A 140,861-nucleotide genomic window follows, 5' to 3' on the forward strand; every position below is an offset into this window, starting at 1 on the left:
AGAGAACGCCCACTTGTCCTACAGACGAAGCACTCTGGACACCATGGAGCAAGACACCACTCAGCAGGCAGTCGAATTGCTCCCAAATGTTTTCTCCACAACAAACCAACAATGCGGTAGCCAAGATTGCCGAACAGAATATGCACAGGGAGCAGCTGTGTGAGACTCACTGTCTTACCCCTCACGCCCTGAAGGACACCTGGGGAGAGAGAAGATGCTCAGCCCTCCTGTACAAACTCTCCAGGATATGGAGAAAACTGCAAACCTGGTCTCCAGGAACTGGTGAAGAGGAACCCTGGGTAGCTATGCTCCAACTGTCAACAGTGGAGCCCGCGAGTTGAGGCTCTCCGTCTGCTTTCTGCACACTCCGCTGACAACGGTCACCTCTTGCAGAGCCTTCAGGATTGAGCTCAGGCTCAGGTACAGCAACGAAGACTTGGAATCACACTTTTCTGTCCTTTGAGTAGGCAGGAGGCTGTTTGACAGCAAGAAGCACGAGGCGCCGGCAGACGATCAGCGATGCAGACAATCAAGAGACTTCTTTGGGAACAGCCGCTACGGCACGGCTACAATCTGATGGATTTCAAAAAAGAAGCCTGCCTTACTTAAGGCAGCGTTTTGGAGTGCAGCAAGACCATGAAGACATTCTATCGAGCAGGCCAGGAGACAGAGACAGCTAACCCATATCCTGGGTAGCCTCGGCATTTCTACATATGGACGACAACGGAAGTGAAAGAAGAATACATCTTTGTCCACACTGAAAAATCGATAGTTAAATGTTAAATATATGTTAATGTATGATCAGAAAACCGCAATATTATCTAAAAGCATATACATCGAACCTGCTCATCGATGTTATTATGTTTTAAAATTAAAATTTATATAAAATTTAATAAAAAAATTTTAAAAAAATTTTTTTATAAAAATATTAAATCATTTTTAAGATTAAATTTAAAGAAATAATTAAAAAATTTAAAAAATTTATAAAAATAATAAAAATTAAAAACAAACAAACCACTAGTGGTGTACCTGCTGCCCCTTCTTTGGTGAAACTAATGCAATCAGCTATTGACACACCGGTTGGATGCACAGCTGAGACTAACAATTCGCAGAAGCCTAGGCTTTAAGGCTTGACTGTGTTCCGGCCTGTTAAGACTTATTTTTTGGGGCTTTCGTAAGCTGTGGGCATTCCATGGTGAAGGATGGCAGGACCCCTTTTTCTGCATAGCTTGGCACTGACCATCGGACAGGAAAATAAGTTAAACACAAATAAATTAAATCTGACTTAAGGAAAAAAAAAAAAAAAAAAAGGGTGAAACCCACTGTCATTGCAAGCTGAACTTTCCTCCCATTCATCAAAATTCTGTAGCAACTAAGCAAGAACAAAGCAACTAAAACCGGCAGCTATGGCCAAAGACAGTAAATGTTCCATGCTTTTAGCTGGAGAGAAGAAGTCAAAGTGTTGATCTGTAAAGCCAAAAGTAACACTCCTTTCTTCCTCTCTCTGATACAAGTCTTCACATGTCCACCATATTCGTGTTGTAGCACTCATGGAAAGGAAGTAATCCAGAAGTGACCATAGGTTTCCCTGTTAACCAGGCATTTCTTGATTCCAAAAATCATTTAACAAGCCTATTAGAGGGAAGAAATTTTGGTTTCTCAAAAGATTTTTAATGTAAGACCACATATATCAATTCTTGTCAGCCAATCACATCACAAAGAATCACAGAAAGTTGTAGGGGTTGGCAGGGGACCCTCAGAGATTCATCGAGCTCCAACTGAAAAGCAGGTTCCGCTAACACCATGGTCACACATCGTAGGCAATCCAGCGGTGGGTCGAAATATCTCCAGAGGATGCACTCCACAGCAACCCCCTGCGGCGAGCCTGTTCACTCCTCCGTCCACGTTCACCGTAAATGAAGGTCTGTTGGCAGCATATTTGATGCGGATTCCATATCGCTCCGTTCTCTGGCACGTTTCCCTCTTGTCCTGCGTCCATGCACTATCTGAGAAGAGTCCTGCGCTACACCACTTTGCCCCACCACCATCCTCAGCCGTATCTTTATAAACCTGCGGCGATTCAATCCGTCGCCTCTCAGCCTTCTTTTTCGTCAAAGGCTAACAAGACCCAGTTCTCCTAACGTCTCCTCCTTCATCATCGGGGAGCCGTATGCTCTCCAGGCCCTTTCTACCATCTTAGTCGCCTCCGCGCCGTGCGCATCCCTCTTTCCAGAAGATCCCCTGCTTCTTTTTTGTTCTGGGCGAGCCCAGAAACTGGATGGCAGAGCATTCCAGATGAGCCTCACCAGGTGCAGAACGCAGGTAGGGGGAGGATCACCTCCTTCTTCCCGCTCTGCTGCACGCACACCCACTCGTTATTTTAATACACCGCCAGTAATTGCCCGAATTGCGCTTTTTTTAGGCTTTTTGCACACTGCTGGCCCTCATGACCGTAATCTGTCGTCCACACAGGACCGCCCAGTTCTCTCTCTCGCAGAGCTCCTCTCCGCAGCGGTCCCTCCCCTAGCCTGTACCTCCGGGTGCAATCAATTTATTTCTACCTAGGTGCCAAGATCTACACTTGCTTTTGATTTAACCTCATCCGGTTTCTTTACTGCCCAACGCTCTCCCAGCCTTGTCCAGGTTCGCTGAATGGCAGCACAAGCCTTCAGGCGTGTCAGCCAATGCTCCCCAACTTCGTGTCATCAGCAAACTGCTGAGGGCTGGTCACTATCCCCTCATCAAGGTCGTTGATGAAGATGTTGAACAAGACCGGACCCAGTACAGACCCCTGGGGGACGCCGCTAGTTACAGGCCTCCAGCCAGACACCGCACCGCCAACGACAACCCTCTGCACTCTGCCAGTCAGCCAGTTCTCGACCCACTTCACTGTCCACTCATCTATCCCATACTTCCTCAGCTTTGTTGTAAGGATGTTGTGGGAGACATTTCTGATATTATTTATAAGTTATTTAATGATTTATTTTGCATCGTGTACTGGTATGACAAAGTCAGGATCTGAGACAATCAGATATCAAAGAAAGAGAAGCAATTGTTCAGACAGTTGATTATCTTTTACACTGAGTAGCTAAATGGGTTTGTTTGAATGCCTTTCCATCTTTTTAACTGTCAGAGTAAAAACAAACAAACAAAAAAAGCTAATTTTGATTAAATCATAAACACTTTATCTCTTTAGGCATAGGCTACTATGCAACACAGTTCTTCTTTAGATGTCATCAATTTTAAGGTCCTTTATGTTTTTCCCTTTTAATAACAAGTTGAGATAACAGAGTCATAGTATATGGTGTTTACACACACAGAACTAGGCATGGGCATTAAACATACGCTACTGTAGTGAGTTTTGATTTTACTTTTCTGATGTAGCAATGGCATAAGATTTTTATGCCAAAAAATAAAAAATCAAGTAAAATCAAGCCCTATTTTTCCTCATAAATATTACAGAAACACTTTGTTTTGTGTTTACCAGTTTACTAGAATGTCTTCATAACTTTGAGATAGTTGAGAGACACCTTTAGCAGCCATTTACCAATAAAATTTCATATTGATATGAAAAAAAACACAAAATATGAAATGAAAAATGAACACACTTCACTATTAAAACAATACAATCATAAAAGCCCATTGATCATAATTTAATCAATTTAATTTCCAATTAAATAATCTTGAAAACAAAAAGTCATTACTATGTCTGGCTAACTTATGATCCGAGACATTTTTTAACATCTTTGTTAAGCCTTCTCTAGAAATGAAATTTTGTTATCTGCTTTCTTAGTGTTTGTCCCCAAAGAAATGTTCTCCTACAAGACTGATACTAGTAGTCCCTTAACTTACCTTGCCCTTTGCTTTCAGATTCGCCTACTCAGCACTGGACTGTTCTCCACTACCTGTGGGAGACTGCTGCTACACAGTTTCATGCTAGATTCCCACTGGAAAGAAAGAGCACTGATAAATTAGCTTAAGTAAAAATGTTTCTGTCTTACTGCAGATCACAGAAAACTCTAGTAAGTTTATTTAGATTGAATTATTGGCTTTGTTGATATCAGTTTGTAAAATATTGTTTAGAATCTGTGTTCATGAGCTTCTCGTCTGGATTATAATAGAGTCATTGAAAATATGGTGAAGGGAATACTGTACTATTATTATTACTGTGTTAATGTGGCTGAAGGTCTTACCTTTGTTTTGTTTTCTCAACCCTTTCCAGCCCCCACTCTGTGTAGGTTCCTTACTTTCTTCTCCCACAGTGGTTGATGGAGTTCTCGACCTCAGACTTCTAGACAGACACCTGGTGATCTAAGCAGCTGTGTACAGATTAACTGATGCTTTGTTTAGCTGTTACTGTTATTACAGTTAAACACTACAGAAAGCAAACATGAGAGGAAACACTAAACACTTGCCTTTTTTTTTTTTTTTCTAAGTAGGCTCAGAAAATAAATAAATAAATAAAGAAATGTTACCACCAATGGATTTTCATGTCCACCATCTCTATACCTGATCATATCAGTCAAGTTCATGAGGTGGATCTACACACTGATCACTCAGAATTCATCTAATTATAAGAGAAAATATCTAAAAGCGGATTTGATAGACGCTTTAATGAAGTAAGTCCTTAAACAGAAGATGGTATTAGATGAAACTGATGATAAATGTTTGAAAACAAATTTTCTCACAGCTCACTGTATCTTTGCAGGACAGATCTTTCTTCCCACACTTTCTAGAAAATCTTGGAGTTCAGTTACTACGTAGCTTTCAGGGACCTCCAGGTCTTGCAAACATCCTTTTCCTAGCTGTCATCTCCAAAACTCAGGTTTTGCTCTTCTCTTTGTTCCTAGAAGCCTTCCTTGACTATACCTTCATATTTACTGTGATTTCCTCTGTGTTCCAATTTTATCCTAGTGAAGTTTCTAAATCTGTTCCTAATCTAAATTTCTATTTACTTCTCAAAAAGAACCTGGGGTCCTTACTTGGCAGCTTTTATTCCTGATGTACTTTCCATCAAAAGTATTTTACCTCTTCAATAGTATCCAGTCATTTCTGACGAATGCAGTGTTTGTAGGTGAGTGATAACTTTTCAAGAGATGTGATTTAGTCTTAAACATATGGATTTACAAGGATTCCAAGACATTCCTAGAATGTGAGCTGCTGTATTAAATGTATTTATGGGATTTCTTTTCTTTTGACATGTGCCTTTTTATTCTCAAGCTTCCTCTGAAGATCCAGGCTTCAGGTTTTGGATCAAGATATGCCTTTAAATACTGTTATAGTACCACAAGTCTTATTTCTGTGTACAAACCTAGGCTATCCTCAAATATTCTAATGAATAATCGAAATGAATTGAGGGGCTTTTGTCTTCCTTTTACTACAAAGCAAGATCATTTTTTTTTTTGTTTTGTTTTGTTTTGTTTTGTTTTCTTCTGGAACTACTCCTATTCACTGAGAACAAATACAGAGCAGGATGCTTGGATGCCAGAAGCGAACATAACATAGTTATACCATTAATACCAAACAAAGTAGTAACACAACTATCTTACTGATACTTAACATTTCTATCTGCTAAGCCCTACTTTTTTTCTTTCTTTTTTTTTTTTTTTTTTTTTCTTCTTTAAAGCTATCATTACCTCTCAAAGAGATAGTTTTCCAAGATGCTGTAAGACACTCACTAAGTGCAGCCCTGCAGTATTTGTTTCTGCATGCAAAGCCTCATATTTAATTTCACTGCATCACCTTTTCCCTGGGCAACCTAAGCCACCCTACAAAAATGAACATTTAATTATTGCCTACTCAATCATTTTCATGTCAATAGCAAGCTATTTGTAATGTTTTCCATCTGAGTGAAGCAAAGCACTGCACTCTGTTTAATGATGTTTATCTAGAATTAATGTGACAGCTTTCCAACATGCCAGTTGAGCAATCTCCAGTTTTCAGGGAATGTTCTAACCACATGCAACTTATCCCCAAATTGGAATACTGGAAAGGGAAAAGCAGGACTGAAATTTTCTGAAGTTGCTTAGCAATATCCTCGCTTTCAGCCTAACTTGTTAACAGCTTTATTTTGAAACATAGTCCATCAGTCATTAGTATCATTCAAACCTGCTTTCATACTAGTAGGTGTACGAAGGCTTGCAGACCTACTTTATGTAGACAGCCTGATTGTGAAGACAGTCACATTGGCAGCCATGAAAAACTGGTACTGATATACCTACAGAGGCCGTGTTGTAAAGGAGAAAGTTGTTACTAACAACAAAAATACTGATTCTTTTTATAAATCTATTTGACATTCTATTCTGTGGATTTCAGGCGTGCTTAAAGAGGGTGCTTACATTTTCCACGCATTTGTAAGGTGTACTATTTGTTTGAATTACAACAAGGGTCAGCAAAACTAACATCAAAATATAATAAAATGCATGTACTATAATCTACAACAGTTAAGGCTTTAAAAAATGATCCAAATACTGCCAGTGTAAACCTGGACTGCATTTGAGCAAAGATAACAATTGTAATGTTGTCATGGTTTTATGACTTTTGGTTACAGGTATGTTACGTGTTACAGGTACATGTTACATGTTACATGTACAGGTACAGGTAACATCGTAACATGTTGTGCACTGAGAGTTAGTGTTAATGCTTGAGTTCCAGGTACCTGCCCAGAAGAGAACTACATTCCCCAGGGGGCTTCGCAGTCAGAGAGGAGATAGACAGAACTCCTGGCAAGGTCACCCAATTGGGCTTGCATAGGTGCTGATTTTCAGCTCTTTTTCACAGCAGAACTTCCACCAGAGTGTTTGTTTTCTAACTGACTGGGAAAAACAAAACAAAACAAAACAAAAACACGAAACAAAAACACAAATTTGTGAAGCGTCTTGTTAGCCTCTGCAAATCAAGAGTTTGCTGTAGTTGTATGTACTTACAGAAACTGAGGATTTGATGATGGCATTGAATTACAGGCTCGAATGCTTTGGAAAGTAATGGTGCCAACAACAGTAACAGAGCTTGACAGATAGATTAAAATTTGGATCAACTGATTTTAGTTTTGAAAAAAAAAAAAAAAAAAAAAAAAAAGCTACACCACAGATTTCCTTTGAAGTCTCCACATACTTAATTACAAAAATACTTATATTACAAGCCAACTTCTGAAGTTATCGCTATTCTAAAACTTCAGTGGAAATGAAATATTTTTTGAAGTAATGACTTGCAGATTTGGCTTCCACTGATGTCTCTGGCAAATATACTTAACTGCTTGGGCATCTTGGGCATGGAAACGACTTTGGAGAACTACAATATGGGAGCCCTCTGGTGGTTAAAATACTAAAATGCCCCTTAAATGCCAATCACTTAAGTGCAGAAGTCTCATGCTGCTTAAACTGTGCATTTAATATCTAATAATAATGCATCTTGTGATTAATTAAAATTTAATTGTATTACCTTTAACAAAATTGCAGATTTATACATCGCTCCTCTATAATTCTTTTTCTCCTTCTGTTCTCCCTTGTAAAACTCTCATGTTTGTCTGTAAATTAAAGAGAAAAACTCTGTTAGGAAGTAGCTGAAAGAAGAAGAACATGTAAAACTAAATTCTTGGGAAAAAAAAAAGAATAAAAAAATATTAATTTTGCATACCCATGTCTCCAGATTCTATTGACACATAGAGAGCCATTTGAATACATACTTATTCCTGCCCACTGTCTCAGGACACTCATTTCCTAGAAAAGGGATTGGTAGTTGGTTGTATTCATACTCATTCATAACCAAATGATACGTGATCCTCAAGGAAGGACAGAAATAGCAGGAAGTAAAATAGATCACTTTTCTTTAAATTCAAAACTACAGTTGTAACTGCTTCTGTGCTACTTCTGATCAAAAAGCCTAAGTGATAAAACTTAAAAGCCAGCAGCTGCTACCTCATGCCATTCCTCCTTTTTGTGAAACTCCCTACTACTCAAACCCTGGTGCAGCTCCTAAGAATAACAATTTCCTTTGCACTGCTCCAAAAGTTACATCCTATCTAAATATAGTTGCTCTGAGTGGCATTTATCAGTGACATTTTTCAGATGGGAAGGGACACTTGGGACCTTTCTTATGCAGTCCTCCTACTCAAAACAAGGTCACACTGAGTCCAGATTGTTCAAGGTTTAAATCCAATCAAGTTAGAAATAACAGAACTTCTCAATTGATCTTACATATTTTTTTCTCTCCATAGACTTGGTCAGATTCTTCTGTTTCAACTCATATCTGCTGTTTCACCTCCCCCAGACATGCACCACTGACTCCATCTTGTAGATGGCCTCTAGGTATGGTAGTCTGCAGCCAGATCTCCCTGAAAGCTGCCTCTTCACAAGCTAAGTAGGGTTCCCCTCTCTCACACAGCCACTGCTCCAGACCTCAGTCATCATGGTCACCCTCCCCTGAACTCAATGCCACTTTATCAATGAGTTTCTCATCACATAATTAGTCACTTATTCTTTACAGATGCAAGCATTAAACTTGTTCTTCTTTTAATCACCATGGGGAAAACGATAAACTTTCATGCTCCTAGGCATAGTTTTAAGGCCCATTCTGGTGGTTAGAGATGAAGCTCAACTCCTCACTGTAGTATAAAACCACCTTTCCATACTGCTAGACAACCTTTATTTTTCAGGATTCTTTATACATCATTTAAACCTATCATATGGACTGTAAATGGCTTAAAAAATCTTCTGAGCAAGGGGAAAGTCATCTTTATCACTAAGATTACCCACTAATTCTGGTAAATGACCAAAACTCCTGCCTTCAATGAAGTCCTAAGGACAGTTGTACTGTGCTGAATTCACTGAAAAATACTAATGGAAGTGATTGAAAGGCCATAACTTACTACACTGACTTACTACTACTGTCTGTAGAAGATATTCCTTATTTCTTATTACTCTACCCCACATTATCCCAAATTTCCACTATTTTTTATATAATAGACTTCATGACTGTTGTGAGTTGTTTTGACATCTAATATAGATCTGGCTGTCTATTCCCTCTGTTTCTATAACTATTTATTTCCTAAACTGAATATTAATGATTCTGAAAGCCAAATCAATTGGCAGCTTCACTACTTAATTTCCAGGGGTAGAACTGAATCTACTTTCCTGGTTAATCTCTACCCAGTTTCCTCAGCACATTCTGGAAAAATCTGAAAACATGTTTTCGTCTTGGTTGCAATTTTCCCTGTACATAAAATTATTACCTCCAGTAATTAAGTACAAATATGCACAAAACAGTAGCTTGGACATTCTAATGCGATCAGTCAACCAATTCCAGTTCATTGACTAGGACCATGAAAAAAATACAGGGTGAAATCTTTTCATTCTGACTAAAAACAGCAGGTAGAGTCTCAGAAGAATTCAGCAGTTCATGCATTTCTGCCTATAAACCTCTTCCACCTGCAGAAGTAAGTCCACATTGCTTTCATTCTCATCAGCTCACACAGAGTTGTAATTTGCATATGGGAAAGGCAATAAAAGCTTTTACATTAAAAAATAATAAACAAATAGAAATACATTGACCTTGGAAATTTCTCATTTTTACAGCCCTCATTAAAAGGACTGTCTCTGACCTACACTCTATCTCAGTCATCTCTTTTGCCCTGAGACTTTTTACTCGAACTGTTTTTGTTCGAGATAAAAAAAAAAAAAGGGGTGAAAATAACCTTCATAAGCATCACTGAATATTTCTTGGTATTGTATTAAAAGGAAAACTGCTCAAAATTCTCTCATTTATTCTGAATTTATAACTAAAATATGCATTTATGTTCTTCTAGCATTTCTCAATCCTTTCAAAGATAATCCCTACTCCAATTATAAAATAATAATCAATTATATTGCCCTACTTCAGTATTACCACAGCAATTAAAAGCAACACATATTTGTTGTAACTTGTTAGAGTTCTGTGCTGTAGTAAAGAGTTCACTAATCCCAAGATACTGCAGGTTGTTCTTCGCATGGTGGAAACTCTGCTCTGTGTAACGTATCAGCCTTCACACACACACACACACACACATATATATATACATACATACACAATTTTACATAAATCAATAATTTCATTAATTCATTTTCAAAAGATGACAAGAATGATGTGGTACATAAATGATTTTACAAATGGATAGCACAGTGTCTTTAAACTCTAAGAACTATGATACAATCTCAGACTTGGGCTTCCTGAAACAGACTCTGCCAGTAGCAATGGTTTTATTGGGAGGACCACTATATGTTTATATCTTTTACAAATGTTTTTGAATGTTCCCCCTAGATCCCACAAAATACTGAGAAGACTTCTTGCCCAACTCAAAGTGAACATTTGTTTTTCCTTAATGTGACAGCATTTTGAAAGCTGTTCCTTTTCCCAGATTTACCCAGAATAAGAACTGAGCAGACTTCACCCAAGTTAAGGTAAAAATTTTCACAAGGTTCATAAAACTACAAACCTTGTCCCTCCTGTTCATTCAAATACTCAGGCATTGATACAACAGTAAGTAATGAAACCAAATAAAGCTTAAAAGGAAAACAAGGTTTCCTTTTAACAAGTAAAAAGCAGTCTGAAGACTTCAGTATGGTTGAGGTGGTTGCAACAAGATAACATTTTAAAATAAAGACACTACAAGGAGGGAAGGGCTCATGATATTCTCTGCTAATGAAAAATAGATACCCTGAGCCATTTGGGGTTTTCTAAAATACTGCTTACAAGCGGGCGGACTGACAAACTCCAATCTTAGCCAAAATAAGTTCTACTTTTTTTTCTTTTTTTTTCTTTTTTTTTTTTTTTTTACTTTTTTTTCTTTTTTCCCTAGGAGAATGGAAAATTTAATTTATAGAATGAGAAATATCTGTTAGTAGCGTTTAGGAAGAAAAATAAATCCATGTAACTGGTTAAATAAGGTCAAGTAAGCACTGAAGTCCGCACTTCCAGAAAGAAAGCTGATGGCATTCACCAATACAGCATGACTTCATCCAAGATTTTTAGAAAAAGCTGACAAGCTTTTATTGTCAGTGGTTAATTGCATGTACTTGCACAGTATGAGGCTGAGTGCATTCTGTTCCATAGGGCTTACAGGCATTACTGGACTCTCAACCATGCAATACAAAGACTAATTATACCTTTAACCATAAGGCTGTGATACATTTTGTCAAATAGCCCTAAACCCAGTTTTAGTGATTTCTAACATCAGAAAAAATTATATAGAGTTTTTCACTTAAAGGATTTTAAAATATGGGATTCCCATTAGTCCACGCACTTTAAGCCCTCCCTGAAATTTGTAGGATTATCAAGTGGGAGGAAAGCAAGTTGGTCAAGTGAGAAGGTGCACCTGCTCTCTCTTGGTATGTACACTATCTAGTTCAAGTATGATACTAATCCCTTGTCCTCAGGAAAATGAACACTGTATAATGTTTCATATACTGTATTTTCTACAGTATCTCTCCTTTTCTTTCAATCTTCTTACCACATTAATATTAATAATTAGATTTGCAACTCAAAAGTAAATTTGACGTGCAAGTCACCTTAAGCAGTTTGTACTTATTTCTGACTACACACAGACAAAAATGATTGCTTTTAAGATAAAAAAAAAATTAAAATATTTTACTCTTCATAAAATGAAATTTTTATAAAATATAATTTTCACTTTTTTTAAGTGAAAAAAGTGAGAATTTATTAAAATAATAATAATAATAATAATAATAATAATAATAATCAGTTAATTATTAGCTTGCAGTAAGGATGAGATGTGTAGACAGGCTTATCAACCCTAACTAGATTGATCCAGAAATTATCCAAGTTCACTTATACAATTCTCACATGCAACCCCAAACACAATGTCTTAACCAAGCAATTCATATAACTGTGGCTCATCAGCGGGTTCTCAGACCTTGCTGCATCTTACAGTATTTTGATAATGAGCTTTTAGTCTTCCCTGCTCTTCCAAGGGAGAGAGGAAGAGGCAAAATCCTGAGCCTGGGCAGGAAGAAGCACATCCACTACTAGAGTACAGAGGAGAACAGAACCACGTCGACACTACCAAGTTTATTTTATAAGCCATGCTAGTTTGACCATGCTTTTGGAATGTCCACCAGTGCAGATGAGATGAACAGTGAGTCATGTCACTGTTACTTATACTGTCAGCTGTGAGTGACTCAGCAAATGGGGTATGAATGAAGCCACTTTACTGGCTGGCATGTATCACAACACTTTCTTCTCTTGAGTAGTAACACTTTAGAAAATTACATCTGATCTCCTATTTGTGTGGAATGGAGATCTTTCCTCTGCATCAGTGATGAACTGTATCCTCTCAGATTACTTGACTTATGATAATGAGTCTCTCATTAATTAGTTTCTTAATTAGTCTTAACAATGAAAATGCCTAAGAGTTTTATTCTACAGTTGCTTCTTTTCAGTCCCAAAGTACTAAGGCCTAAACAGTAGGCCTCAATCCAAAGTTGACTGAAAGATGAATCTCCCAACCCAATGATATATATCACTAGTATCTGATCATTAGCAATATACACATCTCAGACAAAACATCTCATTAGCAAGAGAAAGAGCTTAGATAGATAGCTTAGATGCTTAGAAAGCATTATGAGAACATATGAATCAACTACATGGTTTCTCCTTGAGTTCTGGTCAGACGTAAGGGGAAATCCAAAGGGAGAATGAAAGCAGATGTTTTCACCTAATTGTCACAAACTTGTTTATTCAGCAATATAAAAGACAGACCCCTTATAGCAAAGTTGGAGACCTCATCTATGAGTGCATGCACTGTGTAAGACCCCCCAATGGCCAAGAATTTGCCTCTCCAAATCCTCACTGCAAACAGGGTTCCCCAGTGACTAGGGATCTAGATAAAGTATTAGGGCAATTAGCAATTTCAGCAATCACAAGGATCAACACGATAGAAAGGTTAGGCAAGAAATCTAACAACAGATGAACTGATGCAATAGGAAAACACTATAAAGGAAGAAAAAAAAAGACTGCTCACATATATCTGAAAAAGGATCTAAACTCATAGAGGAAAAATTCACAAAGCAGAAATCTCCAGAAAAAGATTCTTCCCCCCCGTGGCAGTGTGCCTTTAAATGGGGTCTAGGAGAGGTGCAGTCAGGCTCCATCCCTTCTGGTCACACAGCAGAACTGTTTTCATGTGTGCTCCCAGAGCTGACCGGGTCCTTTCCCCAGGTGATCAATCAGTGATTCAGGCCATGACTCAACAGTTCCCATACATTGAGGTATCTTTCTTAATCACTATTGCTACCCTCGTGTAGTAATGGTAAGGTGTATTGCCTTTGCATTGCCTTGTTCTGTACTATTCTTTCTGTATCATTTCACTTATTATCTTATTGCTTTAAACTTAACTTAAAGATAAACATACTTCATTAACTTGGTGTCTGCAGCCTTTGTGCTGACCTCGTCCACTGGCAAAACAAGCCGGTGATGTATGAATGCAATTAATTTTTTGAGTTTCTGCTGACACCTGCCCCAGCACAACCTTAGGAATATCTTTATTGACATTACTGAATGTGCAAACTATAGGCAGAAATCAGTAAGGGAGAAAGCTGGTGCTCTTTCCTGGACAATTTAATCTTTGCCAAAGTGCAGTGAGAACAAATGAATGTGTGTACCCTCTTTTAGTTAGGATCTTCAAACTTGCATTTAGCAAAACAATGATGTACAAGATAAAACAGGCTATATTCTGTTTTCTTGTCATTAATTATCTAAGAAACAGGTGTGTGAATGAATTTATGAATGGGGTTTATAACCAAACAGCATTGATAACATGATGATATTTTAGTTGTTTCTGAACAGATTACGGAGAATCAAGGCCTTCCCTGTTTCTCTAGCTTCTCTGACAATAAATAAGTCAGGAATGGGCAAGAAATTGAGAGAGAACATTTACAGGACCCTGACACAAACCAATCAGAAGGATATTCCCTACCATATTACAACACACTCAGTAACTACAAATTTGGCCATTTGATGCATAGACACATGAAACCATTTTCACTGAATCCTTGAAAGCCTGTTACCTCATTAACAGTAGGTTAACGAAGACATATTACATTTTCTACTAGTGAGAAATATATATATATTACAGTTTTTTAAGAAATTACATACTCTTAACTGTTTAAATTAGCCATATTTGAAAATAATTTTTTGATCACACTAAAGTTGCTTTTATGGCTTATTTACTAAAATAAGTGAAATATTTATGTAACGACTTAGGTAAAAACAAGATGATGTGTGGCAGTATGGACCTATAGCATTTTCTTTTTTTACAACAGTCTTAATTCTAACTAGTTATGGGTCTCTGATGTTCACTATTTCAATATTTTATTGATAAAGGTATGCAGCATTGTAAAACTCATAAAATCTTTATATACCCCAAAGGCAGATTACTTTCCTTCCCACTTGGGGATAGTTTATTTTTAAGGCTGTTCTTTAAGTTTTTAATTCTTCATGTGGCCTAGGTTAGTTTTGAATTATAACATACATATTTAAATAGTAACGATATCCAGGGAAAAATTTTCTGTGTTGGAGATAATAGATACAAATAATTAGTAGTATATATTAAATATATATAATAGGACATACACAACAGATTTAATAATAGACCGTAAGGCATTTTCCAAGGTGGCATTTTCCTTTTATGTGTTTTCATAGCTGAAAAGGAACAAGGACTGAAATGCTACTTCCTGTAAACTCCTATTTCTTTAAATTTTAAATACTTGAATTATTCATAAGACAGGCATTTCAGTGTTATTTGCTGAAAAGAAAAAGGAAGCTAATGTGGTATTAGCTAGGTATTTTTCGAAAACTGTCTATGAGCACATCATACAGCATTCATAATAGTAAGGACTGAAAAGACATCAAGCCTAATAGTAATCACAGGGCTGTTTTGTGCTCTGCTACTGCCACATTCAGACTCTGTGTAAGCTGACCATATGCATGCAGAGAATGCAAATGGCTTTTTGACTATATTTACCCTAATTCTGAAGAATCTTTTTTAAAAAACAAATAAAAACACAAAATAAATGAACATACACTGTCCATGACTTGTGCATTGACTCACTGGAACTCTTTCTTAAGTCTTTCAATAGTTGCTACAGAGAACTCCTGAGTTCTGATATGCATTTTCAAAGAATATTATCACTGTATTATAGAGTAAGTAACCAAAAACATGATGCACACTCTTGTTTCAGTTTATGACTGCTGACTCCTGCCTCCAACATGCATTATAGTGAAGTGCTGTCTCCATCTTTGCAGTCACCTTTCTGTAGGAGCTGGAAGACTGATGTCCAGTCACACCAAAACCACCTCTTTCACTGTTTGAACAAGCCCAGCTCCTCTGCTGCATCTTCGCACAAGGCAAGTGCTCTGGACCTCAGCATCCTTGGAGGCCTTCCTGAATTCACAATAGCTTATCAATGTCTTTCCTGTACTAAAAGCCTAAAATTGGACACAATATAACAAGAGCCTAAGGAAAAAAGAGAATAATTCCTCAGGCCTACTGGCTGTGCCTCTGTTGGGGCAGACTAGGATTCTGAGGGCATTCTTTGCCAGAGGGTGACACTCTGGTTCTTGGCCTTCCCAGCAAAACTGATCTCTAGCCAGCCTGGATTGTTGCACAGGGTATTTTCTTTTAAGTCATAGGCGTTTGTCCTTGCTGACTTTTGTAAGATTCCTGTTTGTGCATCCCTTTAATCTTGTCAGTACTGCTGGATCAAGTATATCAGTAGTTTCACCTAGCTAGTGTGCACAACAGCATGCGTGCTTAAAACATGGGACTCCCAAAACAAAAATAATGATTTTCACTCCTCGACACACCTGCTCAGGCTACCAAGAATGGAACAGACTTAGCCTTCAGCATTTCCTCTATCTTGAGGGAACATTAGAGTGGAATGGTAAACACTGTACTGAGATTTTAAGGAGTTGCTGGAGAAAGTGTGGGAAGGCCACCTTTGGGAACACCGATTCCTTTCACTGGGAGGTGTGCTAAGTAAGACCCTACTGCCTCAGGTGAAAGAAAAGAAAGGATGAACAAGAGAGGAAAAAGGATGGGGCTGACAAGGGAATCCAGACAAATTGGCAAGCATTCTCCACCTATTTAAAACCCCATTAGAAAACTACTACAGCTAACGATCCCGGGCATACTCTTTGGCTGGCTTTAAAGGATGAAAACTGTGTGCACATAGATCACAGAATTATACTGTGTTGTTAGAATTACACTGTACAGAGTGAGGAAGCAGGCTGACCTCTCCTCTTACAGAATCTCAACTAAGCTCCTGACAGCCATTGATCAACACAGTGAAGAAGAGCATATACCAGCAGAATAACCTTCTAAAAGAGGTAGGAAAGAAGCAAGAGCAGTTAAAGCCCATTGACAGGATATTTTTATAGTTTTATAGTTTTATAGTTTCGTGCGGGTTGGAAGGGACTGGACAGAGCCCTCCTGCTGCCACTTTATTTCACCTTTTTACCCATTTAATTGTAGCACACAGTTATTTTATGTGCTGTTAACTATTATAGTTACTGCCTTGCATGGTCATGTTCAGTAGTTGTTGCAACAATATTTGTAATACAATATTTTGTAATTTCTACAGTGAATTCATATCATTATAACTGCCTTCAAATAATGATAATGCAGAAGCAAAGGTGAACAGCATAGTAGCTTAGCCATATAAATACTTGAGAAATGAATGATGCTAGATGGACAAATGAACTGAATTAGAAAGATCCAAGTGGTCAGAATCGAAACAAATGAGCCCCAGTTGTCCATACAACGAATGTCCTGTGTTTTTAGACATGGAATAATCTCAGCCCCATTTCTACTTGATTCATGAATGCTGTCACGTTAGTACCTTGCACACTGGCCTGACAGCAAGCAGAAATGCAGCACACGTGCATTGCTCTGGAGGAAGCTTCCAGTTCTCCGGTCCCTCCAGCCACAGGTTCCTCCTCTCAAAACTACAACTTCACCTGAACAGAGTTTGGACACCGCTCTCTGAGGTAGGGTTTGATTTTGGGTGGTGCTGTGTGGGGCCAGAGGTTGGAACCAGTGATCTTTATGGGCCCCTTCCAACTCGGGATACTATATGATTCTATTTTAATGGTGTTTGTTTTTTTTTTTGTTTCAAACACTGAATTTACTTGATACCTCTGTGTCCCGCTACCCTCAGGTGCCCCGTACTTCCCCCGCCCCGCTCCGCCCGGCCGTGCCGGTCCCCATGGTGACGTTACGGCGCCCCTTTAAAGGCCCCGCCCCGGAGGCGGGCTGACTGCTGCTGACGGAAACCAACATGGCGGCGGCCACCTCTGAGCTGCTGACGGGATGGTGCCTCTTCGGCCTCGCGCTGTTGGTGAGCGGGGCTCTTTCAGTTCGTTTTTCCTCGGCTAGTCCTGCAGCTGCTCCCACTCAAAACCCGCGGCATCTCAGTATTTCCCTTCTTTTTCCCGTCCCGCCTCCCTTTCGGACAGGTTTTCCCTTTTCCCCCTTCCTTGCGGAGTAGGAGCTTTCCGAGTTCCCTCTTAAACTTTCCTCTCGCTCTCCTTCCCGGCGGGTTTCCCTTGTTCTCCCACATTAACCCCGGCTTGGCCCGGCTGCCTGCTTCGCATCCCCCGACCTGCTTCTTCCCGGCCGTGTCTCTCAAGGCTGTTGTTGTCTCGGGGTGTTCCTGATAAAGGCGATGTTGTAACGCTGTAAGTCAAAACAGAGTCCAGAGGTGAAGGTGTGTGGCTGTCCTGTTCTCCTGCTTGTGTCATACTTGGTGGTGGTGAGGGTAAGAAGAGTGTATTGCTATGAAGAATCTGTTGCTGATGCTCAGATGAATGAGCATCCTGATTCTAGAACCGTAGGAGTCTAGAATGGTGTGGTTTGGAAGGAACCTCAAATATCCACTAATTCCAACCCCATGCCTTGGGCAGGGCTGCCCCCCCAACCAGCTCATCAGCCCAGGGCCCACCCAGTCTGGTCTTGAGTGCCTACAGGGATGGGGTGCCCACAGCTCTCTGGACAGCTGTGCCACTGCTTCACTGTCCTCAAAGTAAAAAGCAAACTTCCCTCTGACATCTAATTGGAGTCTTCCCTCCTTTAGTTTGAAAGCATTCCTCATTGTCCTATCACTGTCTATCCATGTAAAAAGTTAAATTCATTGTTGTTTATGATGATTCTATGTTTATCTTTTCCCTTGAAATATTGGAAGGCTGCAATATTATCTCTCAGGAGCATTCTCTTCTTCAGACAGAACAAGTCTGGCTCCCTCAGCCTGTTTTCACAGGAAAGGTGCTCCAGTCCTGATATAGGGTCTGACATGCTCTCTGATGTCCTTGTTATGCTAGTCATAACTATCTGTGTTTTTCAGGCTATTCTGATTTTCTCCTGGGTTTATGTGCGCAAGTATCAGAGTCGGCGAGAAAGCGAAGTGATTTCTACCATAACAGCTATCTTTGCGTTGGCAGTTGCTCTAATTTCATCAGCACTACTACCAGTGGACATCTTCTTGGTTTCATATATGAAAAATCAAAATGGTACATTTAAGGTATGTGCTTGTGAAGATCTTAATTGTTTCTTTGAAAGAAGCAGGTCCCTTGTGTCAATAACATGTTTCTTTTAAACACTTAAATGTAACAAATAAACAAAGGCTCTATTAGTGCTGGTGCTGTGGTTTCTGGGTACTAGCACTGCAAGTACAGTGCTGGCCTCTATTTATTACTTGATCTGAATTTCACTTCTATTACTTCATATTTTTCCTGTAAGGCTTCCTAAATGCTCCATTTCCAAATACTTATTTCTTTTTTGTGTGTATGTCAGAAGGGGTATGTGTGCTACTCTTTGCCTGTACACATTTTGTAAATATTGCTTTTTAGTACATTGTAATGAGATGCTGTAGAATAGGACTTGTACCCCCTCTTTTGAAAAGCTGATTTGCTTATTAGCAGTTCAAGTTTCAGTTGATTTTACAATAGATCTTTTATTTTTATACTGAAATATTAACATAATGGATTTTATTTTGCCTGAAAAGTTGAGTATGAGATTAGCTGTTTGTGGAGCTTAGTAAGCTAGCTTTTTCCAGGGGAATCTGGAAAGCTCCTTAAGGGAGTGTGTGCTCATAAAAGCAAGTGTCTTAGTGTATGTCTTACTATATGATATCTGCAATTATTGTTTTATGCCCACTGAGCAATCTTGGCCCTAAAAGTTTTGCACAGTAACCATGTAGCCCTTTTGCTGGGGAGTGCTGGTGCTTGCATTTAGTTGTGAAATGTAAGTTCTTGCTGCTGAGTGAAATTAAAGGCTATGAGCTTCCAATTAGCTTAGATTGAATACTCCACAAACCTTTCTTATCATCATGAGCTGTTAAAAATTCAGCTGTCTCCTTAAGTCTCATCTGTTTTATAGTAGATCTTTTTTCAGACCATTCTGTTAAATACTGATTATGTCCATTGGGAAAATCATGTAGCTATTAAAAATAAAAGAAAAAAATAAATTAAAAAAATAAATTAAAAATAAAAAGAAACCATACAAGCAAACAGAAGACAAACCCATGCTAGAATTTCCAAGTGTTTTTACTCTAAGGAGTTACTTGAGGTAATGCTTCCCGTCCTGAGTAGGAATTACTTGTGAAATAAGTTATTGTCCACAGTGTTCATAGTAGCAGATATAGCTGAGATGTTCTTGTTTTTAATGATGCTTCTGTCAAAATTGTGGTTGTGTCTCAACTCTTGTGGTAACGTACTGGAAGATTTGTGATCTAGATGCTAAGTTATTTTTTTCCCCCATCTAGCCATGCTGTGACTTGCACTGCAACTTTTGTTATTGTCTTCCTGTTGTTGACTAAGCTTTGGGTGAGGCTAATGAACAGAGTGACAGCTTCATCTGCCTATGATGAAACATCACATACTGAAACCTTTTATGTTGCTCCACCTTAAGCTCCGTTGAGATATGCTTGTTGAGAGTGGAACAGTCTTCGCTGGGGAACTTGTGAAATTCTCACTGGTGACAGTAGAGATGTCCCCTTTAAGAGGGACAAAATAAAATCGAAAGTCATTCTCTCATTAAAATGTGTAGAAGGACTAAAGTGTCAGTTCAGCTTGTACTCCTTTTGTTTGGGGAAATTAGCTGCTGTGGTTGAGTACTGTTGTAGTTGAATACATCAATATCAGTCACTGAGTGCAGCTGTTGGGGGGCAGGGAGATGCTTCTAACTCATACTAGTAGGGGAAGCAAAGGTTTTCACTGATGCATTTTGGTGACTGTAATTAATAAAAGCTCTCTTAAGCTTTTTGTTTTATTGTTTAGGTAAACTGGAACAGCATTTTCAAAACTATCTTTACATGGCAACCTTTTACTAATTCATTTACTTCAGGCATTTTTGACTGTATTTAAAATTTCTAGGTTCTTCAGCATAGCTTCTGTTAAAAGGTAATTAAGAGTTGTAGCGTAATTTAGGCCATCATGCCTGTTGCACATAAAATTTCATTCCTTCATCTTACGGATGCTTTAAAGGTGATATGATGTACTGGTAAAGATAAGGAACAGAATGAAGCACAGCAGAGCAGTGTAGAATGTCTAAATTCAGTGGATCTTAAGGGGATTTGTCACTTTTCATCCTAAACTGCTCCTGAGGGCAGTAGAGAAATCTTATCTTAGTCTATTGAGATTCTTATGCATTTGCTGTGTTTCTTGTAAATGTGGGCCATAATGGATGGAGGAGGAAACAGGCTGTGGACCTGGAGTTTGTCCTGATAAGTTAGTTTTCAGCAAGTCCTCTATAAATATAAATTTATACTGTTCGATTTGACAAATACTAGTGCCATTGCTAATGATGTCAATGCTCTGCTCACTAGGTAGCAGTGTGTGTCTTCTGACAAGGCTGGCTGCTGTCCTTAGCTTTTGAGATGTCCCAGAGGAAGTTGTTACTGCTTCTGAATTGCTGATGAGCTGTGCATATGGATAACTTTCTGCTGAGAATGAGAATTCTTACTTTCTTAGTTGGCATAACTCCTTAAGTAGAGCTTCAGCAGCTCAGTGGAAGCTGATGTAATAGGTATGCTGTATGTTGTCTTGCATTGCATACTTCTCTTGTGCGGGATTGAAGCTCAGATGTATTTACATGCTGTAGTGAAGAACATTTTTGTACCTTTACCTATCTTAATGTGAGATGGCACCTCTCTTTTGCTATGCTCTAATGTATCCTTCCTAGTCTATTACTGTGGTCTGGTATACAACTTAATTCAAGCAATAACATTGACAATAGTTGTTTTAATGTTCTACATCTTTGCTATCAATCTCTGAAGTTAGAGGAGGAACTGTTCTGGCTTTTAACAGCAAAGTCCTACTGTACTTCAGTTAATAGCTCTCTTTGTAAAGTGGATGGGCCGCTTGAACAATGGTGGGACTAAAAGGTTTTCTTCCTTGTTCTCTTCTGATATCAGTTTTGAATCTCTTATAAAAAAGCTCACTCTTATTCTAAGACCTAGTTGAAGGTAAGCAGTGCCACATGTTACTGCCTTTCCCTGAGGCATAATTAAAGCAGCACATTTTCTTTTTTAACACTTAGCAAATTAAACAGTTTCATATTATGTGTTCACTACTTGTTACTGTCAAGTTTTTTAGTAATCATACAAATACATAGAATTTTTCTTTTTACGGGGATGCTATTAAGGGCAGCTTCCAAAGACTGGGCTTATTGTGTATGCAACCAGCACTTGACAATATTACATTAATCCCGTCTGATAAAATATTTTTCATGGTTTATTTTTGCTGATTAAAGTATACTTTTTTTTTTAAACTAAAATCTCATTGGCTAATCGTCTAACTTTAAATGTTCAGAGTCAAGTGGTTTATGGGGGATCCTAATATAGTAATGCAAAGGACATTGCATTACAATATGAAATTACAATGCAAAATGCTGATTTCCTGAGATAACAGACTGTACGTCATCGAGTCTGCATTGAATGGGAATTTACCTGCTTCTGGGAGAACTGGTAAAGTAAATGTTGACTTAGACTTACCTTTTGCAGTCTTAAGCAGCATGCTCTCTTTATTATATATATACTTTATTACTACATGTATTTTTACATCTACTGGAAAGACTTGTGTTTCTCAATCTGAAAAAAAATATATGTACATAGGAATTTAACAGCTCCAGATTAGGCATTTTGAAGCTTAATCTAGTGTTTATAGAATTCAAGTCTTGTATTAGGCTTACATTTCAATCTTGTAGTCTTAACTTGGTTTGGAAGGGACCTCAAAAGACTATCTAGTTCCAATTCCCTGCTGTGGTTGGGACTGCCCCCTACCAGCTCAACTGCCCAGGGCCCATCCAACCTGGTGCTGAGCACCTCCAGGGGTGGGGCATCCACTGCTCTCCAGGTAGCTGTGCCAGGGCCTCACCATCCTCTGAGTGATTTCCTTCTAAACTCTAACTTAAATGTCCCCTCTTTTAGTTTAAACTGTTCCCCTTTCTTCTTACTGTCAAGCTGTAGGAAGTTGATCTCCTATTTCCTTAAAAGCTGCCCTTTAAGGAGCTTTACCTTTCAGTTTGAACATTTGGAAAAGGGGACAATGGTTTAAACTAGATGCCCAAGAATTAAAAATAAAGCTTTAAAACAACAAGAAAGCATATTACATAGCTGTATTCCATTCTCATATCTAATTCTATATAGATAAGTTTTAGTCTTCATTATGCTATGACAAAAATGCTGCCTGCAGTTGGATGTATTAAGAAAACTTGTTATTAAAGTGCTGTGGAATTGATGCTGAACTGCTGAAACAACTCAACACAGCAAACCAGAAAAAAAACTTCCATAAACTAGATTCTAATAAATGATCCTTGGCTTATTCTTTGTCCTCATTTGCACCTTTGGTAGCTTTCTATGCTTGGTCACTTGCATAGAGATAAATATAAGAATGCTATTTCTAAAGATTTGTTTTCTTAAATGCGTGATTCTCTTGTTGTGTTGTTAAATACAGTAGAAACAGGAACTGTAGTCAGAAGTTAAGGGGCTTTGTAGTCTACTAATATGTGCTTGGAAAGATAGCTTTGATACCTTAAAGAGCTGTCATTACAAAATCAGCTGTTCTTCCTAATTTGAATTCCTAACAAAGCAAATGCTATGCAAATGTCACTCTATCCTTCTTGACTTGCATCTAGGAAACACTTTGATTGGGCACATCATTCCAGGAAAAGGTTATGCAAACTGTGATGCCCCTACTGTGAGTGTCAGCCCTGTGTGGGATTTTTGGGCTATTTTTTTTTCTAAGCAGTTTCCCATTTTAGCAGTGCTCCAAATGAGCATGTCACTGATTTGATTGTGACCCTCCCAGCGTCTGCTGTAGTATTCCAGCAGTGCAGAAAGAGAAGGGCTGGAACTGAGAATAATGACATTTTCAGTTAGGTAGGTGGGATGCTTGTAGTGTCTGTTCCCTGAAATGCAGCACATTCTTAATCACATTTGCTTGTGAATTAGTTCAACTTAAATTTCAATTAAAATCAGTGAACTGGGTGCCTAATGCTTTATTTTCCTTAGGCATTTGAAGTAAGTGTAACTTATTTATTTTAGCTCAGTTAAAAGGCCATTAAAAATATTCTTGATGTTAAATGCTTTTATTCTTTATTATTAGGACTGGGCTGATGCTAACGTTTCAAGACAAATTGAAGACACTGTACTTTATGGATACTATAGTAAGTATTTATAATGTTCTTCCATCCCTGAAAAGCTTCATGCCTTCACTTAAAACTATAAGTTGTTGTACGGGGTTGTTTATATTTGGTTACACAGTAGCGTTACATTTAGATGATTTCAGTGGAGACTTTTTGAGAGTCCCTCTAAAAATGCAGATATATTTAAGATCTATCTAGGAAGAGACTGGTGGCTACTGTTTTGTCTGTTGTTTACATGTATTGTGTGTTTGTGTATTTAGAGATTCATTTATCGAAAGTCTTGGCTTTTGCATAATGTTTATGGCACTGAAGATATGCAGCAGTGTGAAACATGCATCAGGTGTCCTGTTAATGCAACTATAACTAATGGTACTGTTGTATGTATTCTGAGTCAGAAACTACCTTATACAAAACAAAGAGCTGCTGTAAATTAGTGTACATAGACTACTTCAAATATGGTAATCCTAAGCACCGCTGAAGCAAAAAGTTAATTCAAGTCTTATAAAGTACACGTGAACTAAACTTGTATAGGCTTAAATCAGTGCTTTTAGTTTTCCTCAGGAGAAGCTGCTGCTACCAGTAAAGACATTTAAGAGTTACAGAGAAATGATGACAACTGGAGTAAAATGACTACCTTGGTCAATGATATGCATTCAAAAGAAGAATAATTACTTGTTTTTATTTTTCTAAGACTTGGAAGGCTGTAGGTTGGCTATCTTAACTACTTTTTTTTACATCAGAAAATAATTGATTCCAAATAGTGGACTGCTACTTAAATAACAGGATATGTATTGCCTGATGGAGATGATCACGCAAACTAGAATCAGTGGTTTCATGCTCAGTGAAACCTAAAAGTAGAAGAAACCTAAAAGTAGAAGTTATAAGAAACTTCTGTGGCTTTGAGCTGTGTGAAGAGAAACTGTGTGGAAGAAATTTCTTTACTCTAGAATAGTAGAATCACTTTTTGTATTTTTCCTATTCCTGATACATTGCTGAGGGTTTTTTTCACAACTAATAATGTGAATTGTCTTCAACCCCTCTCTGGACTGTCTGTATAGATTTGTAAAAGTGATGGATGAATTTCCATAAAATAGTTTGGGCTAACAAAGGTTTTAATCCTGGCTGGGACTGGGGAACTCTCTTCAGGCTACAAATGCTTGAAATCAATTATACACTTGACCCTAAGTGTATAATTGATTTAGACTGGTTACTTTCAGTTTATTTTTGTTGCTGAGTAACTTAAAGAATATATCAATCTGAAGCTTGGATGAAAATTATGCAGATATGAACTCTTGCTTATAGAAGTTCACATGAGCTTTATCACTTCAAAACAGCTAGCAACTTGTTTTATAAATATAGAATTTGATTGTTATAATTTGGTAACTGCTATTACTTGCTCTCTATTAGGATTTCAGCTAGAATTGTTCTCTCATGCTCTATTGCTTCTGCAGCAGATACTTTGAAGGCAGGCAAGCTTTTCTCTAAAAGATGTTTATAGATGCTTTTTAACCTTTTTTTGTTCAAGAACTTAAATTTTATAGGTTGGCTTGTATGCTAATTAAATTAAGTTGATTTTAATTACTTCTATGAAGAAAGCTTGGCTGTTTTTGCCTTCTAATTGAAGTGCTACTAAGACTCAAAACCTGATTTGGTATCTTTTGGGTTTCAGTTTTACTCAGTTAATAGTGACTACAGGTCACTTCCTTGAAGCTTTTTAGTTTTCCTCTACCTGCATACGTCTCGTTGAGGTTCTGCAGGACTACTGTTTTATTTCATTGTGTATCCTCCAGGTGGTGGTAGAGATTTAAAGATGCTTTAAAATATTTTTCTCGAATAACTTTCAATTTGAGGAGTTGCTGTATTTTTATAAATATGACTACTTTGAAGTAGTAACTTTTCAGAAGATGTCATCATTCCTTCATAAAACCACAACCTAATGATTCTCTTGCTTGTTTGTCCCCTGCTGTGCAGTACAGTGAAATGAACGCTGAGAAGGATAAGCTTAAACAGCTCCTGTGACACAATTCCATTTTTCTCATATCTTTTAGTAATACTTGTTCTTTACGTGCTTTAAAATAAAGAGATGACCAGACAGAAATCTCCTTTTGTACCTAGTCCCAGTATTATGCATGTAAAGACCAGTACTTTCTTCTCCCTCTAGGAAGTGCACTACTAGCTAGTATAGGTCTTCTATCCCTCCTGTAGCTCTGTTTAACTTGTAATTTAAACTGAAGGGTAGTATCTTAAACCTACCAACTGACCATACTCTGTCACCTCTAATTGTAACAACAACTTGAAGACTTTGGTTTGACTGTTGATGGATATTAAGGAACTGTTTCACTGAATTCACTGAATTGCAACTTACAGAGAAACTTGTCACTAAATTTAGAGAAATAGGGTTTTTTTGTTACAGAACTCATAGGCTGCTTTTTTCATACCCAGCTGATAGATTGCTTGGCTTGATTATTTCTATGAAAGTAGAGTTGTTGTGTACTGCTAGAGTGAAAAATGAGATAACTTTGAATTGGACTTTTGAAATACCTCTATTTTGAAGTGAATCTAAAAGCCTAGCTTAGGAAAACAGTTCACTGATTGCTTCAATGCTGAAGTGGCTTAGTGTATTATTTCTCATAAAACCAGCAGCAGTGGAAAGGGTCTGCCAGTACTTAAGTGATTGAAGAGTGATCAGAGGTTGGCAGATGCTCTAAAACAGCATGTCGGCTTGTGTTTGGAAGGGAAACTGTTTTCAGAAAGGTTTATAGTTGGAAACCACATAATGGCTTTTTCCTCTGTACCTTATGAATCAGGCTGAAACAATTCACAGTAGCTATAGAACTGTTCTGTTGCTGTTCTTGTAGTAAGTAAAGACTACTGAACACCAGGCTGATTCTAGTAAGTAGTGTTTGCTAAAGTGTTCTGAATTGCGAAGGGATGACAACTCCATCTTCCTGTGAGACAGACCTCTTGACCTACATGTATCACTAATGACGTGAGAGAAGAGGCTGATCCCTAGCTCACTACAACCTCCCTTCAGGAAGTTATAGGAGCAATAAGGTCTCCCCTGAGCCTCTTCTTCTCCAGGCTGAACATTCCCAGCTCCTTCAACCTCTCCACATAGGCCTGTGCTCCAGACCCCTCACCAGCTTTGTTACCCTCCTTTGAACATGTTCCAGGGCCTAGATGTCTTTTTTGCAGTGAGGGGCCCAAAATTGGACACAGTACTTGAGGTGCGGCCTCACCAGTGCTGAGTACAGGGGAGTATACATGAGAGTATATTTAGGAAGGAATACATTTCTCTAGGTCTTATGAAATAGCCTGTAACTTACATTCTCAGTGGAAGTGAGGGAGTACATAACAAAATACAGTTTTAAGCATATTAGTAGCATTTGTCTTATGCGATGCACCAGTATATGCTGCCATCTGGAAGAGCAGATGGTTTGTGTGATGGAGGAGACTTCTGATCATATATGGTTATTGAGCATACTGTAGTTTCCAAGGGATCTGAGGGGACTGTACTTATTTTGGGGACTTTGCATGGAATCTTCCCAAACTTCTCAAGTATATTGTGGTTTCTTTTACCTAGTATATTTTGCAAGTCCTCGTTTTTTCTAGCAGTATGTGAGTGCAACTATGAACAGTAGTAGATAAGTCAAAATATTATGAAGGGACTATTGCAGTAACTTACTTGAAGATTACTACCAAATCTGACTCTAGTGGTATGGATGTGGTATAAACAGGAAGAAAATAACTCATAACTCTTGCTGAAGATTGCTTAGGCTTCCTCTGTGACAGGAATAGTCTTTGTGCTGGCTATATAGTGACTTCCCTTTTGCAGTGCTACTGCTTCAAGCTTCAGATACAAACCATCAAAAATGTTTTGAAGCAAAAGTTGAACCTCTGCACAAGACTTGAAATAAGAGGTCAGTTATGCCACAAGGTCACGTAGAAGGGAGTTGGGGGAAGGAAATATTTTTCACTTGGTTGACCGTTTGCTGCTGCAAGACTGTTGTTTTTTGGTGTTGGTTTTTTTTTTTTTTTTTTTGAAGGTTAACTTTCCAGGGTATAAACAGCCCTTTTAGTGGGTAGAACAGCAGGCAATTAGTTGCTTGCCTTTGAGCTGATGAAAAGGTTGGTCATGAGCCAGCAGTGTGCCCTTGTGGCTCCCTAGTTCAAAAAAAACAGGGATCTCTTGGAAGGTGTCCAGTGGAGGGCCACCAAGATGGCAAAGGGCCTGGAGCATCTCCCCTATGAAGAAAGGCTAAGTGAACTGGGTCTGTTTAGCCTTGAGAAAAGAAGACTGAGAAGGGACCTGATCCAGGTCTGTAAATATCTGAGGTGTGGGGGGCAAAGAGGCCAGATTCTTCTCAGCAGTGTGTGGAGACAGGACAAGGGGAAGCAACCTGAAACTGGAACATAGGAAGTTCTGCACAAATGTGCGCAAGAACTTCTTTATGGTGAGGGTGACGGAGCACTGGAACAGGCTGCCCAGGGAGGTTGTGGAGTCTCCTTCTCTTCAAGACTCGCCTGGATGCCTACCTGTGTGACCTGGTGTAGGGAACCTGCTTTGGCAGTTGGCAGGGGGTTGGACTTGATCTCTGGAGATCTCTTCCAACCCTTACAATTTTGTGATTAAGCTTTAAAACTGTGAACAATAAAACTCAAATATCAGATCAGTCTGCTTACTGGGGCTGATAAGAAATCTACCAAATCTTCAAGTTTCCTTTGTGGTGTAATATAAAGAAAACTTGTTTTTCTGCTTTCAGTAAATTAAATCAGGTTGTATTAGGAAAAGCTCTATTTTAGGCTATCTAAAGCTTTCTTCAGTTTTTTCCTCTCAGGTGCTTTGAATAGGTAGTTTAAAGGCTTTACCTGATAAATGAAGGGTCTTGCTTAAAATTATTTTGCTCTGGAAAACCAGAGGCAAAACTGCTTTTAAACTTTTTATTGTTGTGGCCCTGTAAAGTTACTATGGTAACAAGGCTTTTTGACAATATATTAGTGCATGTAAATAAAATTACCTTCAAGTTGTAGTAACACATTTTGTCTGGAAATGAAAGGCAGTAACTCCTGTAGAAAACATTTAGACTGAAGTTAAGGGCTACATGCCAGCAGGGAATTTGTGATGGACCAGAAATCCTGGATGTTGAACCTTGCGTGCACATTGTGTCTTCGAGTTGATAAGAAGTATACGATTAGTGTTTGCAGCCAGCAAGTACTAGCCTCAAACTTTAATTATTTTGTTGAAGCATTATTTGAAGAATGTAATATTTAAACTCATGGCTGTGGGATAGAATGCTGCTGCTGAAGATAATTGTTACTCAGCTTAGCTGACTACTTGTCGGGTAGGCTTATGAACTGCCTGAAGCTCTTAGTCTGTGCCTGTGTGTGTACCAATGTTTCCCTGCCGAACACTCAACGTGAACCATTGTAGCTATATGAGGCTGCTTGCTTTCATGACTGAGTTGGCACAAAAAGCTTTATCTGCACCTGGAATTAGCTCAGCTCTATTCCTGTAGTCAATAGCATGTAGTGCAAGAAGTATCACCTAAAGCTAGATGGTGCCTTGAACTTGAAGTGTGCTATTCGTGCCAGTAGGGATCCAGTTTCCAACAGTGTGCTTTTTTTAACCTCTCTGCTTGGGCCAGTGCTGGCATTTGCTGGATACCTGTGTTTTTCTAGTCAAAGTTTAGAAATTTGTTGAAAATCACTTTGACTGATAGAAGCACTGACATTGGAAAGAGGTCTCTAGAGATCATTTAATTCAGGGCCTCTTTTTGTGGCTCTGTTCATGTGCGTTGCCTGCTCAATTCTGAGCATCTCCAAAGATTGGGACTCTTCTATGCATTCAAGTCATCTACCAGTTTTCTAAATCATTTTGAAGTCACTGCTATACTTGTGTCTTTTCTGCCAGTGCAGTAAGTAAGATGACCCAGCACAAGGGATAGCATACTGGAGGTGATGCAAAGATATGTTAATACAACAGGTGGATGGAGGAGAGAGGAATCAAAGAATCACAAGGTTAGAAAGGACCTACAAGATCATCTAATCCAACCACGCTCCCATTACCGTAATCTACAGCAAACCACTAAACCCTATCTCATAACTCCTCATCCAGATGCCTCTTGAACACTGCCAGGGACGGTGACTCTCAACCACCTTCCTGGACAGGCCATTCCAGTGCCTGACCACTCTCTGAGAGTAAAAGTTTAGATTAGACTTAAGAAAGAACCTCTTCTGGTACAACTTGAAGCCATTTCCTAAGGTTCTATTTGTTGCCAGGGAGAGGAGGCCAAGTGCCTCCTCATCACAACCTCCCTTCAGGAAGTTGTAGAGTGCAATGAGGTCTCCCCTGGAACTGGGATTATTCCTTGTAGCTAAGGTATTTTGCCACTTGGTGATAACTAAGGTCTGTATAGTCAAATGCTCATGATTGTTTCTTTTGTTATTGATGTGAGATGCTGATTTGCTTCATTGCTTGCCTGCACTGTTTGTCTAAAATAGTAGCACCAAAGTAGTATTTTTACCTTTACTTATACAACATGTAATTAAACTATGTATCTAATCTTTAACTGGGAAGTATGATCCAGCTATGTAGTGGAGTTTTTGCTAATTCCATAAATGAGTGAGGAATGCTTTTTTTTTTTTTTTTTTTTTTTTTTTTTTTTTCCCCTCTCCATTATGTTGTAAAGTGCAGGAGACAAAATTAGAAGCTCTATTCAGGCTGGATGGGGCTTTGAGCAACTTGGTCTAGTGGGAGGTTTCCCTGTCTATAGCCGGGGATTGGAATTAGATGATCTTGAAGGTCACTTCTACCCCAAACCATTATTTGATTCTAAGCAACATGTTTTATAATTCTAAAGACCTGGGTTGAATGCTGTGTGGAAAAATCAAAACTGTCATTTTTCTTAGGTGAGGGAGAAAAGTGGAAGGTTTTTCATAGATGGTGGGGAGGGTGAGGAGAAATGACCTCAGATTAGTTTTCAGTGTCCATTTATACTTAGAACTGCTCCAAGTGCAAGTGCAGTTGCTTGTCAGTGCCATGTAACAGCATCCATCTTGCTGCTAGATTGTCTTCAGTGTCATTTGTTTGCTTCTGCTATTGGGATGATAATACTAGGCTTGATGTACTTATTGGCCTGATCACACTTTTTTTGTAGTCTGTACAGGCTGTTACGGAGCAGTTTTTCTTGAATTTGCTTTGAGAATTGCAGGAAAAAAAACCCAAAAACAATACTTCATGAATTTTTATTTACTTATTAGATTCTTCTAGTTGTTTAGTAACATCTCCCTCTTTAGAATATGTAAGGCTTGATTTGGAGTTGTGTGTGAATAGCATTAATTTGATATAGTTTAGTGTGAGACCAAGCCATTGCAGTCAGGCTTCCTCACCCTTCTATGAGTAACATGGAGATTAGCTAGATAAATACTGATGTTCTTGTAGTTTGTTAGTTATCTTTAGATTTCTGTTTTTATCAATCCATTTGTCGAAAACTCTTTAGTAGCATGTTTTGCTCCCTTCTTTGAGAAGCTGCATTTTTAATATTTGTCTGAGTTCAGTTTAAAGGAAAGCTGATGACAGCTACTGAGCTAACCTGTTAAATACAATTCCATTGCTTCTAATTAATCTTCCAATTAGTTGAAGGATTTTGTTTTTTCTAGTTGATGGAAGTGTGTACAAAACGAGTTGGGTGATATTTTGCCTCAAATTAATTTAAAGTCAGGTTGACGTAAGAGGAATTGTTGGGGTCTTTAAAAGTTTTATCCTTCATTATGCCCAACTTTATCTCCATTTTTTCAGAACTCTACTTTGGGTTGTACAAAAGCAAGGCTAAACTCCTCCTTAATGTTGTTAAACCAGTATGGATTTCCTTTCCTGATCTGATAAATTCCTGTTTACTATAATACAGTGAGAACATTGGTGAGAACTTCAATTGGATTAACTATGGCTTCACAGAAAGTGAAGTTATCTAACCTTTTGGTAAGGCTAATCTGGACTGTAATTTGCTTTGCTTAAACTGGCAATGAAGAGAGTCTTAGAGATGTGAAACTTCAAAATTGTGAGATATAGGTTGTCACGAGCTTTGTAATATTATATTTAGAGCTGCTTACACTTGGATCTATATTTGATTTAAATATCCTGGAGTGCAAACATTATCTTAAATTTCTGTATATTGTTTTTGTGTGAGCTGTTAGATGTGGAAAAGGAAATGATTCTGAAGGAGTTAGAACTGCTAGTAGCTATATGTACATTCAGTAGGAATTACATACGTTGTCATCTGATGGGTTTTTTTTTTGAATATGATATGAACTATTATTCTCTAATGTATTAGAGAGATGATGTACTTTTAGAACAACTATAACATATAAAGGTGGCTAGTTTTTGGACTTTATTTACTGTAGAAGTTGATTATGATATTAGTTTAGCCACCTTTATTTGATGCACAAACTACTCTAATTATTCACAAGGCCATGGAATTGAATTGCTGTGTGTTCAGTATGGGGTTTTGCCTTATGGAATTCCTTCTGACTCAAGCCTAAGCTTGTTACTTAACTGTTTTAGTTGTAAGGTAACACACAGCTTGAAAGTCTGGAATAGATTAATGTTAGAAAAATGTCTTACCATCATTTTTCTGGCAACTGACTTTCCAAACACCTGTGACAGTCCTTGGAAAAATTAAACATGATGCTGTTGATAGCAGTAGTTGAAAATACATTTTAAGAAGTGTTTTCTGTACTGAATTAAACTTTGGCTGTCGTGCTGTGTGGTGCTCAGGTGGTTGTGGTATGAGTGGCATCTCAAAAACTGGGTGAACTATACTGCAATTCAGATTTAAACCCTTCAACAAAAATCATTTAGCTGATGATTAATTTAGGTGATTGTCTATATCTAATATATATATCTAATGGTAATAGCCATTTGCTAAATACTGTAGAAGATCAAAAAAGCTCAGAAAACTGGATATTAGTTGTAAGAATTATGAAAGATGTCAGAAAACAGTTTCATAACATAAAATGTACTATAAACCCCTTCTTTTCTGAAGACTAAGTAAAAACAAATGTATGATAGTTATTGAATAGAGCTCGATCTCTAAACACAACTCAAAAAGGTAATTAAGCTTAGTGCCAGAAGTCTGAGCTGAAAATATGCTACTGTGATAATGGTGTTTTTAGGTAGCACTGGTGTTTGCTATAGTGGTAGCCTTATTTCAGTTTGTTCATAGATAATTCTTTTAGATATGAATCTTTCTTCCTTGATCAACTTGGAAGAAACATGGATCAGTTCTGTTATGTGAGTTGTGGCCATACATCATATATATAACTTATACTGAAGTTGATAAAATAAATGTAAGCTTACAAGCAGGGTATTTTCTGTGCTTGCAGTGACCTCTGTAGGATGATTATTTTTATCTTTAATGATGATTGTGACTTCAATTAGTTACTGGCAGAGTGCAGCTTGTACTTTATGTAAAAAAAGAGAAGATATTTGAGAGGCTTGGTTCTTAGAAGCAGCTGCAATATTGAAGCAGTTTGCATACTGTTCTAGAACATCTATGAATGCTTTCAGGTATTTAGAAATGAATTTTGTTGTTGATGCATGTGAGGGTTTGTGAACAAACCAAAAGCTGTTTGTTATTTGGTATATGCTTGGGTACTCTGAATCTCTAAGATCTGTATGTCTCATCTCATAAGATGAGAAGCAACAAAATTAATACAGAAAACAGAACATATAATTGTTATTCTTTAGTTCAATGCATCACCTGCATTCAGGAGAGTGTTTTCTTTTAGTCTTTTTGTAATTGCTGTGCCGAAGATCTGTCTGAAATGGTTAGCCTGAAGAGTTAACTCTAAAAGTCTATTGGATTAGTAAAGCAGCAGTAGTTTACAGGCCGGACATTAAAGTCTATCTTTTCAATATTGGAAATTGAGATATCAAGTGATAAGAAACTGGTCTTTGATTCTTTCCTTTGGGTTACTATGCAGTAAATGAAGTGTCAGTCTGACTTAATATTTTTACTGAAATCTTTCTCCTAGCCTTATACTCCATCATATTGTTCTGCGTCTTTCTATGGATACCGTTTGTCTATTTCTATTATGAGGAGAAGGAAGAAGATGATGGCAACACGTGCTTGGTAAGTTGTCTATAGCAAAGCGCTATGGCAAAGGAAGTTAAAACATACCAAAAATGTAAGATTCATCTGAAGTTCTGGAAGTATCTTTGAATGGGTTAAGGCAAGAAGATTTTATTGCTTGTGAGGTAGAAACTAAATCTGAGTATGTTGCATTTTGTGGAAGTAGGCTGTAGTCATTTAATGTAAGCTTATACTTGGCCATTTCAGTGTAATACATGAAGGTTTTCTCCATGGATGATAATCCAAGGCGCCACAAACGCATGCCATAAGTTATCTTCTAAATGGAAGCAAGTGTTCACATAAGTAAATCTTTTAATCACTAATCACAGTCACTTTCAAATGCATTCATTTGTAATTTTAACATGAGGGAAGGCTTGTAATTGGGGTCATAATAAGCAATAATGCAATATATCAATAGTACGAGTTTGCTGTGAGTTTACTGTTTTGGCCAGAAGCTGAAGTGAATTTATTTAAGATGGAAGCTTTATTCAATAGGTAATAATATATAATAGTCTTGTGTGGGTTGGAAGGTACCTTAGAGATCATCAGGTCCAACCCCCGGGATTCGAGCCTCTGCGCTGCAGAGCGGCACTTCTACCACTTGCGCCACAGGGGGATTTGAACACCCAGGCCCCGGTGTTGCAAGGCGACATTCCTACCACTGCGCCACAGGGGCGCACAATGTCATTGTTCATGGTCCTCAAGCTAAAGACTATTCAAGAATGTAGTTCTGAGGCCAAGTACTTGATTATGTTTTGAAATTCTTTTGTGAATCACTTATGCTAATTATGTTTTGTAATAATCTGCTGGGCAAATCCCTTTAGATTTATTTTACATTAATATATTAACATTTTATTTTATAGCAGGTTAAAACTGCACTCAAATATACTCTGGGATTCATCACAGTTTGTGCAGTTCTTCTCTTAATTGGGTAAGTATTTATGTATTGAACAGTAACAGGTGACATAATAAACAGAACTCTAAATCACACTTTTTTCTATGTGTGATTAAAAGGGTAGATTTTGATGCACTCAGCCTTCATAATCAATATTTATCTTATCTCTGTTAGGGATTAAATACTGTGGTGTGCATTCTGAAAAACAAGAGTGGAGCTAGAAGCTAAAATCATTTTTTTCCTTAATTGTTGGGGTACTTAGGCTTCCAAGTTCTGCCTTCTTGTGCAGTATAAGCATATCTTAAGAGCGTGGTGGCTGCAACTTTTATTTACAACTGTGCTGACATCTTAATGTACAAGAGGGAGCGAAAGACACGGACTTTTAGTGTTTACTGTCTTTATGACCAATGCTTTCTTGCATGTTCCAAGTGAGCTTTTTAGGAACATGGGTAGCAGTCTCACCAATGGAAGTGCTCTGTGGAAAAATATAATGTGGGGTTGACATAATTGTACTTTGTACAATGAAGGTTTTATTAGTATTTGTTTAAAATATAGTTCTGATGGAATGTATGTTAAAGTGATCTCTACTGATGTACTGAAATATGAGCTGGAAACTAGTTAAGTTAATGCTTTTTGTTGCATGCTGTCTTATTTGAGAATTGTTTCTGGTTTGAGAAAACGCTTTGAATTAAGCTTCCAATAATTCTAGTGTTCTTTTAATTAAAAATAAGTTATTGACAGCTATGAAGGGTGAGGGAGGGGAGGTTCAGCTAGCTTAACTAGAGTCTAAAAATATTACTGAGTGCTCTGACAAAAGCTGTTTCTTTTATGGTGTACTTGCACTACAGGTGTACTTAAAGAAACTTTTGCAGTATTTTGTACAATGTAGCTTACTTTATTATACAATGTACCTGTAGTAGGGGTGTCCAGTCTCTGAAATTTTTTGGAATCTGCTAGTAGGTTTGTTCATTTCAAATAAGTTGGAACTTGATTCTTAATGTCCTAATTATCCTCTGCTCTTCTGCTTGTCGCTTTTAAAATATGCAGTATTTGTAAGCTATGGTGACTTCTATAACCCTCTTCTGGTGTTGTGCAATGTAATAGTGAACTTGTTTGCAAGTTAATCGTAGCTTAAAGCTGCAGTGCTTAGACTAATTAATGAAAAAACGCTTCTCCAAAATTTGGATTCGGAATAATCACTGATCTAAATCTGTTGTGGGGAAGCAGAACTCCTCTAGATATCAGTGTAGAATGTAGAATTTCTAGTTTGTAATAAGAAGCTTTTCTTGCTTTTACAAATAAGTTACTCACTTTAAGTTAATAATTAGATAACAATACCATCCTAATGTATTCCATTCTGTGATGTTGTGTGCTGGAGGCAAGGAGCTTGAGTTATTATAATCGACATTAAGGCATCTCTATACAGCAGCTTCTTTTGAATTAAAATATTTGAGGCTAATGAATATTTCAGTCTAAAAAGTTTCCCTGACTATCACTGTTCAATGTTAAACGTATTACATTAGCTTTCTATAAGAAATAATTTAATTAGATTTATATGTAGGTTACAGCAGAAGTCTTTTAAGGAAAATAGTTTAAATCTCCTTTGAATTATAATTTTTAATTTGAAATTGACTTGCTAATAATAACAGCTAGTGGTGATCTTTGATTTAGGGATCACAAAAGACCTATCTATACCTGTGTGATGCCAGTTCTGCCAAATGTTAGTAATTTTAGATCACTTGTCTAGCATTACTTCTGTTCTACAGCCTATACCTTGATTATAATATTCCCAACAAATATTTTAAACAGGGTGTTTGATTATATTTTCTAAAATTTCTTTTGTGCCTAGAACTCCAAGTCTAAGACAACGCTTTTGAGCAGTTCTATACCATTGCATTAGCTGAATTCTCAGTTATGCTGTGAAACTATATTGGCACTTGTACTCTATTAATTCACTGTCTGTGGACTGACATAATGTAGTGTGCTGGTGGTAGTTCAGTAGCTATTTAGCATATCACCATCTTGTTCTGTTGATAGCTACTATGATGCATTAACCATTTACATAACATAGCAAAATAGTTAAAACTCTGTCAAGCTTTTCTTGCTTAATGTTTGTGAAAAATTAGCCTAAATTGCTCTGTACTGCATTGGTGTAATGCATGAGCTGTGTTTTAGAGCTCCTTTGGGACTAGAATAGATGCTATCTGTCTGTAGACAGCTAGGAGTGTTAACTAGGCCCCACTTTTGCTATGACTTGTTGAAGCTAGACATTGAAAATCTGAGTGGGATTGTCTTCTGTCTGGTTGGCTATTAATTGAGGGTTCCAGTTCAGAATAGAAGAAGATTCCTGCTTATTTGGGACTGAAGCATGTGAATTTCTTGCTACTGCATTCTGTAGTGAGGCCCTTATTTCTGTATGGAACTTGAGAAGGGGCAGAATTGTAGACATTTATCTCCTTGTAAGGATATATCTAAATCTATGTTGCAGAGTGTATAAAATGGGTTACTGTGGACTCTACTCTGCTTATTAAACATTGGCATTCTGATTTGGAAGTACCAAACAAGAAATGGAATGCAGAAGCATTATTGTAGTTGTAATAGTGGAACATAGACAGAAAGTTTAATACTTGGTGTGGGAATCTTGAATTTTATTCTAGCATTCAGAAATAGGGAGTTATAAGATAAATTGGTTCAGTGATGCTTTTTTTTTTTTAAAAAAAAAAACACAAAAGGGTCAAAGCAGGTGAGTAAATCAGATTAATGTATCTTTTAATGATACTTGAGTATAGGATCCTTGCCTCTCTTAGGAATATTCGGTAAATGGAAAATAATTTGTTCATTGACCTCATACCTGATTGTGCACATGATCTAAATTAATTAATTGTACGTGTGGAATGTGAATTATGTATTACCTTTAGGATTTGTTAAAGTTAACCTTAAAACAATTTTTTTCTGCAGGGATGAATACATTTCCATTTTCTGAAGCTGGAAGTAACTCTTAATATTTGCCTTGCTAGGATAAATAAGATTCTTTCTTGTTCTAGTGCTTTTGTTCCTTTGGATATTCCTAACAAGAAGAATTCCACAGAATGGGAGAAAGTGAAGCTTCTGTTTGAAGAATTTGGAAGCAGCCGTAAGTTCTGAACTTTGCTTTACTTGCTACCAGCTTATTCTGGAATGCTCACCATTAACCCAACAAAATAGTAACTTCTCTGATTATTTTCTAACTTAAGTCTATCTATTTCCCTATAGTTATACTTCATAGCAAAAATGTTCTAATTCAGACAAAAGTAATCAGAACAGTTTAAGTACGGGGATTAATAGTGTCAGCTTTTGTTATTGTCCTTTCTTTTTAAGGGTTTTGATACTGTCTTCTCTGATATTTCACTGTGGAGGAACTTGGTGGGATTGGGAAATAGTACTTTCTTTCCATGGAGTTCATCACAGTTATAAATGTTACTTGGGTACCCTACAATCAATGAGCTTCATCTCTGTCATTGTGTATCTTGTGAAATAGCAATCTTCAGCTGGGTTAATTGAGATATTGCTAGTCACAGTAAGAGCAAGAATGTTTCACGTTGCATTAGAATTGGAGTAGTTCAATTTGAAGAGACCTGCAAAGATCATTAAATCCAACCACCTCGCCTCTTCAGGGCTAACCAAATGATAAAATATATTATTCAGATGCCTCTTGAACACAGCCATGTGACATCAGTCACCTCACTAGGAATACTATTCCAATGTTCAAATCACTTTGATTTTAAAAAATAAAAAATCTTTTTGTCTAGTCTGAACCTTCCTTGGCTCAGTGTTGATGACAGTATGAGTGGGAATGATGCAGTTACCAAGGATCACCAGTTCCTTGTTGGTTTCCTTTTTATGCTTGAGTTATACCAGGAGCTCTGTGTTCATCCACACAGGCCTCCTGGCATGCCTGCCTGACTTGCTTCTTGTTCAAGTGGACCATTCTTGAGTGCAAAGGAGATAATCTTTGATTAGCAACCAGCTTTCTTGGGCTCTTCTTCCCTCTAGGGACTTGTCCCATCCCAAGCAGATCCAGGAGCAGATAAAATTTGCTCCCCTGAAGTACAGAGTTAAGGTCTTGCTCTTTGCCTTACTTTCCTCAGGATCCTCAGCTTTACTGTCTCATCGTCACTGAAGCCAAAGCTGCCTTCCGTCTTTGCATCACCAATGAATCCTTTGAATCAGTATGAGACTTAGCTGAAACCCTCCTTCCCTCATTTAAGTAAGGAGGCTGTTACGGATGCTTTCAGGAAGCCTTTTGCTGTTATTTCTGTAGCAGGTGTTAAGGTGCTTGAAGTCACTGTTGACCTGCACTTGTGAATGTGAGGCTACTTACATCATATCTGTGTCATGCTAATTCTGATGAATGGACTTGTCATCTGTAGCTATCTCATACAAAGCTAAATTTCACTGTTTTTAAAACTGAGGTGGAAAGGAAATACTAAGACCATTGTAAATAATATGGAGTACTGATGTATGCAGGTGTGGAAGTAAGACTTCAGTATTTTCCATAAAAAGTGAAGCTGTCTTTAGAAAACTGCTTCTCTTTGAAGTAGATATATTCATAGCCTCTAGCTTCTTAGTGAGGGGTCTTAAAACTGTCATGGACAGAACCTGTCCTCTTGCTCTATTGCTACCTCAATAGTACTACTTTGCACGCGTTTATTTCTTTACAAGCTTTGGAATGTTTCCATAGAATCACCAAGGTTGGAAAAGACCTAAAAGATCATCCCGTCCAACCGTTCACCTATTACCAATAGCTCCCACTAAACCATGTCCCTCAGCACCACATCCAGTCTCTCCTTGGACACCCCCTGGGTTGGTGACTCAACCACCGCCCTGAGCAGTCCTTTCCAGTGCTTGACCACCCTTTCTGAGAAGTAATACTTCCTAATGTCCATCTTGAATCTCCCCTGCCGTAGCTTGAAACCATTCCCTCTGGTTCTGTCACTCACAAACAAAGAGGCCAACCCGCAGCTCACTACAACCTCCCTTCAGAAAGTTATAGAGAGCAATGAGGTCTCCCCTGAGCCTCCTCTTCTCCAGTCTGAACAATCCTAGCTCCCTCAGCCTCTCCTCATAAGGCCTGTGCTCCAGACCCCTCACCAGCTTTGTTGCTCTTTGTTGAACATGTTCCAGGGCCTCGATGTCTTTCTTGAGGTGAGTGGCTCAAAACCAGAAATGGTACTTGAGGTGCGGCCTCACCAGTGCTGAGTACAGGGGGACAGTCACCTCTCTTGTTCCTGCTGGCACCACTGTTTCTCATGCAAGCCAGGATGCCATTGGCCTTCTTGGCCACCTGGGCACGCTGTCAGCTCATGTTCAGCTGAGCATCAATCAATACCCTCAGGTCCATTTCCTCTATGCAGTCTTCCAGCCATTCTGCCCCAAGCCTGTAGCATCGCCCGGTTGTTGTTGTAGCTGAAGTGCAGGACCTGGCATTTGGTCTCGTTGAACCTCATCCCATTGGCTTCAGCCCAGCTCTCCAGCCTGTCCAGATCCCTCTGTAGGGCGTCGCTACCCCCAGGCAGATCCACACTCCCAGCAAATTTGGTGTAATCTGCAAACTTAGTGAGGGTGCCCTCAATGCCCTCATCCAGGTCATCAATAAAGATATTGAAGAGGACAGACCCCAGCACTGACCCCTGGGGAACACCACTCGTGACCAGTCGCCAGCTGTTCACCCAAACACAAGGGATATGGAGGACAAATCCATTGTTTTGTCATAAATTTTGCTGTCGCTTTATTTCTCTTTCTGAGGCAAGAGAAGTATTCTGACTGTACAGAATGAAATACTGTCACTACCAGCGTAAACAGTTTTAAAGAAGTAGTTGAAATGAGATGCAAGCTAATGCATGCAACCTTGACATGACTGTCAATTAAATTTTCAATTCTGTAGCTGTTTTTGCTCTGAAAGTATAGTTTGTGTTTATTTCTGCTATGCAAACAAAGAAACTGGATTGAGATGTGCAGGCCTGGATTTGGTTTCTGCTTCTACTAGTGTTTTCCTGTGATAAATGTCCTCAGATCAAGCAACAGTTGAGACTGAAGGGACCTGAGATCTCAGAACAAATCTAGTCCAGTCTTCTGCTGGAAGCAGGAACTTTTAATTTCTCATTGGGCTGTTCAGGGCTTTGTTAGCTAGTTTTTTGAAAAACCAAAGAATGGAAGCTCTTTCTTTCCATGATGGAAAAAACTTTCTTATCAAGCATGAGTATACACATTGTCAGCATTCAAAGAGTTTGTCGGTAGGGATGAGTTTGGTGTGGTATTTCTTTTTCTATTCCTTCTAATTTTTTGAGTGATAGCAAGGCAGCAGCAGCTCCTTGGTTCTGTGAGTCTTTTCCAGTTTGTGTCTGGATGTATGTAGTCTGAGTCAAGCTGAGGCCAGCAGTCTGACTTGCTTCGTTACTTGAGGAAACTGTACTTGACTGATTCTTTGAATAATGCTTTATTATGAGAAAGGGGGTAACAGATCTGAGATGAACCATCCAGAGTGCATGCTTACACTGTGGAAAGCTGTCAAAATACGGAAGCTAGAAGTAAGTCTTGGATGGAGGTGTTCAGATGGTGGGAGCAAGTTCATCAGTGGCTATTCAACCATTTGACTGAATGCCTTATCCTCAAGCCTCTAGTGAAGGAGGGGTTGCCGTCCTGCTTCTTGGAGCCATGCTAGGTGAAATTCATCTCTGAGTTATTGTTCGGAAGTTGCAGTTTTCTTGTTTTACTTTTCTTGTCATGAACTAAAATGTGGAGAAATCAACTCAGGAAAGTTTTCCTACTTCTATTGTAGGAAGTTACAGCAGGTGTTCTGTTTTTTGTTTTTTTTTTTTTGCAGATGGCTTGACTGCTCTTTCGTTTTCCATTAGTTCCTTGACTGTGATTGGAATGTTGGCAGCTATCACATACACAGTAAGTTATCATGGAAATACATCAAGTCTTTATATCAATACTTGCTGCTGTCATGTGCCACATTCCTTTGGAAATCTGTTATTGTGCCTAGTAGCTTGAGCAGTATCTTCTAAATGTTTTTATGAGTTTGAAATAATACTTCTAATTTCTTGGAGTTAAAGATGACTTTTTATTGCAGCTTAAGAACTGGTTTCAGCAACTGAACACAGTTCAGACTTGGTTTCAATGTATGCCTTTGGGGGAGATGATTCTTCCATAGGGCTTGTAGTACAGACTTGCCAGTTTCTGCAGTTTTTGTTCTTTATCTCCTTTTCCACTCAGCACTGGGAAATTAAATGTTCCTTTTCATTATTTGCACTATAGGATATGTTAGACTTGGTCTTGTCAGTCTGTGCAATTCTGAATCTAACTTCACTACTACTATTCTACGTTGATGTTTTTACCCCTATGGAGTTTTACAGTCAGAAGTCTTGCAGAGTAACTTGATGTGTAATGAGAAATTGGAAACTTGCTTTTTATAAGTTGCTAAATATCAACAAGATTTTAGTGTTATAGTCTTAAATTGTCTTCAAGATAAAAGTTAATGAGTGTGGATTTTCAAATCCTAATATTAACTGCAGATGAAACTTCAGAGCTGGTATGAATTCTGTGCTTTCTTGATAGATGTTTATCTTTTAAGTATGTATTTGCTAAAATAGTTCTTTCATTGCATCTTGACTAATAATGTAATAGAACCACATAGTTTTCCTAGTGAATTTTGAGTGGCTCAGTAACAATAGCTCAGAACAAAATTATTCAATTATCTTGAAGTACTGCTAGTCAACAAGACGTTCTCTGGCAGCTTGTTTTCAGTGAGTGAATGAAACTATTGCAGAATAAGGATAAAGGAGTGCTATTTATGACTAACTGGATGAGGCTTACTAAATATTTTTTGACTCCTAATTAAGTCAAATTTAGCAAAAGAAAAACAAACAACAAAAAAAAAAAAAACAAAAAACAAACAAACCAAAAACCATTAGCTATGGTTTGCTTTCTTTAAATTCATGACATTCAGCGACATAAGTTACAGCAGGAACATGGGAGTCCATTCAGTATAGATGTGTAAGTAAATGTCAGAATGCAGACAGCTCAGTTAAGACTGGGTTCTGTGCAGTAGTTTGGAGAGCAATTTGGTTGACTAACTAACGGTAGTATCTAAGGTGAGCTGAGTTGCTCTTGGCTTTATTTATTAAGTGCTTACTTGAACTGAATTATAAACTTAATTAAGCCTTTTTGTGACTGGCATAGACCACTGGATGGTTCAGGCTAACTTGCTAATATCTGGATAATGTTCTAGTCAAAAAATTCTCTGGATCCTAGGTTAGCCTGTAATAACATGCCAGATTTTTAATTTATTTCCCTTAATTATGAAAGGAAAGCTCAATCTCTTGTGCTCTGAGCTAATGTAATTCAACATGCAGAGTTTTTGACCTTCAGGAAACTAAACTTAAGAATGAACTTGTTACTTGGGAGAATATCCTCAGTGTTCTGCTTCTTTTGTATACCCAAGTATGGGTTTATTCAAAGTTGATGGCATCAGTAAGCATCTAAAATGCAAGACTATTTAGTTTTCAAGATGTTCATTATTGACTGAAGAGTATATAATGTTTTGGTAAGTAACATTTGAAAGCTTTTGAATTTACTGCTAGTATTCCTACTTAATTTCTTTCTTGCTATGTCACTGACATGGGTTTATTTCCAAGTCTAGTTTTCAGGCTCTGTTTAGCTGTATTACATGTGCTTCTTTCCTCAAGGCTAACTTAACCTGGAAATGTGAATTCTGCTTAGTGTTCAATAATTCCAGAGTGCTATGCTGTCTGTTAGGTTTTCAAATGAAGACAAAAACTTGTCTTGAAGGCTTTTGCCTAGTTTTACTGTATTTAGGACTTGTAGAAATACTGAGTAATGCATGAAGTTAAATATCAAACATAACTAAAAATAATTGTTTTTAATAACCTGATTATTGAATTTATCTGTGATTAGTTTACCTTATTAACTTTGAGCATGTGCGCAAATGTTTGGAGCACAGAATGGTTTACTTTCCTTGTAACTGCTGTATTAGAATCCTAAAGCCATCACTTTTTCTACAGTAAGGATTATGACATAATCTTGAACAAACTGAAATGTAAATGCATCACTTTCAGTGAAAGCACTTAATAAAGTTTGTGTTGTCGAAGTTGGAGTAGGTAATGTTTTTTTGTGCTCTGGTGTTTCTTCATAGCGCTTTGCTCGTAGGTAGTTATGATAACAGTGTGACAGTACTGTACTAAAGCCTTTATTTGGACAACTGGAGCTATGGACTCAGTGACACGTGAGTGTGATGTGCTGGAATTGGATTTATATTTATAGGCTGTGCTTTTCCCAGTGGTAGAACTTAATGTGAATTCAATTTGGTGAAAAAATTGTGTGCTGTTAAAATTTCCTCAGCCTCAGAGAGAGAGACTAATAAGAGAATATCCTCTTACCCTCTACTACTTTGGATTACTCCAGACCCCATGACTGAAAGGAAAAGAAGCATAATTCTGAAAAGAGTAACTGTTGTTCTTGCTGACTTCCTTGGTTGGTGTTTTCTACAGTATGCATTTTAGGTTATGATTTTCTGTTTATTACGTTAAACAAATAACCTCTAGATTTAAAAAAAACAACATATCAGTGTTCAGGCAAGTCTATGATGCAGCATCTCTAATACTTGCTAGATGTCTGAAATCACAAGCAAATAACTAGTTGAATATATGTATTTTTATGCTGGCTATTTATTACAGTTCCTGGAGATGGCAGGCCTTCATGATTAGTCAAACTACTCTTCAGTAACTGGTGGTAGATTCTAAAGTCTGGAAAGAATATCCCCTTCTGTAAAGGGAGCAGAATAACGGAGATTTTTGTGTTAACTTGGCACAGATGTTTAGCAGTTGATGAGAAAAGGATGGAGGAATAAGTGAGAACATTAAGGAACTCCATTACCACCATATTATTTCTAAGCAGAAGTGATCTTAGATGTTTTGTTCATCCTCATTAAGAGCTGATCTGCAAGTACAGGTGCAAGGTTTTGTTCTCTGACTTCTGAAAATCCTCAGGATTTTCTACTGCTAGTTCTGTATTTTGTGCTGTTCGAAAGGTATGTGGTTATAAAGAAAATCAAGTTGAGATGCTGACATATCCAGTCTTCTGTATACTCATTCCTATTATTGTAGAGAAAAGCTTTATTCTACATAAATATCTAGTAAAGGCTGAAGTGTGTTAAGTGATAGGCTAGTAAATGTTTTCATACCTAATCTGTATTGCAGATTAATTCTTAAACTAAGTGTGTTTTTATGTTAGAGACCTACTATTTTAAAGCAAAACACTTAAAATGAACAGTAATGCTGTGCTTGCACTTACTGCAGTTGACTTTTGATTTAATATTGAAATGTTATTTCTTGGAGTACTGTGAAACAGAAAAATTAAGTGGATGCTACTTAAGATGTTTAGTATACAATTTGTTCTACAGCTAATCAAACATTAATGGTACTGCTGTACCCTAGGTTTGGGTTAAAGCTGTTTTAGAGTAGCACTTCAGTGCTGTGGTAATATTCAGTTCTGAAAAGTTAAGAGTTATTAATAAAAAGTTATTTGGTATTGGCACCAGGAACCATTGAGTTTGTGTAGATATTGATATCCAAAGCTTATTTCTGCCTATTTATTTTCATAAGCTTTCTCTCTGGAAACATTCTTCCCGAGGAAGCAGTGTTTCCTCTAGATTGTAAATGACTGCAGTTTAAATTATGTAACTAACAAACTTACTGTGATGACTAATCCACTTGAAATCTATTTTAGTACTACTGTCAGCATTGATCTGGTGTTCTGGGCCTCCCAAGTAACTATTGATTTAATGTGTTACTTCGAAATCTGTGGTGAGCTATTCATGCAGTAAGGAACGGACTTGCTGCATCTAGTATGATGTTCTTTGGGGCTATAGGGGACATAAATTGAAGCATCGTACTGAAGTAGGATTGCTGATGGTTGCAGACTTGTGTCGCTGACTGCGGTGAGAAGATGGATAATATGGATTTGTGGCTTTCATTTTCTGTATCTTTGAAGATCAAAATCAATCCACTAAACTTACTGATGAATGCATGCATAGAACAGGTGTTTTTTTTTCCCCGCAGTATGAGAAAGACAGAACATTCACTCTGAATTGTGGACTTCATCCCTGCTTCTAAATGGAATATCATAAAATGAGCTGATAAAGATCCCTAGGTAATTTAGCAGAGGGAATTGCCAAGTCCTACACCTTGGGAGGAATAACCCCAGATACCAGAACCTACTGGAGGCCACCCAGCTGAAAATCAGCCTGGCAGAAAAGGTTGTGGAAATCCTGGTGGACACCAACTTGAATGTGAGAGAGTAATGTTATTCTTAGCTGCATTAGCCCAGGCATCCCCAGAAGACTGGGGTTGAGGGATTCTTCCAGGATCAGCACTGGTTAGGTTTGTACCTCAGGTGTGGGGTCCAGTACTGCCTGCCTCAGAGAGAGGCATGCTGGGGAGAATTGAAGAAGGACCACTAAGATGATGAAATGTCTGGGGCATCTCTGCTATGAGGACAGGCTGAGAGAGTTAAGACTCTTCAGTCTGGAGAAGGGAAAGTTCAGAGGGAAGTCTCATCCATGTCTATAAATACCTGAAGGGAAGGTGTAAAAATGGCAGAGCCAGTTTTTTTTTCTGTAGTTCTCTTTTCTGTAGTGCTAGGACAAGAAGTAGTGAACACCAGCTGAAACACAGGACATTTTCTTTTAATGTTGGGAAGTGCTTCTGTACTATGCAGATGCTGGAGCACTAGTGTGCAGATGCTGGAGCAGTTGTGGAGAAGCAGGTAGTTTTGTGTTCTAGGAGTTGTGAGCTTTGCATGACTTTGTGCAAAGCTATTATATGCCAGAGAATAGTAACAACTTCTAAGTGGTTTGATAAGAGGAGAACTTCAGAAATACTCGTGCAAGTGGAGGGGACAGTGATATGAAGCAGGGGGTAGCATTTAATACATAATCTAAGATTATAAATCACTTTATTTTTCTTCACCTTATAACTTAAGAAACTTAATTGTACAGGAAGCTTTGGCAAATAATTGTGGTGGGGAAAAGTATTTTAAGTTGTGGAAGCAACGTTAGGTTAGGTGACTAACTTTGGGTTGATTCCTGTTATTAGCCTGGTTGTCTTGAATATAGTACTGAAATTCACACTTGTTATTGTATTTACTTGCTGAATATCCTGAAAAATCTTATTTTCTAGCATTAATTGATCATTCTGAGAACACAGAGTAACTAGGGGGGGATGTATATTCTGAATTTTAATTTTCTGAGTGAGGATGATAGTGGTTTTATCAGAAGTGTGTAGATAAGTAGGTTACAACTTACTCATAGGTATGTCCATATTACTTACAAAAGCATAAGCTTAAATCTCATTTTTAAGTATATTGTTTAAATTGTTTTTAAATTGGCTCAACTTTGTGTCGTCTTTATTTAAAAAAAACAACAACAACTTATTACCAATTAAAACCTTATTGCAGTCAACTTTTCTGGTGTTATATGGTGGGTAATACTGAAGCACAGCACTTGATATGGCAGAGTTTTGAAAGATATAATGATCCTTAGGGAGGCTCTACAAATCTGTGACTTTTATTTATACTGATAGCTTTCAGTGACTATAGTGTGAAAAAAAACAAGAAAATGATAAATTAGGACTACAGTGCTTTGTTAGAAATAGTTTCACAGATGATGTAGTTTGAATCTATTTTCATTAATGCGTTTTGTACTGAAATGATCTTACTTTGCCTTAGGTATTAATACAATAGTTGTTGTCAGCTCTAGATTGCTATTTGAATTCAAAGAGGAATAACATATTACTCACACAATGATAGGCAGATTAAATTTTGAGTGATCTTGTGCATCTCATTTAGCATGTCCTTGAAGGATGGTTATAATTGGCTTTGTAATTTTTCCAAAACATTTAATAAGTATTATTTGATTTCTCATGGAATTGTAAAGTGAGCGTTTCTCCATCCTGAAAGAGGAGACATTACAAAGCTTATTTTTGTCTGCTGACAAATTTAATGACCATTTCACAAATAAATTTTGTACAGAGTAAGATCTACTTTTCTTTCAATTGACTTACTTTCATTAAAGGGGAGAAAGCTTAAAGCCTTTTGTAATCTGTCTAACCTTAAAAGGAGTCGTTTACTACTGATTTTCTGTTATGTAGACTTCAAACAGTTACTGAGAAACCTGTGAATTAGTGGCATTTATGGTCATTGCTACTTAATCACTCCAATGTCACTTCTTAAATGTAAAAGAAATGTACTTATTTGATTTGGTTCACAGAGAAGCAATCATGCATAAGTAGAATAGCAAACCAATTTGTTCTTTTTTTTTTTTTTTTAACAACCTGATTGTTACTGCGCTCTCAGAGAACTATAGAAGTTCAACTGCTAAATCAATGGTAGTTTTCTTACATTCAGGTTTTGAGAGATTACACTTAAGAATTCATTTTATTTTTTTCTGGCTGGTAATATTTTGCCTGATGAAGCGATGCAAAATATGACAACTGGGCAGAGCAGCTATGTTCAGTATTTCAGCTGACTGAGTTAACTTCTTTGACAGTTGTGATATATCTAGTAAGAACAAACTCACTTTGTGTGCTATGGTGCAGAGGCTGTTGTCTTTGCACATACATGTTTAAGCTCCTTGGGTTATGTATCACATGAACCCTGCTTGTTTTAGAGTCACTTATTCTTCTGTAGGGTTTATCTTTTGAATCTGTGGTAGAAAAGTATTTTTGTTAATATGAAAAGTGAAAGTGACTATATTAAAGCAGAAAGATACTGTCACGATGAGTGTTGCAGAAATGGACACTTGCATTCGGTAAGGGCAGTCTGCTCTGTGCCTGGAAATCTTTAACAGTGTTTTTGGAGAAACTGATGTGCTATAGAAACTGAATATATTGGATACTAAAACTTCCCATGAGAGAACTGAAGCTTACTGGTAAACACTGAATGATTTTTTCCAAAATCCATAGAATGAATATTTAAAAAAACAAAACAAAACCAAACCAAAAACAACAACAACAAAACACAACAAAACACGCACAAAACACCATGCACAAAAACAAACTTGTCTGTGAGATCATAGAATTGTAGAATCTGTAGAGTTGGAAGGGACCTTTTTAAGATCTAGTCCAGCTTCCCTGCAATGAACAGGAACATGCACAGCAAAATCAGGTTGCCCAGGGCCTCATCCTGCCTCACTGTGGAAGTCTCTTGGGATGGGGCATCAAATTCATCTCTAGGCAACCTGTTCCAATGCCTCACCACCCCTCACTGTAAGAGACTCTTTCCTTATATCCAGCTTAAATCTACCTTCTTTAAGTCTGAAGCCATTTCCCTTTTCTATCACTGCAGACCCTGCTAAAGAGTCTGTCCTCTTTTCCTGTAGTTCCCCTTTAGATACTGAAATGCCACTATCAGGTATCCCCAGAGCCTTCTCTTCTCTGAACAGCCCCAGCTCTCTCAGCCTGTCTTCACAGCAGAGTTGTCCCCTCCCTTGGAACGTTTTTCTGGCCCTCCTGTGGATGCTCTCCAACAGGTCCATGTTTCTCCTGGACTGGGGACTCCACATCTGGATGCAGTACTGCAGGCAAGGCCTTACCAGCACAGAGTAGAGGAGATACAGTCTCTTTAGGTGTGTTTAAGTTACCAGACTTTCTCCTTTGCACTTCATAACTTAGGGAAGAGCTAAACAGCTTTCTCTCTGCCTTGAGCTTCCTCATCAAAGTCTTGGAATTCTTTTGAGTTATGATCTGTTCTTATGTGACTGTCAAATATGTAGGCACAGAAGGATAGAGTGTACAATTTAGATTCCCATTGCTCATAGTACGTTGAGGATACCAGGCAACTGGAGACACCCATTGGTGGATTGCAGGCTGATGTTTAAAAACATCTAATATCGCTTAAATGTTGTTGGCTCTGTGACTTGCCTGTGCCATCTCTCTGTCCTGCAATAGACTTGGTTGAGAGGTAGTGGCCTCAAGTTGCACCACAAGAAGTTCAGGTTGGATTTTGGGGAAGATTTCATCTCAGAAAGGGTGTGGTCAGGCACTGGAACAGGCTACGAAGGGAGGTGGTGGCGTCACCATCCGTGGAGGTGTTCAAGAAACATGGAGCTGTAGCACTGAGGAATGTGGCTTAGTGGGCATGGTGGAGGGATGAGTTGACAGTTGGACATGGTGATCTTAGTTCTTTTCCAACCTTAATGATTCTGTGTGTGAACCACTGTCACTGTTAGCTCAGTGTGGTTTGGAAATATAGCGTCTCTAGCTCAGATTTTTATCTTTAGAATGATAAGGGTAAATAGCTAGATACAGAGACAGAGAATACCTTACTGTTTCTTGTAGAATCATAGATTACTCTGGGGAAGAAAAGAGCAATCTATGTGTGCAGAAAAGAAAGGAACAGTTGAAAGAGAAGGTGCTATATTAGTGTCTTATATACAAGCTTGAAAACACTGTTGTGACACAACAGTTTATCATGTCTAAATTTACTTATTTGTACTAGCTTACCTGCTCCAACAAAAGCAATGCTTAGGTGGCTGTGTTATATTAATATGAAGTAGCATTATAGCTCACTTGCCTGTACTTAGCAGTTGCTATAAACAAAAAATAACCACAGCACAGCTTCTCTGGTACTTAAATTACTTAATGTAATACAAATAAAATGCTAATGCCATAATATAGAATGCTTTTATGCCAAAATATTTTTGAAGTGGAGTTTTATTGTAGTATTTTCGTACTGGAGGAATTTATCTTATATTTAATTCTTCTATCTTTAAAGCACTGTATATCTAGTGGGCATTTATTTGTGTTAAGGCCATAGAATTGCATGCTTTATCTTCTGTTGTCAAGCTGTCAGCTGATGTCTTGAAACAAGCAGTTATACAAAGATGGTAACTTTCAGTTCTTTTTATCCATTTAAAATTGCGGTGAGCACTTACCTACCTTTCTCAAGCCCATTGAACATTCATACGCTAGTCGATTGGGGTATTTTAATTTGGCTTTTTCATGAAAATTCACTAGAGGGCAGTGTTCTGCAAGAAATGTTTGTCAGACTAATTTCTGTGTTTTGCACAAGATGTAGTGTGTGTGTATACACACATACCTTTTAAAACATCCCAGTGATATGAACCTGTAAGATAAAACATGTACAGCACAGCAGGAGGTACAAGTACTTTCTAGTAACTTAATATTAAGAATTAAATTTGTGGTTTTTCATGTACGTAAAGCTGCTAGGGTACTGTCGGTCATAGTGCTGTTTGTATATTAAGATCAGAATCCTTATTTTGACAGTTGAACACAGTAGATGTGCAACAATCAGCTCGATAGCTGCCTTTTGCAGTAGATTATTCACAACTAGCTTTAAGTCCTTTGACTTTTCTGAAGATAACTGCTGTGTTCATTTCAGTGTTTTTTTTCCTATGCTTATGACCAATTTGTGTGCCTGTGCCTGGTCTGGTTGCTTACTAGGTGTTTCCACCTTCATAACACAATTTAGAAGTAGTATTTTGGTAGCTTGTGCAATTTTAAAATGTTAGATTGCCAGTTATAATTTCCAATGGCAAATTTCTCTGGGTATCTTTAATATCAAGTATTTATCCTTGAAGTACTTGCTTGTTGCAGCTTTTGTAAAATGGGATTTTTATGACTTGGCTCAACTGCACTTTCTGTTTTGTGGTAATGAGTCGCTATTAACTTACCAGTTAACTAGTAAAATAGCCATGCCTTATGTAGCCACAGGCTGTGTTTTTTTGGCAGCTGTAAGGTGTTCGAAGGTGCTGAATCTGCAAAAGGCAGAAGGAGTAACAGCAACTGCTAATTTCACAGAATGACAGAATTGTAGGGGCTGGAAGGGACCTCCAGAGATCCAGTCCAGACCCAGTACAGCAGGCTGCACAGATAGGCATCCAGGAAGGTCTTGAATATTTCCAGAGAAGAAGAACCCACAACCTCCCTGGGCAGCCTGTTCCAGTGCTCTGTCATTCTTACTGTGAAGAAGTTCTTTACATATTGGTGCAGAGCTTTCTCTGCATTTTTGAGTGTTTCCCCTTGTCCCATCTCCACAGACTGCTGAAAATATTTTTGAATGTGAAAAATATCTAGTTTTCATTGTGCAATGTGAGGATTGTCTCTTGCTGACAGGGTAGGAAGGAAGGGAATGAATGACTGAAGACTAGACAAACAGAAGTAAAGCCAGTGTAATCCCTGTAGTAGTATCTTTGTGCTTTCTGAAGTACAGAGTGAATTTGCATTCCACGGTGCACTGAGAGAATGACTAGGATATAATTCTCTTTGTTCTTCAGTGCCTTCTGATATTACATAAATAATATTGAACTAATTGTTTCCTTGTGACTTGCAAGTTTCTGGCCTACTGTGAATACAGATTTCATTGCAGATTCAGATCTTGAACTTGCTTGTGCTTCTATGAGTAACAGACAAGACTGCCTTTAAAATTCTTCACTGTTTAGATTTGTGTTTAGAGGATGGGTAAGCAGTTGTCTTTTGTGTCCTTCTATGTTAGAGCTGGAGATCACCTACTTCAGGAAATCTATGAAGCTTAGTATTTTAAACTTAATCTATTAAAAGGTGCAGTATGTATTAGCTGTGGGCAGACTCAAATCAGGGTGAAATAGCTCTTTAAACACTGGTGCTTCACTGTACTTTCTTGGTAGTAAGCTGTTAGAGTTTTAAACTTAGCTCTTAAGTGGAACAAAAGAGGTTTTCTCTTATATGAATCATTTGTGGGGGCTCAACAGGAGGGAATCTTCTTTGAAATAAATTATTTTTAGCCATAAACTTAGCTTTTTTTTTCTTTTTGTTCCCCCTGCTTTAAAATGAAATTTTAATGAAATCAGGCAATATTTGACAGTTTTGGTAGCACCCAGAGACATGGAAGACCTAAACTTACAAGCGTGTATTTTCAGATGTCAAGTCTGAACAGTGTTTAAGAACAGATTCAGTTCACTTTGAAAAACTAATGTGGAAATACTGCAAATGTTCTGTAATTACTGGTTGTATTTGGATCATCCTTACTGCTGTACACTTCAGGGTAGCTCTTCTCATCTGATCTAACATTTCTAGGCACAGATTGTCTAAGTCCTAGAAACTTGTTTCAGTGGTACAAGTATGGCAAGAACAAACCATATTTTATCAAAATTTGAGTGTAAGCTCACATCAGCTTGTGAGTGTTAAAGCTTTGTTTAGGGCAGACTTGTACTTACTCTGCAGCCTAAAGAGAAATGCATCCCTGAAACAGAATTAGCAGACGTAGCGGAGACTTGATATACCACAGAAGATGACCTGTCCTTCTGTCCTTCATTCTACATATTGTTGTCTTGAAGGACCAGTGTGTCTTACCTTACCTCTGATGATCAGGGAATTTGGTAATCATCTGTCTGTTAATATCTATAACAAGAGTAAGCTTACTGCCCAAGTATATAATTCACATTGGGAACAAAACAAAAAGATTGCATTTCTTTGATTTGCTGATGGATTTTTAGATATGTAGGGTGAAATCTAGAACTCTTGATTTATATTCTGCTATCTTGATCTGTAACACCTTTTTGAGGAACAGGTGGAAGTTTTCTTATGGAATTGAGTTGTTTCTATTCTTAGTTGGTAAAATTGTATAGAACTACTGTCATAGCAATGTCTAATTGTTTCTGCATACTGAATATATTTGACTCCAACTGGAAATGGTTTGGATTCCACAGAAGGGCTTTACTTTGCCTCCATTCTGGTTAGGAATTAAGGTGGTGCACTCATGTATTAACCTACGTTTTCAAGCAGCCAGACATGAGTGGAGTTTGCTAGGGTTGATATGGATCCAATGCTATTCACTGTCTTCATAAATAGTCTGGGTTAACTATACTTAGTGAGTTTGAATACATCAAACAGGGAGAAGGTGTGCCTGAACAAGAGGCCACAATATCACAGAACTGTAGGGAGAAGACTGAGCTAATGAGAACAGCATAAGTTCACGGTGAGATCTGACTGGCAGAGGAGTTATTCACAAGGACCTGCAAGTCCTTGTGAATAGCCAGCTGAATGTTAGCTGGTGGTGTGGCAGAAGAAAAGCAAGCAGTGTCCTAGGCTGCATCAACAATGCCGTAGACAATAGAGGGGTGATTACTTCACTGTATCTGGCACTTCTAAAATCATACAAAGTCAGGCACTTTGCATTAATGCCTCTGTTTTAGGAAATGGAAGCCTAGCTGAGTCTAGCCTAAGTCAAGTTCATTTCAGAATCTGAAATTAATCTTAGGTAGATTTGTGTGGTTGTGTAATTGTGTCCAATTTTAAATGCTTTGGAAAGCATGAAATTGCTCCCTGATGTTCCTGGCCTGTGATAGCAGTTGTTTTCATGTGTGTGTGTATATGGCTTCTATACTTAAGAAGCTTTAATATAGGAACTGAAGTTGCTAGTTGCCGTTTATGGTTAATTGGAATGAAATTTAACTTAAGAGTGTGTAAGAAAATGTTTTTAATATTTCGTGGAACTTCCCATGAAACTATGGGGTATTATTATTTGCAGAGCAAAACTGAACGTTGAGTTGGGTGGCAGATAATTATTGTTTAATGACTGTGGAATTAAATAGTTGACTTTTTTTTTTTGACCAAAAAACCCCAGGAGTTAACTTCATAAGTCTTCAGTAGGTTTTGTTATAGAACGTCTAAAAACATTAAGGGATCTGGAACCTGAATAATGTTTATAATGTTTTGCTCAAAAATTAACAGAATTGATTGTTTTAGAATATGATTATGGAAAGGAGAGCACAAACAACCACTGATACCTTACAGCTACAGCATACAGTATGCTTAACAAGTGAAAACATATAGCAGGAAACATGAGTGTCTGTCTTATTCACCTTAGGCTTATGGTATGTCAGCATTGCCTCTAAACTTGATTAAGGGAACTACCAGCGCAGCTTATGAACGTTTGGAGAACACTGAAGATATTGAAGAAGTGGAGCAACGGATATTACGGATTAAGTCAAAGGTAAGAATGTTACTGTTCTCAGTTACCTAAGTATGTTTTCTTGATTAGCTTATCAGTTGATGGTCATGTTAAGTAAGTTTGTGTTCCAGACAAAACTAGCAAGCAGGAAGTGATTAGCCTGCTATTTTTGAGTTACTTTGAAAGAAATATGGTTAGTTCCTAGTAGAGATGAACATTATTTTTTTAGTCTACCAGATGCAGTTGTTTCTACCTTGCTAATAATGACGCTCAGGAGCTAAACTCAAACTTCTCCAGTCCTGCTTAGATATATATACTAATATATACTATATATATAGTATGGAAGATATACTTTGTAGAGGGTATGTGTATATATATATATATATGTATGTATATACCTACTCAGTGTAGAGTGTACTTATCAATGCTTGATTGCCTTCTAGAGCTGCCATGAGTTTAAGTTAGATTCATCAAAATATTAATAATCTTTATGAATAAGTAACAGCTCCAAATATTCTTGCTTCTCAGCTAATGTACTATGCTGCTATAAAACACTTATTTGTGAAGTGTATACAAATGAAAATCTGTTCTGAATCGGTGTAATACCATTTGTAGACCACTGGTGGCCCTGCAGCTTACTAAGTGCTGTGAATTGTATAAAACACTGAAATTCTAAAAAGTAGAGAGCATAAGCTGAACAGGAGATATTTCTCCTGTAAGTACGAGATCCTCCACCCTTTTCACAACCCATTTCAGATAATGGTTTGATTAGTGATCTTCACAATCCTGGGTCTTGGTTTGTTGTAACCTAATCTTTTCCACCCCAGCACCTGAATTCTGATAGTCTGTATGTGCTGCTTTATGAATTGTAATAGTGGACTTCCAGCTGTGTTAAAAATGATTCTGACATTAGCACTTGGCTACCTCTATATACTGCAGATCCCTTAAATGTTGTATGGGTGTTATGTAATGAAATCTAAACAGTAGCTTTCTGTGGTATAACTTTGAAAGCTGTAGGTTTTGTATGGCTGGGGCGAAGACACCTCTTAACTGAAATAATGAGAATAATAAACCCTTGGAGTTGACTATTGCTGGTTATGGACTATTGGATTACAGAAGTTTGCCCTGGTACCTTTTGTTAGCTAGATTTCATAAGATAATTGGGATCAAAAAGCAGGGTGTCTCTGTTCTAATTATTTCTATTTTTATGTAGTCATTAGTACAAACTAATTTTCCATTATTTATGAGTTATTGTCAAGATTGTGCCACTATTTAGTTCCTAACTTCATTGTGTGAATTTTATGTCAAAAGAAAATTGTTGTAATTCACTAAGGAAGGCATCAAGTCTATTTGTTCCATCGATTCAGTATTCCCTGATCTCTTGCACTAATTTTCTGATAATTAGTGCAGAGATGGTCGACCTCTGTCATCAAGGGATAGACGAGCTGTTCAACAACTAGAAGAGAGACTAAGGACGCTTCGAAGGAGAGAGAGGCATCTGGAAACCATTGAGAAAAGTTGGTGGTTGAAGTTCTGTGAAGCCATCCGACCTCTGAAGGTAAAAAGTTGTTACACTTCTTGAGTCTTAAGTTGCATGTAATAGCTTTCAGCTTCCTTCTTCTAATTTCTCTGAAAGTAATGCCTTTCATTTCTGTGGAAACTACAACTAGTAGAACACAATAGCACTATTTAATAGAGAATTTCTCTACTACAAAACACTATTTTTCAAAATAGTTGCCACTATTAGCTATGCTTTTTTGTCAGTGATGAACAAGATCGTATTTGCTACGGTTGCATTTAAAATAAGAACTGTTCCAGTGTACCAGCAGAGGTAATTTAATGTTGCTTCTACTGATACCACACACTGCCTCACTGTGCTCACATCTGCTGTTTGATCTCCCTAAGTGTTTAGTAGGTGTCAATGAATGTCACTGGTTGCAGTTTTTCTGCACAGCAGAATTCAGGCACACATTTGCTTCATATGCACTTCCATGTCAGGCATTGTTTTGTGAGATTGTCCCCATGCTGCCATCTGTTGCATAGCAACAGAATGTAGTGGAATATTGTTGGGAATGTTCAGCCTCTACTGCCATAGCACCAACATCTGCCTCTAGCATTGTGAGCCAGTGTAACAAAATAAAAATAAGAAATGTTACTTTTGGAGCAGCCCTCAAGTGTAGTTCATCAATTACCATGCTAAATTTCAACTGCTTATTATTAACATAATACCTCCATGACAATGTTACTACAAGTAGGTGTAGTAGATGTATATTCATGTAACGTTACAGTAATATACATCTAAATAAAAAATTAGCTATCTAATTTTACAGGCATTGTTCCCATGTTGTTTGAAGCCTTTAAAAACAAGCGTAAGAAATATAGGCATGTGTAATTGCTATAGTCTTGTGTAGCCCTTAGTGATATTTTTAATACTGCAGAATGTAAAACTGTAAGTAGCCAAGCCACTTAATCATCGAAGAATAAGTATAATGATTGGCTAAACTAGTTAGTTTGGTTGTTGTTGAACAGCTTGTTCAGCTTTTACTGTGATAACAGTTATTGACAGAATAGAAAACATAATACTTGGACTGCTTCCAGATCAGACTTGCATATACTTTATTTTAATCACCTTTTGTTATCGTGTAAGGAAAATGGTTCCCTTGACTAGATTGTGGTGTTGAAGATGGAATATAGCTACTCTTTACTCTTCCAGCCTTCTCACTTAAGAAAATTCCAGCAGCATAAAGTTCTGTTTGTCTCTTTCTTTCAATTCTGCTTTCTGTTCTGCAGCTCTAAAATAAAATAAAATAAAATAAAAAACAAATTAAACACGCACACTATAAAGGAACTGAATAGCTGCTGATTAGAGAATCGTGCACCAACTTTGTTCCTTTTCATATGGTAGTTTCTTATAGCTGCCTGGCACTGACTTTTTTTTCCCCATTGTGTCCACAACAGGATAAGGATGTCCTGCTGTGGATGTGTTGGATCAAGCAGTATCCATCATAAGGCAATTTCAAGCCTATTCTTACAGAATATACTTCTCTAGTCCCCGGCTAGTGAAACCTTGCCACCTGTACCCAGTATACCAGTGTATTATCTGTCACAGGCTTTATGTAGCCTATGTATGTGGATAAAGTACTACGTGTAATGCGTGCATATAGTACATATTCAGAATAGCAAGTGTCAACAGTTCTCAAAGTCAGTTTGCCTTTATGATGTGTTTACAGAAGGAAGATGGGCATCTTGCGTGGAATAATAGAATAACACTTTGAACAGATCCCTGCAGGCTAAAGCCTATATACAGTCTTGCTAAGGGTAATTGTATGAATTGTATTATATGCTTGTTGAAAATGTATCTTGTGGATGGGTATACTTCTGGCAAAGAATGACTGGACTACAGAGGTGGTAAACATCCTATGACCAGAAGACCCATGCAGAGGGTGCAGAAATTGTTACTTGTAGCGGTGTTGGACAAACGAAAATCAAAGGACTGATACTTCTTACAGTTTGCATTGTAATCTATGCTATACATAGGCAGTTAATGTTAAAGAGTGGTGCAACGTTAAAAACAAGGTATAAGGGAATGTGAAATGTGCTATGTTGCTATAGCAAATCTGGATGTTATTTTTTTCTCAGGCATGTGAAAATAGGAAGAATTCTTCTTAATAGCTGTCAGGTGGCTTATATTAATTGAAGTTGCTTGTAGCCAGCAGAAGTGAGATGTTGTCAAGAAAATATGCATTTTGATTAAGCATCCTGTGATGTAATTGCTTGCTCAGTAGTGAACTAGGTATGTAGAACTTCTGTCTTGATACTCAGCCAGTGTAGAAGAATGTCACTGTGGCAGGTCTTTGATCTTTGTCTTTTGATCTTAGTTAATATATACCTATTTTAGAAGAAAAATACTTCTGTGGGACAGGATTGCCACAAAGTGTTTCTTACCAACTGTAGAGTATAATTTTGGCATTACTTTTGCCTGTATTTTATACAACTGAAGATGGCTGGAAGCATTTAGCTCTGCAGTTGCTGCTGTTAATGCTGAGTACCAAAAGAAAGAAAGAAGCTGAAATGGAAGTTCAAAAGCTTTCAGCTTGGAACTCACAGTGGCTAACTTAAAAACCACACCAAACCCTTTCATTTAAAACCAATGTTTGTAACTCTTCACTTTAACAGCTTTGATGTTTACTTTGACAGTAGTTTGTGTAGTTCCTTCAACTTTCTACATTAACCTTTCATTTGAGAAATGTGGCAGAATACAGCAGAAGTAGAAAAAATACACCAATTGTTAATAGTGTCTAAATTATTTGACCTGGTTTAATAAACTTGAATATAGCTCAACTTTTCCACTCAGAGCTAGAAGTGGCTTGCTTCTACTGCTGTTATTGAGTATTACCTATTTCTGTGTTTTTGGTGTAGTTTTCGTTTAGCTATGTGTCTTTAATCTTGTATGTTCAGGCATAAAAGTGAAGCTTTGAATAAACAAGTTTTTAGTCTCCTCTGCTTATAACTGCTTAATTCCTGCAGTTGTCAAGTTTCATAATACAAAGAGGCTAGAATTCATTTTAAGAAGCAGTACATGATATATACTAGTGCCTGTCTGTAATATCTGCAGTCTCACATAAAAATATGGTTTGCTGCTTTTATGGCAGTACCTTGATGCATGCTCTTGGATTAGAAGACTCAAGCAAATGCTTTCAGTTGATGTGAGAGATGTAAGTGCAAGGCAGCAGATGTGCAACCTGCTCAGTAGCAAATGTGTTTTGAGTGCAGGCAGTGGTGGGGTCAGTGTTTTGTACCTGATTGTTTTAAGAAGTGACCTGACAATGGAGCAGGTCTGATTAAAGTGAAAATTATAATATAGCTTAAGTTGTGATAGCACTGAGATCTTGCTTGTGAAAATATTGTGGTGTAGAAATCTTGTGTTGAAGCCTTTGAATTCTTTTAATATGAATTAATGCCTCCCTTTTTTCTTTGGTTAATAACCTTCAGTTCCTCTGTCTGCTGCTTGGCTGTAACCCAGGTTGTTTTTTGCTTGTTCTAGTATTCAGAGCTTTTTAGTACCAGTTAATAAATAGACCTATTAAAAGGACAAGAGGTTCTGTTTAATCAAGTACTGTCCTTTGCTTTAAAGTAGAACATGTTCTTGGGGGCTTGGATTCATTCTCATTTGTGCTGTGACAAAGCAGAATTAGAACCCTTGGTAAATCCTTATGCCTGTATCTAAAATATTTTAAGAGAATCCAGTTGGCATAAACTAGTAGACAGCAGTATGGTTATACCAAGCTGCTCTTAATTTAACTTCATCAGATTGATCTTCAGCTCATAAAGACTCAGACAAACCATGTAAGTTGCAAGCTTGTTAAGAAGTCTGAGTGTTAGTATTTATCAGCTATGTGCTGATTAATAGAAGTGAAGCCTTGATTTAGTCAGTATGCCAAGTTATAAAGTATGGGGAGAATGTAGATTATAACATGAGGATTTCTTACATGAAAGATCCCAGTCAGTAGATGCTTTGAAATTACATGAATGTAAGTTGATGTTAACTGTGATTTAGTAGTCTTAATAGCGCTGCAGAAGCATAAAATGAACTAAGGCAAAATTGTATGTCTTTAAGTTTGTGATAGAAAAGGCTTATGTTAATGGGACTGGAGAGAGGTTAAAGCATGAAAAGAAGTGCTTTCTCAATTGTTTATTCATTTCAGTGTGATGCCTTGTTTCAGAAGAAGTATGGATATGGCTGCTGCCTATAGTTGATTAAAAGCCATGAAGTAAAGCAAGCTTAGTGTTGTTTGAGCCTCTGTTTCTTGAACAGCTAATTCCTAGTGGGAGCGTACTGTGGAGAGATATGATCTTAAAAACACCCTCAGTTCTTAGTTTGTACATCAGGCAGTTTTATATTGGTGATCCAGATTTCCAAGCTAAAGCTTAACAAAAAAGCTATCTAACACTTCAAAAACAGTAGCAATAGCTGATAGTTACAGTGGTCTGTAGCAGTACTTATCTGTGCTTATGACTTGTTAGCAAAATAAGTGCAGTGGTTGGCTTTTGTTTCGAACTGTTGAATAGGTTAAGTGATTTCCCTTAGTCAGCTAAAGGAATATGGAACTTTGGTTCTAGAACTCTCTTATAGGAGGGGTTATCTGGTTAGTTTGATGTGTTAATGTCAATTTTATCTTCATTAGATAAAAGCCTAAGTATGGCAATATTGGAATTGCATTTATATTTTCTTGAAACTCAGGTTTTCTACTACCATGGTAGTTATGTTATTATTTTCTTGTCTGTTCTCAAGTCTTAAGATTGCTTCAAAGGTAAATTTCTAGGTGACTTAAGCCTATAAGTCAAAATACTGTGAAAGCTGCATTCTGTAACTTGAGGTTGGAAAACTACTTTGAAATAATCAATAGTGATGACTGAGGACTTGCGGGCAGAAGCAAGATGCGAATCTAGTATGTAGGCTTGCTTACTTGAATTTTACATCAGTTCATCAAATTGATTTTGTCAGGATTCCTCCAAGTAGTTCTATGGAAGGGAGCTCTCAATTGAGAAATAGTTGTACCTTGTTAGAATGGATCACAGTAGTGGATGTGGTAGTGTGGCAGTGGAAATACACTTAATGCCCAAATGTCTTTATATTGTGAAGGTTTTCCATTCTATATAACAAGTAAAGGTAGTGCATTCTGGTGAATGTTATGTTTGTTGAATATAATATTTGTGTTCTTAATGGCACTTATTTGACATATTTCTAGACTTATTAAGAGAGTGTAGTGATAAGATTTAGCCAGAAAGAGCATAGACTTAGATTAGATGTAAAGAATATTTTCTTTACTTGGAGCTTGATGAGTTGCTCAGATAAGTTGTTGATGCCCCCTTGAGATGTTCAAAGTCATGTTCAGTTGGACTCCAGGCAACTTGAAGGTGTCCCTGCCCATGGCAGGAGATGTTGGAACTTTATCTTACAACCCAGAATGTACTTCAACACTTGACTCTGAGCTCAGTGTATGTGATAGACAGAAGTGGTTCTTATCTTGGGTGATCATTTTTTTTGAATGTTTGACATAATCTGTTTACCTGAGTAAGCATTTCTAGTGCTTCTGTCAAATCTTTAGGTAAACTTCTTTCATCTTCTTGAGCTCTGAGGTCCAAAATTACTAGTCCTTTATTGGACTATTCTGTTATTTTATCTACTGTAAGCATTTTCAGTTTTGCTGAAATAAAAGTATCTTTTCTTTTAGATTGTATGGGGAGTGTTCTTCATCATTGTGGCACTGCTCTTCACTGTCTCTCTCTTCTTGTCAAAGTAAGTACATTTAATGCTTTTCTTAACTACTTAAACTATGGACTTTTTCTTCTAATGTCAAAGTCAGTTCAGGGGTGGCTTGCTTCAGGAGTAGTTTCTTTCCTATGATATGTTTCCATAGGTCATGCTGCATTTTTCATTGTAATGCACGTTGAAATCTAAGTGTACTAAAGCAATCAAGGACACATCTCAGTTTAACTGCATGCTGCTGCAAACAGTTCTGATGTGGTAGAGAAATTATGAACTTCAAGCAGAATTAAAACTATGGAAATACTGAGAGTTTGAATGAACCCAAGTGTGTAGGTACTTGCTGGGCTGGTTAACAGGTGCTTCTTGCAGTAAATGACATATAATGTGTAATCATGTGCATTATAATTGTTTCATGGAATTGAAATAAAATATAGACAGCTTCAAAGTAGAAACTTTAATGATAATATTTAATATTTACCAATATTTGAAAATTCTTGTTAAGTTTCTTTAATTTTTCAGATCAGGCAAATAAACTATATTGGCCTGAACTAAGGAAGAACTAAAACATCAAGGAAATAAAGAAATCAATATAGATTTACATAGAATGAATGCAGCAAGTTTAAAGAATAATGGGTCCGTAAAATATGAAACAACTCATAATCTCTAGGCTTACTTCAGCTTTTTTTGAGCTGCTGTTTTAAATTTAAAGACCACTCTTGGATAACTGTAGTGCTTAACCAATTTTTCTTAATTTCTGCAGTTTAGACAAAGCTCTACATTCAGCTGGCTTTGACTCTGGATTTATAATTTTAGGAACCAATTTGACCAATCCATTGAATATGCTGCTACCTGTTCTTCAAACAGTAAGTAAATTAATTGGTGATGTGAAGAAATAAGATTGTTCCTCTGATTATTGAAGCTGCTGAAAGACAAACAGTACTTTTAAATAATTTACAGAACACACATCTAGACAATTTTCTTTAAAAGCAAGGCAGATTCCTTACTGATTATTTGTTTTAGTTGATGGATGTGGATATTCATATATCTTGGGTTGATCAAAGTCATTCAAGCAAGAGGAGGGTAGCTCTGGAGGCAAATTTGATCTGAAAAGTGTAGTTGCAGTGCTGATGATGGTGAAGTTTGGTGCTGCTTGTTACATGAGTTATTATGCACAGAGTAACAACTTTTTCTTGCCATATTTCTATTTGAGTCTCTTTGTTTAATAACCTATTCCCCTCAAAAGAAGTAACTGTACTTCACTTTTCAATGTTTTTATTACACTTTGAATAGATGCACTATGTTCTGTTCAGTTAAGCATGTTATAATACTGCATTACTCTGAAATGGTGTTTTTTCTTATGCACATTCCAACTTGAGTAGATTTGGAAGACATTTCCACATGAATTTTACAAACATGTGAAACAGAAATGAATAAACTAAGAAAAGGGAAAGCTGTAATTGTTGGTACATTAGTCTCCCCTGAATTCTTTCCATGATCTCACAGTAATGGTTTGGTATAAAGCACTGCTTACTCAATAGTTTCAAAACCTATTAAGCACTCCAACTTATCACTAGGAAAAGCTATGTTCAGCAACAGTGTTATCTGTAACTGTTAAATGCTGTACAGAAGTATGTTCAGAAATAATCACACGCTTATATAGTTCTTAGATTAGTTTTGCTGTTCTTTTTTTTTTTTTTTTTGCTTTCTGTTCTGAAAGTATTTGAAAAAAAGCAGGTATTTTGTGGCCTGGAAATATGTAAAGCTTTCAGTTAAGAGAAACACTTTCACAAACTGTAAACGCTATCAGAAAGCTATACTAGCTCTTATTTGGGGATACCTACAAAGCTTTTTTGATGACTGACTACCTCAGATGGTGTACATAAAGCTGAGTAGTTTCTATCTAAATGTGAGAAGAACAGGTATTGTAACTGAAGATTTTCATGTCATTTCAAGCTCTTGTATGCTTTTTGTTTTTAGGTTTTCCCACTTGATTATATTCTTATTACAACTATTGTTATGTACTTTATCTTCACTTCAATGGCAGGGATTCGAAATATGGGTATTTGGTTCTTCTGGATAAGGGTAAATATCACTTAATTTTATAAAGCAAACTATTAATGTTTAAGAAATGTTGCATGGAATATTTTAATGAGTAATTATGTACTGCTAATGAAATACAGATATGCCACAAATGTTATTTGTATCTGTAATGAGTGCTAAAAGCATAGTGTGCAACTTCTACTGTTTTTGAAAGCTGCTCTGTTTTGCTAAGTTGTCAGACAAGACTGTTTTATCATGATAAGCAAGAGACGGCTGACTCCTTTAGCATATGAGATCAGTGGCTTCTGGCTCTTTGAAGTTGAAATCATATGATTTTGATGCAATGAAATTTTAATAAACTTAACAATATAGAGTCAGTAAGGCTTGATTTTTAGGTGGCAAGCAAGTTTCTCTAATTTAAGAGTACAATGATATGCCATACCTAAGTATGATGCAAATATTTAAACATATTGTATTTAAAATAACAGCATAGCAATCATACCTGGAATATTTAAAAATATTGTATTTAAAAAATAACAGCATAGCAATCATACCTGTGATCCCTGGTTTAACATTTCCCCTCTTTTGCTCCTGCATTGCCTTTACACACTGATGCCCTTTTCTGTGGTGGTATCCCAGAACTGTGAATGGTGATAGTGAGTCCTGGCAATGAGATGAGGCTTGTTGCTGGTTTTGGTCTTTAACTTTTACCAGGTGCTAGGTTCTTTTCTCTTATATGGCACTTCATCTGACTCTATGGGAGTCACAGTGGAGTAGAGTTATCTAAAGATAACACCAAGGTATTATCTTGTTCCCTAGTGAAGCAAGTGGAGAAGATGCAGCTCCATCGTGCAGGTTTTTTTAGTACTGAAGAGTACAGTCTCATGATTCCCTTCTCTTGCTTTCTCTGATTAGAGAAGCAATAATAGGTGACATTACACCTTAGCTAGAGGATGCAGTACTTCTTGGCAAAACAAAGCATTGTTTGATGAATGTGATAAGCAACTCTATCTCACTCTTAATTGTTCTAGGAAGCTTCCTGATCTATGAATGTCTTGGGTCATTGGTACAATTATTTTGATTAAATAATATACCTGAAAATCTGCTTTAACACACTGGAATTAAGTTTTCAGAAGAGAATTTATAGCAGCTTTCCAGAAGAGTTATTCTTGTTACTTGGGTTCAGAAGAAACTGGGTGTTTTTTGTTGTTGTTGTTGTTGGGTGTTTTTTTTTTGTTTTTCTTTTTGGTTTTGTTTTTGTTTTTTTTTTACATAAAACCAACTTGATTTTTAATCATTAGTTTTTGTATGTTTTCTATTCTTAGCTTTATAAAATCAGACGAGGAAAAACTAGACCTCAAGCTCTCTTATTTCTCTGTATGATACTCCTGTTGATAGTTCTTCATACAAGTTACATGATCTACAGTCTTGCCCCTCAATATGTGATGTATGGAAGCCAAAAATACTTGGTGCAGGTAAGATGTAACATGGTATGTGTTTTTTTATTTAGAAATTTAGTCATGTTTATGCAGCCTTCTGAAATTGGGCTCATTCTTAGTTTTTAAAGAATTTTTTACCCAGGTTTTTTCGGTTGTTGTTGAAACTGTTTGGTATTGCACAAGCCTAAATGACTGTACTGTGTATAATGTCAATTCTTTGATCTTTACTCAGTGTTGAACTTTGAATTATGCTTCATTTCTATTGGTAAGAAGATGCGAGCTTCCTCTATATCTTGAAGGTTACACGAGTGACTGAACGTAACACTGTTGTTCCATGGTTAATATTCTTGTGTGTATTTGAGATGACAAAAGTACAGCCTTATACAGTAGAGGATATTCAGAAAGCATCTGAATATGCACTGATTAATCAAGTGCAAATGTCAGTTGTTCAAGTTATTCCTGTTTGAATAGGAATACTTGACTTTCCAGTAGTTTTTTTTTTTGCAGTGCCATCTTCCTTCCTATCCTGGCTCCTTTTGTTTTGGCTATTTAAGTGTATTGGAGGCTATCTATGTATAATGGATGCTATCATCTGACTACACCAGTTGTAACTGTATTGTTTGTCATTATTCAAGCCTAGCACTTCAATGGTGTCTTCATCACCAAAGACGAATTCCAAATTCTGTTTATAAAAGTATAAGAGAAGATTTACTTCTGGGTATAAAGTATTTTGCACAAGTTTTCAAAGGGCACAACCTTTTCATTTCTTCTAAATGAAAGCATAATTCAATTTTTCATGTGAAACTAGTCTTAAATGACAGCTTCTTATTGTAGATACGTTCAAAATCTCAATTCTTCTAAATGTATAATTTCATCAGAGCTTTTTTTGAAAAAATAAACTAGTACTTTACAGAAAAATGTTTATTTGAAGAAGTGTGGACTAATTTTATGTATTTATGTAGAGTAATAAGACAGTTGATGGCCAGCCAAAGAATGTCACAACATTTATAGCAAAAGACTGTGATGCAGATGCACCTGAAGGTAAGAAACTTGTTTCTTGTGTAATAAACTGTAATAAGAAGCTCAAATATTTGACTTTGCTTTCGTTTTCTAATATGAGACTTTGACATACAGTAACATCCAGAAAGCATACTACTGACAACTTAATGAAGGAAAGATTATTTTTAGTAGAAGCCATTTAACAGTGCATTGCAGTTAACTTTAGTCTTATTTAATTTAATATGTATATGGAAGATCTTAAGAATAAACCCAAGGCTGTGAATAGCTTAGCATTTTAGCATCTGAAATGTCATATTAGTGCATGTTTACTGTCCGAACATTCAGGGAAATATGCTATCAAGATTTGTAATGTATTCAAGAAAATTAAGATCTGAACTTCTCAGTGCCAATTTGCAAGTGAGAAAATTCTGCAGTTAAGATGTAAGTACAGGCTGTTCTGTGAGCAACAATATTGGAAGAACTTGACATCTGAGACTATTGTCCTGCAATCCTCTTAATTTTAATTTCTCTCTGACATCCAGTGTTATTAACCATCCCTTTTTGACTACCGTTGTACTTTAGATAATGTGGAGTTGTGAATAGTGACTAGCAAGCAGATGAATAATGGGGGAACTTTTCCTGACTTTTTCTATCTTCGCATTCATTAATGTTGGATATTTTGAGGCAGTTTCTGTAAATAGTATTTTTCCTTGACACTGGGCTAAAGCTGGAGTTTCTTTAAGTAACCAAGCTAATCTACTTTTTTTCTCATGTTGTTTTCCCCTTTTTTTTCTCCTGCATGTAAGCAATTATTGAATTGAATTGCACTAGCAATTTCAATATTGAAGCTGCAGTTCAAGGCTACTATCAATTTTTGATTTTTGTGATTATTTTTTTTTTTTTAAAAAGAAGTCAGCTCAGCCAAAGATGGATGGCCTTCAGTATGGTCCATGTTTTTGTTTTTGTTGAAGCTCTCAATTGTTTTCTTTGGCAAACTTTCAGTTTCTCTGTGTAAATAAGTTGAATTGAGTATGCTTTAATATAGTTAGCAAAAGGTGTGACTGTAATTGATAGAAAGGACAAGCAATGCTCTTAAGTTTTCTGTTCTCACCTTACTGATATTCTGTAACTGCTGAACCCTAACTATACTTTTAGAAGATCTTAGCAACTTTTTGGCTTCTCTTCTCATTTGTGTTGATGGGGAAGATGTTCAATTCTAAATGTTTGTAGTAGTGGAGTCAACTGGACATATGATTTGTTCTCAAGTTTTTGGTTTTTTGTGGCATGTTTCCCATGCATGTACTCTCCTCAAATTTAGTATGTTGGTTTCTGTTCATATTCTTTATTTTATATCTACCATGAGGGATGGATTTTTCTAGACTCCATTGAAATAAATCAATCATTCACATTTTTGATAGCTGCTTTTAGCCATAATGCAGTTTTGAGATGTTTTGATTTTGTTTTTAGGGATTTATTTTAGGGATATCAACTCTTATTGAAACTGCAATACTGTTATACTTAAAAAATAAACTCTTCTGTGGAAGAGTTCAGAAGAGTAAAATCAGTAGTCCTTCAAAATGAGGTCACTTAGAGAAGGTTTTACTGATCTTCAGGTTTTTGTAAGCAGCTTCTCAGCTTGGCTAGTATTTGTTGGAAGAAAAATGTACTCTGTCATTGATAAGCTCATTAGACTTGACCTCTCTGGAGAAATTTGGGTTTGATCTTAATCAGACTTTGCTGTTAAGTTTAAGAAAGTGATATTGGGCTGAGAAGTGAGTTTCCTAAGTTCTACCTGTAGTTGTTGATATTCATAAATATTTTAAGTAGCTACTATGATTTTTTTTTCCTAACGTTTTTGGGCAATGGAAACAATATAGCCAATGCTTAAAGCTCGTCTTCTGATGTGCTGAACACAAGAGTTGCCTGTGTAAATGAAATGATGGCTTTAATTTGTAAACATGCATCACTGCACTGGGTATCTTTGAGTCATGCCCTCCTTCATTAACTGGAAAGAGGTGGTGAAGGTTTCGATATGCTGTCCTATGCTAGCCTAACCTAAGTAGAAGGGGAGTTAATTTTTTTTGTTGAATGTGAATACTAATGTGATCCAAAGGGTATTGTAGAGTTCTGCATTTATAGATGCAGTTGAGTTGTTAAGGCTGTCTTATCGATGAAAAAGTTTCAACTTCATTGAGTAAGTGGCTCTGTTAATGAAAACCATTCAGTGTTTCACCTAGTTAATTGTGCTGTGTTAGAAAGGTGAAATGTAGTACTTGCCTGTGGAATACCTGCTATTTTAATATCTGATAACCTAAGTTAGCAAAAAACTGGTTCAGATCTATGTGATAGCTAGAAAACGTCAGGTGAAATTTATATTAAAGTTAGGAACTAGAATTTTAATTTTCTCTTTATAGGGATACTAGGTGTGTATTAAGCATAGATGTAATGAACTTTAGAAAGGATGGCAAGCACTTTTTTTTTATTGAACTCTTTGCTGCTAGGGCTTTATCTTATGAAAGCTACTGAACTAGAGCTAAGTGCGAATATTGATTTGTCTTCTCTGTGCTCGTTGTATTTTGTTTTGCTTGAACTGAATTCATTCTGTTTCGTAAAGCTATAATCTTTTCATAGCTATACTGATTGATTGATATACCCATAGCAGTCAGCTCAATTTTATTGAATACTCAGATACTGCACAGATCATGACTACTATATTTACACTATTTCTGAGGTGGTAGAATAGATCTGATCTTGTTTAAGCAGCTAATACCCAAAAACTTAAATACTGTTAAAACTTAGAAAACATTCTCCATTAAGTACTATACATACTTGCTTCATATTGGTGTTCAGTTTGAAAGAGATCCATCTTCTAAAGAAACACGAGATGGTTGAAATACAACATTAGTACAGAACACTCAAGTTTTTAGCCTGAAAAATATGATTTTTAGATTTAATTACTGTCTGACTTCATACATTAAATCTTATTTCCCTGTGATATTTGAGGCTAACTTGCTCTATACTGAATGCCATAGACCATGATAGCACAACTACAAGAAACAGATAAACCAAAAGTAATAGAGCAAACTATTATTTTAAAACTCAGTAAAAACACTTTTTCTTAGTTGCACTTCAGTACTTTGTGCAAAAGCCTTGTTCTGATTAACACAGAATTTTTTGTTAAGCTTTTAAAAGGGTCCTTGGGGCAGTGTATTGCCTACATTTCTTATATGCAAAACATTTGTACTTGCAGTTGGGCAAAGATCTCATTTGATTGCTTTTCTTAAGGACTAATGTTAGCTGAAGTGTTGGGTCCATTATTCAGTTCTTTTAAGGTCAAAACAGGTCTTAATTATGTGATTAGTAACTTTGCAGCTGTACTAATGAACTGAAAATGTGATATAGGTTAAGCTCAACCGGTTAAACAGGACTTAATGTAAATAATGTAAATGAACAATGCTTCAACTGAAAGCTTTAATTCTAGTCTTTTCCCAACCTCGACTGTGTGATATTAGAAGCTGGATCTGCCTCTTTCTGGATCAGAAATCATGGAAGTGTTTGTATAATACAGAAAGCATCATTCACTTTCAGTGTATAACATGCTATGAATAACTTTGATTTGGATTTTCTGTTTCACTTAATTGGAGAAATAAAGCTTTTCTGAGGTTTGTTAAATGCTGTGCATGGTCTATCTGCTGAGATTTTTCCACAGACCTACACAGATTTGAACTGTACATATGGAGAGAAGTAGGAAAAAAAATCATGTAAAATATCTCGGGCCTAATCTGAGCAGGCCTTACTGTACTAATTAGATGTGTTTTCGAAGACCATCCTGTCATCTGAAAGTCAATAAACACAGGTTTTATAATGGCCTGAATAAAGACTAGATTTAAACTGTAAAGTTATAAGGGAGTCCCAGATGGGAATGCCAAATGGGAGTGTGTTCTGTTTACTATTTAAACAGATAAATCTGGTAGATGTGTGGGGTAGAGGTTGTGCAAAGCTTTCTCATGCTTATATAGATACAGACTGTAGGTGACTCCAGTTGGTGGTTTTAACTGAATTTTTGAAGGCAAAAAAACCCTCATAAAGCCTGAACAGGAGGAGGCTTTTAGCAAAAACTTGATCCTTTCTCCTGTTAATTTTCTGAATGACCTAACCTAGTACTTTGCCCCCTATCTATACTTAACATCTTACACTATGGAACTTCTCCATAATCATGACAGATCAATTTAAATAAGCACCATGGTGCATGTTTGACTCCAGACAGTCCTATTTAGCAGTTGTAATTAGTGTGAGTAGCTAAGATTCTCTTAATTTTTCTTCTGCGGTACAGTGTTCATGGACTCAGTCATGGAAAAATTAATTATTACACATTTATTTTGCTTCCACTACTGTGACTACTGTGGGCAGTTATGAGCTGCTCTAAGCTGCCTCTTCCTCCAGAAGCTCTTAACTAAAGAGAAAAGGCTGCATTTGAAAATACTTCTAACTGTTAAATGGGGTTGAATAAGGCAATAGCAATGGCATTCTTTATTCTTTTATCAACACCTTAATTCAACTGCCTATTAGATTTAAGCTTAGCAGTAGAGTGAGATGCTCTGATATTATCACATGAAGCTCTTTGCAAAGGATTGCGGGGCATGTATACGTTCTTAAGAGGGAGTAATGAACCCAATGAGAGTACCTCTTTGAGTAAGAAACCTACCACCACTGTCTACAAAATGATACTTTAAGTGAAGGCAGTACTCTGGCCATAAGAAGGTATTATGCATTCTGGGTGAATGGTACGAGAGAATAACAAAGGTGTTTCAACATGGAAAGTAGCTCTGCTTTTTTAGATGCCTCTATGTATTAACTGGCTATTAAGTTCTTCTAAGGACAGGACCAATTCATGTGAAGGTATTAAAGGGTCATGATCAGTCTGCTAAAATATCTTCAAATGGTTTTTTCAAATCCTTTTCCATGTTGTTGGAAAGGGATAGGTAAGGTAAGGACAGTATGAATGTAAATACAAAATAAATGGGGTTAATGTTGTCCAAGTAGTGTAGTGTAGTTTCAAGGAGCCTGTGTGCTAGGGGAGGTTGGTGCTTTGCTTAAAGTAAAAAATGATAGTTTATGCTGTCCATTGATTCCTTGTTTTTTTGGAGTCTTGCATCTATGGTCATATCTAGGATATTGCCTTCAAAGTTAATACTTAAGTAACTCACAGCAATCAATTCCTACTTCGAGTGTGTTCAGAGAAGCCTTTCAGAAAACAGCTCTTGCAAATGGTCAAATTAATTCTGTGATTTAAGAACAGAAAACAACGTTTGTATGATCTGTGCACAAATACCTCAGGAAAGTTTTTATGATTAACATAAATGTTATACACAGTTTTACATCTAGTTTCTCTGAAACGGAGCATACCTTTCACTTCTGCAGGTTGATCACAAAAATTTACTCCTTCCCTGTAGAGGGATGGGATCTCTGGAATTAACATTGTTACAGATTTCAGTCATTGGTTAATGCTCCTTTCACCATATCCATGTCTATTCCTCACTTAAATTTATTTAAATGCTACAGTTAAATCATCCTTTAAACCTGGCAAAAAAATGAGATTAATGGGTTTAGCTCTTTGAATCTCCTTAAAAGGTTTCTTTGAGTTCTGTTAAAGGGTGTCAGAATCTGCATGTATTAAGAAGATTCTGTGTAATCTAGCTAAAATAGAAGCTGTACAGCTGGGTGCTGTTTTTCATTGTAGTACCACTGCTTTAAGGTGAACTGCAAATCTGAAATCATGAGGAAAAGTATTCATAGGTTTCTTCAATGTATACAGAGCAAAGTAATGAGAATTGGCCTATATTTGTTAAAGCTTGCTTGTATTTCATTCTTGAAGATCAAATACTTTTTTTTCTGCAACTGTCCTGAAGTTTTTGTTCATATATACCACTTTTCTTCCTTAAAAGTCAAATCTAAGCAATGGCTGTGTGACTCGGATAAGGACTTTGATAGGAATACATTCTCAGTGATAAGAAACAGCTGACTAGTGACTTCATGAGTCAACTCTTTTTCTTTGCTTTTTGACAGAAAATCCTGGAGGAACTTACTGGAAGCCTCCTTATTCTATCAAGTCCTTCTAGCACTCCTGGGACTTGCAAGTTCTTGAACAGTTTAATATAAATATAGTGTCTAATTAAAGTTGTATGACTGCTACAATCGTCATAGTATCAGACTGATTCATGTTAATTACATCATTTTCTGTTTTTATCTAGAGTTATATCAGGTTGAGTTTAATTTGCACATATCCAATATAAGGTAATAGATCTATGGCTTGAGTTGCAGAAAAAGCAGAAATTACCTTCTGAATGTAAAGATGCTCTAAATAGCTAACTTGACACTTTAGTGATGCTGTTTCATTATTTCTTGTTTAGAGCTAATAAGAATTTTTTGAAAGGGAACATTATTCCATCTGAAACAAGCTTTCTCAGAATTTAAGTATCTGCTGGAACACTGCTAACTTCATTTTGAGTGTTTGCAAAAACTTGAATATCTTCCAGTAGGAACAGGATTTACTACTGAGCACTTAAGAAGTTGATCTTCCTTTTTCTGCTGACTGCGAGCCATGTTGCAGGTTCTCTATTAATTCCTGGTTTCCGAGCTGCTAACCCCTTAACTTGTTAAATTTTTTCTTTGACGGAGTTTGTCTAGTTTTGGAATCATCAGCTCTTATTGAACAAGGTAGCTTTTGGACTAGAACCAAGCCTATTCTGCTAGACTTCTATGTGGTGTCCATAGTTCCCTTTTAGGTGCTATCTCACTAATGCTCCAGCTAAGCACAAGATTAGATCTATATTTTGAAAGTCCCTAGATGGTTGCAATTTGTTTAACATCTGAGTGATTTATGTCTTATACACCTATTCTGTATTTATACCTTAAAGTTCTGTCAGTTTGAGTAGGCAGAAGCCTTGTGATTGATGTCTCTTTAAATGGGGAGTTATTGGTAGCTACACGCAATCTGATGGGAAGTGTTTTCAGGTCTTTGCAGTATGTGAATGAACCAATTTCCCAACATACTTTTCCCTCTTACAAGGAATCAGGAATGTGAATTCGTTAAAGTTGACCATAAAGTTAGCATAGTGGTGATAAAGGTCTTATATTTGGATCAGTGTGAAAGCCAAAGCAATAATAACTCACATTTAAGCAATTTCTGGCAAGAGTCATCTGAGGGAAAGGGACAAGTGGTGTGTGATGCCACTAACTGAAAACTGTAGAAGGTTATTGTAGCAGATGGATTTTGCTAATGAAACCAGAGAGGCAACAGCAGAGGGACTGGATTGTGACCTGCAAGGCAGTCTCAACAGCTGCAAGTATTAACTGTGTATGCTGCAATAAAGAATACTCTAGGACTTATAGGGGGTAGCTCAGATGAGACATGATAGCATCTACTTTATGTATAGAAACTGCTGAATAACAGGTAACAAAGAATTACTTTTTCCTTGTTTAACCATCACTAATAAAAATTATAATATTTGTAACTTGTGGCTGCTGTTATTTCCACTCCATAAATCTCTCTTCCCTTTGAAACTTGAGAAAGTGATATAAAAGATACAATTTTAAACATCAAACTTCAGCAGCAGCTTGAAGACCTGGAGTGATCTTAACAGAAGCTGAAAAGTGTATGAGTTTAAGTTGCTAACTTATAGGTACAAAGGTGAAGAGGAAGCTTATAATTAGAAAGTTGTGATAGACTTGCTTAAATCTAAGGATGCCTGAAGCTTATTTTGTCTATCTGAATGCTTTGATTTTATTACTTGGTCCCTATTTCCACTGTTTTGTGTAGATGTTTTTGAACTGAGAAACAGTATGTGTCTCAGGATACTTTCCAGTGCTGTAGCACTTCTTCCATCTGGTGGTCAAAAGATATTCTGGTCACTCAACATGAATCCATGCCAGAAGTGAAAGTTTTGCTGTTCTGTTGAGAGAAATGAATTGGATGTCACAGGATGAGAAATATGACTAATGGGTTTCTTACACTATTGGATGTCCCTCAATTTCATACCTAGTTGCAATGTGTTTGTTTTTTTTTCTGGGCCATTATCTTAAGCAATCTCTTTGTATAGGTTAAGTTACTTAGTGTTTATTTTGGTGAATTTGGTTATTATGAATATACTAAATTTTTTAATTTCCCTAGTGAAATGCAAGTTGAGTTGCAAGACAAAACATAGTAGTAAGGCTTTTCAGTATGCTCTAAAGCCAGATTAGCCTATGCTGCTTTAGTGTTTCTGTAGTTTTTCTCATGCTCTGAATTAAACCATACACCTTGTCTGAGGTGAGATCCAATTAAGAAATTCTCCTCGTTTTGGAGTTTGCTAACGTATTACTTATGTTGCTGAGATACTACCATTATATTTAACAAAGAACTTTTTCAGAGCCCTTAGTCTACCTTAGTGACATCCTTTAAGCAATTCACTAAATGGATAGCTGAGTGATTCTAAGGAAAAACTTTTGCTATTATAGCTTTTTCAGATAAATCCACAGGTGCTTCATTTTCTGCTGCTGTACTCTAAGTAAAATGCATGTTTCTCTGAGACCATTTTAAAAACTGAGCTCTCTGCCCTTTTCTACTCAGTTCCTAGGAAGTCAGTGTTTTTCTTACTTTATCAGAAGAACATTTGTATTAATGCAACTTGTATGTTCCAGATAACACTCAGATTTCTAGAAGTTCTATTGGGCAAGTATTTCATGAGATATTGCATCTAGACCAACCATTTCTCCTTTAGTTATTTACCCTATTTGTCAAATGCAATTTTAGCTCTTTGTTGCAAGAAAACCACAGTAAGATTAAGTACTAGTTATGTAAATGCTGTTTAATGTCAAAATGACCTGGCTTGTAGGAATGTTGTTCATTCAGTGATATAAAATAATTACATGTATTAAGTAATTTTAGGTAAGTGAAGCATACAGGAATGTGCTTCACATGAAGCACCGTGAAGAGTAATACGTGGAAATCAGCAGAAGGCTAAGAAGAATGTTTGTGATTTCACAGTTGAAGTGCTGCTTCATTCAAGGCACCATGAATGTGTGTTAACCACCATTCCGTCTTACTTATCCAAGTTCTAAATTATTTAAATTATGAGCAGTGGCATAGGCCTGGAAGTAATATCAGTAAGGATGAGATGTAGCTTTCCCCATAATTACAGTGTCTTAGGTGAAATCTCAACCCTTTTGAATCTTGGTAGGTGATTAAAGTTTATAAATGCATCAAACCCATTATTGAAACTCAAGTTGCAAGTTGTACTGTCAGCAGCAGCTGCTTTCTGCCACAAAGCTGTTGAATGAGTAGCAACAGGATCCTATGAGATGTGTTTTTTTGAATACCTGAAGCTGTGCCTTAGATGCTTGTATGATTTTTTTTTTATATGCTGTACATTCCAACATACATCAGGTTTTCTTTTAAGAGTTATTTTGAGTGTATTTTTTCACTAAAATTAGGTTCTGCTTGAAATCAGAACTTGACTGTGTGTAAATGACATTATTGGTCTCAACCTCAGTTTTCCATCCAAGGTGTTTGTGGTGTCGTTGTACGTACTTTGATATAATAGGGATTATAATTAATTTGAGCATGTAAGACATAAAGAGAACTGTTTCTAACCCTTCAGCAGGGTTGCTCAAGTCCATCTCTTGCTGTAAGTGTCTCTGCAGATGAATTCTGAAACCTGTGTGGGCAGCCTGTTTCACAGTATTAAATATACTGAAGTTTTACTTGTTACTTGACAGAAATATTTCTTGCTGCTGCTTGTCTGTCATCCATTGTCATTTTGTTGTGCAGGTCTTTCAAGACTTTTTCCTTTTATTTTTAATCCCCTGCTACATGGCAGAGGTAGCAGTAAGGCACACCTGCAAGCACCTTTACTCCAAACTGAACAAACAGATCTTCATTATATGCTGAATGCTTTAGCTGTTGCAGTGTTTCTCTGCCACACTTACTTCATTGTGCTAGTGTCTCTGTAATACTAGGGAGTCTGAAGTAACACAGATGCAGTTCCCATTAGTGTAGAAAGAAGTAATCTCTTGGACCTGCTAACCGTGTTCTTGTTAGTGAAGTGTGATTTCTGGTTAGCTTTTTCAGTTGCAACTGCACACCAGTAACCCTAAAACTATTTTCTAAATCCTTTTATGAAAGCCCACTATATTTTTAAATTCAGAAAAGGCATACTCTCTTTGTAACCTGTGCATTTAATTGCCTAATGTAAACAAACCTTGAGGTCTAAATAGTTATAACACACTTCTATCCTTGCAATTCACTTCTAAGAAAAAGCCTTTGTTCAAGAGCATAAGTAAATTGTGCTTAAGGGTTGAAAACTAAGTTGCCAGGATCCAAAATTTTCAATGGATCTGATAAAAACAGTCAACTTCAGGTAATTGTGGCTGTTAGCAGTTGTTGCTGGGCATCCTTTGTTTGAGAAGCTGTTCTGTCTTGAATCTTGATTTTTGGTTCTGATGCTTGGTCAGCACTACATAGTATGTTCTATTCTTAATGCCTAATTGCCAGTCAGGCAGGGTAGGTTTTCAGCCTTTGTTTACAATGTTCACAAAGATCAAGGAATTGTCAGAAATATTCATAACTATTATTCATAATTATCATTATTAACAACAGTGTTTTTATCTTAATTCAGGTTATTCATCAATTTATTTAAAGTTTTCATTACAGGAATTTATATTATTACATCAGCCTGTTCAGTAATGTTTTTGTTCAGAAAGAATTAACTAAAAGTTGGTTGAACTTCTGACACATTCCATTGAGATGTTTTTCTCAAGGTCTCAGTGTTCTAAAATATTTATCATCTATTTAATCCAGTTACTGTGGAGAGATATCAGAAATTTCTTTTAGCTGTTTTTAATTGAAGTAACCAGCTGGAGAACTGCAGATGGTGTTGATAATACTACTTGCAAGTGTGAAGCACCTTCATGCTAGCAGTATTTCTTTAACAATAACATGCTAAATTATTACTATTCCCCCTTTTTACGTATGTAGTGTTGAGTGATGTTAATAGGGAAATTAAGAGAATTGATCTCCATTCTTCAAAGAAAAATGGTGAACTGAGAAAGATTACTTCAGCAAAATTCCGTTTCTGTTTGCATTCATTTGTTAGTGGAGAGGTCTGCTTTCTCTGCTGAAGCTGTTTTACACTTGAGTTATTTGTAGAATGTGTCAGTGTTGTATGTCTAATGTTTAATGGCTGTGAAATCCTAGTTTAACTTTTTTTTAGTCAATGCTATCTCCTAGCATGCAAGGCAAATGGAGACCAGTGTGCTGCATAAAGTACTATTTTAGCTTAAAATTAACAGAAGAATTTTAAATATTGTCAAGCGTAAGTCACTTAACTGTTAAAGGAGTAGAATTTGTCTGTTTTGATAAAGGTATTTTGGGCACCATGGTTTTGGTCAGGGAGAAGGTCATCTTAGATGGTCAAGCTGCAGGTCTTCCTGGTGAGGCCTATCCTTAACTCATACTAGTGAGCTATAGTATGTGGTGGTGCTAAAGCAGCTTCTGGCAAAATCTGATTTGAGGTACTAAAGTGCACTTCTAGTATCTCCTTGTTATTGATTACAATTCATTTAAAATAGAATATGAGTGTAATAGGATTTGTCAGAACAGCCAGTAATTAACAGATTTGTCAAGTACCTGATGCTAATAGATTTACTTACATCAGCTTCTAGTGCCATCTGTATTCATATTTGGTATCTCAAAATCAAATATCCCTCTTGTACCTTTTTGATAGGGAGTAGAGTACTTGATATAATGAGGTGGAGTTATTTTTAAAAGCTTCATACCCTCTGAAATTGCTGAACTGTTGTCCTGTAAGTAAATTGGAATTAGGTGACTTTTATTTGTTCTGTGTTAATTGGTACTATTTGCTTTCCTTTTAGATCAGTGTATTGTTACTCGTACGTACCTTTTTCTTCATAAGTTTTGGTTCTTCAGTGCTGTCTATTACTTTGGGAACTGGGCTTTCATTGCAGTAAGTATTTTGATCTAAAGATCACTGAAATATTTGTGTACTTGCTGCCATTCAGTTTTCCATATGTTGTCCTTCAGTAAAAGTAATTTCAGTAATTTGCAACTTGCAGGTCTTCTTAATTGGATTAATTGTATCGTGCTGCAAAGGCAAGAAATCTATCATTGAAGGTGAAGTGGATGAAGATGATTCAGACATGAGTGATGATGAACTGTCAGCTTATTATTGTTGATTGCCTTTTGCCTTCAAAATTGGAAATTGCAACTTAATATTTTGTTGAAAATAATATCCACGTGGAATTACTATCAAAATAAACATCCTTGCACCTGTAAATTAGAGGAAATAAGTGTACTTCCTTAAATGAAGTCAAAAACTGAATATCACTTTTAAGCATCACTGTATTGGAGCAAATTGTGAAACTGAATTTGAATAATATATAGAGAACTGTTTTATGATGTATGTGTAACTTTCTAATGTACAGATTGATAAACTGACTGCTGTTATTTCATAACTCATGTTGTTTTTCTCTTAACTTGTGCTTCTTAAATATTTTCATACTGAGCAGTGTTCTTTTTATTCAAGCTTATAAATAAAATAGTCTAAAATCCTACAAAACAGTTGGTATAAAAATTGCTGGAAAGATTTGTGTTGAGTTTTCACTTTCACATGGATGCAATTTCTGTATTAGCATTGATGACATTTATGGAATTCCCATTTAAAGCTATAGCTGGTAAGGAACTGTACTTGAAATAGTCCAGAGACATGAAATTGAAGTAGCAAGTCCCCAGTATGTGAAGAACATCCTTTTCGCTGTTATCACCACTAAGCTAATGTGGAATCCTCTGGTACCTGAAGTGTCTTTTGTCTTGTCAGAGGGAGTGGTTAGTGTAAATGACAATATTCAGTATTGTTGCAGTGGTTTTGTGTAGTTCAGTTCTGAAGCTGCTGGGTGCCAATGAAAAAGTGAACATTTGATTAATTTCTAGTATTTTTTTCTCTGACATTGTCTAGTTTGATTTTTTTCACTATTTAACTTGGAAGATGCCAACTTGTTTACAAACCTATGTATAAGCATAGTTCTTAAACATTTTTGTCATTCATATGTTTTTTTGAAATAAGGTTAGCTACACTGTTACTGAGCTGTATTTTTGAGGCTGACAAAATATCTTCAGATAGTCATTGGTGACAAGTGAAAGAAAATATTTGTATAGATTTCTAAACTTCTAATGCTACCTGAAGTTGTAATCCAAACCAGCACATAAACTGTAATCTAGAGTATCTTTTTATAAATCAAACTGACCATTATTGAACTACGTGGAAATTAAATTCTAGGTTTTTGTGGACTCTTTGAAACTTAACTGACAGCTTTTTTTTTTTCTTTTTTAAAAAAACAGAATGCCTTTCCTTGCAGTTTTCAGAACAGCAGACTAAGAACTTCTGAATTTGAATTCAGTTCTGGTATTGTAAGTCTTAAGAGAGTTGCTCAGTTAATTTGTGGATACTGGTAACTAATAGTGGTTTTTTACAGAGGCAAAACACCTGAATTTTTTAGTAAGTATTCTGTGCCAACTACTGTAATATCCATGTTGATGTGGCAACCTGGAATTTAGCTCCTGATCATAAGCTAAACGTATGTAGTCAAGACTGCTCAACTAATGGCAACAAATTTGTTTGCTGCCAGTGAGACATTTGAAAGGTCAGATAAATTCAAATGCTGAAAGCAGGTACTGAAGCTTGATTAGGCATTCTGTGCTCCCTTTAACTGGAATGAGCTGAACACTATTTAAACATGACCATGGGGAAACTTGCAGTGAATTATTTATAAGTAGTTCAAAGGACTCAGATGGAATGTGGAGCCTGATGCTGGATGTCTGCGAGCTCCCTGCAAGCTACATCAAGAGGATATCAACAGTTTACAGCAAATACTGCTTTGTGGGAACCCTGCTGGAAAAGTTATGTGAGCTAATTTAAATAAAGTCAACTGCTCAAATGTTCTTTTTTTTTTTTTTTTGTGGCTTTTGTCAATATTTTCACCAGCACCTTTAACACTGAAAACTTTTTGTCTTGACTGTATAATACACAGGTTTGTTTAGTAATATTTCTGAGTGTAAGGCTGGCTTTTGATATTTGGTTTTGCAGAGTTGCATCCATTCATTCTCAACTTTCCAATGGAGGAGATGGCTACTTATCTGGGGCAGATTAGCAGCAAGCTACTCCTTTCATGCTATGAAGCTGCTTGTGAGCTGCATGTTGTGTGAGGCCAGGATACCTGACCGTTCCTAGACAATAACTGCTCTGTTGGCATCTCCTGCTTCCATGGTTTTCTTCATTTCCCTTTTCTAGGTTCTTCTCAGTCTGTGTGGGGTAGTACACTGATCAGCCTGTGACCTCGTGGCATTGTCTTTCAGCTCTTGGAGGATTCAGTAAGTACCACCTACTTGGCCAGGTGTTAGCTAAATTTTTACAACTGGCCCTTTACTACTTGCAGCTATTAAGAAGCAGCCTTTCTCTCTCCATGATAATTCAGAAGGATTTTCAGATGCTTGCTCTCATCTACTGTCATACAAGCAGCAAGTAACTGTCAGCACTCAATCTAAGTTATTTTCATGTCATACAGTTTCTCAAGAGTTCAGTGAATATTTTGACTCTATGCACTACTGTACTATGTGCTAATGTAATTTTTGTGAGTATACAGTTGAATTCATTTGTTTAGCACTTCCTTCATGCAGAGGAAACTTGATGTGTTCAGCAGTGCTGCACCTTGTTAAATGAGTCAGAGATGCTGCTGAAGTTTGTGGTAAGGTCAGCAACTGGGTTTGAACATCCTGTCACAGTCAGTAAAGATGACTAGCAGTGAAATGCAGTGTAGCTCTGACTTAAAATACATATTATTGATCAACACTTGCAGCAGCTTTAAGAAATAGAACTTCCAATAAAATTTCTCCTTATTGTCTCTTGTGCTGTCTTCAGTAAAATACTATTAAATCAAATGATTAATTGCTTTTCCTCAAGCTTATTCCTTCTGTGGCAGCTTGTCTAATTTCATTGATAAGATTGACTCATTTGACTGTTAGCTGTGAAATGACCATCCAGAGGTGGTTTTTTTTGCACAGCTTTGAGCAAATTTAGCCTTTTCAGAAATAACACAATATTCTGTTAGAAGTTTCCTTATCAAGTTTCAAAGATTGACTTTTGTCTTTGCTAAATTCATATAAAATAGTATCAGAACTGTTTTGCTGAGTTTACAAATATTTCAAATTCATCTGAGCTTAGTGGGACTGAATGCACTCTGAGTAAGTTTGCTGATGATACCAGGCTGAGTGGGTTCACTTGATATGACAGAAAGAAAAGATGCTGGCCTGAGAGTCCTTGCCATGCTTGAGAAATAGACCCACATGGCCTTGCTGAACTTCAGTTCAGTTCAAGTGCAAGCTGTTGCTCTTAGAGACAGTCCAAAGTATGTGTGCTAAGTAGAAAGACAGCTCATTGAGAGCAGCCCTTCTGGGAAAGACTTGTGGATTCTGGTGTGTGAAAAGCTGAACATGAGCTAGTGGTGGATTCTGGTGTGTGAAAAGCTGAACATGAGCTAGTGGTGTGTTCCTGCAGCCCATAAGGCCAGTGATGATGTCCTGGGCTGCATCAAAAGAACAGTGGCCAACAGGGCAAGGGAGGTGATTGTTTCTCTCTTCTCTACTCTCACGTAGCTTCACTGAGAGTATCATGTCCTGGCCTGGGGCCCCCAGCACAAGAAGGATGAAGCTGTTTGAGGAATGCTCTGAAGTTGTTCAGAGATCTGGAACAGGCTTAGGGAGCTGGGCTTGCTCAATTTGATGAAGGCTTTAAAGATTAGACTTCATTGTTGCCTTCAAATACTTGACAGGCTCAAGAAGAGGGCCTGAGAGAACCTAATGAGTTCAAGATCTTGCACGTTGGTTGTGGTGAGCCAAGCCCCACAACCACTGCATGCTGAGGGATGAAATGAATAATTGAGTACAGCCCTGCCAAAAAGGGCATGGGGGTGCCCTCAGCCCAGAATGCCAACTGTGTCCTGGGCTCTGTCAGAAGCATGGCCAGAGGGTTGATGGAGGTAATCCTAATCAGGTCACTAATATAGAGCCTGTACAGAACATCCCTGTGCTTGCAGGGGGGGATGTGCTTGTAAGACCCCACAGTCTTGTCCTTTGGTGAAGGAGGATGACGACTCACCCCTTTGTAGGAAGAACACAAGGGCTGGTGTGAGGTTGGTGGATGTCGATGTGGTCTACCTGGACTTCAGTAAGGCCTTCGACACTGTGCCCCCATAACATTCTCGTGGAGAAGCTGGCTGCTCGTGGTTTGGATGGGCGCACGTTTCACTGGGTGAAGCACTGGCTGGATGGTTGGGCCCAGAGAGTTGTGGTCAATGGAGCTGAGTCCAGTTGGCAGCTGGTCACGAGCAGTGTCTCCGGGGCTCAGTGCTGGGACTGCTTCTCTTTAATATCTTCATTGATGATCTTGATGAGGGGATTGAGTGCACCCTCAGTAAGTTTGCAGATGATACCAAGTTGGGAGGGAGTGTTGATCTGCCTGAGGGGAGAAGGGCACTACAGAGAAACCTGGATAGACTTGATCCATGGGCCAAGGTTAATGGCATGAGGGCCAAGTGTCAGGTCCTGCATTTTGGTCACAACAACCCGAGGCAACCCTACAGGCTTTGGGAGGTGTGTCTGGAAAGCTGCCTGATGGAAAGGGACCTTGGTGTACTAATGGACAGTCAGCTGAATATGAGTCACCAGTGTGCCCAGGTGGCCAAGAAGGCCAATGGCATCCTGGCTTGTATCAGGAATGGTGTGGTGAGCAGGACTAGGGAAGTCATCCTGGCCCTGTACTCAGCATTGGTGAGGCCTCACCTCAAGTACTGTGTTCAGCTTTGGGCATCTCAGTGCAGAAAAGACATGGAGGTTCTGGAGCAGATCCAGAGAAGGGCAACAAGGTTTGTGAAGGGCTTGGAAAATCAGCCCTATGAGGAGAGGCTGAGGGAGCTGGGGCTGCTTAGTCTGGGGAAACGGAGGCTGAGGGGAGACCTTATTGCTCTCTTCTGATATCTGAAAGGTGCTTACAGTGAGAGTGGGGCAAGCCTCTTCTCACTGGTGACAGATGACAGGACAAGGGGAAACGGCCTCAAGTTGCACCAAGGTAAGTTTAGGTTGGATGTTAGGAAACACTTCTTTACAGAAAAGGCAGTTAAACACTAGAATAGGCTCCCCAGGGAGGTGGTTGAGTCACTGTCCCTGGATGTGTTTTAAGAGCCACTTGGATGTGGTGTTCAGAGGTATGATTTAGCAGAGAGTTGTTAGAGTTAGGGTACTACGGTTAGGCTGCGGTTGGACTTGATGATATTTAAGGTCTTTTCCAACCTGAGTAATTCTATGATTCTAACTCTATGATCCTGCCCATCTTCTCTCCACTGGTGAGACTTCCAACTCAAATGATTAAGTGTGTTGAGGCACAGAGAAGCTGTGGATGCCCCATCCTAGGAGGAGGTGTTCAAGGCCATATTGTCCCTTGAGCAAATTAATTTAGTGCTTAATTTAGTGGGTGTCAACCTTGCCCATGGTAGAGGTGTTGTAAGTAAATGATCTGTAAGTTCCCTTCTAACCCAAGCCCTTCTATGAACTTAAGGTTTTGTGCTCAAAACAATAATCTGGTTGGTAGAGTGTACCTGTAACAGAGCCATTCTACACAAAACATTCATTTCATTCTTGGGTAACAGTGTAGTTTAAATCTTATGAACTCCTTCAGTGCTCATGTTTTGTTTATAAACTGTCAGTGTAGACACAGCTGTTAATATTCTTTAGATGACTTTTACTGTTTAAGAATGTAATTTGGGGGCTCTTATCTGTTTCGTTATCTGAATTTCTCAATGTGAGTTCCTGAACTATATGATGGCTTAGAACTGAATTTGAAGAAACTTTGCCCACTTGCAAAAGTTATTAAACTGGTTATTTCAAAATACTGATGACTACTGGCATGCAAAGTTAGAGTTAAGTTTAGAAAATGCTTTTGAGATGTTGAGCATAGAAGGTAACTTGTCTGTATATAAGTAGATGCTCAACCTGTTCTGACAGCTCTAGGACAGCGAAGCTGCAGTATGAGAAGGAAATAAAACATAGCTTGTGACATTAAATAAAGGAAAAAATGATTAATCCCTTCCTGAAATCAAGTCTAAAACGATTTGAAATACACAAGCTATAGCATTCTTCAGGCTCTCTTAGGTAGAAATGTTCAGATGGAGGTCAGTGGTAAGTGGTGTTCCTCAGGGCCAGTACCAGGACCAGTGTTCCTTAATACCTCCACCAAGTGTGCCCTCAGAAAGTTTGCAGCTGACAACAAGCTGTGGGGTGTGGTTGACACAGCAGATGGATGGCTCAAGTAGTGGGCCCAGGTGAACCTCATGAGGTTCAACAAATTCAAATACAAGGTCTTACACATGGGTCATGGCAAACCCCCCACTACCAATACAAGCTGACAGATGAAAGGATTGAGCATATCCCTGCTGAAAAGGACTTGGAGGGGGGTACTGGTGGATGGTAAGCTGGATATGACTCAGCAGTGTGCCCTTGCAGCCTAGAAAGCCTGTTGTGCACCAGTCAGTTGTGACAGAACAGGGGAAAATGCTTTCAAACCAGAAGAGGGAAATTTAGATTGGATATAAGAACATTTTTATGTATATGTATAATTATATTAAGGGTGATGAGTCACTGGAACGGGTTGCCCAGAAAGGTGAATGCCCCATCCCTGGAGGCATTCAAGGTCAGGCTGGAGGCAACTATGAGCTACCAGATGTAGCTGTAAATGTCCCTGTTCAGTACATGGCAGTTGGACGATGATCTAGATGATCTTTAAGTGTTCATTCCAACTCAAGTGATTCTGTGGTTCTTTGAAATCATAATTAAGCTAAATTTTGCTAAAGACTTCTTCAAAATCGGCTTTCTTATGGATAAAGCAAAGAATTACCTATTTCTCCTGTAAATGTGTTTTTTGAACACAGTTTTCATAAAAGTACTTCAGTAGGAGTGTTTTCTGTTAATATAGTAGTCTGAATATCCAAAGCAATTGTGTTTCTAAATTAAGTTTGTTTCACTGGCTTATTTGGAATTATTCTTGACCAACTTTAATAAGCTGTGATTGTTATTTAAGTTATCTGGAATTTGAGCTAATTTTAACATCTTATCTTCTTGCTCAGGAGGGTTGCATGACTGATAGCATTTTGATCAAATATATAGCTCTAAGGTGATTATTTGTTTAAAATAGTTTAAGCGCATCTAACACATCTGCTTTCATAGATTTCTTTTAGATTTACTTCTAAGAAAAAAAGGAATGTACTCAAGGGATTAGAGAGGAGAATCTTGGTTTCTGGAGGTCTGTTCTTAGCGGTGAACCACCCAGACTGGCTAAGATTTTGATCACCCTTTGTTCACCACCTGGCATAGCATGTGGTGACCTTCCTTCTAATATTCTATCAAGATTGAGTTGTGATTTTGTTTATTGTAATGTCTGCTTTTGTTTTTCAACAGCGAATATATTGATAGGCTATAAAACATACAACATAAAATATTCAAGCAATTTTGTAGTGTGATATCAAAATCCTTAGTGTGAGAATTCACGTCTTCTGTAAGGCCGGACCGTGAACATTCAAAGCGTGCATAAAGCACAGCACATGCATAGTTCATACAGTAACTCAAGTTTGTGGGCTTTCTGACAGAGTATATCAAACTTCCTATTGAGGAAATAAAATGTAGATCGATTTAGTAGCTATTCTTCTTCTCCTGTGCTACTTAAACATAAATGGTGTTGTTACTGTGAGCTCTACAGAGCTGACCTTACATTCCTTACAAATAAAGGTGTCCAAGGTATTGATAGCAGGTCTCTAATTTGCATGGAAAATTATTTTGGGCATCAGTGAAGAAAACTTTATTTTAATTATAAATATTTTTCTGTCTTGAGGTGTGTAGGCTTGAATGTGTAACAGCTTGCTTTGCCTTAAAAATTAGGTTCTTCAATTTGAGTTCCTCTTTCTAGCTCATAGAAACATCAGGCTTTCCATAATTACACGTGAATTCCAGAGGAAATCTCATTTAACCAAGTACTAAATGTGGCAGGTACTACATTTTTTCCCACAAACACCTAGAAGTAATAGTGATAACTCTTTTAATATCCTTAACTAGAGAAGTATGGCTTTTAAGTTGCACAGATACCAACGGTGGGATTATTTCATAATCATATTTTAAAAAAATGGGGAGTAAAGCTGTTGCTAAAAAACTTATTGAAGATCCTATCTTAGGTGAAATGGCATGTGCAGCTTTGATTTTGTATTTTCCCTAGGTGCATCAAACACAATAATGTGTTTTCTAGTTCATGAAGGAATTAAAAAAAAAAAAAATAATAATCTTTTTATGATTGGATTTGATCAGACCAAAAATTTAAATATATATGAAAATACATTCTTGATATGTTAATACTTGACTAATGCACTTATTGAATGTTTTTGTGCTTCACTAATCGTGCCCTCTGTTCTGGTAGGGAGTAGAATAATGTGCAGGAGATGTTGGTATTCAAAAGCTGGAGTGCATCTCTCTACAATAGTCATCACATCTGTAGGAAACTTAATAGAGAACTTTTATTTCATTAATTATTATTATTTTTTTTTTTTATTATTTTTAATGTGTGACTTGTCCTGTGCTTTTTCAAGCCTATGTAAATGCTTCTTGACAATATGTTGGAAGATGCTGATGTCTCTAGGGAAACTGTGTCAAGGAAACAGCTGCTTGTCCTAGATGAGACAAAGGCAAGGAAAATAGGCTCTTCTATTCTTCCTCTTAAGAATAACTTAATTTGCATTGTGGAGCTCTACACCACCTGTGTTTTCAGACAACCTGATGTCTAAAAGTTGGGTGCTGTTTCACTCTATGCTGTTTCTTTCTGCGGGGACAGGTGATGCTGTTGGATGTTGTATGCAAGACTAGATTGAAAAAGTTATTTCCCTGTTAGAGGTAGATGGGACCTAATGGCTCTCACTTAGTTTCCTGGGTTTTGATCTACAAAGAAACTTTCACTGCTGAATGGGAATCAGATCCTTCCTGATTACTGACAGCTGTACACTTATCTGGAAATATCACTTTGCATCTTTTATAGGTGAGAAATATTTGTCTGGGGGAAGCTGGACAGGGGATGAATGTAGGTTTCTTTAGACCTGACGCTTAAATTATTTTGGATTCATAGCAGAGATTGGTAAGAAACTGTGGTCGGAACCTAATCTGAGCAATCTGTAAGTTCTGAGCCATCTAAAAAACAGGGCTAGATTTTGGCTTCCAATTTTCCTGGACGTCTGTAGTGAAAACCCTTTCCATCTTCAGAGGTACTCTCTGCAGATGTGTCTAACATCTGATTGTATTAAGTTTGAACAGTTCCTGTTGTATTTCATTCCTTTCTGGCTACAATACTTGGTATACATGGGTAAGCCATGATACTTAGGAATTTGAATGCAAGGATTTGTTTTTGGTTTTATAGAGGAATCTTCATCACTGTGTTCTGACAAAAAGCACCCTTCACCCCTGCTGTTGAATTTGGGCTATTGCAGATATCAAACAACTGTTGATATCTGAGAGAAAAAAAAAAAAGATGCAGCTTCTGTAGCCAATTGCTCTGCTGAGTATGTACAAGATAAGAGCAGGTGAGGGGCTCTGACTGAAGAGAGTGGAGCTCCTGTGTGGCAGCAAATTAAAATTTGTGGTCTTGGAGGTATTCTGGGAATGGTGATTTGTGTCCTACAGGGTTGAAGAAAGCTGCGTTTTAATGTGATTGAGCAAAAGAGCCCTTGTTCATCCCTCCTCTCACTATGTTACCCTGCTGAATGGAGGATTTAACAAGCCATAGGACCAGCGCAACCCATGGAATGTGTGGGGTCCAGTGCTGATGTGCAGGACTGCTGAGCAGACAAATGGTGCCCACTGTATGCGGTAACAGTAGAAATGTGCATCCTGCTAACAGGTACACTGCCTTCTTCCTGAGGTGAAGCACATCCACTTTTGCTTTAGAAAAAGCTTCAGATCGTCATCCTGACAAGCTGGCATCCTCCTACAGTGGAATGGAGAGCTGTTTTAATGCCTTTCAACTGTTTCCTCAGATTCCCATTGCAACTGCAGAAGTCATGTGAGGATGGTTCTGTCTCATCCTCTTAGCTATGTGTGAACAGTCCCTGTTTTGACAGGCTTGCTGGATGTGTCTTCACAGTTCCCAGTAAGGCTCCCAGGTCTCCTGCCAAAGACACAGTGATATGTACGTCATTCAGACTTGGCAAATCTGTGGCTGGGCTGGATGAGTAATGTGGAGAAGGGCTGTTCTTCACGTACATGGATTTGTCTTAAGAAATGTACTCTAAATAGAAATATTTCTGTATTAGTGTCCTTTTTTAGGCTACTGCCTGAACAAATCTTCCTAGCAGCAGTGGAGTTGTCTGATGCAATGGGGATACCGTGAACTGAAGAGCTCATCTCTGCAAAATATAGGCATGTCGCTCCTGTAGTGTTGCTTTAAATCTTACACCATCTGTTTTTTCTGGGGCCTTATGCAAATTTACCTGTTCATCTTAGGTTAAACATAGAGCTGAACTCATTGTTCTCTAAGGAGGAATTTTTTGGGCTTTGATTTGCTTTTGTGTTTTTTTTTAAGTTATTTTTAACTGCTTTTTTGGGATTGTAATCCAGTTCTGTGGGCAAGTGATCTCAAAGTGCTGTGAGGAATCCACTCCCTTTTCTGCAAAAATGTTGCCAAATTTATCCTCAAATCATATACTGGTTGCCTTGTTGTTGCTCTCTGACGTGGATGTACCGTTTGGATATTTCCCAGAACTGTTCTTAGAGTCTCTTTTGCAGCTCTTAACTGCAGAGATTATGCTGCGAAATGATGGATGTACTTTTTTATTTCCCATACATTTTATCACAGTTCATACGGCATCATTATTTTTTGAAATATGCCAGTACTCCCGAATCTGTAATGCTCCTGTGTGAGCAATTGCAGTTATAAAACTTTACATATTGGACTTGACTATTAAATTGCATGCTGGATGAGAGCTATTCTCCATAGTGTAATGGATTCAGCTATCGCCTCTTGTTCCCGCTGTTCTGGAGAGAATCCTGCTTTGTAGCCACCTACAGTGACTGTTATCCATATGAAGGAGGAAAAACTATCTAATGTGCTGCTGTGGGGGTACTGGCACAGTACCTCTGGAGTTCCCCAGCCCCAGAAAGCCTTATCTAGTTCTTAACTATTCGTAAAGCACTTTTAGCTGTTTGCCAATGTGTTACTCTCTGAAGAGCAGGTGATGAGTTCTACTGTTTGCATCTTAGATGTTCATTTGATTAGTTCTTAGTTATGAGAAACACTATCCTACTGTGATGATACCAGTCTGACTTGAAAAAATTCCTGAAATGGAAACTATGGTCTAAGGTGTTGAAGCGACTGTTTTGCTGTGGCTCATCTCAGTCAGGAGATAAGTGTAATTGTCATAATGTGGCCGCTTCTATGTTTTATTAATATGCAGGATGATGCAACACATACAGATAATTGTAAATTATTTTGAATTTAATTATACTTTGAGTTATTAGAAGTGAAAGATATTAGAAACAGGGAGGGAGTTGTCATTCTTGAAGCAGATTTTTTTTTTTAATCCAGAGAAGTACAAAAATATGTTTAAGGAAGTGAAGCAGTACCTATTTGAATTAAGAACAATCACATTTCCCTTAGGTAAGGAGGAAATAGTATGAGGATGAAACCGTTGTGTTGCACTGCTCTAACAGCTTGCTGCCAAAAGGGGCGATTCACCTTTTTTTCTGTCTATCTCTGTGCACTTCTGCTACTCATCTGTTCTTGAGCTGATTAATTTGCTACTGTAATTGCAAAAATGAACTGTGACTGGCAGATGCAAGGGAGCCGGAAGAATGTATGGTGGAAGGAAAGAGCTGGGGAAGGAGTGTGACTGCCATTTGCATGATAGCCAGCAAGTTGCCTGTAGGATCATATTGGGTCTGTCTGAAGAAAAGATTTTCCATCCTTTGGAAGATTCCAGAAAGACATTTGTAAGAACTGATGGCTTTACCAGAGATAAGGAAGGTCCTTTGTCAAAGCTGAAGGTTCGGTTATCAGGGTGGTGTGATGCTCTTAGCCGATCTGGAGGGCACCTACTCAGCTAAGGGAGAGCTTTCTGATCAGCCTTAAGCTGTCTAGGGAAGTCTGATTGCCAAGGGGTCATCCTTTTCTCATCCTTTCCCTTGCTTTGTCTCTACCTCTTATTGTGCCCTAATCTTACTCAGTTTAGCTGGCTGAACTGGTGACATATAGGTTTGGTGTTTTGTTTTTCAGTTTTTTTGGAGCATTTTGTTGCAGCCTGAGATGAATATATTCTATAAGGCAAGTTGATAACATGCTCTGTTTTGCCTAGAGCAACTCCTGTATGAGGAAAGACTGAGAGACCTGGGGTTTTCAGTCTGATGAATAGAAGGGCTGAGAGGGGGGATCTCATCACTCATGTGTTCACCATGCAGGTAATAGTGTATAATGGCTTCTGCCATGATGGTAGCTGTTTTACAGTGAGTCTGAGGAATCAAAAGGGGCTTCTTCCCAAATCTTTTGAGTCATCCTGGCTACTGGCTTCATCTCAAAGGAACAGAGAGGAAATATCATAAAACTGAATTTGTCAAAGTGTTTCATAGCTACTGTCAGGCATGTTAACTGCTTCCATATAACATTCCGATATGAAAGTTTGACCATTGTGTCTGGAAAAAGCACTGAGTATCTCCAGTTCTGCAGGTGTAAAGTACATGTGCAATCAGGTGTAACGAATGAAGTATTTAAGGACATTTTCTGGCCTATACATATATACAGGAATGGCTAGTTCACATTCTGACTATGAAATCCTTTCTTCTGAAAGGTTATGTTTCAGACCATAATTCCCAAAAGATGGGGCTGGAAGAAATTTCAGCTGGTCATGTAGACCAATTAGGACATCTTACAGTACTAGACAACTATTTGTGCAGCATTGTATCTTCTCTGTTAAAGGTTTGGAATCAGTTCCAAGCTGGCTCTAGATAGTATCGCTCAATGGCTGTTATCCATTCAGACACAATCAAAATGCTTTTCTGAAAATGAAGCTGACATCTTTTTGCTCTGTTGGTATGGAAAATATTTGCTTACTGTTTCCTTAGTAATCCTTATTTGCATTAAAAGACTGTTCTGCTGTTCCCTTCTTCTTGCTTCCTGATTTGGTCTTCATTTATTTTAGAAAATGGATTTCCTATAGGCCTGCCTTGTAGGATGATTTTTTGAATCGCATTGTGTTCTTACTGCCCCTTTGTGGATGCTTTTGACTTTGCCTATGCCTTTGTTCAATTATGTTAAAAACAGGACATTCATCAAGTGAAGGGGATAAGCACTACAGTCTTTATTAAGTCCTTGATTTTTTTTGGCTGAGTTTCTACTTAGCTCCTATTTCATATTCCTGCATTTTTTCCCCCACTTTACTAAGATATTGTAGAAAAGAAGAAAGCCTCTTTCCATAAAGAAAGAGGCTAATAAGAATATTGCCAAACAGCTTGCAAGTTGTGTTTATCTTTGGTGAAGTATTCCCAGTGGGGAAAAAATGTGTAGTACAGGAAAATTGAGAGCTTCTTTTCTTGTAAACGTGTTTTGGTCTGTCCTTTTTATGTCCTTACACAACAGAAGCAGAAATTTATTCAGATTCTGGAGTGCATAAAATGAAGATGTAATGCCTGAGTTGAAGGCTAAAAAGGGATGCTAAATGAGATTCAGAAAGGAATGGATTTCAGTAACAGATAATCCTATAAGGTAAGTAAGAAAATGGAGGGAGACTCCTCTGGTACTTACAGTTTGAAAGATAGTTAACACAACATTGCTAAGATCATCAGGAGTTTCATCGTTTTTCTGTGTGTGTGCCAATGTTTACTGAAAGGGTTGTATGGCCAACTGATTTCAAATGGAATTTCTGGAGGTAAGCAAATAATTTAGAGAAAACCAAGATGGAGAATAAGCTGCAACTTCCCATTCCTATGTTAAAGTGCATGTGTGTTCCTGTTTTCACATTGTGGCTCTAGTAACTAGTAGGTATTAGTAACAAGAATAAAATGGTTAAAAAAAAAAAAAGTGGAAAAAAGCTATAAAGGAAAATGCAACTGATTTGACTTATTCTTCACAAGTCAAATTTGAGTCTAGGATCCTGAAAACCCAGAGGAGATTAAAAAGTAAAGGGCAAGTTTAGTAATGCTTTCTAATCTTCTCAATAGCCAATGGTTCACTGAGGTCTTGTCTTTTCTCTCTATTTCCAGCCAGAATTCTCACTGTCATGGATACAAAAAATTCTTAGTCATTTTTATTAGCAAAGGACAACATCTGTCTCATTCTGCCCTGATTTTTTTCTGCTTTGCATTTTTGTAATGTTCTTCTATTTCAAATTTTAAGCTGCTGAACACATCGTGACTTCTTGCCTTTTATCTGTGGAAGAAACCTTTTTATCTGTGCTCTTAATATCATTCTTTAAGAGTTGGAAAATCTCTCCCTTCCCTGCCATAAGCTTACCTGCATCTCTTGAGTATACTAGCTAGCAAATTTTTGAAGACTACTTTCTTAAACTCTGTGCTCTCATTTCTTTACCTAACTAATGATGCATCAACAGTATTAGTTCATAATCACTTGTGTTCGAGTTTACCACTTACTTTCATGTTTTCAACCAACTTTTTTTCTGATTTATGTGAATGAATTACAGGATCTTCCTCTTTGTATTTTCTTCTACTTGAGTAAAAATGTCTTATTCAAGACTGAAGAAGAGTCCCTATTTAATATGAGTCTTCCCCCCACACCCCAACATCAGAAGTCTAACTATTAAATTATTATTAGTTTGAACCCTTTGGAGTATTTTAAAAGATTACAAAAATTAAAAATCCTAATTCCTCTGTCTGCTTGGTGATCTTCAGTAGTTCTTAAACTGTGATCAAGAGCTTGTGTTTTCTTTTTCTTTTCCTTCCTTAATCTCCCTGTTTTTATTGGCTTGAATTCAATGTCATTCCAGTGCAGCAATGGGGAGCTTGATTGGTTTACAGCCTAGATGGGGGAAGGTTATTATAACTTCATCTACTATTTAGACATGAGTAATGGTAATTGGTGAAATAGATATGTAAGGATGTGGGTTGTGTATGATTTAGATGAAGCTCTCACCTGAAAGATTTGTCTTTGGATTTCCTTTTGGACCTCTTTAAAACATAGCATTGTCTTCAGATATCCCAACTGTGTGTTCTGTCTTTCAGGCTGGTGGCAGTCTAAGCCTGATTTTCATCCTCTGCTAATCTGAAATTATTCTACACTACTAAAATAAACAGGCACAAAATGAGAGGTTAACACTTGCTTCTCTTAGTAGAGCCCCCAGCCACTTTCTAGCCTAGTCAGAGTGGGTTCACCACAGCTAGGAACTAAGCATCCACCCCATTGCTTACTTACTGCCTCACCCCTTCTGCAGTGGATTAAAAGGGGTAAAGAATGAGAAAAGCCAAAACAAGAAGATATGGCTTCAGGTAAAGACTTAACAGGTGAAATAACGCTGTGCCTCCAAGCAAAGCAAAACAAAGAATTAATCTTTTACTTTCCATTGACAGGAAGATGTTCAGCTACTTCTGGGAAAGCAGAGTTCCATCAGATTTAATGATTTTTTATTATTTATTTATTTATTTTGTGAAAAGAGACATAATCAATGTGAGTGACCCTCCTCCTTTCCTCTCAGTTTTATAGTTCTGCATGACACCATATGGTATGAAATATCCCACTGGCCAGTTTAGGTCAGCTGTCCTGTTTCTGACCCCTTCTGGCTCCTTGTGCACCGTTATTCCCCTTGCTGGCAGGACAGCACAAGAAGCTGAAAAGTTTTTGGCTTAGTGTGAGCACTGCTCAGAAGCAACTAAAACATTGGTTTATTATTAATGCTTTTTTTTTTTTTTTCAGCAAAAATAAAAAATGCTTCATGATATGAGCCTCTCATGCAGAAAACTAACTCTATTCCAGGCAAAACCAGGGCAGATGAAAGTGAGTTGTTCCTTTCTAAGTGGTCTGATACCTGTGAAAGACCAAAAGAAACTGATGTTGGTGCAAACATATGGACCTGGCTGGCCATGCAATAGACCTTGTCTGTGCAATAAAACATAACTTGCAATGACTGTGCAATAAAGCTTGTGCTGGCAATAAAATATGCCTTGGGATAAAACAGTTGATGGTTGACCTGTTCTGAAACTCTCTACTATCAGATTCTAAGAATCCATAAGGCTTAAAAGTGCCTTTTAGCTGTTTTGTTAGCTTTCTGTATTTAATATTTTGCTGTGTGGCAACTTGTGTCTGGCAGAAGGGATAAGAAATGCTTTTCCCTTGAGCTCTGGCTAGTTATTCTCTAACACTGAGTTTAGAGAACTGCCCAGGAAGTGGTATGTTGCTTGCAGGCCCTCAGAGGAAAGAGCTGACCCCTTGTCTGCTGTATCCTGCCTGAATTCATTAAATCATTAAATACTTTATGATGCTGATGTGTATACTTACTCTTTAGCCCCAGGTTGTACATAGCTAAAGTCCTTTGTGTGTCTTAATTAAAATATATCAGATTTTGAAACTGTTTCCCATGGCCACCCTGCGTAGGGCATCGTTGACCCTAGTCAGGCTACTGTACGTCCCATTCTTAAGTTACTGTCCCTATTGGCATTGCAAGGACCCAAAGTATGTAATTCAACCCCATGTAAATCTGCACTGTATACTCGGTGCTGGAATGTTTGATTGTCATGACTCATACTTTAGATGCAAAAGAAATTAAAGCTTTTGATAACAGCAGGGTTGCACATTAAGAATTATTAGTTTATAAGGAAACAGTTGAATGCCAGCATTCCTTTGTTACAGCTCCTGGTACTCTGATTTCAGAGCATTTATTGGAGGGTCACAATCATCAGTGCAGAACTTAAATACATGCAGCCCATTCTACCATGACAACCCTCTCATCCATTCGTCTCTAGAGCTGCTGGATGCAGCAGCAGATTCATTTAACTCTTTATTCTGATTTACTGCAGCTATGAGATTTGAAAAACAGCAGTTGTCATATTTTCTGTTTGTATTCAAATGTTATAACCTCAAATGCAGACCCAACTGTTCATAGCAATAGTGTGTAAACAACACTTTCTTTATGACTTCTGTTCCTTGAGCCTTTTGAAGGATTTATGAAGGATGACTAATAATGTTCTCATTAAAACTTTTTTTCAGTCTTTGAATATTCACTTTGAAGGCTAGTATTATTACTTTGTTTGATGGGTGTTACAGTTAGAATTGCTATGCTCTTAGGTGAAATATGTTATACTGAAAAACTATCAAATGTGCTCAAGACTTGAATCCTGTTACCATAGGAATTCACGAGTAGCAGAAGAGTATTTAAAATTTAAAGTCTTTCATTTCTTCTTGGAGTTGCATTTTATTTAAAAAGGTAGGAAAACAATATTTTGTTTCCAGAAAGTATTGTCTGAAGGTTCAGAACAAGAGACTGGCTTTGCTGCGTTTAAAGAGTGGTTGTAGCAATACAAAGTTATCACTACAGGAAAAAAGATGTCTGGCTTTTCTTTCCTTTGAGTCTCAATTCTTTTCCTGAAGGCTCTGGTCTGATTCAAAGATTTGCAATAATCTTAAAATGTCATGCAACATTATTCTACACAGAGCTCATGTGGGAATCCATTGCAAATGAAATGAAACTCCCATCAACTGTTTCTGTTGTAGTTTCTGGTTGCAAAGCTAAGCTTCAGCTCCTCCTCATGCTGCAATAAGATGTGCTTGAACTCGTATATGTGCACTGGTTTATGGCCAGAGCTTTGAAGAAGGAAGACTGGAATAATCATATTTCATAGTCTATTTCAAGTCAATTTTGGATGGGTTATTGTATATCATAAAACAACAAAGCTTCAGAATGTCTGTAATCTAAGATAGTTTTCCTTGACCATATAACTGGAAAATAGCATAGCATTCTGCCTTGCCAAAGAGCTTCAGTTTTCAAAAGAAGAAAGAAAACAGAAAAATATCCCAGATCTTTAAAAGAATATAGTAAAATTTAAATATAAACAGTAATGACTTGAGGAATCACATGACTGGAGAGGTGCAAAGATGATAGTGGGACTGGAGTACCTTTCAAACAAGAAGAGGCTGAAAGAGCTGGAACTGTTCAGCCTGGAGAAGTCTCATCAATGAACACATTGTATGTATACAAATATAGGCATGTATGGAGCCAGACTGTGCTCAGTGGTGCCCAGCACCAAGGCAAGAGGTGATGGGCACAAGCTGCAACACGGAAATCTCCTTCTGAACGTCAGGAAGCAGTTCTTTGCTATGTGGGTGACAGAGCACTGGCACAAGCTGCCCAGGGGCTGTGGGGTCTCCTTGCAGATCTCCAGAAGCTGCCTGGACCTGGTCCTGAGCCCCCTGCACTTGGTGTCCTGGCTGGAGGAAGGGTTGGGCCAGATGGACCCAGAAGTCACTGCCAGCTTCAAGCATTCAATGAAAATCAGTCAACAATTGCTGGAGATCAGAAGCATATTTCAGAGGAAATTACTATTTTCACATCACACTATTTCTTGCTAAGCAGTAAAGCTCTTGAAAACTCTTCCATTCTCTCCTCTGCTCTCTTTCTTTCCTCATGTTCTCTGTCAGTTCTCACTCTAGGCTTGATTCATCATCTGATCTGTCTCATGTTTTTCCTCTGCTTGAGATAAATGGTCTTACTGAGTGCTAATGGTTTCATGTTTTCAATGCCAATCCTTCATTAGAGGCTATGGGGAAACAAATGATTAACCTGTGGTTGGTGGTTAAGGTCACATGGCGCATGCTTTTATGTTTGTATGTGTGTGCATATATATATACATGCAGGCACATAATCATCAATATACGTTCCCATATACTTTAGCTGTTATGTTACAGATCAAATGCATTCACAGCCTTCCTGTCCTCATCTTGATCTAAATTTTTACTCCTGTAACTAGATTTAGTTACTAGATGACTGTAAGTGCTAGGAATAAGAGCTCTCTCTTTTTAATGGGTTTGTGAAATGTCAGCAATTATGGAATACAATCAGGATCTACATCCCTCAGGATTCCTGTAGTATAGAAAAATAATCTCAGCTCCTGTGTTGCTCCATCCCACAGTGCAGGGACTTTTATTATTTTCACGCAGAAATTAAGCCAAATCCCATTTATACTTGGTTACTATGAAGTAAATGAAACATTTGTTATTTAAACACTTTTTCTTTCTTTGCTCATCTCCTTTGTGTTGTAGTTTATCATCGCTTTTAGATCAAAGGTTTTGTAATGCAGTCAGTTTCTTTTCTGCTGTGTAGGGGAAATAATACAAAAGAATGGTGCTGTGTTAAAAACAAAACAAAAAATAACAATCTGCTTGTAGTTTCTCCTTTGAAAAGTCACATACAGGAGGACCATGGTCTTGATGATGAATGCTATCTGAATGCTGCTTTACAGAACTCTCCCCAGTGCATGACTTTCTATTGAGAATATAGTTGCAATTAAAGCTACCATTTTTATCAATTTAAAAATAGTAAAGGCTGGTTCTGTTTTTCTGTTGCAAGTTCGGCTTTTTGTGCCTCCAGTCATATTTCATGTCTCTGTTATTCTACCACACCTTCTGAAGTTCTATTTTCTTTTTACTGAATACCACTTGATAGCTTCAAAGTCCTGGATTTCTTTTTTTAGTGAAATAAATTATCTGTTTGCAAGAAGTTCATTTGCATTTATTCTCCAAAGACGATTTGAGCACTTACAATTATCAAGCCATGTGAAATAATCCCGGATTTCTTTTTACAGTTTAAGTAATTTGCGTAGGCATGTCTAAATTATCTATCTCCTTCCCTTCTCCTATAGCAAACAAGCCAACAAATTGATGATTAATGAGGAAGAAATTTATTATGCATTTACTTAAAAATTTAGAAATTCCCTGGATATTTTCTTCTTCAGAATTTCTTTTATGGAAGTTCATGAATATTCAGTATTCTCTGTCTGAAGAGATTGACATCTTGCTTCACTCCAAGTAAACTACCTACAACAAAGAGAAGAACTTCCACTGTTTATAATAAAGTTAGTATGGTTGAGTCTATAGCAATGGCTGCAGGTTTCCACAGTCCTTCTACAAAGTCATTACTAAAATATAAAATTAGATGTGATGTTAGCAAGAAGTGAAGTTGAAACAATAGTAGTATGACAATTGTATATTCAGTTACTCATGTATTTAGGCAAGACAATTGCTTGTTCTTCAGCTGTTCCAATTCTGGACACACAGCGCTTGTAAATTCTAATCTGATACTTAGCTGACTGACTTTGAATGGTAATTTTTGACAGTAACTTCTCTATGTGGAAAGCTGAATGTTTATTTGACCAGAGGGGGAGAAAAATCTTTCTATTTGAAGTTCTGTTCACAAAATCTAATCTTAATCCCACGCTTTTTCCTACAGTAAAAGTCAGTATGATTTCATCAGGTCCTGGTGATGATGGTTTTCATTGTTTTATTTTATTGGCTGCCTTATAATGAGGGTTTCCTATCAGTATGCGGAAGTGCTCCTGTGGGAGCAGCAAGTTACTCCGTACTTCGAGAAATCAGATTTTTAATTTCTGTACATGAAGAAAGTTAAACTCATTAAAAAATAATAAATTTAAGAAAACTTTGATTACATGACATCTCCAAAGAGCTAAACTATGATGTATTGATTGGTTTAATGCCTAGTGTGGCAGACAATCTCGTTTGCAAGTAAGGATTGTGAAGTCTGTCATGAGAAGGGAGACAGATGCCTTATGAGTGTCAAATGTTTCTTATTAAGATTTCGTAATCAGGAATTTATAAAGTGTGGGGGTTTTTTTCTTAAGTTTCATTTTCATAAAGAGACACAAAGGCAGTTCTTAAATGAAGTGGGACCTTTTAATTCTGGTTCTGATAATTTTAGAAAATTCTGGAACTCCACTGAACACCTTATAATGGCTAGTTTTAGCACACATTAGTTTCAAGGCATTTCTGAACTGGCTATAATCCAAATCATTGACTCACAGTCTGAGAAATTGGTATGGATGATTTATCTAATGGCCTGGTATGGTGCGTTTACTCCAAAGCAGAGTAAATCACAACCTGCAAGACTTGGATGTGTGACCAGTGTGTTTTGTGCACTCAGTCAGCAAGTAATTAAAAGGAAGATTCAAGACCTGGCACACAACACAAGCCATCCTGGGGAAGATGAATACCCTCACCATTATAAGCTGTATCAATCTTCAAATGTTTTCTGTTTGCTTCCAAGTCCCATAAGCTTAAAGTCCTGTATTAACTGGCACTGCTTGTTGGAGCTACTCCCATTCATAGGTACAGACCCAGAAAGATATGAAAAGTTTGCACATCCTTTTATCTTATATCCTAGTTTCTCCATAATTTCTTCTTTTTTGCCTTCTGTTTCATTTACTGACATTAGGTAAAAAAAAGTCTGAATTTACGTACACTTGTAGGAGTACTTGGACAGTCAGATGAAGAAGGTGTCAGAGAGAGAAAATTCCTTTTGATTAAGTATTTATTTTTTTTGGAAAGCAAAAGATGAATTTTACTGTTCTGTACTGCTATTGAGAAAACCTGCCATCTGCACTTTTGCTTTTCATAGCAGGATTGTCTGAATTTTATTATTATTTTTTAAAAATATTCCATTACAGTGTGATATCTGAATGGAGAAAGGCCTGATAAAGGGTCTTTGATCATGTAAAGCCTGAAACTTTTGGAGAAAGCTTTATGTGCTTCAAGTTAAACATAGTAATAATTTAATTATGAATCCCAAGTACAGAACTTTACCAGCAGCAGTAAATAAAGACCTTACTTGGCTGAATGTTTGAAAGGATGGCTATGGCTTCTGTGTCTTTTATTATGTGAAGGGATAGATTGATTGCTGTGTTAACTTTACGATTCAAACAATATGTCTTCAGACTAATACAGCAGGAATAACCTGCTGCATATGTGGATTGTTTGAAACTAATATATATACAGCAGTCTAAAAGAGGTGGCAAAAGGGCACATTCTGTGCAGTAGCAACCTGGTACTTTTCCTATCTGTGACAGGAATAGAGGAATTCACTACTCATCTAACTCCTTTTTTTGTTGTGTGTGTTTGGTTTTTTTCCCCTCACCTGAGTGCAGAAAGACTGCACTTTATACCTTGACATGCTCCTGAGAGGGAAGCCTTGCCTCTGTGTTGAAGAAAAGAAAGAACAAAACGTACAATGTCTAGTTCCTTTCTGCAAGACTGCTTCCCCAACCTCCCTCTTTCTGGATGCTTTCTGTTCCAGTCGGGTTAATCAGGCATTCCAGGCATGGGTGCTCCGAATCGATCAGACGCCATTTAATCTTTTCCTTTCACAGCTGCTGTGAACTGTCTTTTTCTCTTCTCTGACACTTGCTTTGACCTGCAACTTCTTTTTTAGACCCAGTTCTTTTGGTTTCCAAGGAGAAAAATTACTTTGTGTTGGCTTTTCTTCCCTTTCCTCAAAAAATAATGGCATTAGAATGACAAATAGCTGCCTTTGGAATGCATATTCTTGTTTTCTATGTTGTTCAGTCAGGAAAAAGGTCAGATTTTAATGGAGGTTTTTTACTCGGTCAGTAAGCTCAATCTGAGGGTTTCTTTTGTCTTTTTCATTACTATTGTCATCTTTTCCTCTGCTAAGTAGAAACTTCCCACGTGAAGGGTTTTGGACTGAGATAGAGAACAAGGTGTTTGCTAACTTCCACTTGAGAAAGGCCTCTCAAGTATTGGTAGTGATATTTCAGAGAGCAACCTCTCAGAAGTGGGACTGAGGTGGTACTGACTTCTTTCAGAACTGTCTTTTCAAAGGTGTGGTGGCTTTCCCATGATCTCCCGTCAATCAAGTCTTATCTCACCAGCACTGTACACCTCCTTACAGCAGCTGGGCAACCGAGTTGGATTTTATCATAACCAGCTGTTCCTCACTCGTGTCAGGCTTCAGTGAGTTTGTGTGATAATTCCATGGGCGTTCTCTCTTTACCAGGAGCCTCTGCTTGTAACACCAAGTTCCTTCATGTGCCTTCATGCCTCTTTATCTTCATGTGCCTTCTCGCCTCTTTTGCTTCAAGTTATTTACCATTTCTTAGAGACCATAACAGAACTTCTGAAATGCTATACTAAAATTATTTGCAGTTGTAGTCTGATATTTTGCTGGTATTGTATCATGGATGGCATGTGTCTGAGCTATAATAGCATTCTGATTAAATGATTTTGAAGTTTTAGCATGCTTCAATTGAAACTATTTTGCCATCAGAATAAAAAATAATAATAATAATTAAAAAGGGAGAAAATTATTTTCCATTCCAGGAGCAAAGAGCATTTCCTTCAAAATACTTTCTTAGCTCTTGCTCTCTTGCACTCCTGGAATCTGAAGTCACACATTAAAAAAGATGATCAAAATATGAACATTAATTTTGCAGAGTTTTAGAGGATCCCTTTTATACTGAGGATTGTTAGGACAGGAATCTATTTGCTGTCTGAGAAGCAATTGAATCTTGTTGAATCTAGATACCCTTCTGTGGATACATTAAAAAAAAAAAGAAAGTTCTCATATGCTCCTCTAAGTGCTTCAGCATAACATTTAGCTCCTGCTAATGTTGACAGAATATCCATTAGACTTGGAGTCACTGAAGCTGACTCTGCAACTAGATTTACTCATCACTACCTAAATCTTGATGACTTCAAGTCATTTAGTTCCTGTCTTCTCTATACTTACTGACAGAATTGACAGAACAGACATTCGCTCTTCAAACAGTGAGGTTCTGGTTTGCACTTCACTGTCACCTAACATGATTAAGAGCATCTTTCCAGCTCTCCCACTTTTAGAGACCATTGATTTAAGATGAAGAGAGCAGGGGATTTTTCCACTAGTCCTTAAGCTTTATCATCTTGTAATAAATCCACTCAGTACATACTAGTTAAGTATTCATGGGGTGAAAGACAGAAACCAGAACAGACTGGGGCTGTACAGGCTAGCAGTTAGGACACCCACTGGGGAAGCAAAACACCATCATTTTGTTTCCTGCTCCAATGAATACATAATATGAAGTTCTGAAATATTTATTGGTAAGTGGAAATGGTATCTGACCACATAAGAAGAAACATCTTTGGTTGCATGAAGTTAAAATGAAGGCAATCCTATGATGAGCCTGAGGAAAAAGGTCCAATGCCTGACATATCCTACGCACGATTAACTGGTTAATAGTACTTTCAGAAAGGAAAATAACCTTGCATTCAGTACCACTGAGAAATTTATTTCTGGGTTTTTATTAGGAATTTGAAATAGTAAATATTTATTATAATACAAGATGTAACATCTTGTTTCCATTCTATTAGGCACCACAAGAAGAAATGTGTTTTCATTCATAATGGATCAGTCAGAACCAGAACTAAAAAAGATGCTGCATATGAAATAATACTCAGTTGTCTTCTTTTGTAAAAGAAATAACTTTTTCAGTGTGTCATGAAGTGATGATCACCAAACTCACATACAATCGTTCAGAAATTCTTACAATGCATGTAAATATTTTGTAGCATAAAGTTGGGTGATGTATTACTGCCAAGCAGTGAAGTCCAGGCTTTCTGTGAGTGCTGTGCAAATGGTGAGTAACTCATTAAAATGTGATACTTGGAACAATACAGGTGTTCCCAATAAGATGGGTATGCAGTTACTGGGAAGATGTAAGTAATAGAAGGCCACAGACAGATGGGCATGTCACAGAAACTGCCAATGAAATTGCCATTCAGTAGAAGCCTTTGTTGGTAGCTTTAACTGAAAGGTCAAATCCTAAACAGACACAAATTAATCTAGCATCTCTTTCTGGTCTGTTGGTAATAATTAATTTGAAGGATCTTTTCCTCCCGTTTCAGGTCTGACTGAGGCAGTTGCACTCCGTGGTATTTTAGGACATTTGCATTTGCTATGACTTGATGGTATACAGACAAGGTGAACAACTAATCACTTGCTATCCAGTTCTGCCAAATAAACACATCTATTATTTTTTTCTTAGTGCAGAATACTGAGTAGAATGTTGTTCCTTGATAAACAGTTTTGAGGGAGTGCTTTATATAGCACAGGTGGTTTGCTTTTAAACATTACATTGTTATTTGGAAGTAATGCAGTCATTATCTTCTTTTCTCTTTTTTTCCCCTCTCACAAATAGTTGATAAAGGATTTAAAATACAAGTACTTGTCTAAAAATGTTGGAAAATATTGTATAAGTGGCTTTTGTGGAGTTGATTTTCTTTTTCTTTATTTATTTTTTTTCTTTTTCCTTTTTTATTTCCAGAATTCAGTATTCAGGTAGTTATTCGTTAAGCAGAAATGATCATTTATTATTTGATATTTTTTGAGTGTTTGATCAGGCGATGTAGAGCTAACAATATGTCCTGCCCTCCTAACAAAGTGTGGTTATAAAATTAGCCTGTGTTTAGTTACCATGGTGATGAGTTTTTTATATAACTTTGTTCTTATACCTTTTTTTCATGTTAGTGAGCGTGTATATGCTTCTAGACTTCTCTTAAGCCTCCATATGAACAAAAATTGAACATATAAAATGTTCAGAGATTTCAAATAAAATACTGTTATCAATTCACATTGCTAGTTCACAGTTTGAGAAGAAATATTTTCAGATGTGTATTTCCTCTTAAGCTATCAATCCAGACAGTACCATATCTTACAGGGCTAAAATATGTGATACAGTGAAAGAGATTAAAACATGAGAAATTGAGAGATCTCTTTAGTTATCCTGTGTTTCAAGATCAACTCAATTACTCCATGGGGATAGCAGCTTCGTTCATTCCTGACAACCTTTGGTGATCAAAATTCTGGAGTCTTTTATTGAGAAAGGGACTAGAAAGAAATGGAGGAAATATGTGTGGATGCAGTAATCTCAATGTTATATTATCCATAAATCCATGCATATTTTAAAGTTATGCATGGTTTTGCTCCAAATTACACTGTATGTAATTGACATCTGCAGCAAATGTGCATGAAAAGAGGTTCTCAGAGACACCATCTTGGCACAGCAGTGGGGGAAGGAGAAGGGAAGAGAGTATCTCACTGGCAGACAGAGGTGTCTTCTTCAGTGTGCTAAACTAGAGAGGTTTTTTTTGCTTTTACTCTTGGGAATGGTTATAAGAGCCACAGATGACAAGAGTAAACCCAGTTCAAATTAAGTTTCTAGTCTTACGTGCATTTTAAACTTGAAGACATGTATAGGGGTAGTACCGATGTAGTCACTGTTTCTGCTAATTAATTAATTGGAGAGTCATATGAGGTTACAAAAGCAAAATATGCAGCGCTGTAGGAGTGGAGTTGTGTGGACAGAAATAAGAAATGACTAGCAATATAAAATTACAGAAACATAAGTATTTAGTTGAACTATTGCAATTAAGCGATGCAGCTGTGAAAAATTAGACTTGGAAGATGAAAAAGAACGTTTTAGGTAAAAATGACAGGTCTAGGGTTTAGAGAAGGATGAGCACACAAGACTGTAGAGATGCCTTAGGTCTGAAATACAGTTTTAATGCAGTCATTATTTCTGTTGTCTTAGGAAGTTCAATAAAAGACGCTAACAAGTTCTGCTGAACAAGATATTTAAAAATACCTTTTTCCTTTTATGGGGGATAGACTTTAAAGATGCTACAGATTACATACATTCTTGAATATTTAGCTTCCTTTCTAAAAGATTTTATCTTTACTTATATTTTCTTAAGTGCCCAGATTCTGTTCATAGTCTAAAACCATCTTCAAACTTTGACGTGACTGAACTTCTCATCTATGACTGCAACACCACAATTTTGTAACTTGTATTTCCCCAGACAGGGGAAGACCTTTAGATATTCAGTTTGTTTACTTTACTTTCTAAAATAGTATTCTGGATTTCCAGAGTACCACATACAACTATTCCAGAAGCTGAGCGACACAAAATAAAACTGAGATGACTTGTGAATATCCATCATTTAACAGCAGTAGCTCTGCTCAAAGTGGTGAACCCTGCAGTGATGCAGTCTTAGGGATACTTTTGACGTCAGAGACTTTTATTTGTTTTTTCAAGGGTTTCACTTTGGGCCCCTTTGTGTCAGAACATGCAACTCAATTTTATATTGGAAGACTTTAAGCCAAATTGCACCTTGTTACAGAGGAAGCTTAACTGTTACAAATTTGTCTGTGGTGTAATGTGTTTTCATGGCACAATATTTTAAAAGGTAGCTGTAACCATAAATAGACTTGCTAGACTACTTTTACTCATTCAACTTAATGTAACAAAAGTATGTCCAGTTGTTACACATTCTTTCTCAGTGCAGCTGAACAATAGCACAGAGACAGCAGTTACAATACATTCCAGAACTAATAGTCTGATCTTGACTTGTTTTAGATGCAGTAGTTGAATGCCTTTAACAAAAGATGATGGCTTCTGTTCCACTAAATTTTCAGCTCATAAGAATGTACAGAGTGCAAGTTTGCTTTCATGTAGATCTATTCCAGTAGTGATGTTGAAACATTCACTGACATAGAATGAAGTATTGTAGTCATTGACTTGGAATAGTCTTATCTCACTTGTCAACCCCCCAGGGGCGGCATATGAGATAAATGGTATCTATACCAAAATTATATGTCTGAGCAATAAGATTTTTCTTTGATGTGAAATCAGGTTGCAGGAGGGACTAATGACCAATTCGTGATGATGTAGATTTGGATGATTGGCTGATTCTTTTTTTTAAACCAAATTAAGGATTGTCAATAACAGATTTTCTTGGGTATTCTTTCAGAGTTCTGGGAAGTATGGATGTTGTTCTGCAATAAGGAACCACCTCTAGCTGACTTACCTGCTTTTGCTTTTACTTTGGACTCATTTTTCCTGGGAAATAGGCACTTGTGTGATTACTCAAGGAGCTGGGCTTGTTCATATACCTACCAACTATCATTTATGATTGTGAAGCATTTCAGCTGAAATTCATTTCAATACACAAAGCAACACTTCAAGAGCCAGGCATATTTTTGATCCACTTAAGCTTTATTTTGAAAATGGTAATGTTTGTGTGACGGATAGACCTAGTGAAATAGTGCTCTACAGAAAATCATTTCCATCCCTTCTGAATTTTCTAACTCATCTGTCTCAAATCGTATTCTTCATAAGCATCTAACTTCTGCAAATGCCAACTTGATCTTCAGACCTGTGCATTACAGTCCTACAGTTCTAATTTCAAATTCCTTCAAGAAAATAACATATTACACAGATGCATATACTTACTGTCCTTTAGTGTTTACAAGCACCATCTCCCACTGTGCCTTAATGCATGTGGTCTGGCCACAACTGAGTACAAGTCTGGCTTCTATATCAAAAGTTGCATTGGCTGCGTCATTGAATACGTTTGAAGAAATTCTCTAACATGCCAGAATCTCTTAGTTGACAGAGTCTATTGTTGAATCTATATTAATGCGTAAGTTCAATTCAGAAGCAGACTTCTGATGTGAATCTTCTAACCATGCTTTGAGTTGCATTGTGGTGAAGTCTCATGATGTGTGAACTGAAATGAAATCTAAGGTGTTCTGAGGAGACTCTATTGTGCTGCAGCCAGAAGTGAATGTTTGACCTCTGGGATCAGAACATAAGTTGTCTGAATTTAAACCTTCAAAATGCATATTCTGTGAGTACCTATCAAGTTCTCTGCACAAAATATTTCCCTCTGCAAACTTTCCTGTGGTGAAGTACTACTTGTTAGGGTAGGCATAGCCTAGATTCCTTTTTTTCCCCTTTCTTCCTTACTTTTCTATTTTTTCTTTTCTGGCAGCTCTGTTTACTGGCTGCTGGAGGACACACTAGGTTTAAATCTTTTTTGCAAATCACATTTTGTTCAAATTAACTTTCTTTTCAGATGGCCCTTTGCCAGTAAATCACAACCTGTGCATATATGTCTGTCTGAATGTGGTGCTTGAAGTTTGATAGCAGAGCCTCATCAGTCACTTCAGGGTGTTAACCTCAATCACAAAATCCTTAAGGAGAAGAGAGAAATTTACTAAAAATGGATCTTGTTCAACATACATGATGACCTGTTAATAGTGATGCAAAGGTAAAAAAGAGAATTTGGCACTATAGACTTTTCCTGTTATTCACTAATATTTTTGTCTCTTCTTGACTATTGGTCAGTTGGCAAAATAATACTGTGCAAAACCAATTCCTTAATTGATTTATTTAAATGGCTTAAGTAGGCTTTATTATCACCACATTAATAATTCACCCCTTTAGCAGAAAAAAAAGAATAAAAACAGTTTTCTTACCAAGACTGGGTCTACCCTGAAAGCATGGGGAAACTTTCTTTAAAAATCTGTCTGAGTTCTGATGCCTTTTCCAGTGATGTTTCACAAATTCTGTCAAACAAAGAGCGAAGCTGTTTTATTTATTTCTAGTTCCTAATTCATGTACTGTCTATGGCAATATAATCACTGGTATCACATGGCACCTTGCAGTAAAAATTGGACTCTTGCCACTTTAAAAATTTCCTCCAACTGGCACTCAGCATGAAACTGCAATTATCTGGGTCCTCTCTTTCTCCCTCCAGATCCTCCTGGTGTGAGAGCTGCCGCCCCACTCTCTGTGTGTCTTCTTGCAAAGGCAAGAACTTCTATATATTAAAAAAATAAATAAAAATGTTCAGGTACATGAGAGGGAAAAAAGCAATTTCCTGCTGCAGCATGCTTCAAATAGGAGCTCCAGAAAAAAGGGGAGAAGAAGTAACTTGTGCCTTCCTCCAGAACAGCTGGAGTTCCCAGGGAACTCGTTAGAGTGCAGAGCAGGATGAGCTGAGAAAGACCCTGCAGTCCATGCTCTCCCTGCAAATACGCAGTTGACAGGGAGGGTGTTTGTAAACACTCTTAAGAAAATCTTTCTTCTCACTACTAGATGGGTTTTTGCTACTAACAGATTTGTTAGAGATACATTAATTGTGTTCTAACTAGATCTTTTGCATCTGTTGGCAAGTAAGAAGGGGCATAATTTCACATCAAGGCTTTCTTCTTTTTTTTTTTTTTTGGACAATCAAAGATTCTGGCACAGTGCCACAAAATCAGATGTTTCAGACGCAAATGTTTTCTCCATATCCCTAACTCTGAAGGACAAAGATCCCTAAAGAAGACAACTCTTTTTTTTTTTCCACCCTGTGTGGTTTGCTCCTCCTCTGTCTGTGTAGGGGAGCTTGGGTCCCAGTCTGTAGTCTCAGCTCTTGTACATATCAAAGAGTAGCTGACTATTTTTAAGAAAGCAGCAGACAGGGATGTAAAAGAACATTTATTATAATACCAACAGCCTTTCCATTTCAGTTTGTGTTCTCTGAATCCTCAAACCATCAAGCAAGACAGGACTTTTGTACCCAGAGGACAGAACAAGCCACAGAGTTATTTTTGTCTTAAGTGGTAAGTAGAAGTGATAACAGTTTGGCTTATCCTGTTAACATAAGCCTTGGGTTTGTGTTAGCAGAGCAGGGCTGAAGTTAACTGTGCGGCACTGTGAGAACTCACACGAGCACTATAACTTCTTCCAATCATTCAAATTCAGACCTTGAGTGAACCTCCTTCTGAGCTCCCTTGTGCTATGTTTGAACCTGTCTGCTGAGGATTCACATATGCAGCTTCTAGCTTTATGCCTGAGATGGTCTCTTTTTCAGTGGTTAAAGGAGAATATGCAAAGGTGGCTGAAAGCTGTGGTTGAAATTTGTACATTTGAAGTTACAGGCAGTAAAAAGTGATACACTGCTGCCCATAGTGTGAGCAGTGCTATGAGTTGAGACCTGGTTCCTTATAGCATCACAAATTAGTCTAGCATAGCTATCATGGGAGAACACCCTAGAACATTTTGTCACAAATTCTCACATAGCCTAACTCAGATCTGTTAATTACGTGTACCCTGATTGAGGCTGTGTCCTGCCCAAAGGGACATACAAATGACTCTCTGTGGTAGAACCAAAGTCTCAGCACAGCCAGCCAACACGTCAGGTTGTACTGAAGGTGGCTGCAGATCTGTGGAAGGTGGGTTGGATTCACCAGCTGTGGAGCTGGATGGTCTCCAGCACAATTGGAACAGCTGTCCCTGGCACAGTGGAGCTTTGGGAGAGATATAGCTTTCCTCATGTCAGTCTGCAGACAGCACCTATTGCCTTTGGCAGTTGGTTGGGCAGTAGGAAACAGTGGGGTCTGCAGAAGGTGTGCAGTGGATGTGGAGTTGTGGCTGAGATAAAAAAAATTGGGAGTACATCAGCAGCCTACATAGGAGGTGTCATTTAACATCCTTATTGGCAACATGGACAGTGAGATCAAGTTTACCCTCAGCACGTTTGCATACAGCACCAAGCTGAGTGGTTCAGTTGACGTACTAGTGGGAAGAGATGCTATCCAGAGGGACCTGGACAGGCTCAAGAGGTGGGTGCATGCCAACCTCATGATGTTTAACAAGTCATTTAAATGCAACATGGTTTAGTGGGAGCTATTGGTAATAGGTGAATGGTTGGACTGGATGATCTTTTAGGTCTTTTCCAACCTTGGTGGTTCTATGATTCTATGATTCTAATTCATAAAATTGTGGAATGGCTTGGGTTGAAAGGGACAACAAAGATCATCTTGTTCCAAACTCCTGCCATGGGCAGAGCTGTCACCCACTGGATCAGGCTTTTCCAGGGCCCCATTCAGCCTGGCTTTGAATGCCTGAAGGGATGGGGCATCCACATCTTTTCTGAGCAGCCTGTCCTACATAAAAGAAATGCTGAGCTGTGGTTTGAACCCACATTATTTGGTACACAAGACCTGGGCGAACGCTGACTGAGATGGCAGCAGTTGTCCCTTCCCTTGGTGGGACCCTTCCTCTTACATTTCACACTTCATACCGCACTGAATTCTGAAAGATGCTTCCCACCTCCAAAGCAAAAGGGGATCTCAGACTGGAATGATGATTTCAACAAGGCAGACTTTAAAGGAAATATGGTCACTGCTCAATTTGCTTATATCACTCTGATTGTGGTCATAATTCAGAAATGTATAGAAAAGGATGAGTCTGAAGGAATATTTTAAGGCTGAATAACATCAGGCCTTGTGATGACTGAAATTCCAAAACTGCTTCTTTAGGATCTTATAAGCTGTGAATCGGAACTCAAAAATTGTGGCATGATACATTTATATGTGTCATAACACATTCAGATGTATGCTTTCTGACAAATACCTTTTTGCCCCTTCTGTAGCCCATTTTTAATCTTTTCTTAGGAACCAGTAGGACAAGGAATGTATGTAATGTGATTGTTATTTTTCTTCAGACTTTTTTCAGACTTTGCCGTAAAACTTCATTTAAATTGGTAGTAGTGTTCTGGTGTGTTCATACTGTGATTAAGATAAAGGCCCGTGATAAGAATTTATGAGCTGGGAACAACAAAAATTAGATGCAAATATCATAATTTAGACTCGCTTTAGATATAATTCACATGGATGTACAATGTAATTCTTACATCTGTAATCATAATTCTTTTTAATTGACTGCTTAGCATGTGATTATCACAGTAATTTCTGGTGTTTAATACCTGTAATAGAATAACATTTGCTTTTTCTTTAAAAAAAAATAATTCATTGACTTCAGAAACAGTGGCAGAAATTTCTCTCCAGCGAAGAAAAGCAGCTATCAGTGGAGAACTTGTAGTTTAGTAGCAGGTTGTAGTGCGAATTTAAAATTCTCATTTTCCAGGGTGAGTTATTATTTGCAGATTTATGCTTAGAGCCATACATTCAGTGTTTATATCTCATGCTAGGCTGCAGGGAAATATTCATGACAATGTTTTCCTTGTGCCCTGCACTGACTGATTGAAATTTACAGCTGACCTCCCTGACAGTAACTCTGTCAGAGGATCGGGCCTTCAGGCAGCTTGCCAGCTCAGACATGAAACGCTGCAAATGGGAGAATGCAGGAGGCCTTTTGCATTAAAACTGCAGAGATGTAAATATTTCCTGACAAAGCTGGCATTGTGGTTTCTTTTGCAGCTTTTTCCATCATCATTTTTCTTCCAGCTGAAGAGGGGGAAATTATATTTTTCTTCTCTGAGGGATTTTCCAGTCATCCTAAAACACAGTTAGAATAAATGCCAGGGACTCATTAGTGTTCCTGAAAATTGGGCTTGCTAATGGAAAATTGTGGCCTCTAAGAAAGTTTCAGTTATTTCCCAATTCCAGGTATCAAAATGACTTTGAAATGTCAAAATAGAAGAGATTAATTATGGATTAATCTAGGAGAAAGATTATTTTCCTTGCAGAGGTTTCACTGATAGATCATATCCCTTAAAAACTTTATGGCCATCAGCGTACAATATGCTGTAAAAATGTCAGTGATTCAATTTTTTATTAACAAATTGATACACGAGACAATTTCACTGGCATTATGTTGCTGAAAGTGCTATTTTTGAGCTGTGAAATGCATTAAGCTATGTGACTATGTTCTGCCTTATGATTCACTTTTCATATAATTAACAATTTACTTCTATACCCACACATTCTGTTGGATGTTGCTATGTCCAGTAGAATAACTACTCTGTTTCAGTAGTTCAGGAAGATGAATCCAGAATTAAATGAATAATTAACATGCAAATTTTATAGGTAAAGTTCCCTGGAAACCCCTGGGATAAAAAGTACCATGCAGAAGTGCTACACTGACAGTTAGGGTGAATTTATGTCGAGTGCAGACATGATCTCAGTTCAATTCCTGTTTCTTTTGGAGCCTTCCCAAATAGTTACAGGTAATTCATTTAGGCATAGGTTTTTGTGCCTGGTCCCTGGAGCAAACCACTGTCCCCCTGAAGGTGTTCTTCACTGAAGCATTCAGGAAGCTGGAATAAGATCCACGTTGGCCAGAAAGCTGATAGAAAGTACTCTCAGGCAATGAGAAGCAGATGATGCACTCCAAATCTTTTTATGGCCAGAAGGGAACGCATTATTTATATGCTAAGAATTTATTGTCAGGCCACTTTAACAGTCTAATAAAAATACAACAAAGATATATTGTTTGTTTATTAGCAGAAATACTAACACATTGTCTGAACTGATTAAGAAAGACTAAGAAATATTTCTTTAATGCCCTTAAAAATATTACTCAAGAAAGCCTTCAAATATCATCCCTTTTTCTTGGATGTCACGCTCATCCTTCCAACACAGCTTGGAGTCCTCAGGCTGACAGCTTCCTCCTTAAGCAGAAGGGGCAGGAGGCGTTATGACAAATCATCAGCACCCTGAGGTCCTGTCAAGGAAGGAGCATGATGCTCACAGTGGAGTTTTCTCCTCCTCAATCATAGGGCCACATTTTCTTTTTTCTTCTGTGCTGCTGGTCACAACCTGGCAGCCCCAAGTAGTGTTGTTTGTCACACAGTGACTGGTGGTGGTGGTGTCACCCCTCCAATAGAATGGCCATTCCTTTCAAGCAGGGGAGCAGCAGTTACTTGGCCCCAGTGCAACTCTGCCAGGTTCTTCCCTTCTCCTTTTCTCTCTATCACGTGTGGTTCTGCAGTTAGCTGTTCACTGGTAGATATGGTTCTGAGCCAGAGATTTCTGATTAATTCAGGTTTTGCTCATCTGGTCTTATGCTTCTGTTCTGTCTCTAGTTTGACAGCAGCAGTGTTTATTTCATTGTCTGATTTAAATATTGTCAGTACTCAATTAAGAAACACATGCGCTCCTTAGCTAGTTCATAAGACATGATGCTCATAACATGAAATATAAAGGTCATGGTACTAAGGTGAAGTATTTCTCTCCTGTCAACTCCAGAACCAAAGGTGCTGATGGACAGTGACTGTCTCCTTCCTGTAGGGAAAAATGCAATGGGATCTAAAAAGTTTTGATAGTTTGGTGCACTATGGGGAGCTGCATAGCAGGTGGGCAAATGCGCAACCATAGCGCACTTCCCAGGAAGCTGTCTGAGTTCCTGGTTCTTGCTAAGCTCCAGAACCCAGAGTTATAATGTTTTCAGGGAGTCCACACTCTCTGAATTCTGACTTCCTGCTACTCTTACCTGCTTTTGCAGTATGTCATGCAAAAATGAAAGATCCTGGTTATCTTTAAGATCTGCTGTCGCGGTGGAGGAAAATGAGAGACTAAGAGGCTGCTTAGACAGTGAAGCCTGATGAGAAGCATTGGCCAGCACTGCTCCTGAAGGTTCAGCTCCACACCACAACTCCAGGGACACCATCAGATGACTCAAAGAACGCTCCTGCCAGCAAGCACTGTTGCCTGAGCTCACTCTTATAGCTGTTTGCCATGATAGGGTAAACACAGCACTTTCTATGATGATAACATTCAAAATTATCTCTTGTTTCCAACACCCCCCCCCCCTCACCCGGCCTAATCCTATCTCCATATGCATGATGTGTTCTCTTCTATCCTTAAGAAGAAGTTGGGTGTAACAACACACAGCCTGGATTACACTATACAGAGATCTCCAGTGACTTGGAAATTTTGTCCTGAAGTTGGATGCTTAATTTCATTCTTCTAAATAATGAAAATAGTGTAACCTGTTTGTTTTGTGGCACAGAAGGGTCCAGGCAAGTTTCTTCATTGTGTAGTTCAACTTTGTATGAAAGACACTTATCCAAACTGTACGTGGTTCAGTTTCATTTCCCTAACTCAAGTGAAAGAGTTTTCATTCTCTGCCTTCACGGTTTCATGCCCCTCCCATCTAGGAAAATGTCTCACATGAGACTATATCAGATGTAAAGAAGGGAGAAAGAGTTCGCTCTCCTTGAAGCTCTGTCAGCAAGATGAAATATGAGTGCGCCTGTAAGTGTAGCATGACCGTACATCCTACTCAACCTTCAGAGCTTCTTTAATGATAGAGCCCCTAACTTTGACTCCTTCTTCTGAATGACTATTACATTTATGAAACATTAATCAGTTAAAATTAATAAGGAAACCTTTGGAGACCCAAAGATGTCTTTATTTTTAGCTTATTTGAAAAATTCTTTGTCTTGAGAATAGAAGGCTGAGGGGTGACACTATTGCTCTCTACAGCTACTTGAGTTTGTAGTGCTGTGGGCCTCTTTTCTCAGGTGAGAAGGGGCTAGAATGTGAAGAAATGGACACATGTTTCACTGGGGGAGCTTCAGATTTGGAGTCAGAAAGTATTACTGGATGAGGGCATTGAGTGCATTCTCAGTAAGTTTGCTGATGACACCAATTTGGGAGGTAGTGTTGATCTACTCTGGGGGAGGAAGGCCCTACAGACGAAATTGGACAGGTTGGGTCACTGGGCCAAGGCCAGTGGGATGAAGTTCAACAAGACCAAGTGCCAGATCCTGTACATTGGCCATAACAAACCCAGACAATGCTACAGGCTTGGGGCAGAGAGGCTGGATGACTGTGTGGAAGAAGGTGTTGGTTCATGCTCAGTTAAACATGAGGCAGTAATGTGCCCGAGTGGCCAAGAAGACCAGTGGCATTCTGGCTTGTATGAGAAATACTGCAGAGAGTAAGAATAGAAAGGTGATCATACCTTTGTACTCAGCTCTACTAAGGTAGCACATCAAGTACTGTTTTTTGTTTTGGGCCCCTCACTACAAGAAAAACATTCAGGCACTGATGTGTGTCCAGAGAAGGGCAGTAAATCTAGTGAGAGGACTGGAACACAGGTCTTGTGACTAAGAGAACTGAGATTATTTAGTCTGCAGAAGAGGAGTCTCAGAAGAGACCTTATTGCTCTCTATAGCTACTTGAAATGAGGTTGTGGTGAGGTGGATGTTGACCTCTTCTCCCGCATGACTAGGGATAGAACTAGAGGGAATGGCCTCAAATTGCACCAGGGGAGGTTCAGGTTGGATATTAAGAAAAAAATTTTCTCTGAAAGAGTGGTCAGATGCTGGATTGGGTTGCCCAGGGAGGAGGTTTAGTCACCATCTCTGCAGGTGCTTAAGAAACATGTAGATGTGGTACTAAGGAATATGGTTTAGAGGGGAAGTGTTTGGCGATTCTACAATTCTATATCGAAAGCAAGGTTAGGCACTGGTATGGGCTGCCCAGGGAAAGAGTGAAATCCCCATTCATAGAGGCATTTAAGAGATGTGTGATTGTGGCACTTAGAGACCTGATTTAGTGGTGAAACTTGCAGTACTGTATTATTGTTGGACTTGATGATCTTAAAGGTCTTTTCCAATTGAAATTGTTCTACAATTCTGTGAAATATATAACAACCAGAAGAAATCTCACATCTGAATTAACAGAAATATAGTTAGATAAAATATATGATGTTCAAAACAATTTCCATAACTTTCTTTGCGATCTACATAATAGATCAAAAAGTGCATGTATTCTGGTTCTTCAGTCATAACAGTTCTGTGTGATCAAATGAAAACAGATTAAGAGGAAAAGAGATTATTTTGCATGTTAATTTTACTTTGCTGTTAATCTTGCTTAACAGCAAGTAATGCAGAGTAATGATCTGTTAAGTAGTAGAACATTCAAAGTTACAGAATTCTGTAGTTTGGAAAAACAAAAAAACAATGATCAAAAACTGTGCTAGCATTAAAAAATGAGTGCTATATCAAAAAGGGAAATTTATGAACAAAATTTTCTCATTACCCTGTTCTAATAGTTCTACTTACTTCACAAAACTACTGCAAAGTGAAACTAAGGCATTCAGTAGCACCAGCACTCAGTTTCCAAAGACTTAATCTGCCTGAAAAAGAGCAGTGCCTTTTTCTCCTGTATTATATAGTTAATCAAAATCCAGGGCATGGCTGGGCCCAACAGCCAAGATGGTTGTGCCTCTGGGAAAAGAATTTAAGAAAAGGTAGAACACAAATTCAAATCATATCAAAATAAAACCAGAACCACAGAAAGAAGCTGCAGGGGGAGTATCAAGTGCAGAGAAGGAGGAGGAGGATGTGCTCCATGGTGGAAGAGATATGTGTAATGCCTCCCATGGACAGCCCATGCTGGAGCACGTTTGTCCACAGGACTGCTGCCTGTGGCAGGGACTTGCACTGGAAACAGGAGAAAAGTGTGAGGAGGAAGGAGCAGCAGAAAGGAGCTGTCACACACTTAGAGTTCCCCATGTCCTTGAGCTGCTCTGAGGTGAAGAGGTCTGGTGAATGAAGAAGTGAAAATGACTCTGGGAAAAGAGACACTAGGTAATGGAAAAGTCTTGTTTCCACTACCCAAACCACTTGCTAAGTATCTGTTTCAATTGCAAGTAACTTAATTTTCCCAGAGTGGCTTCTGTTTTGCCTATGATGATAATTGGTAAGCAATCTCCCTACCTTTCACTACCAATGAGATTTCTCCTTCCCATTCTATTTTCTCCCCAGTCCTGCTGATGGGTGGGAGGGATGGGGGCAATGATTGAGTAGCTGGGTGGGAGCCATGGCTAACCCACTACATGGACTAATTTTACCCTATCCTTTAATAGCATTTTTTTGTTGTTTATGTTTAGCAGCTGGAGACTGAATGTACTATCCTGAAGAAAGACATTAATTCCTATCAGTTTTAAGTCTGAGCAGCCGGGGAAGCAGTTACTGACACTTTTTTTTTTTTTTTTTGTAGGGCCACAGGGTAGGTGAGGCTGGAAGTGACCTCTTGAAGTCACCTGGTCAAACAATTATTTATTTTTTTCTTGGAAGGAAAACAGCATCATACCAGACACTCTGAAGAAAACAATTATATCCCAGCTGAAACTAAGACACCAGGATGATGCCTAGACGACTTATTAAGATCTCCAAGGAGGAGACTCTGCAGCCTCTCTGGGAAACCTGTGCCAATACTCAGTCACCTGCACAGCACAGAAGTGTTCAGGCAGAACATTCTCTGTTCCAGTTTGTTCCTACTGTTTTTTGTCTTGGCAATGGGCATTACTGGTTCTCTGCACGCTCCCTTCAATAATTTATAGGCATTGATGGGATCCCCCCAAGACTTCTCCAGGCTGAACAGTCCCAGCTCTCAGCCTTTCCTCATAGAAGAAACGCCCCAGTCCTTCCATCATCTTGGTAGCCCTTTGTTAGAGTCTTTCCAGTGTTTCCATGACTCTCTCTCATACCGGGAAATCCAAACTGGACCCAGTACTTGAGATATGGCCTCAGCAGTGTTGGGCAGAGGGGAAGAATCACTCTCCTTGTCCTGATGGCAGTACTGAGCCTAATATGTCCCAGGGTATCATCAGACTTTTAGCCTTTTTTTTAGCAGTGGCCCATTACTGTCTTATCAAACTTTGTGCCCACTGGAGCTACCTGGCCCTTTTCTTCAAAACTGCTTTCCATCTGAGTGACACCCAGCATGTGCTGGTGCCTGTTCCTTCCCATGTGCAGGACTTTGCATTTCCCTTTGTTGAGCTTCTTGAGGTTCCTGTCAGCCCAGTTCTCCAGCCTGTTGAGGTTCCTTTGGATGGCAACACAACACCCTTCGGTATTTTATGGAAAGGAAGAGTATCAAAGCTGTTGGAGTCTTCAAATGAGCAGATTCCAGAGGAAGACCTCTCCAGAAGCCATGGGTGGAATAAACCCAATTTGCAGTTCAGTTATGTAACATTTTGAGTATTCTAGGTAAAAATTGTTTGGCTTTTGCAATACTAAAATACTGTTTTTTAAAATACTAAAAATACTGTTTTTGTGTGTGCTGGATAACAAAAGCATGAAATGTTCACCTGGCAAACAGTCTGTCTAATCTATATCACACCCTGTCCAGTTGGGTCAGAAAATTTAAACAAGAAACTCAGTTCCCATCTCTACTTAAATACAGTCACGGAAAATGTAGTCCTTAAAAACACAGCTGATATAAACAAGATGCTTATTGGGTAGGCAGACACAGAAGTCACTCAATCTTCTAAAAATAAGGTAAGAGACACAGTTAAAGACAGACAAAGGCAAAAAGATATATATTTTTGATTTTGTTAGAAATATTTACAGATGAAAAATTGCAAGGTGAATTTCTTATAATGTTTTTTTCATGAGAACGGTTTAATGTGCTGATGCCAGCTTGGTGAAGACAATTTGCAAAATTAATCATATCATTTTTCAATTATTTTAATTGGAATCAATGCACTATCTAATAAAATCAAGACAAGTTTATAAAATTAGCATGTTCAGTAGACAAATTAAGTTGGAAATCTATGCAAAATAAGGTGGCTTTATGGATTTTTCCCCATCACTAGTTCTCGTGGACCTGTGATGTCTTCTTTTTGCTAGGACACACCAAGGTAACCTCAGTAGCCAGCTCTAGTCTCTGAGCAGTAAATCCACTACTTGATTTGTGCAGTGTTTGCAATACCTTTATTCTGCCTGGTCAGTGACAAATCCATCTGGTGTAACAGATGTTGTATGAGTCCTGTCTAATCTCATTCTAGTTGGAGGACAGTAGAGAATGAGGTTCCTCTCACTTGAGGAAGCGTCCTCCTGTTTTGAAGGAGTTTCATAAGCATAGTAAGTAAATGTGAAAGTTTAGTATGTAGCTAAGTAAGCTCCAGGGTGATGACAGATTGGATGTAGAGGCAGCTTGAGGTGTAGGGCAGCATATAAGTAATTTGAGCTGATACTCTTTGTTTAAGCAATTGAATTCTGTGTTAGTGGCGTAGAATACTTGTAGAATGGACAAGGGCTGTGTAATAGATGATAGCACTACTTGAAAAGGTAGGTTAAAGTCCTAGGTAGACATGGTTTGATCTGGCTTTGTTTTCAGAGGAAACCCCTACATGTCTGCACCCAGATCTTTTCTGCTTTGTAATGAGTAAGGATTTCAGCCTTGGTGTACCTACACTGGAATTAAAAATGTGAGGAAGTGTCACAGTGACCTACCATATTAGAAATATTGTGATGGATTTATACATTATGGGTGTGGGTTTTCTTAATGAATTTTTGAATTGAGCTTACCAGGGTTATATGTTTTACCTGCTCAGAGGCCAGCAAAGGCACAAGATAATCATGGTGGGATGACATTAATTTATAAGAATTATGCTTGAGTTTTAGTTTTCTACTTTTCTCCTTCAGCTTGGCATCGTATCAATTTTTTAAAAGCAGAGGTAACTTTGTTCTTACAAGTAATGGGCCAAATTGCCAAGGTTGTGCACAAGGAACACAATGCATATGAATCAGATTTTGTAGGAGAAGGAAACAAGACTTCCTAGTACCTGTGTTCACCTCTGATTTAAGTCCAGGGAAGTGGGGTTTTAATGAACTATGTACTCTAGTCTTAAAACACTAACGTAAGCTCTTTGAATAACAGAGGAAGCAAGGTATTAATTTTTAAAAGGGATTTTCTGTGCTGGGAAGCTTTCTGCCAAGGCATATTTTAAGTCTTACTTAAGATAAATATCCAAACAAGTTGTCAGATGAAGAAATGAAATAGTGCTGTCAGCTAAATTGTAATAGGAGAGATTACGTGATCTTGTCAGTAATATTACATTATGCTGAAGTCCATCTCTAAGAATTACTAACAAAACAATGAAAAATGTATTAGATTCAATTATGCATATCTGAAACCATTTTGTGGAGCTCTTTGTTTAGCCATAGCTTTCAAATGGACAGATCATTTTGCTAAACTGAAATCTGCTGTGTTTGTTCTAAAAGCCTGCCCACCAAGGGTGGATTCAGAGCATGTTGTGGTCACCTCTCAGTCTGAACAGGGACTTGAGACAGGAGAAACTGTGCCTCCATATACACATTTGCTGCCCCTGTTTTGTCACTGACAGTGTTGGTTTGTCACAGGTTGTTTGTGCTGTATTGCTGTACAGATCAGAAAAAGGATGATTCTTTAAAAATAATTTGAGAATGGCCACCATGACTGAGATTAACCTAAAGCAACTAGTGTATTCTTCAGTATACAGAATATCATTTTTAGGAAGGGATTCAGTGCCTTGTGAGAAGATGAATAATACATTTTTCCCCATGACTAGGCAATTGTATTTGCAGTTTGAGGAAGAAGTCTGCCTTTGTTTCAATTAGGATACAGAATTTTTTTTGGTGGTTCTTTTATGAAGATTGCTAGCCCAATTCAGTTTGAAAATTCCTTAATGGTTTATAATTTGTAGCCATCTGTCAGCAGCCTGCTAAGGCATAATAACTGTCTCCTGTTCTCAAGCATTAATACTTTACTCTGAAACATCTTTTTCCTAAGCCACACCAGTCATTATAATTTACAATACATTCCATTATGCTTTAATTGCCTGATCATCTGTGCAATTATGGTTCAGTACTAAAAATATATGTAAATAAATAAATAAAAGGGAGATTCAGAGCATCCTTTTATAAGGAATTGTTCTTCTCTCATTTTACCTGCTGGGTATGTTTGCTCTAAATTAAGCTAAGGTTGGTAATTGAAGAAATGAAAAAGATTGTGTGATTGAAAATCAATTTGGTGTATAGGAGCACACAGCACAAAAAATGCTTTCTTACAAGACATTTGCATTTTTCACATTTTAATATACCTGTGCTTATTTATGCTAATTATAACTAAGCATCTCTACTTACATGCTCACAAGGATGAAATTTATATGTGACCTGCAAGGACAGGAAGTTATGAAAAACAAGTTAAAAAAAACAATGCTAGAAAATAGAAGCCCAGCTATCAGAGCTTCTTACAACCAGGCCTTTATTTGTTATGAAATACAGGCAGTTCTCAATCTACTGCACAAAAACACATTTGGTGTTCAGAGTAAAGGACTTGTATTTTCCAGTTATGTGCTATCTGGTTATATCACCAGCAGACTTTATTTAGGAATATGTTTTCCTTTGGCTGAGTTTAAGCCACATCCTTAACTGGAGAAATTAGCTTGTCTCTGCATCCAGAGGAGTTAGGTTGGTACACCAGCTGAAGGTATGAATTTGTGATGAACAACTAAAAGCAATGGGGAGTCCTGTTGGTTGGGAGCCCTTCTCTCTCACTTCTCCATTCCCTTGTTCCACAATGTTAGCACTATATGCTGAAGCTGCAACATTTCAGTCCAAGGTCCAAGCAGAATTCCTGACTTTTTTTTTTTTTTCTTTTTGTCATGAGTAGAAGTACTCCATATCTAGAAATCAAAAAGCATCAGGAGAAGGATATTCCTTACTACTTTATTTATGAAACTAAGTAATAGAACTAGCTGAAGTAACAATGATCAAATAAAATTTTTATTTTTCTCAGAGAAATAACAGATTTATTCAGGGTGGTGCCTTATTTTGTAGTTGATGTTATACAGCTTTAGCTGATGGGGTCATGATGTGAAACAATACAGTAACAGCAACAAGTTAAATAAAATTATCATTTTTTCCTGCTAATTGTGGAAGCTGTGAGCTTAGATTTCCAAATCCTGTTTTTGAGGGGAGACTGAATTTAATTTTACCTGAATACTGCATGCTTACTTTATAGTATAACAGTGACTGATGTAAATGCCCACTAACTGCATATACTCACTACATTTTCCAGGCATTAACTGTAAACTTTAATTGTTGCAGTCCCAAGTAGTTTTATTTTTTCCTCATGGGACTGCTGATGAGTTGCCCAAGGAGGCTGTGAATGCTCCATCCCTGGAGTGATTCAAGGCCAGGCTGGATGTGGCTCTGGGCAGCCTGGTCTTGTGGTTGGCAACCCTGCACATAGCAGGGGGGCTGAAACTGAATGATCACTGTGGCCCTTTTTAACCCAGACCATTCTATGATTCTATAATTCTATATGTATCCTAATGTAAATGAGAGGCAGGGAGGCCATGGTCATGTTTGATGAGGACATCAGATGAGGTCACGTGGCATGGTGTCTGTGGCAAAGAACTGAACCAGGGCTGTGGCATGAAGGCATTTGCACTAATTGGTGTAATTAAATTGATTGGATAATTAAATATTTTGGGTAATAGTAAGATTTGTTGTTTGCAGAGTTTGTGGAAAATCCTGCAGATGTGACTAATGGCATATTTCTGATATGTTTATTAACTTCAGTGCTAAAAGCATCATGCAAAACATTAACAAATTTTCTGAGTACTTGATGGTTTGAGGACAGTGTTAGATGAATGAAATAATTCCTCTGACTGCAATGACTGAAAAAAATTCACAAGCAAAAGAACTAATGTTTGACAGCCTTTACCATCAATCTGGAATAGTTCACGTAGTCATGTAAATTTAATTTTTATTTGTAAATGTATTTGTGGAGGAGAAATATCATGTAGTAGGCCATTAGCTGGTGTTATGTACTAACTTCAAACTTTCTGGATTTTAGTCAAGTCACAGAGGCACCACTGCCTTAGTTCTTCTGTTATAAGAAAGTAGAAAAATACATTTGTTCAATTAAGAATCAGACTGCAAATACTATGGTAATGAGATATAAACATTCTTAAAACAAGGTTTTTTCACCTCATTGATCCAAGGATATGTGTGCACACTAAGTTTCTGAAGTGCAGTAAAGATGTATCCAGATTGGCTCTGTGTGAGCCAGCTGGGACCTAGAAGTATCGCTTTTTGCACAGACACATACAGGCTGAAGGGGCCTGTTGACTTTGATAAATTATTAGGTAGTGTGTTCTGCCTTCAGATCTTGGCTGGATGTCCATTTGTATTTGAATGGTACCTCAGAGTTGGTCTTATTTGGAACAGGAATCTTAGCAACATCTTTCCACTGATGAAAGCAACTTATTGAAAGTGTCTACAGGAAATGTGGCTTATATGTGTGACTGTAGGTATGTTCTGAGCAGTATATAACTCTAAATATTAAATATTTATATAATATAAGTATATAAATAATACTTATAAATATAAGTATATAAATTATACTTATAAATAATATAAGTAATATTAACCTGGAGTAGATTAGAAGTGAATAGATTCTTATCTTTTCTGAAGTGAAGAATTATTCCTGAAAGATGCTGCTTTTTTGATTCATTCATATACACATGGTTTTTGTGGTATTGATAGCTGGCTGTATGATTGAGTCTGAGTATTCAAGCCATGCATTTAAATGTCTTTTTGGCTGATGCACCTCTCTGTCATACAAAGGTACTGGATATTTCAGAGATGCTTGTGAGACATGGTATAGTCACATGTTCATGAGTGCCAGGTTTAAAGTATCTAAATTATAAGAACTATAGTAAACTGGCAGAAAAAAATAAAATCTGTAAAAGATTGAATAATGTACTGAAGAACTAACCACAGATAAATGGCTTATTTAGCTTGTAACCCTTTGCTGTTTCATCTTATGTTTATTTGCACTGTGTCTCATAGTTTGCATATACTGGCAGTAACATACACATATAATTAATGGCAAATATGATTCATGATAATCCATGCTAGTCCTAAAAGTCCATATGATGAGGACAGGTAACTAAATTCCAGATGAATTGCTTGCCAAGAAAAAATGAATTCACTGTAGAGGATGAAAACTTTTGTGGTAATAAGGGTGATAATTTTTGTGTCCCTGACTTAAGACTTAGATCTATCACCTTCTACAAGGATAAATAACAACAAAAAATCTCTAAGTTCCCTCTTAATGTCTCCACCAGTATCAAGAATTTGCCTCAGCAGTGACTTTGTGAGGCTGAGCACTCTAAATGCTTTTGAAAACAGTATGCTGAAGATAACAAATGCTCAGTGCTCTGGTACACCTCTGAAAATGAGAACAGTTGGGACTAGAGTTAACAGCAACAGATGGGGAGTCCTCCAGCTTTGAATGTTCAGTAGGAGACCAGAGTAATGCTGACAACTTGCCAAAGAAAACACCAAGTTGGAGGAAATAATTATTAGACTTGCATCCTCCTAGACTCTTCAGTCTCCAAAGTTGCTGTTTGATACATTTGTTCATGTTCAACTGATTATTGCACCCTCAAAATATTTCCCATTGTATGCAGTGTCAAAACACCCAGAACCACTCAATTTCCTACACCATTTCCTGTGTAACAAAAATAGTCAGCTTCATGTTATCTTGTCTGAAGACTGGTTGAAGGCATTTCATGTGAAAGCCTTAAGCTGGATGGGCCGTTACATACAGGTTTATGTTGTAGGAGCTACTTATGGCACAGTCTGTAAATGTCAACAGCAATCACACTTATATTTTGTCCACTTCATGTCAAACTATTTTCTGAATATTCTGTGTCTGTATTGGGCCGCAAGAGTTTGGTGAGACTTGCAGTGATTTTACTGTTGTACTGGCACACAGCTGTCAACATGACACAGCCTCCATGGCTGAACAGAGTCCAGGTGTGACTGGGGCACAATCTGTGTGACTCTGTGGTTCTGGGAAGTAGCTGACCCATTGGGGACTGTACTGTGCTCATGCTAAGAGTTTGGAGAAAACATCCGTTAGGGAGGAGAGTCTGTGATGAGACTTCTGACCCTCTGATCATGATCTGGACATAAAACTGAATTCTTATTTTCTCTCAGGTGACTATTTTGTAACATTCTGGGCAGTGTTTTCTGTGTCTAGACCTTGCTTCATGAACCGTGAATCTACCACTTCAAGGCTTCATTAGCTCTGGAGATGTAGCTGCAAATGTAAGTTGTTCAAAATACAAATAAACCTGACAATTGTAACCTATACATGAAGCAGTACCTTGCAGTGCTGGTCATTATAAGGCTACTCTAACTATTCAGTGATTTCCAGATGATTGCAAGGTGCCACTTTCTCCAGTAGAACACAGATGGTATGGGAATAGTCAACTGAGGACAAATAAAACAGGATTTAGCCCACGTTACTGGAAACCTAATAAATAGAGCTAATAAAGTTTAGTATACAATTTAGATAACTAAGCTCAGATACCTTCTTCAGGTGATTTGAACTAATTGCCTTTCTCCCTTTTCTGTACTGGCTCGATCTTGGTTGATTATAATAGGAACTGAGACACCTAGTATGTTTGTAGACCCTCCCAATTGGACACCTAAAGGTAGGTGGCTTAGAATGGTGAGGATTTCCACTCTGCCTTTCTGGATTATGTTCTATCATTGTTAGAATTAAGACTGACACTAGTAGGAAATAAAGGATTTTCAGGTAAAACTATTTTCCTTTAATTCTAAGTTCAGAATACCTGGTGTCACATGAAATTTCATGCTTTTTACAGAAATACATAATTTTAGTGGGTGCCACAAGAAGACTAAGGCAACCAATTATGGTACCTTTACTAAAAGCTACAGTGTCTGTGTGTATGCATTAGGTTAAATGTAATTTAAAATGGAAAGCTCTGAATTTAAACTCAACTATTAGAGCTAGCAAGCTTTCATTTCTATTTGTGGAGTTAACAACAATAAGCCTGCATATGAGAAGCACATCTGTATCTATAGCTAAATCTATATCTAATAAAATTAGAGAAAAAGTACATAGTAAAACATACAGCCTTCTAATGTTTAAACACCGTTTTCCCCTGCAGTATTTTTGAAAGATATGAGGGAATGGAGTGCACCCTCAGCAAGTTTGCTGATGACACCAAGCTGAGTGGTGCAGTCGATACGGTGGAGGGAACGGATGCCATTCAGAGGGACCTTGACAGGCTGGAAAGCTGGGCTCGGGTGAACCTAATGAGGTTCAACACGGCAAAGTGCAAGGTTTTGCACTTGGGCCGGAAGAACCCTAGGCACCTGTACAGGCTGGGAGGAGTTGTCCTTGAGAGCAGCTCGGCAGAAAAAGATCTAGGGGTCCTGATAGATGAGAAACTTAACATGAGCCAGCAGTGCGCTCTGGCAGCTCGGAAAGCAAATGGGATCCTGGGCTCCATCAGGAGAGGGGTGGTCAGCAGGGATAGGGAGGTGATCGTCCCTCTCTACTCTGCTCTTGTGAGGCCCCATCTGGAGTACTGTGTCCAGGTGTGGAGCCCTCAGTACAAAAAAGATATGGAGATTTTGGAAAGGGTCCAGAGGAGGGCCACAAAGATGATCAGGGGGCTGGAGCACCTCTCCTATGAGGACAGGCTGAGGGAGTTGGGTTTGTTCAGCCTGGAGAAGAGAAGGTTGCGGGGTGACCTCATTGCAGCCTTTCAGTACCTGAAGGGAACTTACTCCCAGGAAGGGAGTAAACTCTTCGAAAGGGCTGATAATAGCAGGACTAGGGGAAATGGTTTTAAGTTGAAGGAGGGAAGATTTAGGTTGGATTTTAGGGGAAAGTTCTTTACTAGAAGAGTGGTTAGGTCCTGGAACAGGCTGCCCAGGGAGGTTGTGGATGCCCCGTCCTTGGAGGTGTTCAAGGCCAGATTGGACGGGGCCCTGGGCAACCTGATCTAGTAAAGGTGTATGTTTGGTGGCCCTGCTAGGCAGGGGGCTTGGAACTACATGATCCTTGAGGTCCCTTCCAACCCGGGTAATACTGTGATTCTGTGATTCTGTGATACTAGACTTAACTGTGGCATTATAAAGAAACATCCTTTTAAGGACCTTTGGTTTGTTGGTTACGTGTTCCAAATGGCAGCATAAGCACTGCTGTAAAACCTACCATTGTACTTGTCATTGAGTATTCTGTGGGCATGTAACATACCTTGCCCAAAAGCCTGTCAGACTGGGTAATGCTTGCAGGGCACAACTTAGATGAGAAGTGAATTTTGGATCTCAAATTCCCCTTGTGATGAGGAAGAGCAGAAATACATGGTAAGTCTCCCTGTCTGCCTGTCCTCTCTTCACAGTCGTGCACAAAGAGAAGAATTTTTTTTCCTTGAAGAGTGTAGGATAAATAGCTGGGACAACAGTCAAAAAAGATCATGTAAAAGTTGGTCCCCTCCTGCTTGTAAGTTCCCCTCAAGTACTTAAAAGCCAAAACGAGGTCTCCCTGTAGCCTTCTCTTCTCCGGCCTGAACAAGCCCAACTTACTCAACCTTTTTTTCGTAAGAGAAGTGCTCCAGCCCTCTGATCATCTTCATGGCTCTCCTCTGGAGCCACTCCAACAGCTCCATATCCCTCTTGAGTGATGTTTCCCTTTTTCAGTCACTGGGGACTTCACTTGACAGCTATGACTTTCCAAATACGACAGAGATTTGCTTGACAACCACATCAGCCAACTCCTTCTGGATCCTGAGATGCACGTCATCCTGCCCCATGGACTTGGACATATCCAGTCTTATGAGGAGGTCTTGGACTTGCTCGTCTCTTACAGTAGGAAGGATTTTTCCTTCCCAGACCCCACCTAAAGGTTTAGGAATGTGATAGATGTGAAAATTCTGGCTACCAGTGAAGACTGAGGCAAAGAACTCATTGAGTATCACAGCCTTCTCCATGTCTGTTGTAGCCAGTTTTCCCTTTTCATTTATCAGAGGGATTACACTCTCTTTGCTTTATCTGTTCTGACCAGTGTTCCTTCTTGTTACATTTCACATTTCTCAGTAACAGAGGAAATCTCTAAAATAGCTGGAAAATGACTTCTAATACCCTGAGTCACAGTTCAATGAATAGCCAACAACATGCTTTTTCTCTAGGGAAACTTTCCTCTTTCTCTATGCTTATGCTTGCTTGTGCCGTAAAGGTAGTGTGATGTTAGTTCTGTTACTTTTTAATATTCCTGCTATTATGCTACTGCTGGCTAGGCAAAGAATATAAAATAAACAAAACCACCTCTGCATGCCAGTAATGCATTCATTTATTAATCATACTAGAGGTAATTACTTTAAATGGGTAAATGTGAGATGGCGTATTTTGCTGGTCCTTCAAGTGATGTGGAAAAAAAAATGATTAATTCCAGTATGGAAGAAAGGTAAGAACAGGATAAAAGTGATCTGAAATCTATATATTCCACAAGAAGTGAGGAAAATAAGCAAAAAGCTTGCCAGTTTCATAATGAGGCTGTGGGAGGTGGAAAATATCAATAGAGTCCAAAAAAAGCTGATCTAAGCAATGATCTAATGAGCTCCTATTTTATCGCATTAGACATTTTTCTTTTAAAGAGGCACAGTTAAATAAATACACTTAGACAGTATCTTGTATTAAAGTCATTCTAATCTTCTGGAAATGTCCGTAGTTATGTGATCATTTATTTAACTCTTAAAATCTTTCCCTTGGGAGAAATTTGAAAACATTATAACTGCTTGCAGGTTGTTATTACTTTTATTTCCCTGTAATGTCTGTGCAGAAGGAAAGAGCCAAGAATGTTCCCAATATTCTTTTTTCTCCTATTTATTTATTTATTTATTTATTTAAGTAACCTGAGTAATTTCATTATGATAAAACCAAATCAATTGCTTGTAGTCAACGGGGATTTAAATATAATTCAGAATTAGAAATTTAAATGGGCCACATATATCTTTCTTAAGCTTGACGAATCAAGAAAGGAGACAAATGTTTCATCTGAATCTAATTAGATCCTTGGAATATCTGGTATCAGAAATATCTATAAACCATATATGATTATGCTTTGATTTTGCCTTATTTAGTGCTAACTTAAGCTGAAGCTCCATTTGCTCTTTAAGTTCCTTCCCTCCTCCACTTTTCCTTGTGTCTTTACTTTGTTCCCCTCTTCTGTTTACTCTTTGATTACTAGAATCCTGTTTTCCTGTAGAAAAGTGAGGATTGAAAGGACATGGCCTAGAGAAAATAATCATTTCTGTTTCAGTTCCAGTACTTACTGCATACAGGGTATGATTACTCCTTACAGCAGTTCCTAGTAGTTTCTTGTCCTTTATCATCACTGCCTTAGTAAAATCTGCAGGGTGCTGCTTACACACTGTTCCATGCACAAAGTGAGTGTAAATGAACTGTGAAATGGCTTAGCCTGTCTTGGGGAAGGCCAGCCTCATGTCAAGAAGGAAGGAAACAAAGAAGAAATTCCTTTGGTGCTTCCAGAGCATAGAGATTTCTGAAGAGGAAGACTGGAGCAGTAGGCTGGCAAGAGCATGTGATACAGCTCTAGCCCACTCTGTCCTGGATGGAGGGAGTTGAGCTCATGCAGTTACTAGGCATGTGGCAAGGTAAAATAGAAATGGCCCAGATTCCATCCTCAAGTTGCAGTTTGAACCTTGTTTGGCATAGGTCTCACCAATACCTCCACCCTGCATAACCAAAGGTAGTCCCAGAGGTGTCCAGAAAGGTTGGTGAGGCATCCCATGAATGACTATCTGAGTTCCCTGTTTACCTGAAAGGATGTAGTGCACTTGCTCCAGTGCTGCTTTGAACTGGCAGATTGTACTCACAGAAGCAAGTAGGAGATGCAGATGATTGCTTTGAGGTACCTTAACAGATCAGCTGAAATCTGCAGAGCTTTTCTGGCAGGAGTATGCCAAGAGCATAGAGAATTGCAAGAGGTGGCAAATCAATAGGAATCTGAACACAGGTGTCCGTGTGTGAAATCTTAAATTTTACAGCACATTAAGTCACAGTTTTGTGCCAGGTTAACATCCCTTTGAGAAAGCGGTAAGTTTCAAAGAGAAAGGTTTATCTTTAAGTGGAAAAATCTGTCGTATATTTGGTCAGCTATTAATCTGAACTGCGCTGCAGTCTCCCAGACTTTTTGATTCATATATCAAAAGCAAGGCTGTGAGAAAAAGGTTTATGACTAAAGGCAAGGTAGGTTAATTGCTAACCAATGGGCTGAATCCTAAGTACCCTGCAGTGTGATTTAAGATTAATATAATATTGATTAATTAATAGAGAGGCAGGATGGATTAAGAACAGGTAAAGGAGAAAGAATCTAGTGGGGCAATAAAGACGATAATTTACCACAGTTGTATAGAAGCATTCATTTTGTCTGTTTATCTAAAATGCATGGTAAGTCTCTGAGAACCTCTCTACTTTTTGAAAGTAAATGTGCTATTATTTCTTTTTCAGTTTGATGTGTACTACATATTTTCTAAGGTATTTCAAGCTAGCATGAGGAACTGTTGAAAAGAACAATGTGTGAAAATACTAAGCTCAATAAGTCTCAGCCTATAAATAAAAACTTCTTTCTCATCATCTTCCTGGCCCTCTTCTGGTCCTGCTCCAGCAGTTCCACATCCCTCCTGTATGGGAGGCCCCAGACTTGGACACAGTACTCCAGGAAAGGCATTGTGGAGGCAGAGTAGAGAGGGACAATCACCTCCCTTGTCTTACTGCTCATCCTTCTTTTGATGAAGCCCAGGATACTGCTGGCTTTCTGGGCTGCAAGCACACACTGCTGGCTCATGTCCAGATTTCATCCACTGGGATCCTCAAGTCCTTCTCAGCAGGCCTGCTCTCAATGAGTTTTCTCCCTGTAAAAGTTAATAAGCCCAACAGGAAAATCCCTTGCTTCATTTGCTATGGCTGATAAATAAATTGGTGAGATACTGAGCAAAAGATGTACTTTGTGAGTGTCTGAACTTGCCCATTTCTGAAAATTTTGCAGGAAATCTGAAAAAACTACGACACAGCTGTAATTCATAGCAATCATGAATGCTTATTTCGCTGTATTCCAAACAATTCTATTCTAGCGCAGCCTTGGATTTGGCCCCTTTAGATGCTTGTATTTGTTTTATTCTTCTGGAAGCAATATTTGTAAATATTGATGAAACATACTTAGTGGTTTGAAAGCAATTACTGCAGCCCCAGGTGGAAATCTGCATCTTTCAGTGCAGCTGAAATCTGGAGTAGCCATCAATAAATCAATGCAAAAGGGCCCTAAATTGCTGTAGATATCTTTAACTATTTATTTCTGGCTATCGTCTAATCTATATTGAGAGTATAAATAATGGCTTGTATGGCTTGTGTGAAAACTTCTCTTTCTTGAATTCAAGAATGTGATATAAAGCCAAGCTAGATGAAGTCAGGTTGTAACTTACTCACTGTCAGAGCAGAGAAGCTTAATATTGAACATTCACTGAAATTTTGAGCATTTAAAAGCAGACTGAACAAAAGATAGAGGGTACACTCATTTTTGGATTTATTTATTTATTTATTTATTTTTATTTTTGAGATGGGCTTCCCCAGCCAAGTAGATTTAAAAATTAGGGATATTTGCTGATTCTTTGGTTTTTTGCCCCCTTTAATTGGATTCCATTACTCCCAATTATATAGACTTCTACTGCTCTAAAGAATTCATCTTCATTTAAGAAATATACATACGCATTAGCAGCAGATACATTTTTTGTTCAATTATAAGCTATACTGTTGCCAGTTTCAAATGTACGTACTGCACAGTCTATAAAGACTGATTAATTAAACATGTCATGCCAAATAATTATGATATTTGAAGAATAAAGGGTGTAACAATGGGATTTATCTGAAAATTTTAAAGAACAGTAAAAAACATAAATCCTAGGTTGCTAAAGGAACTTTGCTCTGTCATTCATAATTAGCCCTGAGTCCTTCAGATTAAGAGCTGAAATCATATACATTTTCGCCTGGGAGCTGCCTTATTTCTTTGTGCAGAGCATGTTCAGGGACCTACACAGAGGATCCGTTTCCTATCTCAAAGACAGTTTGCAGCCCATGATGTCTCTTAAAGCCCCTTTCTTTTCCTAAGGGCATGTAGGCTCATTTTGAATGCTAATTGACTATTAATTGAATATTAAAGATTGCACTGGAAATACCTAGTGGGATATGGCAGCTGGGGGCACCCTGTGTGTGAGGCAGCAGGAACTACCAACCCTCAGGCTTGACAGTGGCTAGAAACTCCACACTCCATCCCAAAACTGAAGCCAGTGAGTGGGTGCACACCCATCAGACATGTTAAAGAAAGCAGGAGGGAGCTACTAGAGACAGGTGGTGTGTGGTGTCACCTGAGGAGTTATGTGAAGACAAAGCCAGGAGGAGACGTGTAGGACCTGGTGAGACACAGTTAGAGATGCCCTCTTGAAAGGAGGCATTCTTGTTTTGGCACACTGAGAAACTGCAGCCTGTAGGCAACCCACAGCAGGGTGAGACAAACAGCAGCCCTTGTGTGGGGGAAGGTTGGGGACACTGCCAGTCTACAGCCTGCAGCCCAGGAGAAGGAAAATGATCAGTCCCAGGGTGGAGGAAAAGAAACCCTCATCACAATCATAATGCTTCTCCTGATGATCTGTTTTAACAACTCCTGCCCTTCTGCTTGAGGAAGAAGTGAGTTGTCAGCCTTGAGTTCTCTGAGGTGCATTGGAAAGATGAGCATGAGACTTAGAATAAGGGTTTGATTGTAGGCTTTCCTATAAGGAACTTTAAAGTATATTAAGCAGGCTCTGTAAAAATCAATTTTGACAATGAATGTTGGTATTCCTGCAACTGGGCTAACAGTAACTATTATGTTTTTAGTACACTGTTAAAGTATTCACTGTCTTAGAAGTAAATTCTTAGCTCTTCCTGTAGAGAGCATTTACTTTTACTTCTCACAGTTTTTGAGAATAACAAAGGAAGGCAGATAGTAGGCAGAATTCCTGCTAGCACACTTGTCAGGTGAGATCCTGAGGAACAGAGGTCAGCTATTTCAGCTGGCTTGTTTCTGAAAGCCTGGGCTTTGGTGCTAAGATTCTCCTCTTTTTCACTGGGCCTTACCCAAGGGAAGTAGTGCCACTTCAGATGTTAAAATAATAAAAATAATAATAGTAATAACAATTTTTGTCCCCAGGGAAACACGGGTCTGAAGATGAGGGGATTAACCAGCATAATCTTCTCTTGTAAAGCAGAATAAAGATAGTTTGACACAGATGAGTATCAGAGTCATCCGCATCCTTGAAAGAAGTCATTTCCACAGCTTTTTCAGGTTGCATTTCACTTCTCTGTCCTTTAAAGATTTTGTCACTGTAGCTGAGCTATTATTTTGCTTTTGAAATCTGAGGATTTTTATACATATCTCAAGGCTTTCTGGTCTGCAGGCAGCCCCAACAACACAGTAGCGCACTATAGCTCTGACATAGATCAGCTGTCAGATGTTCAGCCTCTTGAAAATGTAGGCACAGATCAATGTTATGATGTATGCTATGGTGAGTCTACTGCCCAAGCAAAAGTAAGATCCTGTACCCTCTAATTGGCAGTGGATGCTCCAACCTGTCTTTTAGTAACCATCTCTGTCACTCTAACCTGATCCTCCCTACCCGCCCCAGCCCTCTAGGTATGCTCTAAATACTTCAACCCTACCCATGATTTTTGCTTCTCTTCCTTCCTCTTATCACACTACACCTCCCACATCCCCTTTTTCCCTCACTTAAACCCACCTCACTTCTACATCCACATCTCCATCACACTGCTCTTGCAGCTAAGCCCAAAAAGCACATCTCATGCCTGCTTCTGGCAGAAGTGGCTGCTACTGTATATCACTTTGAAGAGGTTCATGAAACATTGCTGATATTTATATTTACGACATAAGAAAGAACAATTGATCTAGACAATATTTCTTCGGCCCTATTAGAAGAATGTGTCTCAGGACTGTTTCTGAGTCCTTCCTAAACCAAGATACATTGGATCTACTGCTTCCCTTTAATCCATTATGCCAATTATATTGGCAGACAAGGACATCTGACACCAGTTCTTAGCACATTTGTGTGAGCTGTCTTCTATCATTTTGCTATCTTCATCTGCTTTTGAATTGATTGTTTAGCAGTTTGTTCCAGAATCTTTCTGGGAATTGAAGTCAGTTCTATGGATCCATGTCTCTGCCCCCCATCTCCCCCCCGCTTTTAAAAATAGTTCAATTTTTCCATTTTTCCAGCATTTGGGACTTCTTTGGTTAAAATCTGGTAGACTTATGAAAACATTATTGAGCCTAAAGGGCTCAAAATAGTTTGTCCTAACTCTTTTTCCCTAGTGCATATATTGAAAGTCATGAGGCCCTGCGGAAATGAATACATTACCTCACTAAATATTGAATGTCTTTTTTTGGCTTACATTCCTGCTGATTGTTAAATTTAATTTTGTTAAGCCTCAGCAAACTAATTTTTGGAGGAGTGAAGCCCAGAATATAAACAATTTTTTTTCATTACTTGTTGTTCTTATTTATTTTCCTTTTGGCCCTCTAAGTTTTCAGGGCAAAGGACATCTTTCAATCCTTTAGAAAAGTATTTTACTCACAGATAAATTAAATACTATTTGACAGACTGTAATCTATATTCAACCTCTCTCTTTCAAGCCCAAACCCAATCAGAGAAATAGTCCTTAGAGACATATAAGACTATTTAACATCAAATAAGGCCTGTGTCTAAACATCTGGGTTAATAGGGATGACAACCATTGGGAGAAAAACTACTGTGTCAAGACCAGGAGCCGCATTGTCTATTAAACATAATAACTGGCTTTTTGCCTCTTTAACAGTAACTTTGCGTCTTCCCTGTGGTTAGGTTGCTTCCATCTCTGTACCTTTAAAACTGGCGTCTTTCATAAGCTATGAATTCATGTATGTATTTTTAATATTTCAGTTGTAGACTTGAGGGAGTTGGCAGAAATGGTTACAGATTTAATCTCCCAAGTGGAAAGCGAGGCACCTTGCCTTGTGTGAGCCGAAGCCCTTTAAAATAGTCATTTAAAACATTCCTTTTTACATAAAAGCTTCCACCAAAAGATTCCAGATGTTGTAGAAATGTTAATTGACTCCACTTCGGTGAATCCTATGAGATAAAAAGGAAATACCACAATTTTTATCAGGAGAATCAAGCACAGAGGATCAATGACTTATCTAGGTTTACACAGAAAGCCTCTGAAGGACCAGGATTAAAAATCAGTCTCCTAACTCACAATCCTTTGTCTTCCTAGCCTTCCTCGGCATAAATAACTGCTTATAGTAGAATTGCCTTCTTTACATGAAGTTACTGCTTTGCTCTGACAGCATTAGAAAAATATGAAAAAAAAAAACCACGTATCTCTTTGGTATCCATCTGTTGCAACCTCTTTTAATTCTGCTTTCAAGGACTCGGTCTACAGAGAGACTTCATCGAGTGTATAACATTCCTCTCTTTAATTAGAACATTAATATTCCCACTGTTTCCTTAGCTTCTAAGACTAATTTTAATTCTTCCCCCTCCAGTCACTTGGCAAAGAACATGAAGACTTAGTATCAGGATGGGGTTATGTATGCAAAGCTTTCTGAGTCACAAAACACAGGGCTGTGTTGTTATACCTGTCATTTTTTTGGTATAGCACTACCCATGCAGGCAAATGTCACATTATCTCTGCAACACAGCAGGATTTATTTGCTTTGCTCCTTTACTCCCCTAAGCAACATTTTCCTGTATTTTAAAGTGAAGGGAATTATGTCATGAAAGTATGTTTAAAATGGTTGCAATACAACAAAAAGTTTACCTCTCCAAATAATAATAATAATAAGAAGAAAAGGCTGTTCTGATAAGCGTGTTGCTTAGCAACTTGACACAGAGAGCCAAAGCAACTGCTAGAGACCATTAAAATCAACAAGGCATCTGCATATGAGTTGCTGAGCAGCCCTTGTTGTAGCACTGGCACAGGTCTGGAAAGAAGGAATCACACATAAAAATAATTGCTGATGGACAGTGGGGTGGCCTTCATGAGGACAGGGATGGTGTACTCTCACAGAAGGAAAGCAAAAGATAAGAAAGAGAAAAGTAAGACAGAGAAAAATGATGATTAGGACTCCACTCAAATAGTTTATGTGGCCAGAAAATATGGCCAATGGCCACCCTTGGGCAATTAAATTAAGTAGTTGAGCATGGTAGCAGTGAAGTGACACAAACAGGAAAGATGTGCGAATGTCTTGTTCACATGACTCTTGCTCAGATTTTTGTGTGTACTTGAGAGGGTGTTGGGAGCTGCAGGGATGGCATCCAGCCATCTGCTGGGCATGCCTTAGTGGGCTGTATCCCAGCTCCACCTCTCCAGAGCATTAGGGAGGTAACACATCACAGACTGCTTTTCTAAACTCCATAAATTTGGTGCTCTTGAATACTTATGCCCATTTGAATAATCATGACAACAGAGGCTGTATCAGTAGCTGCCAGTATGCACACCTTTGAGATCACAATTCAGCCATCACACACTTTACACTGGGGAAGGACTCCCAGCTTTTCAGCTCCAGCCTAGATGCACAGAGTCAGTGAGGGAGCCAGACCTGGGTCAGGCACAGGGAGTACTCAGAGCAGCTGTGGGAGTGCAGAATGTGCTATTATTCCCCTACGCTGGAACTGAGTTGTGTTGTGTTCCATCTTATGCTCAGTCCTATAATATATGGAAGTATGTGTATCAGTACCTGTTAATATACTTTAAATTTCTTTCAGTACTTCTTTCCTGAGAGCTTTTAGAGTGCTTTCAAGTTTTAATGAAAAAGAATAGGCACTGTGGCCAAATTCTGCTTCCACTAATATCAACTCGTGATAACCACATAGATTTTAGTGGTGATACCAGATTTACACCACTGCATCTGAGTGCAGAATGAAAGCTCCTGTGTGTACGCTGGCAACTTTGGATATAGAACAAATGCAGTACATTTTAATGTCTTCACCTTCTCCCCTGAATGATAATCGTCTCTGGATTCAAGTGCAGCACTTCTTTAACAAAAACAGTTTAGCTGTTTTAAATAGGCTATCATCCTTTGGGAAATGATTAGAAAAATGGGATGTTAGGTTGTCTGACTTCAATGAGCTTACAAGTGATGTATTTGATTTCAGATGATTAATTATAGCAATCCCTCTAGTACTTCCAAGGAATGACACTTTGAATCACATCTGTTATCATTTATAAGAACTGAAATTGATTTAGTATTTTGACATGATTCATTATTTAGATGGCATAAATTTACATGTTTCTGTGGTGATGGTCTGTACTCTCTATAAGGGGGAGAACACCATGTCTCTTTGCATTCTTTTAAGTGAAAAAAGATGTTTTCCTTTCAAAATTGCTATACACCTCTCAGTCAATTCTATATTCCACTAATTATCGTAGCATACATGGCTTTTTTCTTTTGAATTTTCTCAAACACAAACTTATAGTATAGAATAGTGAGAAGCCCACACAGAATACCAGGGGCAGGTAGTGCCAATCTCAAGAAACACAGAGAGGCGGTCAGCTCATCAGGAGCTGTGCTGGTTTTTCAAACTTAAATCTGTTAAAAAAGTGGATCTTCAACTAAGTTTGCTTTCATTTCTATCAAGAGTTAGATACAGTATGTGAATGTCACAACTCATTTGTATCCTTGTCTGACTATTCTCTCCTGATAGACTTTGATCTGGATATTTCTGCCCTGACTAATGCTGGGCATCTAGAGCCACTCGTGCTGTGTGGGTGGAGGTAAGGCAGTCTTTTAAAATGTTTTTGTTGCTTTAAAAGTGTGACCTATTGTAATAGAATATATTCAATACAAGAATATATGTTTACTGTTACAGAACACTGTGGTGCATATCTTTGTTAATATGATTGTTATCAATGTTCTGCTACAGGCTTCTCATAACATTACATAAGTTCACTATTCCACTTTCTACTCACAAAGCCCTGTCAGTCTGAGCTCAGAGGGTCTAAGGATTTGACAGTATTGCACAGCAGATCTTGCAGCTCAGTTTGCAAAGAAGGTAGCATAGGGATGAAAAACAGATGTGTAAATGTGGCAGTATTTCCATTTCCGGTCAGTTTTGAAGTTATGTAGCAATAAAATGTCCTTCCTTTTCTAAGTTCTACGTCTTCTTTCTCCCTTAGTCTTCTAACTTAAGTGCCAAATTCAGTGGTTTTCTCTACAAAAGCTAGCTCTCCTGGGTTTCTGTATGTGTTACTACAACAATTGCACTCTCTAGGAGTTTGGGATGAGTCAGTGCTGGGAACTGGGATCTTTGTCCATTGTATACTGTTTTTTTCATAGGTCTTTAGGATAAACAACTGGAGAAGGTCTTGTAGGTTTTGTTTTATTGTTGTTACCATTTGTTTTATTGTCACGTTATTAGAAGTGCTCTATTCTTAGTCTTGAGGGAGCTCTCAAACCCAGACATGGTGACAGGTCTAGATGGTGCCTCAGCTGAAGAAGTGAATCCTTGAATATAATACAATATGGAACATAATAGTCTCTGCAGTTTGCAGACTTCTGCTACAGCTTCCAGACAATAAAGGCACAATGTATTAGCCTCTTTGGAAGAAATTAATAAATGAACAGAATTGCAAGGGAGAGCAGAGAGTGCACAATTGGCATCAGCTATGTTATCAGAACACTCTTCAAGTAGATAGTTTCAAAAACCATCCAAGAAAATGACCTATGTTAAAAAGGCACAAGAATAAAGCCAAAAACCGGACTTGTGCCAGTTTCTGATGATTATTCAAGGGAAGATTTAAAAGATCCCTCAGTGTTTTCTGAAGAGAACAGAGAAGAATAGAGCTTTCCTGGCCTGTGCTCTGTCAGACAATAAAAGCAATTTTAAAGCCTAAAACTTCATGTAGGATACTGCCAGAGGTACAGCAGTTATTGCAGTTGCCAAAAGAGGCATTTACAACACTGGTATCTGAGTTATTCCCCTGAATCCCACAGAGATGAGTACATCAGTCTGCATAACCTAACTAGACTTTACTGGAAATTGCATTTATAGATACACTGTTTTATACAGCAATTCCTTTTTGTCCTCACTGTGATGTATCAACTGCTTCTTGTATCATTCTCCTCTAGAATAGATAGGGGATGCTTCTCTGCTGCCTCCTGTACTCTGAGAAATGTAATATCTTTTAGAGAATCTCTGATAATCCCAAAACAAAATTGAAAGGAGTTCTTTCATCCAAAGAAATGGCAGTGATATTCCAACAGTTTAATACAGTTGTAAGAAAACACTCTTGTATTTACTTTGTAACATAACTCCTATTTTTCTGCTCATCCATTTTCTAAGATTTCTAAATTTTTGAGAATTTAATGAGATTTGATGAAAAATCTAGGAAGAAATGTTTAATATGTTATAAAGCAGGAAGAAGGAGACACACCTCTATTTTAAACTCCAGATTAAAAAGTCAAGTGTAGACAGAGGCAATCAGATGTTATTGTATTTTTACATTATTTAATATTTTCATCATTCTTGGTGCAAATGCATCAAACTACACTAACAGCATCTAGTACCAGAACACTCATTCACAGTGGCACATGTGAACATGAGCTTGCTCTCTTGGATGAGAACTGTGGTCCTGCCTTCCACAACTGAGCTCTGTTCACAGTTCAGTTCATCTAACAGAGTTAATCTGCTAATGAAAGCAGCAGTACAAAGAGGATATTCTCTATGTTTTAGCAGACCTGAACAAAAAGTTTGCACTGTATTCTGTGGTTTTTCCCCATATTTATTTGAAAACTTGATGTCAAGAATGGAATACTTTCAGACTTGTCAACATTCCTGATTTTCTGCAGCAGATAATGTTTAGTCTGCTGGCACTCAATAAGAAGCTTGTTAGGATGTTGGTTCTTTCTAGTTTCTGTTTATAAGACTGCCAGAGCTACAGTAGCTATTTCAGTTGCCAAAAGAGGTACTTACATTGATGGTATCTGGTATAGAAGTTTGTGCTCTGTGGATGTAAAAATGCTGCATGCTGATGTCTGATGTAGACTGAGATATTAGCTGTAGGCAGTGCTCCTGACTTGGTTCCAAGGGGTTTTGACCTCTCACTTGTATTGCTTGCATGCTCCCTGTAGCCTTGTGTCACTCAGCTATTATCATCTGGAACATAGACACCATAGAGAAAACCGGATTGTCAGCTTAGAGGTGAATGGCTAAGAAGGGAAACTGGGAATGCGACAGGAAATGAGATTTGGAAATCTAGCAGGACTGGAGTAAAGAAAAAAAAAAGGTAAGGAATAATGCCACTTGAGGTAGAACCAGCTAATGGAGAAAGGGATTACAGGCTACTCTGTACCATTGAACCAGACAGAGGTAGGGTCCGTCCTCTGACTGTGAAGACAGCTAGTGCTTTTGCCACTCCTATTCATTTTCATGCTTTCATGCTCCCAAATACAGTGGCTGCATTCAAACTTTTACCTATCTCTGGCTGCTTGTAAACCTTTCCACAGGCTGACCTGAGAGAAAGATGGCTGGCCCAGATCAAGTTGCATCAGGGGCTGTTCTAATTTATAAATATAGTACAGATAAACAAGTTTAAGAGACAGTGCACACGTCCTGGAACACTTTGTTTTGCTAATATGTACTCAACCTTGAATAATGCTAACCTGCTATTGCTGTCAGTTATCCAATTTAGGCTGCATTTACTTCTTTCACTACATAATAGGAACATCTTGTCTCATGCAGTGGTTGAAATTGTGCCACTAAGAAATTAGGTTAAAAGAGCATTATCGAGGCTGAAAAATTAAGCTTTCAAAAACTACAGAAATACCAGAGTACCTCATAATCTTCACCATGTCTCCGACATTTATCCATTAAGACAGTCTCCAACCACACAATCACAAGCTGTTTTTCTTAGATGACATTTGCCTCACTCGGTGCACAGAGTAGATAGCCTTGGTTTCTTGATATATGGCTATC

General features: G+C 37.9%; 1 protein-coding gene across 4 annotated transcripts; it reads left to right on the forward strand.

The window, feature by feature from the left end:
- Nucleotides 1–17,261: 17,261 nt before the first annotated feature.
- On the forward strand, nt 17,262–80,462 carry LMBRD1 (LMBR1 domain containing 1). Of its 4 annotated transcripts, none has more exons than XM_032443608.1 (16): nt 17,262–17,387; nt 18,390–18,566; nt 23,650–23,710; nt 33,722–33,819; nt 34,683–34,750; nt 37,732–37,847; nt 41,577–41,650; nt 54,638–54,763; nt 56,127–56,279; nt 61,957–62,021; nt 62,752–62,854; nt 63,969–64,073; nt 65,357–65,506; nt 66,433–66,511; nt 78,380–78,471; nt 78,581–80,462. In XM_032443608.1, exons 1-16 carry the CDS (start codon nt 17,328–17,330, stop codon nt 78,698–78,700), a joined length of 1,647 nt encoding a protein of 548 aa, XP_032299499.1. In that variant the 5' UTR covers nt 17,262–17,327; the 3' UTR covers nt 78,701–80,462. The 4 variants fall into 4 exon arrangements, with proteins under 4 accessions (XP_032299499.1, XP_015714629.1, XP_032299501.1 ...); XM_015859143.2 differs by having other exon boundaries at nt 37,759–37,847; XM_032443610.1 differs by having other exon boundaries at nt 34,686–34,750.
- The last annotated feature ends 60,399 nt before the right edge of the window (nt 80,463–140,861 follow it).

This window comes from Coturnix japonica, chromosome 3 (assembly GCF_001577835.2).
Source record: "Coturnix japonica isolate 7356 chromosome 3, Coturnix japonica 2.1, whole genome shotgun sequence".
NCBI classification, from domain to species: domain Eukaryota; kingdom Metazoa; phylum Chordata; class Aves; order Galliformes; family Phasianidae; genus Coturnix; species Coturnix japonica.

Bases quoted from the DNA above. Each gene is read 5' to 3' on its own strand.
- LMBRD1 (XM_032443608.1), top strand. From the start codon at position 17,328: ATGGCGGCGGCCACCTCTGAGCTGCTGACGGGATGGTGCCTCTTCGGC. The intron at 33,820-34,682 runs GTAAGTTGTCTA...TTTATTTTATAG, and splicing joins ATGATGGCAACACGTGCTTG to CAGGTTAAAACTGCACTCAA. The intron at 37,848-41,576 runs GTAAGTTCTGAA...TTTTTTTTGCAG, and splicing joins TGAAGAATTTGGAAGCAGCC to ATGGCTTGACTGCTCTTTCG.